Raw genomic sequence first — 140,296 nt, forward strand, 5'->3', positions numbered from 1 at the left:
GGTCTCAAGCCATCCTCCCAATTCAGCCTCCCAAGTAGCTGGGACTCTAGGATCATGCCACCATGCCTGGCTTAATTCCAGAATGTTTTAATTATTCCAGAAATAAATCTTACACTAATTAACTGTCACTCTCTATTCCTACCCTTCCTGAGCCCCTGGAAACCACTAAGCTAGTTTCTTTCTCTGTGGATTTTCTTCTATTCTGGATCTTTCGTATTAATGGAATCATATATGAGTGCCCCATTGTATCCGTCTTTTTTCACATAATATTCTCAAGGTTCATCCATATTGTAGCATGTCAGTACTTTATTCCTTTTTGTGACTAAATAATATTCCATTGCATATATATGCCACATCTATTGATGAATGGATTTGTTTGGATTGTCTCCACTTTTTGGCTACTATGAATAATGCTGCTATGAACATTAGAGTACACATTTTTGTGTTGACATATATTCAGTTCTCCTGGGTATGTACCTATGAGTGGAATTGCTCAGTCATGTGGTAATTTTGTTTAACTTTTTGAGGAACTGCCAAACTCTTTTCCAACGTGGCTGCACTATTTTACATTCATCCTCACCAACAATTATTATGATAGCCATCCTAGTGAGTGTGAAGTGACATCTCACCACGGGTCTGATTTCCATTTCCCTAAGGATATTCAACATTTCTTAATGTGCATAGTAGCCATTTATATATCTTCTTTGGACACATATCTATTCAAATCTTTTGCTCATTTTAATTTTGTGTTTTCTACTCCCTCCATTTTGCAGATGAAGCCCATTTTTAGACAGGAATACTGTATTTGTCTTTTTATTGCTGAGTTATAAGAGTTCTTAGGCCAGGCGCGGTGGCTGACGCCTGTAATCCCAACACTGGGAGGCTGAGGCGGGCGGATCACTTGGGGTCAGAAGTTTGAGGCTAGCCTGGCCGACATGGTGAAACCCCGTCTCAACTAAAAATACAAAAAACAGCCGAGCGTGGTGTGGCGCGTGCCTGTAATCCCAGCTACTCCGGAGGCTGAGGCAGAAGAATCGCTTGAACCTGGGAAGTGGAGGTTGCAGTGAGCCGAGATCACGCCATTGCACTCCAGCCTGGGCGACAGAGTGAGACTCCACCTCAAAAAAAAAAAAAAAAAGTTCTTTATATATTCCGGATACTAGTCCTTTATGCACACAGGTTATCCTGTATATTAAATAATAGTGGCTGTGCCAGCGGCTTGTTAAACTGTAAGATGTGACGCAAAATAAATGAAGGCGATGACAGTGAAAGGGGAGAGATACGAGGTTCCACAGCTGGAGGGTGAACGCTCCCTACACCTCCTGTGCTTAATCGTAACCGGAGCGCGGTACCCTCAATTTCCCCAGCCCACAGGCCCCGCCCCCCGCCCTTTGACCTGCGCCGCTTCCGGTTGAAGACGTGGCTTGGGGCCGCCATCTTGGCAAGAGGCGAAGCGGCAGCGGTTCCTGTCAAGGGGGCAGCAGGTCCAGAGCTGCTGGTGCTCCCGTTCCCCAGACCCTACCCCTATCCCCAGTGGAGCCGGAGTGCGGGCGCGCCCCACCACCGCCCTCACCATGGTAAGATCCGAGCCAGGACCCGAACTCCTGGGGTCCGAGCCTCACCGTCTCTCCTTGTCGGCGGGCCTGGGGCAGGGGCCGGAGGAGCCCCGCCCTGAGGGTCTAGGGCAGAGTGCTTTTGCTCGGGGCTCGGGGAGCAGTGTGGCCTCCTGTGCCCGGTCTCCTGGAGATCCGATGGAGCTGACTCCAGTCCATCTGTCGTCGTGCCCGCTTCCGCACCACCCCCCAACCAGCTGGACTCCCTCGTTTGCTGGGACCTGCCCCTGAGACGGCCCGGCGTTTTTGCTCTGCGAGAACTTCGTGGTGGTGGTGCGGGTCCCAGGCTGCGGACCTCGGAACTGATGCTGTCCCGCCGGTTCCCTGGCGCTTAGGCTCAGCAGGCTGGGCCTGTCTCCGGAGGTTCTGGTCCTTCTGTTAATCAGAGCTTGTCTCCCACCCCCGGTGTTTGCTAGGCCGTTGATAACTCGAAATGCAAATCCACTGGTGTCCAGAAATTTTTCTTTTTGTTCAGAAGGGGGAAATGGAGACACAGAGCGGAAAGGAGTAACTTCTAACACTAATTTATAGGACCCAAGTGTCTCTGAAACCTTCCACTACTTCCGCAGAACTCACTTGTGTCCATTTGTTAGTGTGACTCGGGGTACATACACTGTGTAGACCACTGGGAAAATGTGAGCAAGTTCCAGAGAACACAGGGTTTGCCTTCAAGGAACTTATTGTCCAGGTGAAGAAAAATGTGTATGTGGCATGTCGTAGTCAGATGTCTCACAGGAGGTGGAGTAAGAGGGATGGGTTAGCCTCCGAGACCAGTTACTTGCCTTCACATGCGTTATCTTTGTATACTCATCTGTTACAAGGATGAGAAAGGTTAATGTGGTTGAGGATGGAGGAAATCAGAACTGCTGACATCACTCAATCTTCCTTTATCGCTGTGATTTGTGGATATTCATGAAGTAGTAGACATTCTTTGGTTTCAAAAAAGCTAGTAATTTATTTTTCAGTGCACCTTATGTCCTTTAGTCTTTTGAAGGATGTTCTGTTCTGTTCTTTTTTATTCTTTTGTCAATAGATAACTTGATTTAAAACATCGTCCAGTGTACCTGAGAGATGACAGAATGTAATTTGGTGGCAATCCTAATAAGTTCTATTGACAACCCTTTAGATAAGAACTTGGATAATGGGGGGAATTCATGCTTGGACTTTAGGCCACTGAACAGCTTTTCTCAGCCTCAGGTATATAAATTGCATCAAACAGGTTTGCCTCCTAAAATTTTTCTGTTGGACACAAAATTTCCAGAAACTTGTATTTTCAGTTTCTCCAGGAGGTTCTGTATTTGGTTAGTGATTTTGAAACTCAGTTCCCGTTTACACCCTGGAATTAATAATGCATTTTAGAGCATATTTTTATTTTAATAGTAAAGTTAAGGTCTTGTATTATATAAACCAGATAAAGGTAATCTTTCTAAAAATATTATTTGTTAAAAGGTTCTTGGAACTTAGTATTTTTAATTCATTGATAACTGAGGGATGGTAAAGCCCTACGTGATATATATAAAATATAACTTTTGCATGCTATTTTGACATGTGTACGTATACATAGAGTTGTGTCACATATTTCTGAATTATTTGGGACTTAACATGATCCAGATACCCACAGATTTGTGTACTCTGGAGAACAATTTATCTCAGTACATTCTGCTCTGTAGAGTGTTAAGACATTGGTATGATTTCTGTGTAATGTTTTTGGGTCCTGCTCCTTTACAAACAGATCCCTGGACAGTAGAAATGTCCAGATAGGGTGAAATTTTTATCTAAAAGTTGTATCAAAATTTCCAGCGTTTATTTTAGCTCAACATTTCATTATGAAATTTTCCAACATCTGGAAAAGTTGAAAGAACTTTGTAGTGAATACCCATATAACCACCAACTAGATTCTATAACTAACATTTCACTATATTTTATCATGCATCTAATCATCCATCCATCCCTCTCTCCATTAAAAAAAAATATACATTTCAAAGTAAGTTGCAGATATCAGTACGTAAACATTGATTTTTTAAAAAATAAATTCCCTTTGGCTTTAGTTATTGAAGTGCAGAATGTCCTAGACTGCAAAGTTCCAATAGATAAATAAGTGAACAAATGCAGAAACAAATGCTTTCTCATGACTTCATCATAAAATAAAGTACAAAGAAAGGCATCTTTTGATTTTTTTTTTTAAAGAGACAGGGTCTCACTATGTTGCCCAGGCTGGAGGGCAGTAGCTATTCACAGGCGCTATCATAGTGCACTGCGGCCTAGAACTCCTAGCCTCAAGCGATCCTCCCGCCTCCATCTCCCAAGTAGCTGGGACTGTAGGCATGCGGGCCTTGATTTGATCTTTTTTTTGTATTCTGCAAATTAATGAGAACATGTTCTGACTTTTTTTCTTGTTTGTTTGGTTTTCGAGACGGATTCTCGCTCTGTCTCCAGGCTGGAGTGCAGTGGCACAATCTCAGCTCACTGCAACTTCTGCCTCCCGGGTTCAAGCTATCCTCCTGCCTCAGCCTCCTGAGTAGCTGGGACTGCAGGCGCCTGCCACCACGCCCAGCTACTTTTTTGTATTTTTAGTAGAGACGGGGTTTCACCATGTTAGCCAGGATAGTCTCGATCTCCTGACCTCGTGATCTGCCCGCCTCAGCCTCCCAAAGTGCTGGGATTATAGGTGTGAGCCATGGCGCCCGGCCCCTGTATTATTTATGTATCTTTTTAATTGTGTTTTGAGGGACAGCAAAGAAAGAAAATGATTCTCTTGAGTTTCCATTGATTTGCCATCTATTTATGTCTTCATATAGAAGTTCACTGCAGAAACTGATAACGGGTGTGTGTGTGTGTGTGTTAATTCTCTGCAAGCTTTTGTTTTAGAATAGAAATGTGATGGACTTAAAACCCTCACTGAGTAAATTACTTCTCAAGTTTTAGGTTTCGTATGTGGTCTACATTTTATTGTAATCTTCTCTCTGATTTTATCTATAATAGCTTCATATAAATAGAAAAGACAGAACAGTCCTCCCTGACAATTATAGAAACTAGCCTTAATATGACCATGAATTGTGTGTGCATGTATATGTGTATAAAATATTGCGGTGAATTACAAAGGAGAAGGTGACTATAATTCTGGAAGTAAGGGATCCTGAAGCATTTAGAGATTCAAGAAAGAACTTGACTTTTTTTGAGAGAGAGTTGTGCATATTTATCCTGAATTATTATACCACCTGTTATTCTTGTATCTCTCTTGCACACACAATTTGTTATGGTTAGACAATTTGCCTTCTGGCAGCCTAATGTTACTATAAAATATTGTTCCAAAGTGGTTAGAACTGGAGCAGTGGGTATAAAATGGAAGTATTGTACATTTTCTGTCACTGTAGTTCTTTTTTTTTTTTTCTGTTATTGTAGTTTTCAAATGCTTAGACTTACAGAACTTTAAAGACACAGAGCACTTTGGATTTCATGTAAACTAACCTCCTATTTTAGGGATATTTCAATAATCAATTAAGTGACTTATCCAAGGTCACATAATTAGTGGCAAAGGCAGAACAGAAACCTAATTCTCCAGGTTTTTTTTACTTGAGGCACTTAACAATTCATGTAGTTAAGTCTGTGTAGGAGAGAGTTGTTATTTAGTCCAAAGATAGTGTACTCAAACCATGTAAGAATTATTAAAAGTTGTTTGGCAAAGCTCAACTTCATGAGGGAATTTTTTTTTTTTTAACAGTCCTGGAGAGATCATCTAACTTATGGGCCCTCATTTTTCACATCTGTAAGACAATCAAGGGCTCTTGCAAGTTCCTTTTAGATCTGGAATGTTTTTTTCCAAAAATGTTAAAAAAAAACAAAAAAAACAAAAACTTTGTAATCATATTTATTAATTCTTCCTCAGAGAAAATCAGATCAAATTTCAATAGGGAAAATTGTTAACTTACCTTTTAGTATATGCTATATTTTAATAATTGTCAAACCAGTAAACATTAATGTAAAGAGGTTTATTATTTCAAGAACTTTAAGAAGACAAATGTTAATTTAGGATAGGATAAATTTATCATGTTTAGAGGTGACCATACCTTCTAGCCATATTAGTAGCTGTAACAGAGAGACCTGTGTCAACTGCCTGGAACCTGTAATTTGTGGTGTCCTGGGTGTTCGGAGATTTATGCTATACTTAGTATGGGGAACTATGGTCCTATTTTGGAAGCCTTGTTTTGCTTGTATCTGGATAATGGAATGACTCAAAGAGAGACATATGATTTTACCCTACTGCTTTCTTCATCTTGACATACTGAAATCCTGGAATTCTGGCCAGGTGTGGCGGCTCATGCCTGTAATCCCAGCACTTTGGGAGGCTCAGGCGGGCAGATCACTTGAGGTTGGGAGTTTGAGACCAGCCTGGGCAACATGGCAAAACCCTGTCTCTACAGAAAAATACAAAAAATTAGCCAGGTGTGGTGGCCTGTGCCTGTAGTCCCAGATACTTGGGAGGCTGAGGTGGGAGAATCACCTGAGCCCAGAAGGTTGAGGCTGCACTGAGCCAAGATCACGCCACTGCACTACAGCTTGGGCAATAGAGCAAGACTCTGTTTCAAAACAAACAAATCCTGGAATTCATCAAAGCATGATCTAAATTCTGTTTCTTTCTTTCTTTCTTTCTTTTTTTTTTTTTTTGAGGCAGAGTCTCACTTTGTAGCCCAGGCTGGAGTGAAGTGGTATGATCTTGGCTTACTGCAACTTCCGCCTCCCAGGTTCAAGCAATCCTCCCACCTCACTCTCCCCGGTAGCTGGGACTACAGGCGTGCACCACCAGACTTGGCTAATTTTTTGGTAGAGACAGGGTTTTCCCATGTTGACCAGGCTGGTCTCGAACTCCTGACCTCAGGTGATCTGCCTGCCCTGGCTCCCAAAGTGCTGGATTAAGGCATGAGCCACCGCTCCCGGCCTAAATGCTGTTTCTTCTATCAAGTCATCCCTGACTTTACCAGCTGGAAGTAATCTCTTCCTCTGAATTTCCACGCACTTTATCGGTTACTCTCTCATGTTACTTAACACATTCTGCCTCATATTACAGTTATTTGTGTTTGTGTCTTATCCCTATTAAGCTTCTTGTAGGCAGAATGCTAGCCTGTGTCATCTTAATTCTCAGAAAGCATGTTGTATGTATAGTAGATGTTCGATAAATAATTACTCAGTTAATTCTTATAATATCGCAAAAATGGAGATTACCAGTACCTATAATTAGTTTTTGAACATGCTCATCAGTAAAGTGGATGGGCCAGGTGCAGTGGCTCACTCCTGTAATCCCAACACTTTGGAGGCCAAGGCGCGCAGATGACTTGAGGCCAGGAGTTGGAGACCAGCCTGCCCAACATGGCAAAACCCTGTCTCTATTAAAAATAGAAAAATTAGCCAGGCTTGGTGGTGCTGGCCTGTGCCTGTAGTCCCAGTTACTCAGGAGGCTGAGGCATGAGAATTGCTTGAACTCAGGAGGCAGAGCTTGCAGCGAGCCAAGATGGCACCACTGCACTCCAGCCTGGACTACAGAGTGAGACACTCTCTCAAAAAATAAATAAATAAATAAATAAATAAATAAATAAATAAATAAATAAAGTGGATAGTAACATACACCTTTTTGTTCCTTTTTCCCTCTCAAGTTGCTTTTGATGTTTTTACCTAAATTTTACTTGTATGGTATAGAGGTGTTTTTAACTCCAGTTGGAAACCTAAGAACTACCCTTGAGCCTATAAACATTGTTTCTAACAGGTTTATTATTAGATATGGGGTTTCTATTAAATGCAGCATGTTTATATAGGTCTGAAATTTTGGTCTGAGCTGTCCTTTCTTTAGGTGTTCATTTGATTTGTCTTATTCCTTCAAAACCTCATAAAATTCTAACATAGAGGACCATGACTTCCTAGAGCTATGACTCTCAACCTTTTAGGGATAGGAGGCTCTACAGGGATTACATTTACAATATGCTCCCATTTATTAATAATATTTCTCATCACATGAGGGGATTTTCTATGGGCCATTTGAAATAACTTCTCTAGAGGATCAATGCATTCCCTGAAACTATATGTAAAATTTTGGGGGGAGAGTCAATATTCATTATTTGAATATCAAAATATTGACAAAGGCAAAAATCCATTGCCTTGGCCGGATGCTGTGGCTCACACTTGTAATCCCAGCACTTTGGGAGGCTGAGGTGTGCGGATCACTTTAGCCCAGGAATTTGTAGCCTGGGCAACATGGCAAAACCCCGTCTCTCTTTTTTTTTTTTTTTTAATAAAAAAAGAAAAATCCATTACCTTGAAGTGGCATAAATTTTTTTCATGAGATGCATGTTTATTATTACTAATGGTGCTGTTTTACATCATGAATATATGTGCTACAAGTTGTATAGCACTTTTGAAGTACGGTTTCATTATAGTCATTTGGCCCTCATAATAGCTTGTAAGGTCATTAGATAATGCTGCATTTTATAGGAAAAGAAACGAGGTTAAGAGAGGTTGGGTAACTGAAGGTCAGGCAGATAGTAAATAGAAGAACAAAACTAGAAAATAGATTTTCTCACTCCCAGTCATTTAGTTTTTCTAATATCAGCTTGGTTCTTTGCAAATTAGGGACACTAGTTCTAAGTCTTTAGGAAAAGGAGAAACCAATGTGAAATGATCCCAAATATAAGGGAATTCCCTACTTTTCTGATGAGACTATTAAGAAGGAAAGCTTTTTGCCAATTGTATAAACTTTTTAAAATGCAGCCAAAATAGGCCGGGCGGTGGCTCATGCCTGTAATCTCAGCACTTTGGGAGGCCGAGGTGGGCAGATCACCCGAGGTCAGGCATTTGAGACCAGCCTGGCCAACCAACATGGTGAAACCCCATCTCTACTAGAAATACAAAAAAAAAAAAAAAAAAAAATTAGCCGGGCATGGTGGCAGGCGCCTGTAATCCCAGCTACTTGGGAGGCTGAGACAGGAGAATCGCTTGAACCTGGGAGGTGGAGGTTGCAGTGAGCGGAGATCTTGCCATTGCACTCCAGCCTGGGCAACAAGAGCAAAACTCCGTCTTAAAAAAAAAAAAAGGTAGCAAAAATAGTCAAATATGTTCTTAAAATAGTTAATAATTCACTTATATGTATATGTTTTAAATAAAGTTTAATTTAGAAATAATTACTTTTTTCCATTTTCATATTAATAAAACAATTTTTTCTAGATTCTTTATGAACATCATGTCATCACTGGGGCCACTGTTTGAATCATCAGTTTGGTATTTAGCAGTTTTGAATCCATGTGTGATATATTGGCAGTTTGGGAAATTTTATCCCAAGTCATAAAAACCCATTTATATAGTATTAGGATAGTTGCTTTTAAAAGGAATATTTATAACTGATATTCAACACATGAAATTGTGAGTTCTGGCTAGGCGTGGTGACTCATGCTTGTAATCCCAGCACTTTGGGAGGCCAAGGTGGGCTGATCACTTGAGTCCAGAAGTTCAAGACCAGCCTGGGCAACATGGTGAAACCCCACTTCTACTGAAAATACAAAAATTTGCCAGGCATGGTGGCACCTGCCTATAGTCCCAGCTCCTTTCAGGGGGCTGAGGCAGGAGGATTGTTCAAGCCCAGAAGTTGAGGCTACGGTGAGCCAAGATTGCACCATTACAGTCCAGCTTAGGTGACAAAGTGAGACCCTGTCTCCAAAAAAAAAGAAAGAAATTGTGAATTCTGATCCTCAGCATAATTACTAAATCCAGTGACCTTTTGTTAGTACTACATGCAAAACTAGCGTAGTTTGAAGATAAGATGTATCCCAGACAATTCTTTTAGTTCAATATAAAGTCATTGAGGGAGCACCTTTAATATGAGAGACTATGGAAGGATTCAAAACTACACAACTCTTTTTTAAAAATATATAAGTATTCCTTACATAAAAATATATTACCATGATAGCATATTTTCACACCTAAAAAATTAGCAATAATTTTTAATATTGTCAATTATTCAGTCACTGTTCAAATTTGATTTATACATTGTGATTGATTGACATGTCTAAGTCTCTTAATGTGTTTGTATTTTTAGTAGAGATGGGGTTTCGCCATGTTGGCCAGGCTGGTCTCGAACTCCTGACCTCAAGTAATCCACTCGCTTTGGCCTCCCAAAGTGCTGAGTTTACAGGTGTGAGCCACTGTGCCTGTGAAAGTCAGTATTCTATTACTTGTCATGTCAGCTGGTCGTGGTAGTTCACGCCTATAATCCCAGCACTTTGGGAGGCCAAGGCAGGAGGATCGCTTGAACCCAGGAGTTCAAGACCAGCCTGGGAAACATAGCGAGACACTGTCTCTACTAAAAGCTTTTTAAAAATTAGCGAGGCTTGGTGGCACACACTTGTAGTCCCAGCCACTCAGGATTTCTTGAGCCCAGGAGTTTGAGGTTGTAGTGAGCTGTGGTCTTGCCATTGCACTCCGGCATGGGTGACAGAGTGAGACCCTGTCTTAAAAATAATACTACTACTAGTCATGTCACTAAATAAATATGTCATTCTATGGAACATTTCCTGAGACGTTGAGAAAACAGATGTGAAGAAATAATTAATTAGTACTTACTTATGCATATGTTCCTGGCAGGTGCTGTTGGCAGCAGCGGTCTGCACAAAAGCAGGAAAGGCTATTGTTTCTCGACAGTTTGTGGAAATGACCCGAACTCGGATTGAGGGCTTATTAGCAGCTTTTCCAAAGCTCATGAACACTGGAAAACAACATACGTTTGTTGAAACAGAGAGTGTAAGATATGTCTACCAGCCTATGGAGAAACTGTATATGGTACTGATCACTACCAAAAACAGCAACATTTTAGAAGATTTGGAGACCCTAAGGCTCTTCTCAAGAGTGGTAAGAGTACTGCTATAATACTGGGTTCCACTTTTTGTTTTACATTTTATGTGAAACAGTTTTTCCTCCAAAGCAGCTGATGCTAACCAGTTTGCAGGCTCCTACTCCCCACCCCAGCGACTTATTGCTGCAGCACCTTGTTTATTCAGCAGACATTTATTGGGTGTCCTCTTAGACTATAGATGTCTCAAAAGAATATGGGAACTACTGTTTCATTTCCCAGTTCTTAAGCAGTTGTTCTAATCTGCCGTTCTAGTTCTGACACTTGTTTGGCTATGCTTTTTAGGTAATGTTTTTTAGGTAAGACTTACTGATCCAGAGACACACACACACACGCACGCACGCGCACACACACACACACACACACACCCCCCCCTCTTCTAAGACTTTATGCCAAAGTCTTGCTTAAAATGAAGACTTAGGTAAGACTTACTGATCCAGAGACAGACAGACAGACAGACAGACACACACACCTTCTAAGACTTTATGCCAAAGTCTTGCTTAAAATGAAGGCTAAGGCCAGGTGCGGTAGCATGTGCCTGTAGTCCAAGCTACTCAGGAGGCTGAGGCAGAAGGATTGCTTGAGGCCAGGAGTTCAAGTGCACAGGCATTATACTTTAGTGTGGGCAACACAGCAAGACCCTGATTCTTTTTTTTTTAAAGACGGAGTCTCGCTCTTGCCCAGGCTGGAGTGCAGTGGTGCAATGGTGCAATCTTGGCTCACTGCAACCTCCGCCTCCCAGGTTCAAGCAATTTTCTGGCCTCAGCCTCCCGAGTAGTTGAGATTACAGATGTGCATCGCCATGCCTGGCTAATTTTTGTACGGGGTTTCACCATGTTGGCCAGGCTGGTCTCGAACTCCTGACCTCAGGTGATCTGCCTATCTTGGCATCCCGAAGTGCTGGGATTACAGGCATGAGCCGCTGCACCCGGCTGTAAGAATCAGGGTCTTGGGCGTGGTGGCTCACGCTTGTAATCCCAGCACTTTGGGAGGCTGAAGCGGGTGGATCACCTGAGGTCAGAAGTTTGAGACCAGCCTGACCAACGTGGTGAAACCTCGTCTCTACTCAAAATACAAAAAAATTAGCTGGGCATGGTGGCGGGCACCAATAATCCTACTACTCAGGAGGCTGAGGCATGAGAATTGCGTGAACCCAGGAGGTGGGGGTTGCAGTGAGCCGAGATCATGCCACTGCACTCCAGACCGGGTGACAGAGTTAGACTTTGTCTTAAAAAAAAAAAAAAAAAAATCAGGGAGTTAGGCTGGGCGCAGTGGCTCACGCCTGTAATCCCAGCAGTTTGGGAGACCGAGGCAAGTGGATCACCTGAGGTCAGGAGTTCAACACCAGCCTGGCCAACATGGTGAAACCCCGTCTCTACTAAAAATACAAAAATTAGCTGGGCGTGGTGGTACACACCTGTAGTCCCAGCTACTCCGGAAGCTGAGGCAGGAGAATCACTTAAACCTGGGAGATGGAGGTTGCAGTGAGCCGAGATGGCACCACTGCACTCCAGCGTGGGCAACAGAGTGAGACTCTGTCTCAAAAAATAAAATAAAGACTAGAAGTAGCTAATAAAGGGATTTAGGTTATTGAAATTTATGTACTCTAAAGGATAAGACTTGGAAATATAGCTGCTGATAAATTCTAAATCTTTCTTTTTTATTGGTGTCCACGCTTAGATCCCTGAATATTGCCGAGCCTTAGAAGAGAATGAAATATCTGAGCACTGTTTTGATTTGATTTTTGCTTTTGATGAAATTGTCGCACTGGGATACCGGGAGAATGTTAACTTGGCACAGATCAGAACCTTCACAGAAATGGATTCTCATGAGGAGAAGGTGTTCAGAGCCGTCAGAGAGGTAAATAGGATCTTCTCTGGGACTACCTGTTTGTATGTCTTTCTCTTAGGCTTCACTAATCTCATTTTCCTATTTTTACTTACTAATGTAGACTGTATTCAAAGCTATGTCCAGGCTAGGCACAGTGGCTCATGTCTATAATCTCAGCACTTTGGGAGGCGGAAGTGGGAGTATCACTTGAGTCCAGGAGTTCAAGACCAGCCTGGACAGTGTAGTGAGACCCTGTCTCTATAAAAAGTAAAAAAAAAATTAGCCAAGCATGGTAGCACGTGCATGTGGGTCCCAGCTACTTGGGAGGCTGAGATGGGAGGATCACTTGAGCCCAGGAAGTTGAGGCTGCAGTGAGCTGTGATCGTGCCACTTGCACTCCAGCCTGGGTCACAGAGTGAGACCCTGTCTCAAAAAACCCCCCCCCCAAAAAAGCTACATTAATGTATGTCTTTTTCTGTAGACTCAAGAACGTGAAGCTAAGGCTGAGATGCGTCGTAAAGCAAAGGAATTACAACAGGCCCGAAGAGATGCAGAGAGACAGGGCAAAAAAGCACCAGGATTTGGCGGATTTGGCAGCTCTGCAGTATCTGGAGGCAGCACAGCTGCCATGATCACAGAGACCATCATTGAAACTGATAAACCAAAAGTGGCACCTGCACCAGCCAGGTATAATCCAGTGTACTTTAGAATACCAGGTGAAGGGTGTATATGTGTCTATCTTTGAAGTCATAATCTGATTTCTTGGAAAGCTGTAAATAAAGAAGGACTTGATGAAGTAAGATATGATGTTACATTTGGCCACATAAAATATGAGGATAAAGAAGAAATCTGAATATGGTGTTTTTCCTTTTGTATAAAAGAGAGTTATAAATTATGTCATGACCTCAGTTTCCTATGAGAGTTGCCTTATCATGGGGAGGAAAGGGCTATTTAATGCTTTATGGAATGTAGATTTTTAATCTTGATGTTCAGTGATTGATTTTAGGGGAAATCTGTGAATTACCCAAAATTATATACAAAATTTTGTGCACAGGTGTATTTCTCTGGATGGGAGATACAAAATTTTCATCAGATCATGTGTGCTTGTAAAAATAAACCTTTGGGTAATGAATTTCAAATTCTTCCACTTAGGCCTTCAGGCCCCAGCAAGGCTTTAAAACTTGGAGCCAAAGGAAAGGAAGTAGATAACTTTGTGGACAAATTAAAATCTGAAGGTGAAACCATCATGTCCTCTAGTATGGGCAAGCGTACTTCTGAAGCAACCAAAATGCATGCTCCACCCATTAATATGGAAAGGTAAGTAGGAACTTTGAGTAAGAATTCAAGCTTTGAATACAGTCCACATAATTTTTTAAAAATCTTATTTCAGTGTGCTATAAATTCTTTCTCTGTCTTTTAATCGTTCCTGATTTAAAAGATTTATTCAGAGCAGATTCTACATATTAACATAAGATCGTTTTTGGTTTTGTTTTCTTTTATTTACTTATTTTTTTTTTGAGACGGAGTCTCACTCTGTCACCCAGGCTGGAGTACAGTGGTGTGATCTCGGCTCGCTGCAAGCTCTCCCTCCCAGGTTCACGCCATTCTCCTGCCTCAGCCTCCCGAGTAGCTGGGACCACAGGCGCCCGCCCCTACGCCCGGCTAATTTTTTTGTATTTTTAGTAGAGATGGGGTTTCGCCGTGTTAGCCAGAATGGTCTCGATCTCCTGACCTTGTGATCCGCCTGTCTCAGCCTCCCGAAGTGCTGGGATTACAGGCGTGAGCCACCACGCCCGGCTGTTGTTTTGTTTTATTTTTTTGAGACAGGGTCTTACTATGTTTTCTAGGCTGGCCTCCAACTCCTGAGCTCAGTTAATCTTCCTGCCTCAGCCTCCCATGTAACTGGGATACAGGCATGCGTTGCTGCACCTGACCTTTTCCTTTTTCCTTAAACCATGATTGGGGGCCCTCAGCCACCTATTTTCTATGAAGTTTAGAACTTTCCTTTTACAGCTAAATTAAAGTTACTTGTAGTCACACCTGGTATGTAGCTTATCTCTTAGAATGCACTTGAATTAGGGGAATAGAGCTATGGTGACCCCACACTGTATTTTGGCATGACTTTTTCTAATTAAACTCTAAGTAGAACCAATCTTTAATCCAAAACTTGTAGATATCTTTAATAGCAAATTAATATATTTTGCATTTTTATTTTATTTATTTATTTTTTTGAGATGGGGTTTCACTCTGTCACCCAGGCTGGAGTACAGTGGTGCAATCTCAGCTTGTTGCAACCTCTGCCTCCCAGGTTCAAGTGATTCTCCCACCTCAGCCTCCCAAGTAGCTGGGACTACAGGCATGCACCACCACGCCGGGCTAATTTCTGTATTTTGGTAGAGATGGGGTTTTGCCTTGTTGCCCAGGCTGGTCTCGAACTCCTGGACTCAAGCAATCTGCCTGCCTCGGCCTCACAAAGTACTGGGATTACAGGCATCAGCCACCATGCCCAGCCATCTTTTGCAGTTTAAATATTTGAAGCCAGTATGGAATATTTTGATTCATCTCTTATCTCAGGGCTGTGGTACTGGTTGGTGACATTTTTAAGTGGTAGTTATCAAGTTCACATATTCGTGACTCAGATTTCTCGTCTTGAAGCCAGACCTTCTACTGTTGCTGATGGTTTTGAGGTCAAGTGAAAGATAATACCAGGAGGATACCTTTATCAGGTGTGCATAAAAGAGGAGTATTTACTCTTTTTCTTTCTTCTTTCCTTTCTTTCTTCCTTTCTTTCTTTCTTGACAGAGTCTTGCTCTGTCTCCCAGACTGGAGTACAATGGCACGATCTTGCAACCTCCACCTCCCGGGGTCAAGCAATTCTCCTGCCTCAGCCTCCCAAGTGGCTGGGATTACAGGCGCATGCCATCGCACCCGGCTAATTTTCTTATTTTTAGTAGAGACAGAGTTTTGCCGTGTTGGCCAGGTGGGTCTCGAACTCCTGACCTCAAGTGATCTGCCTGCCTCTGCCTCCCAAAAGTGCTTGGATTATAGGCGTGAGCCACCGTGCCCAGCCAAGTATTTACTCTTTATATGCCCTGTTCTGTATGAAATGAACAGGGTTACATTGGGATAAATTTCTTGATTCACTAAAGCCGCTGTGCTCTTCCTAGTGGTTGCTTTGAGTGAGACAGAGGCTTCACACTTTTAAAAAGATATTCCTGAGTGCAGTGGCCCACACCTGTAATCTTAGCACTTTGGGAGGCTGAGGTGGGCGGATTGCCTGAGCTCAGGAGTTCAAGACCACCCTGGGCAACATGGTGAAACTCCATCTCCACTAAAATACAAAAAATTAACCCCTTCTCCACTAAAATACAAAAAATTAGATGGGCGTGGTGGCACACACCTGTAGTCCCAGCTACTCAGGAGGCTGAGGCAGGAGAATTGCTTGAACCTGGGAAGCAGAGGTTGCAGTGAGCCAAGATGGTGCCACTGCACTCCAGCCTGGGCGACAGAGTGAGACTCTATCTCCAAAAAAAAAAAAAAAAAAAAAAATGTTGGAGATCATCACATATTAAAGAGAATTTGAGACACTCTTTTTTTCTAAATGATAAATTGCCTCTTGAGCACAGAGCAAACTTTTGTGAAGGTAAAATGGTACCATGCATTGTCTTAAGATGCACTCCTTTATGGTCTTGACCCTGATGCCTTTGTTTCTAGGAAGACCTAAGAGGTTGGAACAAAGAACATGGTAGGATAACAAAATATTTTTTGTAGCCTCTGTAGTTCATCCAGCCAAACATATATCTATTACTGAATATGAATAGATTGTACTTAATACTTGCCTCTAGCAGCAGCAGTTTTTAATCTTTTAAAAATTGGATTATACATTCATATAGTACAAAATTCAAAAGTTGTTAACAGTCAGAAGTCTTCCTCTCACTCAGCCATGCCAGTTTCTCATTTTGGAGACAACTAGTATTAACAGAGTTTTTTGTGTATCCTTCTAAGGGGGATGGTCTGTGATATACAGATGAATAAAAAACATGTATACAGTGTGTCTATTTTTCCCCCTTTTATGCAAAGCAGTAAAACTAGACACATCTTCCAATTGCATTTTTCATTTAATTATTTTGGAGATAAGAATCTCCTTATTTGAAACTGCAGAGATATGACATCTAAATGCGCAATACCTTACCCTAGACTGGATCCTCTACTAATGTAGTGTAGAAAAAACAACTCAAACTGTTTGTTTTTTCTATTTTCTCATTCAACAGCAACAATGAACACAGAAGACTTCTGTGATCAAGTGTGTTTAGATTTTTCCACACACATCAAGCGGTCACACCTAGCTGGTGTCCTCCAATTCAATTCAATTCTGATGCTATCTACCTGGGAATAGCCTCAGATTCTACAGGTTGAGAGTTCAGTCCCCCAAGACTGATTCTTCCTTCCCACCAGTTATAAGTCCAGACTTTCAGAACTTCTTACTGACCTCAAGTTTGGCCTCCCACGACCCCCTCTGGGGGGTTCAATTAATCTGCTAGAGTACCTCACAGAACTCAGGGAAACTTACTTGACATTTATCAGTTTGTTACAGAGGACATTTTAAAGGATGCAAATAAGCAGCCAGATGAAGAGATACATAGGGCAAGGTCTGGGAGGGTCTTGAGCGCAGGAGCTTCTGTCCCCAGGGAGCTGGGGTACACCACCCTCCTGGAAAATAGATGAGACCTTGTTCATCTTCCTGTAAGCCTCCATGTGTTCAGCTGTCCAGAAGCTTCCCAGATCCTGTCCTCTTGAGCCTTTTATGGAGACTTCATTGGATAGGCATGATTGACAGGCATGCAGAAATGTGACTGGGCAAAGGGTATGACCTAATACTGATAGGCTGAGTGGGGAAACACAGCAAGGCCTGTCCAAATTCTTGGCCTCTCTGTGCAGCATTAATCTTCCTCCAGGATATGGTGCAGGACCCCTTTTGGAGATCCTGCCTTGGGCTGGTGAAAGGAGGGCAGTAGAAGGTCAAAGAGAGATTCTTTTTTCTAAGGGCTGCTCCTGAGGCCTAAAGTGCCCCAACATTATGTATAATAAGGGATATGGGAGTTATGAGCCAGGAACCATGGATGAAAACCGGTATGTATGTATATCATAATATCACAACTACTATTAAAAATATTATTAGGTCAACTGACGAAATTGACATATGGTTGATAGATCGGATACAATTATTGTATCATTGTTAGCCTGGCATGATGGCACATGGCTGTAGTCCTTGCTACTCAGGAGGCTGAGGCAGGAGGATCACTTGAGACCAGGAGTTCAAGGTTATAGTGAACTGTGATTGTGTGTCTGAATAGCCACTGCACTCCAGCCTGGGCAACATAGCAAGATCTGTCTCTTAAACAACAACAACAGGCTGGGTGCGGTGGCTCACGCCTGTAATCCCAACACTTCGGGAGGCTGAGGCAGGCAGATCACCTGAGGTCAGGAGTTCAAGACCAGCCTGGCCAGCATGGTAAAACTCTGACTCTAGTAAAAATACAGAAATGAACCGGGCGTGGTGGCAGGTGCCTGAAATCCCAGCTACGCAGGAGGCTGAGACAGGAGAATCACTTGAACCCGGGAGGCAGAGGTTGCAGTGAGCCGAGATCACGCCATTGCACTCCAGCCTGGGCAAGAAGAGTGAAACTCCATCTCAAAACAACAACAACAACAACAAAAAGCTAAAAAAACTATCAGTGTAAATTTGTGAAGTTAATAATGGTACTGTGATTGATTATATAAGAGAATATCCCTAATCTTATAAAATAAGCACTGAAGTATTTAGGGGTAAAGTGCCGTGTTGTATATAATCTGCTTCTTAATGGTTCAGGGAAAAAAAATCAAATGTATAACATACATATATAATGTTTAGAGAGAGAGAAACACAAGTGCAAATTATAAAACAAATGAGGTAAATGTTAACAATAGGTGAATCTGGAAAAGGGTATATATGTCTTCCTTGTATAATTTTAATTTTTTTAAGCTTGAAAATACTTACAAATAGAAAGTTTTTTCAATTGTTTGTTTTCTCACCATTGCCTACTATTCATTCGGGTGGATATGCCTTTATTTTTTATTTTTTATTTTTTTTGAGACAGTCTCACTCTGTTGCCCAGGCTGGAGTGCAGTGGCACCATCTCGGCTCACTGCAAGCTCCGCCTCCTGAGTTCACGTCATTCTCCCACCTCAGCCTCCTGAGTAGGCGCCCGTCACCACACCCGGCTAATTTTGTTTTTGTATTTTTAGTAGAGGTGGGGTTTCACCATGTTAGCCAGGATGGTCTCGATCTTCTGACCTCGTGATCTACCCGCCTTGGCCTCCCAAAGTGCTGGGATTACAGGCGTGAGCCACCACGCCCGTGAATATGCCTTTATTTGAGCAGCCCCCTATTGGCAGACATTTGTTTCTAAACTTTTGCCATTACAAACAATTCTTCAGTGAATAACTTAGCAGATTGTTTTGCACAGGTGAGAATTTATCTGTAGGATAGAGTCTGTTGAAGAATTGCTGTATCAAAGGGTATCGCCTTTTAAATGTTGATAGCTATAGCAGTAGCACCTTTAAAAAAACGTTGTTGATGGCTAATCATTAGACCTTGGAGAAAGGGAGTTCTGATTTCTACCTTTCTTTTTTCTTTTCTTTTTTATTTTTTGAGACAGAGTTTCACTCTTGTTGCCCAGGCTGGAGTGCAGTGGGACAATCTCGGCTCACCACAGCCTCTGCCTCGTGGTTCAAGCGATTCTCCTGCCTCAGCCTCCCAAGTAGCTGGGACTACAGGCATGCACCACCACGCCTGGCTAATTTTGTATTTTTAGTAGAGACGGGGTTTCTCCATGTTGGTCAGGCTGGTCTCGAACTCCCCACCTCAGGTGATCTGCCCGCCTTGGCCTCCCAAAGTGCTGGGGTTATAGGCATGAGCCACCACGCCCGGCCATTGGTTTCTACCTTTCTGAACAAATGTATTACTTTCTCTTTATAGTGTACATATGAAGATTGAAGAAAAGATAACATTAACCTGTGGACGAGACGGAGGATTACAGAATATGGAGTTGCATGGCATGATCATGCTTAGGATCTCAGATGACAAGTATGGCCGAATTCGTCTTCATGTGGAAAATGAAGATAAGAAAGGGGTGCAGCTACAGGTGTGTAGAAGCTTTTGATAGGGAGTATTAACACTTTGTCTACCTATTATAGTCTTTCTCAACTAGAGTTCCCAATATGAACCACAGAAAATTATTTAGGTTATATAACTAGCATCACTCTAAACGCATAGGAAAGAAGTTAATATATTGCATACAGTAGCTACCTGAGAGTGAGTAAAGCAGCTGTGTAAGGATGGCTTTTAAATATTGGAATTGAATAAAAGGTCATTTCGAAATCTAATAAATGACTTCATACTCACCAATAAAAAGTACAAGGAGGTGTTTGTCTTTTGCTGTTATGAAAACAGTAAATTAATCACTTAGGATCTTGCTTGAAATACAGTTTTTTAAAAAAAAGGCTTTAGGCCAAGCGTGGTGGCTCACGCCTATAATACCAGCACTCTGAGAGGCTGAGGCTGAAGGATCGCTTGAGCCCAGGAGTTCAAGAACAGCCTGAGCAATGAGGGCTGAGCAACAAGACTCTATCTCTACAAAAACTTAAAAAATTAGCCAGGCGTGGTGGCACAATGCGAAATTTACTCATTCTGCTATTAAACTACCAGTGCTTGTTTTGTTAACTGAAGGGCAGTATCTAATGGTGTATTTGAAAAGTACATAAAATCCTTTCAATATAAGTGTGTGTGTTCCAACTATTGGATAGATATATATAAGCCCTGCTTTATGTTACAGGTGTTCTTGTAATTTCATTTCATTTAGCTGACATCGCGTCACAAGAACAAAGCCTTTTTACGGAAGAGTGTTTTTGTCTACTTTCCCCACCGTAGTCAGCACAGAATTGTCTTTTGGAAGCAGTGCTTATATTATTTGACATTTTTGCTGGCTTGTAAAGTGCTATCCAAAAGTGATTTCTGTTTTGTTTTGTTTTGTTTTGTTTTCCTGAGATGGAGTCTCTCTCTGTTGCCCAAGCTGGAGTGCTGTGGTACGATCTTGGTTCACTGCAACTTCCGCCTCCCCAGTTGAAGCAGTTCTCCTGCCTCAGCCTGCTGAGTAGCTGGGATTACAGGCACCTGCCACCATGCCCAGCTAATTTTTTTTATTTTTAGTAAAGATGGGGTTTCACCATGTTGGCCAAGCTGGTCTCGAACTCTTGACCTCATGATTCGCCCACCTCATCATCCCCAAAGTGTTGGGATTGTAGTCATGAGCCACCATGCCCAGCCCTTCTGGGTTTTTTTTGTTTTTGTCTTGTTTTTTTGTTTTTGTTTTTGTTTTTGTTTTTTGTTTTTGCACAGAGTCTCTCTCTGTCATGCGGGCTGGAGTGCAGCAGCACAACCTTGGCTCGCTGCAGCCTTAACCTCCTAGGCTCAAGCAATGCTTCCTCTTCAGCCTCCATAGTAGCTGGGACTATAGGTGTGCACCACCACACCCAGCTATTTATTTATTTATTTATTTATTTATTTATTATTTTTTGAGACGGAGTTTCACTCTTCTTGCCCAGGTTGGAGTGCAATGGTGTGATCTCGGCTCACCGCAACCTCTGCCTCCCGGGTTCAAGCCATTCTCCTGCCTCAGCCTCTCGAGTAGGTGGGATTACAGGCGTGCGCCACCATGTCCAGCCGCAGCTAACTTTTGTATTTTTAATAGAGATAGGGTTTTGCCATGTTGGCCAGGCTGATGTCAAACTCCTGACCTTCAGTGCCCCTCTCACCTCAGCCTCCCCAAAAGCAATTTCTTTTAAAAAGATAAGACTATCTTAATTGGCTTGGATTTTAACAACTTTAAGTCTCTAGGCAAAATTGCAACTAGACTTTACACAGAGCTTGCCCTTTTCTGCTACTTTATTTAAGGCCAGAACTGCTGTCTGACCCAGGCAGCTGATCAGGGTCTTACTGGAGCCTTCTGCTTGGCAAACCTGGCCCCACCATGAACCTGCTCCCTGTGAAGTATTTTTGGAAAGAACTTGGTTAATAGTCTTTTAACTTTTTCAGGTGCAAACTTGTTCTGTAATGGCTTTTAGAGTTGAAATTAGCTTTTTTTTTTTTTAATTACTAGTTTTTAAGTATCTTAAATCATTTTAAAATAAGTCTTTGAAGAAGGGAAATCTTTCTTCAAAATGAAAAAGAATTGGAATTTGTTAGGTACTCTATTTTGGATGTTTAGATTGTGGGCCATATAAGCCTAGTGAGGGGTTGTTTCTCGTCTGTCTGAACCTCAGGAGTTTTCCTTTCCCTCTCATTCTAGACCCATCCAAATGTGGATAAAAAACTTTTCACTGCAGAGTCTCTAATTGGCCTGAAGAATCCAGAGAAGTCATTTCCAGTCAACAGTGACGTAGGGGTGCTAAAGTGGAGACTACAAACCACAGAGGAATCTTTTATTCCACTGACAAGTAAGTGCCTCTGGCCAGTCCCACTAAGCTAGTTTGCATTGAGAACTAGAAATAGCCCTTGCTGGTACACTTTTATTTTTATTGCCATAGCAAAGTTCTTTCTGACAAAATGACTTTCTTTTGAAATGGACCTGGTGCTGCATTTTGTATATTTTTATCATTAGTTTTCATTTTTAATAGCTTTCATTTTGAAACCATTGTAGTTTTGTTGTTGTTATTGTTTTAGAGACAAGGTCTTCTTCTGTTGCCCAGGCTGGAGTGCAGTGGGGCAATCATAGCTCACTGCAGCATCAAACTCCTGGACTCAAGCCATCCTCCTGCCTCAGCCTCTTTAGTAGCTGGGACTAGGACTATAGGCACATGCCACCACATCCAGCTAACTTTTTTTAAAAGACACAAACTCCCTCTCTCACCCAGGCTGGAGTGCAGTGGTGTGATCATGGCTCATTACAACCTTGAACTCCTGGGTTCAGCTGATCTCCCACCTCAGCCTCCTGAGTAGCTAGGAGAACAGGGAAGTGCCACCACGCCTGGCTTTTTTTTTTTTTTTTTTTTTGGTATAGGTGGAGTCTCACTTTGTTGCCTAGGCTGGTCTTGAACTCATGGCCTCAACCAATCCTCCCACCTCGATCCTACCACCTTGGTCCTCTAAAGCGCTGGGGTTACAGGCATGAGCCACTGCACCCAGCCATCTTTTTCTAATATTCTAGTATGACTGCTTTGCTTTCTCCTCAGTTAATTGCTGGCCCTCGGAGAGTGGAAATGGCTGTGATGTCAACATAGAATATGAGCTACAAGAAGATAATTTAGAACTGAATGATGTGGTTATCACCATCCCACTCCCGTAAGTGCTGTCCCTGTGTCCCCTACGTTGGACTTAGAGAACTGGTCTTTTGGAACTCATTTTGGAGTCAGCACCTACCTGACCTGACTGTCCATTCAAAGATACTTCTTTAAAAAGCTAGTTGTGAAAGAAGCCAGATACAAAAGGCTGCATGTTATGTGATTCCACTTCTTTGTCTTTCTGGAAAAGGTAATACTATTGAATAAAAATGAGGAGGTAGAGAAGAAGGTACTTCACTTCGGAGGGGCACAAGGGAACTTTTGGGAATGATAGGAATGTTCTAGGACTTGTGTTTGCTTTGGCAGCACAGGTACTAAAATTGGAACCATACAGAGAAGATTAGCATGGCCCCTGTGCAAGGCTGACATGTAAGTTATGAAACATTTCATATTTATAAATAAGTAAAGCAAGGAAATTGTTTTTTTGAGACAGAGTCTCACTCTGTCACTGGAGGTCACTGGCACGATCTCAGCTCACTGCACCCTCCACCTCCCAGGCTCAGGCTATCCTCCTGCCTCACCCTCCCGAGTAGCTGGGACTACAGGCGCACACCACCACGCTTGGCTAATTTTTGTATTATTTGTAGGGACGGGGTTTTGCTGTGTTGTGCAGGCTGATCTCAAACTCCTGAGCTCAAGTGATCTGCCCGCCTCGGCCTCCCAAAGTGCTGGGATTATAAGCGTGAGCCACCACACCCAGCCAAGAATTGCTCTGTGACTTGATTGTGGTGGTGCTTACTGCATGCACTTGTTGAAATACATTGAGCACTTGGAAGGGATGGATTTTACTGACTTTAAAACCAAATTGAACAAGCCAGTTGTAGATCTGGAGCTGTTTTTATTTATTTATTTTTTTTATTTTTATTGGAGACTGAGTTTCGCTCTTGTTGCCCAGGCTGGAGTGCAATGATGTGATCTCGGCTCACTGCAACCTCCACCATCTAGGTTCAAGTGATTCTCCTGCCTCAGCCTCCCGAGTAACTGGGATTACAGGCATGTGCCATCATGCCCAGATAATTTTTGTATTATTAGTAGAGACGGGGTTTCACCATGTTGGCCAGGCTGGTCTCAAACTCCTGACCTTAGGTGATCTGCCCGCCTTGGCCTCCCAAAGTGCTGGGATTATGGGCGTGAGCCACCGCACCTGGCTATTTTTATTTTTATTTTTTTGAGACAGTCTCACTCTGTCAGCCAGGCTGCAGTGCAGTGGTGCAACCTTGGCTTACTGCAACCTCCACCTCCCAGGTTCAAGCGATTCTCATGCCTCAGCCTCCCAAGTAGCTGGGATTACAGGCGTGTGCCACCACGCCCAGTTAATTTTTGTATTTTTAATAGAGATGGGGTTTCACTATGTTGGCCAGGCTGGTCTCAAACTCCTGTCCTCAAAATGATCCACCTGCCTTGGCTTCCCAAAGTGCTGGGATTACAGGCGTGAGCCACTGCACCTGGCCTGGAGCTGTTTTTAGATGTTGGTCCTCAGCTTGTTTGTGTAGTAATGAAGATTTCCAGAAGGAGGAGCCATTTGTCAGTCAAACTTTCTATTTTGCAGGTTTCAAAGAAATTGAGTCTATCGGGCTGAATGTTTCATTTTCACGTGCTCTCTAAACTTTCACTAAAGATGAGAGTGTGTTCAAGGGAACTGTTGATTCTTGTTGAACAAGATGTCTACATTAGTTACAGTAAATTTCCTAACAGCCCTTTTGGAGCATAATTTATATACAATAAACTACACATATTTTAATTGTATAATCTTGACATGTTTACACTTGTGAAACCACCACCATAATCAAGATAACAAAAATGTCTTGTCAACCCCAGAAGTTGAGTTCCAATAAGCTTTTGTTGTACACTTAAATGGCCCACTATCTAGGATCAGCTGGAAATGGTCTCTACCTTATCTTTTTAGTAACATTTACAGTGAGCATGCAGTTATTACTTCACAGTAAATCCTAGCTCCTTTCACCTACCCATCAGCCCTCATGATTAAGCACAATGTTTAATTATGAGCACCAGTAAGTGTATTCTTAGTGTATCTTTACTGTTATGTCACTCAGTTATTGCTGCAGAGAAAATGGTACTAATTTGCCAGGCGCAGTGGCTCACGCCTGTAATCCCAGCACTTTGGGAGGCCGAGGCGGGCGGATCACGAGGTCAGGAGATGGAGACCATCCTGGCTAACACAGTGAAACCCCGTCTCTACTAAAAATACAAAAAATTGGCTGGGCCTGGTGGCGGGCGCCTGTAGTTCCAGCTACTCCGGAGGCTGAGGCAGGAGAATGGTGTGAAGCCGGGAGGCGGAGCTTGCAGTGAGCTGAGATCGCGCCACTGCACTCCAGCCTGGGTGACAGAGCGAGATTCCATCTCAAAAAGAAAAAAAAGTACTAATTTAATTCATAGTTTTCTTCCCTTTTTGATAATTCAAGCCTTTACATTATCAGGTGTGGTTTTAGTCATTCTTGTTTCCAATTTTAAAAATATACTTTATTACCAGTATCCCCTTTAATGGGTAACCATCTTATCCTCTACAGTATGGTTATTGCTTCAGAACAATAGATGGCTGCCTTGAACTGTTGTAGGACTTGGGCGTTGGTGACAGGTAGAGTTTTGTTTGTCAAGATTTAGTTTACTAGACTATTTATAGAATGCCACAATTTTGAGGCCTGTCTACCCTATAATTGTGGTTGTGGTGGTTTCCTGTATTCTAGTTCAGTTTTGCAATGGTCTCCAGAAGAGACCCTTACACAACATTTTACTCCCGTTGTCTAGAACTGATCAAATTAGGAGAGATCAGAATCAGAATTAGAGCAAGGGCACAGAGAAGGAACATAAAAGAACCAGGACCCTGAAATTGATAGGGAAGAGTTAATAGTCTTATGCCACCCTTAAAGTTTACTTTGTCTCCCTTATTTACCCTATCCCTAATATAAACATTGAGTGTCACTGGTGAATTAAAAGCTGGTAAATTTAGAATGTGTAGGAGTAGGTGACACTGCCTGTCAGCCGTGTGTAGGGGTGCAGAGTAAATCTTAACTAGCCCTGCTTCTCTTGCAGATTAAGGACAACTACGGATCTGTTTCTCCCATCATGTTTCCATTTTGCCCCAGGGGTAATTGTGCTTTCACTTATCAAATAAAAGTCCATTTACTGGATTGTAAATCAAATAAACCCATTGGTGTCAACTTCAATAAGTTTGAAACATTCCGAAATCTTTAAAAACAAATTCTCGGCCGGGTGCGGTGGCTCATGCCTGTAATCTCAGCACTTTGGGAGGCCGAGGCAAGTGGATCACGGGGTCAGGAGATTGAGACCATCCTGGCCCGCATGGTGAAACCCCGCCTCTACTAAAAATACAAAAATTAGCTGGGCGTGGCGGCACACGCCTGTAGTCCCAGCAACTTGGGAGGCTGAGGCAGGAGAATCGCTTGAACTGGGGAGGCGGAGATTGCAGTGAGCTGAGATCACGCCACTGTACTCCAGCCTGGCGACAGAGCAAGACTCTGTCTCAAAAAACAAATGAACAAGAAAACAAATTCTCTCAAAGGCCTCCATTCATCTCCACTATTGATGTTTAGAGTTTTCCCCCACTATTATCAATCTGCTTGTTTCCCCATTGTCTCCTACAAAGAGTGCTACATTATGTTAAAATTCCTTATTTATAGGGCAGCAACCTATTGGTGCAGGGTTTTTGGAAACATAGCCATCTTAACACATCTGTTGGTCGCAGTCCCCAGATCTAGTCCTTAAGTTGGAGCAGCCCATAGACATATCTGCCAAATACCTATTTTTGCATATTAACTATATCTACAGAGGGAATTGAGTGAAACTCTTAGCCCAAGGTGCTAGGACTTCATCGTTTGATCCTTGAAGTTATTAGGGAGCCTTTTTTTCCCCTGAAATTGTAGTCCTAGAAGGCAAAATTTGGGGATCATATATCAAATTTGGGGTTGGTTTTCCGTGGTGGAGTTCTAGCTCTGAACAGCTACCTTGACCAGAATGTTTCTCACAACAGGTCTGGTGTCGGCGCGCCTGTTATCGGTGAGATCGATGGGGAGTATCGACATGACAGTCGACGAAATACCCTGGAGTGGTGCCTGCCTGTGATTGATGCCAAAAATAAGAGTGGCAGCCTGGAGTTTAGCATTGCTGGGCAGCCCAATGACTTCTTCCCTGTTCAAGTTTCCTTTGTCTCCAAGAAAAATTACTGTAACATACAGGTACTCCATTTTAGTTGAGAACATATATAGGGAAAGTGGTAGGACAGTAGGAACACGTATAGGATGCCAGACAGGTAGCATGGCTTTTTGTGGTCAGATAAAGCTCAGAAAAAAACTGATGTCTCCTACAGGAATTCCCTTTCTAATTCATTGTATGATCGTGGTCAAATTCTTTTATCGCTTTACCTCAGTTTTCCTCTGTAGATCAGACAAAGTAAAGAAATGGAATGTTAATACAGATAAAAGTACTTGTGGATTATGCAAGATTCATAAACACTTAGTTGCCTGTTTTTTTTTAACCTTATAAAGTCGATTTGCCAAAACACCCCAACACATGGTTTTTTTAAGGCCTTGCTGTCACTTGATTTATACCCAAAGAATGAAATTGTTTTATTTAGAAGACAAAATTACTACAAAAAAAAAAATCCATTCTATTACAAATGGAAATTATTTGAGGGTTATTTATGTCACAGCTCCCTTTATTAGTACAAATAATCATGAGCCAATTCTGTTGCAAACTCTGTCCGTTAGGTAGGCAAAGCAATGGAGAAGTGTGAGCTGTTCCTTCGGATTTTTTTTTTTTTTTTGAGATGGAGTTTCGCTCTTTTCACCCAGGCTGGAGTGCAATGGCGCGCTGTCAGCTCACCGCAACCCCCGCCTCCCAGGTTCAAACAATTCTCTTGCCTCAGACTCCCAAGTAGCTGGAAATACAGGAATGTGCCACCATGCCCGGCTAATTTTTGTATATTTGGTAGAGACGGGGTTTCTCCATGTTGGTCAGGCTGGTCTCGAACTCCCGACCTCAGGTGATCTACCCGCCTCAGCCTCCCAAAGTGCTGGGATTACAAGTGTGAGCCACAGTGCCCAGTGGATTTTTTTCCTTTTTTTCTGAGATGGAGTCTTGCTCTGTTGCCCAGGCTGGAGTGCAGTGGCATGATCTCGGCCCACTGCAACCTCTGCCTCCCGGGTTCAAGCAATTCTCCTGTCTCAGCCTCCCCAGTAGCTGAGACTACAGGCGCCTGCCACCATGCCTGGCTAATTTTTGTATTTTTAGTAGAGACAGGGTTTCACCATATCGGTCAGGCTGGTGTCGAAATCCTGACCTCAGGTGATCCACCCACCTCAGCCTCCCAAAGTGCTGAGATTACAGGCGTGAGCTACCGCGCCCGGCGGATTTTTTTTTTTTTTTAAGACGGAGTTTCGCTCTTGTTGCCCAGGCTGGAGTGCAATGGCGTGATGTTGGTTCACTGCAACCTCTGCCTCCCAGGTTCAAGCGATTCTCCTGCCTCATCCTCCTGAGTAGCTGGGACTACGGGCATGCGCCACCACGCCTGTCTGATTTTTGTATTTTTAGTAAAGACGGTATTTCACCATGTTGGCCAGGCTGGTCTCAAACTCTTGACCTTGTGATCCAGCCACCTCGGCCTCCCAAAGTGCTAGGATTACAGGCGCGAGTCACCGTGCTTGGCCCGGATCATTATTTTTTAACTCATCATTCTTCCAGTTTTTATTGTTGTTGTTTTGAGACGGAATCTTGCTCTGTCACCAAGGCTGGAGTGCAGTGCGATCTCAGCTCACTGCAGCCTCTGCCTCCCAGGTTCAAGTGATTCTCCTGCCTCAGCCTCCCAAGTAGCTGGGACTACAGGCGTGTACTGCCACACCCAGCTAATTTTTTTTTGTATTTTTAGTAGAGATGGGGTTTCACCATGTTGGCCAGGCTGGTCTCTAACTCCTGACCTCAGATGATCCGCCCACCTCGGCTTCCCAAAGTGCTGGGATTACAGGAGTGAGCTTCCACGTCTGGCTGTTCTTCCAGTTTTTTAATTTGCATTACTAGGACCCAGTTTATATTGTTAATATTCCCCTTTTTGACTTGCTTGTTGTTCTGGCCCTACCTTAGCTTCCCATATGGTCTCCGTCTCCCCTGTAAGTGCTTAGAAAGTTGCAGCTTCCTCCCTTGAATGATTCCAAAGAGCAGTTCTCTCTCCCTATCCTGTTAGTTAGTGACATAACCCCATCAGTGTTGGAAGCAACTGTATTGAACTCAAGACATTAGATAGAAATGGGTAAATTTTCCTATTGGGGCTATTCAAAGATTAGGACATTATAATTGCTCTCCCAAAACTTCATTAGAAAATACGAATCAGTGGTTCAAGTGTTGTATTGGTGCCGTTATAGGTACCATTGTTACATGTAATTAATTAAGCTGGACATTTATTTATTTAAAAAGGAAAAACCTCATTGGACCAGCCATGCCTAAAAAATAAGTATGATAGAGCAGCTTACTGGGACTTTTAACACGAGACTTTGAGAGCAGAGCAAATGAGTAATGTGAAGAGCTAGAACGTTGCCTTTTGGGTCAGAATGTTAATATATCATCCTGATAGAATGTCTATGAATTTCATAGGTTATACAGGGCAGGGCTGGGCTGTGGCCACTCATTTTGGAGCTTTTACTTAATACTACGGAACATCTCATCCCAACAGTTGTCTTTTCTCCATCTAGAAGAAAAGCAGCTTAATCATTTTGGTGGGGAAGAGTGATGCTGTGACTTTCAGTTGTGAATTGAACATTTTTCTAGTATTTTACAGTTACTTTTAATACTGCTTTTAGGGAAATTGATATGTTCTGTAATGAGAATGTAGTCAACATGGTGGAGACTCAAACCTCCTGCTTTACCTTACTCTTTGTTTATTTTCCTAGGTTACCAAAGTGACCCAGGTAGATGGAAACAGCCCCGTCAGGTTTTCCACAGAGACCACTTTCCTAGTGGATAAGTATGAAATCCTGTAATACCAAGAAGAGGGAGCTGAAAAGGAAAATTTTCAGATTAATAAAGAAGATGCCAACGATGGCTGAAGAGTTTTTCCCAGATTTACAAGCCATTGGAGACCCTTTTTTCTGATACAATGCACGATTCTCTGAGCGCAAGGACCCTCGACTCACCCCCATGTTTCAGTGTCACAGAGACATTCTTTGATAAGGAAATGGCACAAACATAAAGGGAAAGGCTGCTAATTTTCTTTGGCAGATTGTATTGGCCAGCAGGAAAGCAAGCTCTCCAGAGAATGCCCCCAGTTAAATACCTCCTCTACCTTTACCTAAGTTGCTCCTTTATTTTTATTTTATTATTATTATTATTATTATTTTTTGAGATGGAGTCTCACTTTGTAACCCAGGCTGGAATGCAATGGCATGATCTCAGCTCACTGCAACCTCCGCCTCCTGGGTTCAAGCAAGTCTCCTGCCTCAGCCTCCGAGTAGCTGGGACTACAGGTGGACGCCACCACGCCTGGCTAATTTTTTGTATTTTAGTAGAGACGGGGTTTCACCGTGTTGCCCAGGCTGGTCGCAAACTCCTGAGCTCAGGCAATCCGCCCACCTCAGCCTCCCAAAGTGTTGGGATTACAGGCATGAGCCACCATGCCCAGCTGCTCCTTTATTTTAATCCCTAAATATAATCCCTAAATATAGTTATATTTCATACTTAGTTTGTTTTTAAAAAGTTTTCTCTGTAGAAAATTTTAATCTTTCATACCCTTTACCTTTAGGTTTTTCTTTCTATACATTCAGTCAGGCACTGGGATCATCTGTTTACAGGCATTATATTTATTTGGCACTCCTGGAACAAGTATATCTAACCCATTCTTGATTTTTGGACTATTCAAGTGAACTATTTGAGGGGTATGGGGTCTAGAAGTTAAAAGATAAGCATATCTTCTGTTCTTTTCCCGTATCAATTCATTCCTTCATCTCTTTGCCAAGTTGTTTTCCTTTCAGGGCCTGTCCTTCCAGTTTAGAACAGTACCATGAATCCCACTTGTGTCAATATTAAAGATAGCTGAGAAGCACCTTTCAAATGGCACAGTCCCTCTTCAAGATGTCTAAAAGAATGGTTATGTCTGTCCAGTTAGGGATTTCACATCCACATGTAATCATGTCTGCTGCTGTTGCTACCCAAATTTTCAGTTCTCCACATTTTGGGTACTTAAGCTAAAACGTAATGGCCACAGTCTGTAATCCATTCACATTCCTCAGTTTCACCACCTCCCTCTTCCAGACTGCACTCTCTGTCATCAGTCCCCTCCTTTCTAACAGAAATGGGGTTATGATTTTGAAGGCTGTGGGTTCAGGGAGTCTTTGCCAATCCTGTTGGCCCTAAACTATCAAGGAGGCTCCATTTCACCATTTGATTTTTTGCATTTCAGGAGGCAACTGATTGTTTCGATATGTACATATTACTCATGTATACCCCATTTCCTTCCAGTCAGCCCAACATTTTCCACCAGTCTGTCTGTCCCCATCTCTGAAATCCTTCCCTTTCCCCCTAAGTCTTTTGAGTGTCATCATGTACTGGTGGTTTCTCGGTTCCATCTCATCCATTTCCTTTTCAATGGAGACTACAGCGTCAGCCAGCTCAGCCTTGGCTTTTAACTCAGTATTCCAGTCCATAGGGGTGGTTAAAAGTTGCTGCAAGGCTGCAGGCACTGGCAGTGGGAAGAGGCAGACGACTAGATGACTTCTGCACTTTTAGCTGGTTGAAAAGTACCACTCCCACTCTGAACATCTGGCCGTCCCTGCAAAGAGTGTACTGTGCTTGAAGCAGAGCACTCACACATAAATGGCTGTGTGTGGAATTGCTTGCCAAAGAAGTTTCTAGCCTTTCCCTTTCCCCTAACTGCATCAGGGAAGAATTCTTATCTCTAGCTTGGTTTCCACATGAGGTTTTTCTGAGAAGGGCCTGGGACAAGAAGTCTGTCATGTTAGTTAAGCAGGCAAGAAATCCTACTAATCCAGTTTTGTTTGAAAGTTGTTTGTCCGTATGATTTTTTAAAAGTCAAGTTTAATTTCAAAAAACCTTTTTTTTCTGAGATTACTTTTGGGGTAATATTTAAAATGAGAGACATTTTGTAACCCTGTAAAATACATAGGGAATATAACATTCCAGTGTATACAAAGAAGGCAAATTCTTTAATCAAATAAAGCGCATTATAAAATGAGATGTTTATTGGATTCTTGACTCACTTTGGTGTCTGCTTGTTGATTGAGGATGCTGTAATGGGACCTAACATTAAAAATTAATGACATGTTTTTTTTAAGAGAAAGTAATCTGTGAGAGTATTCATTGCCTTTTTCCATATTATATGTATTGTGCTTCCTTGTGTATTTTTCTACATTTGATACATGCACTCCTGACAGTGTAGCTTTTGAATTTGATGCTACTTCTGGCCTTTTTGGGGATTGGAGTCTTAATTTTGTCAGACAGCAGTTGGAGAGTCAAAAAAGTCAGGCTTCATCTTTAATCTTGGAGTCTTGGAGTCTTCTCTTCCCCATTAGACCGTGATGAGAAGTGATCCAGGGATGAGGGATAATGGGAACAATTTTTGGGAACTGTTGATAATTCCCTCGGATAAACCTGCTTACTTTTTTTTTTTTTGAGATGGAGTCTCGCTTAGCTGCCCAGGTTGGAGTGTGGTGGTGCGATCTCAGCTCGCTGCAACCACCGTCGCCCAGCTTCAAGCGATTCTCCTGCCTCAGCCTCCAGAGTAGCTGGGATTACAGTCACCCGCCATCATGCCGGGCTAATTTTTTTTGTATTTTCGTAGAGATGGTTTCACCATGTTGGTCAGGCTGGTCTTGAACTCCTGGTCTCAGATGATCTGCCCACCTCTGCCTCCCAAAGTGCTGGATTACAGGTGTGAGCCACCGCACCCAGCCTTTTTTTTTTTTTTTTTTTTTTTGAGACAGTCACCAGGCTGCAGTGCAGTGACATGATTTCAGCTCACCACAACCTCCACCTCCAGGGTTCAAGTGGTTCTCCTGCCTCAGCCTCCTGAGTAGCTGGGATTACAGGCACACACCACCACCCCCGGCTAATTTTTGTATTTTTAGTAGAGACAGGGTTTCACCATGTTGGTCAGACTGGTCTCGAACTCCTGACCTCGTGATCCGCCCGCCTCAGCCTCCCAAAGTGCTGGGATTACAGGCCTGAGCCACCGCGCTCCGCCAGAGCTGCTTGCTTGCTTATGCTTTTTTAAAATTTAACTTGGAAAAACTATTGGGTGTCAAAAAATTGGAAGGCAAATTATTCTCACTTATTAAGTATCTGGGATGAGAAATTTCTAATGTTGAAAGCCAAGATTCTGATTTTTTTTTTTTCTTGGTGAAAAAAAGTATCTGGTCTAATGTTGCTCAAGTGTGGCTTAGCTGTCTGAGACTGTAGCCTTAATCGAATGAAATGATTAAGGTCTGTCATTCCTTTACTCACCATAGCTTCAAATTTGTCAACCCATGCATCTCTGATGGGAAACTTTGCCCTCCAATTAATTTTTAAATTGTGAACAGTTTTAAAGTTGTTCACACTGGCTAGGGTCTGAGATTTCCAGGGTTGATATAGAATAGCTTTTTATTAAACTTCACATCTGGCAGGGCTTATTGGAAGGAGACAGGAGAAAAATGGAAAAAGTCATCCTCAAGAAGATTAAAGTCTAACTAGAAGCAATGACTATCTGCTTGTAAAGCCTTTTTTTTTTTCCAAGTTAGACAAGTGTTAACTACAGCTAGTACTGAACATGCATCTATATGAGAGTAGGTAACATGGCTTCTGTCTTGTAGGCTCTAGAGGAATCTCAAGCAAAACCTCACAAATGATTTTCTTTTGCTATGCACATCTGTCTTATTACAACCCCCTTACCCCCAATTCCCTTGTCCTAGAAGATCCACAAGTAGGTTGGTTGCTGTGCATTGCTGTTACCCAAGGGCAGACAGCAACACTACAAATAGCTGCCTTAACGTCTTATCCTGGGGAGTTGGGGATTGATACGGAGGTAGGCCTTTAGAAAAATTAGACTATCTTTCCAAACCAGGCTGTTTTCCCTCTCACAATCACAAGTCAAGCTATTAGGCAGTTTTCAGAAGCTTGGACCACTTCTCCCATCCCCCACCGCAGTTTTTTTGCCCTGCTGTTCTTAGGGCAGGGGCTAAGTGGTTATTTAGGGTCTAAACCAATACTGGGAAGCTTCCCTAGGTGTACTCTGGGTGATCAGATTGATTACCAAACCAGGACAGGGGCTGTTTGAAAGAAGCATTAGAAATTCAAGACAATGAGAGAAATTGAAATAGGTCTTGTCTCCCATTCTTTTGCCCAAATGAATGCTTGTTCTTTTAGCTCATTAGGAAAGCCCTTAGCCTTGGAGGTACACAAGACCAGTCTTCTGTCCTACCCAAATTTCCCACTTAGCTTGGATGCATGTTAGCTTTGGGTAGAAGCAGACTATGCAATTTCTAAGACAGCTGAAAAGAGAGCTTTGAACTTTTCCCCAAGTTGCTGCAGGGTCATTGCTACCACCACGCCTACACCAATGATGCCTGACTTCAGGATCCAGAGGCCAGAAACGGACAGCTTTCTGGAAGAGGGTGTGTATCTACAAGGATTGCTTGCTGTATGAGCAATAATCACCTCTCTGGGGCTAGAGGGAGTACAATTTGAGAGGTGGGACAAAGTGGGGAATGTGCCAAGGCAAAAGCAGGAGTATGGAAATTCACTCCTGACACTTGTAGCCAATGCAAAGGGCCTTAGAAAAATCCACTCTTCCTTCCACACCCAGGCTTTGCCCTCTCCCCCTGCTTCCACTTCGGAAAGTCTGAAGCAGGCCTGGAAAGCTGTTTTCTGCTTTCTTTCCCTCTCTTCCTCCCCCTTTCCTGAGCTCCCAGCTGCTCGACCTCTTGCGTAACTGTGAGAGAGCGCTGAGTTTTTTGATGGGCTCCAGATGTGGAGCAGGGCGGGGATGGAGAGTGGGGGCGGTAGGTCTTTAGTCCCCTGAGTGCTCTAACTGTGGGAACATAGAGGCCTGACACAGCAGGGGAGAGGACACATTGCACAGCGCCTTTATCATAGGGTCAGCTGGTCCCTGTGTTGGGAGGTCAGTGAGAGAAGTTGGGTGCTGTTTCGACCCTCTACCTCAGCATCCACTGCCTCCATGGCAGGCTTGATTATTCCCTGAAATTCCTCCTGCCCAGTACAGTAAAGAGGAGCTGGGGGCCGTGAAACAGAATGAAGTGAAAAGCCTCTGAGGTACTGCAATCTGGACCCCTCCCCTCAGTGCTGGGTCTTGGCACATGGGATACAACAGTTTGGGTTTTTTCCTTCTTCCTTTTTTTACATACCCAAATAGCCTGAATATTACTGTTGTGATCTGCCTCATGAAGGTTCATCAGAATTACTTTCATGACTTCAAACAGTATGAAGAAAGGAAAAACTAGAGTCTCGCTCCTCAAATCCTAGGACTTCCTGGTACCCACAGCATATTCTGGATCTTGAGTGTTCCACCTCCATTAGCTATAGCAGGTGGCAGCAAAGGGCGGCCTCTCCCCTCCCCCTCCTTGTCTGCTGCTTGGCCCCAGTCAGCTTCAGTCTCCAGCCGTGGGGGGTCCCCTGCTAAGGCCAGCCCTGTCAATGAGTGACCAGAGATTCCTGTAGTTCAGCCTCCTGCTGTTCCTGGGTTAGGGAGAGACGGCACAAACTAAACTCATTGAATTAGAACAGCACTTGTCCATCTCAAAGAGGACAAATTATTTTTTGCTATCCACCCCAGCTGGAATTTAGACCAGACTTACAGGCTTTCTGCTCCTTCCTTCAGTGAAGAAGAGTCTCCAGGGTCCCTCTAGTGCAGGTCAAAGAAGTCCAGTCCAGCTGAGTTCAGCTCCCTAGGGCCTCCCCAGCCAGTCTCCTGGGCCAAGAGCTGGCTTTGCAAGGTAAGGATCCACTGTCAGCGTTGGATTTCGGAGTGGAGGTTGAGATGGAGAATGACTTCAACCTAGCTCAATTTGGGGGCTGCTTTTAGGTGTTTAGTGCCTCCTTCTCTTCCTTATTAACTCCCACTCCTACTACAGGTTGGTGTGCTCAATTGTATGTCTATAGCCTGCCTCCATCTCCCAATCTGTAATCCAGCAAGTCTGTCGGGGTGGAGGGGTGTGGAGCCCCATGGGGGCAAGATGATAATTCCATTCGGTTTTCCTGTGCTTTGGAGTTTGCATGGCACTTCAACGAGTCTTCTTGTGCCTATCCTTAAGAAAGTCTGTGAAGTCTGATGTGCGTGGCTATCAATCTCATTTACAGCTCTTCATGGTGGGGCTTGGAATAGGGCGAGGGGAGGAGGTGACAGGGAGAAGACCTGGGTACCCTCAGTAGATGTTCTGGAGATGTTGAGAGCATGTTGTAGGGGCTTCGATTTGGGAGGTTCAGTGGGAGCCCATGGAGGTTTCAGGCATCTAAGGCAAAAAGAAAGAGGGGAGAGTTTGGGGGCGGGAGAACGGATTGTCAAAAACACCCTCTCAAAAGCGTGTTAAAGCCTGGGAGTGGAGGGTGGTCTAGGAGAGTCGGGAGGGCAGGGTGGGAGGAGAGGGGGATGTGTGGTTGTGGTGGTGGTGGTGGTGGTGGTGGTGGTGGTGGTGGTGGTGGTGATGGTGGAGAGCCCAGCTGCAAAGATGAACAAAGCGGGCGCTGTGCAGGCTGGGGGAGGTGCTGCTGTGGGAAAGGGTGGGTGGGGGGACCTTGGGCTCCAGCCCCACAAGGGCGTCTTCTTTGGCTGGCCAGGCGGACGGGACGGGGGACGGGGGCGGGGACTGGCGGGAGGGGGGCGGGACAGGCTCGCTCTCCTCCTACTTAGCGAGCTCCCGGGGAAAAGCAACAGTGTCCTCCTAAGCCTGAGGCCACCGCGACCGAGCCGAGCCAGGCTAAGGGACCAGTGTCTCCCTGCCCCCACCCCACCTCTAGGTAAGAGCGCCCCGTCCCACTACACTTGCGGGTCCCATTCGCTGCGGTGCTAGGACTGGATAAGGGGAAGTCCCTGGGGCCTGGCGAGAGCCCTGAGATCAGCTCTAGGCTAGGGAGCTCTGCAGAAACCCGTGGGGGAGAGAGGGCACCCCAGGTGAGTGCGTGGGGGCGAAAGGAGCGTTATGGGGAGTTTTCCTGTGAGCCTCTTGCTTTTGCCTTCCTCGGCCGCTGCCAACGCCACCGCCAGAGGGGGCCGTGACGCTCTCCCCCCCTTGGAGAAACTCTGATCCTGGCCCTATCCAGACTCTCCCGCCGGCACCCAGGCGGCCGGGCGGACACTCGCGGGGTATCGGGCGGCGAGCGCGCGCGCGGGTTTTCGTCCTCCAGCGCCCCACACCTCCCCCTCTCCGCCCACAGCAGGACCTTGGGGCGGGGGTATCTCCTGTGACGTCTCCCCCGCCTGTCCCCAGGCCGGCCGCCTTGATGGACCAGGAAGGGATTCGGAGTCCGGTTCAGAGTCTTGAGCTAGACGTCTAGGAGGGCTGCCTGGGGGTGTCCAGGAGATGGGAAGCCCGCCTGGGGCCTCCCAGGCACTCCCCAAGGCCCCACGTCCTCGGGGGCCGGGGAGGCCGCCTGGGGCGCCTTGCCACGCCCGCGCGGTCCCTATTGGAATCCCTAGCGGAGTTCCCCGAGCGGAGGCTGACCCAAGTCATCCGGGCTCCCCCGGGATAGGGAAGTGCGGGCGGGCGGCTGGGTAGGGGCGCCGGCGCAGGGTGGCCGAGTCGCCCGCTAGCGCTTCCGCCGAGGCAGGCTCGAGTGGGGACTTGACCGAGCGACCGCACAGCCCTGCCGGGGACCCACGGCTCTGGGGCGGGGCTGCATTCTGGGCCGTTAGCTCAGCGGTCCTGGAGCCTCCCGAGGCTGACTCATCGGGCGGCGGGCTCACCCCCCAGCCGTCAAACGCAAACGCTGGCGCCCCACCACGCCGGGCTCCCACGCGGCACACACGCACGCCTCCGCGACACTTCGCACACCTACGTCCCTGCGTCACGCCACCCAGACACACCCGGACCCGCCCACACGCCGAGGCCTTCCCACGCACTCCATGCCTTGCGCCTCACAGGAAACCGCCCCGCGCTCACGCAGCCCCTCACACCCGCAGCCCCGCTTACACGCGCCCCAGCTCACACATGCACCCCAGTCACACAGCCCACCTCACACACGCACCCCAGTCACACACACAACCCAGCTCACACACGTACCCGTCACACATGAGGCCCCAGCTCACACACGAAGCCCAGCTCACACACGCAGCCCCAGCTCTCACACACACACCCCAGTCAAACACGAGGCCCCAGCTCACACACGAAGCCCAGCTCACACACACTGCCCCAGTTACACACACAGCCCAGCTCACACAGCCCCAGTCACACAGCCCAGCTCATGCAAGCAGCCCGTCACACACACAGCCCAGCTCACACAAGCAGCCCGTCACACACACAGCCCAGCTCACACAAGCAGCCCGTCACACACACAGCCCAGCTCACACAAGCAGCCCGTCACACACACAGCCCAGCTCACACACACAGCCCAGCTCACACAAGCAGCCCGTCACACACACAGCCCAGCTCACACACACAGCCCAGCTCACACAAGCAGCCCGTCACACACACAGCCCAGCTCACACACACAGCCCAGCTCACACAAGCAGCCCGTCACACACATAGCCCAGCTCACACACACAGCCCAGCTCACACACACAGCCCCAGTTATACACACACAGCCCAGCTCACACACGCAGCCCGTCACACACACAGCTCAGCTCAATACACAGCCCAGCTCACACACACAGCCCGTTACACACACAGCCCAGCTTACACACACAGCCCAGCTCACACACACAGCCCATCACACACACAGCTCAGCTCAATACACAGCCCAGCTCACACACGCAGCCCAGCTCACACATACACTCCAGCTCACACACGCAGCCCGTCACACAGTCTAGCTCACACAGCCCCAGCCACACACACAGCCCAGCTCACACACGCAGCCCAGCTCACACATGCAGCCCCCTCACACATGCAGCCCCAGTCACACACACAGCCCAGCTCACACCGCAGCCCCAGCTCACACACGCGGCCCCTCACACACATTCAGCCGCCCTTCCCGCAGCTGCCAGGCTGGGAACGGGCGGTGTCTGTGGGGCCGCCCCGTTTCCCGGCCGCGCAAACAAGCGGCTCCTTCTCTCTGCCCCGCCAAAGAAAGGCCGCTTGTCAGGGGCGGGCGGGCAGGCGGCAGCGGCAGGCGCCCAACACTGCGGCCTTGTCCCACGCGGGCAGCCTGGGCAGGAGCAGGCCGAGGGGTGCAAGGGGCCGCTACCTTTTGGAAACCTCCCTCCCTCGGCCCTGCGGACCGCGGAGAGGCACCTTTCCACCACCGGACACCCAAGCAACAGCCCTCGCTCCATCCGCGCTCTCCCGGCTCCCCCTCTCCTCGGGCCGCCCATCTCTCCTCTCTTCCGCCTTTGGGGTCCCGGTGGGCCCCAGCCTCCCTCTCCTTCGCCCCATCTCCCCGCCCGTCAGCCTCCCCTCCGCTGCCCTCGCGCATCCCCAGTCTTCCCGTCTGTCGTCGCCTCCACTTGAGGACCCGCCTGTCCTTTCCTCCCCCGACCCCTCCACCTCTGTGTTCTTCAGTCTCCCCGCATCCTCTGCCCTCGGTCTTCCCCTCCCCAACTTGCATTTTTTCCCATCTCTTAGTCTGCCTTTCATTTTCGCCTTCACATCCCGGTGGCTCCCCTTCCCCGCCCCGTCCCTCTGCACACCCCCATTCATCTCTGTCAGGTTTTTCTCATCCTTAAGTTCTCTCGTCCCCCTCCCCACTCGGGCGTCCCCCGCTGGGCTCCCCGCCTCAGTTTCCTTCCCTTCCTGACTCCTTCCTCTGACGGCGGCCCTTTCTCGAGGGCGGATGTGCGCCTGGAGGGCGAAGGCGGCGGCCGAGAGGACCCCAGCTCGGCCTGGCGGGCCTCTGGCCACAGCCATGCACCGCTTGGGCCGAGGCCGAGGCCGACCCCCAGGGACACAGGTGAGGCCGGGCGACCCGCGGGGCTCCGGGGAGCGCCCGAGCAGTGGCCCCGCGAAGGGCCAGGTCTGGTGCTCTGGGGCTGGCTTTGGACCTCTCGTCCTGGGACTCCGTGGGAGCCCGGGAACTGTGTCAGTGCCCTTTGGTGCTGGAGCCAGTCGGCCCTTCCTTGGCCTCCTTCAGGCGGGGGCCGAGACCCCCGAGAGTTCACTCTGGGTGCTCCACTCGGCGGAGAGGGCTTCAGACTGGTGTCCCGCGTGGCTGGGGTGTCGGCGCATTCCCGCGGGGGAGGAGGCCGAGGGCCCGGGCCGGGGTCACCTGCCGGCGCCCCGGCCTTGCGCACAGAGGGCCTTGCCTGTCGCTCGTCAAATCCAGACACCTGGGCCTCCGCCACTCGGCTGCCGGGGCGGCACTGGGGCGTCTGTACCCAGCGTGCGGGAGGGCACCCAGGGCCGGACGCGCACCGCAGGGGTCTTTTTTTGGCCGCGGGGCCGGGCGGGCGGGTAATGACCGCCGGATTGCTGGGGAGCCACGGGCCAGATGGAAGCGGGGCCGCAGGTGAGGGACGTCCCTCGCGCAGCGTCACTCAGCCGCCGGGGCCAGAGCGGGAGTCAAGGTGAGGGCGCCCCCAGGTGGCCGCTCTCGGCCGCGGCGATCGCCCTTTGGGAAAGCACCGCCTGAGTGCAGGGCAGGTTGGCCTGGTGTCTCTTTTCACTTCTCTTGGATCAGGTTACTGTGCTGGGGCCACAGCCTCGCACCTCCCAATCTCTCCATCTTTTCTTATCTTCTCCCTACACCTCTCTCCTTATCTCTCCCTTGACTTTCGCCTCCTTATTCTCTTCTCTCCTCTAATCACTCTTGTTCTCCATCGGCCTTACTCCTTTACAATCTTTATCTCCACTTGAAGTTCTTGGGTGTAAATAAATGAGCACACCACAGCTGCCCCACACGGCGATAGTGACCAATACTCCAATATGACAGATAAATAAACTAAGGCCCAGACAGGTGAACTGCCTTGCTCCAGGTCACACAGCTCATAATAATAAACGGGGCCAGGCGCGGTGGCTCACGCCTGTAATCCCAGCACTTCGGGAGGTCGAGGCGGGCGGATCACCTGAGGTCGGGAGTTCGAGACCAGCCTGACCAACATGGAGAAACCCCGTCTCTACTAAAAATACAAAATTAGCTGGGCTTGGTGGCAGGAGAATCGCTTGAACCCGGGAGGTGGAGGTTGCGGTAAGCCGAGATAGCACCACTGCACTCCAGCCTGGGCAACAAGAGTGAAACTCCGTCTCAAAAAAATAATAATAATAATAAATGGCATTAAGTGCTTTGTTTCACAGAATGCCATTTAATATAATACCTGAATTTCAGACAGTCCTTTTTAAAAAACTGACAGCTTTATTGAGGTATAATTTATATACTATAACATCCACCCAATTTAAGTATGCAATTAAAAGATTTTTAGTATATTTACAGAGCCATGCAATCATCATCACAATTTAATTTGAAAACATTCCCCCCACCCCACCCCCACCAAACTTGTGCCCTTTTACAGTCACTCCTCATTCCACCCCTAGCCCCAGGCAAGCACTGATCCAGACAGTCTTTTTTATTTTTTTCCATTACTCTAGTTTTATAGAAGAATGACTTGATAATCAGAGAAGTTAAATAACTTGTCTAGGATCTTATAGCTAATAAATAAATAAAGTCAGGGTAGAATTTAAGGCTTTATATATCCCAGTCTAAAGTTCTTTCTACCAAAGGCTGATGTTTCTCCTTCACCATTATTTATTATTTTGTTTTTCTTAACCCCTTTTTTACATAAACTCCCCATTCCCAACCCACTCTCTTGCCCCTCCTCCCTCAGAAAATGCTGAGGGATTTCCCTGAGTCTAAGGAAGCAGTACAGCAATCTTTGTCCTTGGAAATTCTTCTCCATGGCCAGGAATTCTGGGGAGGTGCCAGGCCAGCTTGGGGCTTTGCATAGGTTAATGGTGTTTTCCTCCCCTCTTCCCTGGCAGTCTTGGGGTGGGCCCCAGCCTGGGTTCCGGCCTCTCTTCCGCCAGCTTGGGTGGAAATGGTGACGGAGATGATGCAGTCCAGGTCCGGAAGGGTGGAAGCTGGGAGGGTAAATTTAGTAACAACATAGCTAAGGTCCTCGGGACCCACTGCCAGGGTCAGACACTCCTTGGAATGCGGGCTGCTGCCCCTACTTCCTTTCCAAGTCCCCTGGTAGATGGCTTGAAGAGAGAGTGGAGGGAAACCCTGTTTCCCTGGGTCTGCCTCCTTACCCCTCAGCCACACTCTTAGCTTTCCCCAGTAACATTTCAGCAGCAAGTGGGAAGTTTCTCAGCTTAGCTAGTTGGCCAAGGGATGGGCATGGGGGCATACATTAGTACACAAAGGTCCTCACATCTCAGATACCAAAAACATGAGCCAGGGAGAGAGGGATGCATGGTGGGTGAGGGGCAGTGGGGTGGTGGTGGGGAGTATTCAAGTTCTGGCTCTGGAATCTGTCTTACTCCTGGTTCTAATGGTTTAAGCTTCCTATAGCACCTAGCCAATTAAGAACCCAAGAGTTGAGCCCAATATTCCCAGTATTAGTTATCACTAAAGTTTTTTGTTTTTAATTAAAAAAAATTTTTTTTAGCTGATTGTGTTGGGTTGAGGTTGCTTTCTGGGGAAGAAAAGGTGTAGGAGTTGAGACATCTGGAGATAGCAGGAATGGCTGAGTTTTTCTTTTGTGTCTCCTTTAAGAAAACATCCTACTAAAGCCCTGGGAAAAGAGACAAATGGTGAAGAGGAGAATGAAAGGTTGCAGGAGGGAGCTCCTGTTTTAGCCCTGCCACCTACCTGGGGGCCCTCTGGCTACCAGTGTCCTTGGAGGGGCTTCCTTGCTGCCTCTCCCACTAAGGTAGATTTTCCCCACCCTGCTTAAGGCTCCACAGGGCCAAGGGTCTTCAGCTGTCAAGACCCGGGTTCTGAGTAGCATAGGGCAAGAAAGCACAGAAGTATAGATTGGGCCCTATAGGACCGTTTGTGCTTACAGTGGCAGGGGGCAGGACTGGTATCCATGCTGTGGCTGGCTGGAGACTTGGCACTGCTCCCAGACAACTCCCACCCAAGCTCTTTAGCTGCCTCTATTTCCCTTCAGCATGAGCATTTGGGGAATGATGGTGACTGGTGACACCTCTGCCCTGAGAACCCTGCCACAGAACCTACTTCTTTCCCTCTCCTGCCCTGGCCTCCCCACTCACCACCTTTCTGCTGTGTCCCTAGGAGCTCTGGAGCCTTAGGACCATGGACGCTCTCAATAGGAACCAAATAGGCCCTGGATGCAAGACCCAGACCATGGTGCAGGTGAGTGGGATCAGGGCTGTGAGGCAAGAGAGATATAATAGGGATGGGATCAGCTCTTCTACCCCCTTGTGGTCCCAGCCCAAGGATGAAAGGAGCAATTCTGTTCCTCTCTGCCCTTCCCCAGGTCCCAAGCCTATTAACAGCTCAGTCTTTATCTGAATCAGGTTAATTGGTTCACCCAGAAACTACCCATCGAAAGTCCGAAAGCAGTTTACAGATTAACCCTGGGCTGTATCACTCTCCTTGATCCATGCCTCTATCTTCCCTGTACTTGAGCTTAGCAGGGGCAAGCAATGGCCACGTGGATAGCCATGGACAAGTCAGCAGGGAGCTTGATTGGCCTTCCTCTACAGTACCCCTGCTGCTTATCCAATGCCACCCCCACCCCCCACCCCTTTCTCCTTGCTTCTGTTTTAATAGACAAAAGGCGCAGTTAAGCCAAGACTTGCGATAAATCCAGTGGGACGAGTTAGTGGCCTAGATTCAGACCTAATTACAATTTAGTGGAATCATGCTCTGTGTAAGATTTTGTGCTAAGCCTTTCAGCACCCTCAGAGCCCTTCGGAGAGGGGCAAGGGCTGGAGAGAGTGCTGGTGTGACTGGTTTAGAGTGGTAAGGTGCTGAATCTAATGATGCTTGTCCTCCACCCCTACTACCTACAGAAAGGACCCTTGGACCTGATCGAGACAGGCAAAGGGCTGAAAGTGCAAACGGACAAACCCCACCTGGTGAGCCTGGGCAGTGGGCGACTCAGCACAGCCATCACCCTCCTGCCGCTGGAGGAAGGTAAGTGTGAACAGGGCATTTCACTCACCACCCCTCTATCCTTATAGGCATTCCTGCCCTGGAGGCCCAGCTCCTGCATGTGTTGGGGCCCTTCTACTGTCTGCTGGTGCTCGCCTCCCCACACCACCAGCTTGCTTCCCTTGTCGCTGCCTCCCCAGACTGCCTGCCTTCCTTGGTAGATGATCTGGTTCCACGACTGGGCTTAAAGATCAGCTTAGAAACAAGGAGGAGAGGCCAGGTGCGGTGGCTCACGCCTGTTATCCCAGCACTTTTGGAGGCTGAGGCAGGCGGATCACGAGGTCAGGAGTTCTAGACCAGCCTGGCCAATATGGTGAAACCCCATCTCCACTAAAAATACAAAAATTAGCCAGGCGTGGTGGCACGGGCCTGTAGTCCCAGCTACTCAGGAGGCTGAGGCAGAAGAATCGCTTGAACCCAGGAGACAGAGGTTGCAGTGAGCTGAGATCGTGCCACTGCACTCCAGCCTGGGCAACAGAGCGAGACTCTATCTCAAAAAAAAAAAAAAAAAAAAAAGAAGAAAAGAAACCATGAAGAAAGCACTGAGAGAAACAGGAGAACACACTGCTCTTAGCAACCAATGTGGCCAAGAAGAAAAAGGGCCCCGCTCCAGGGCATTGTCTTGCATGGGAAGGTATACCATAGACGGAGAATGGAGAGATGGGAGTCAGGGCAAGATCTCCCAAGATAAGGCCCTGGCACAGCCCCCTTCACCTTTCAGCTTCTGCCCGCCCTCTCCCCTCTCCTGGCTGCACTTGTTGCCTGGGTGATACTACATTCTCCACATTCTCCAAATACCAGTCCCAGGGGCTCTGTCAGCGGGAGGGGCTGTTCTTGCTGCAGTTAGGGGAGAGCCTGCACTGAAGAGAGAGGTTGCACTGAAGAGAGAGGTTAGCAAGGGAGACGAAGTGTTGCAGGTAGCAGAAGTGGGGAAGAGAAGAAGGAGAGAAAGGGAGATTTAGAAGAAATGAGGAGTAGGATGAAGGGGAGAAAGGATAAAGGACAATAGGGAGAGGCAGTTGGGGGAATAAGGGAAGATCTGCAGAAAAGCTGTCTTCCTTCTCCATCTGTGGAGTCTAGGTCCTACTGTGTGCTGTCTGGGTCTTCCCATCTCTGGGCCTCCCATTCTCAGGCAGAGTTTTCTCTGTTTGAGAACAGCGTCCATCACTTACTGTATAGACCAGGCTCAGGGGCCTAGTAGGGGTGGCCAGTGGTGGGCAGAGATTCTCCCTGGAGTAGGAGGTGGAAATATGTTTCCATTGTGGCCCTCCTTGCCCTGTCACTGCCTCCTCAGCCTGGACAACCCCTCTGATTCAGTTTGCCTCTTGTCTCCAGGGAGGACGGTGATTGGCTCTGCAGCCAGAGACATCTCACTACAGGGCCCAGGCCTGGCTCCAGAGCACTGCTACATCGAGAACCTGCGGGGCACCCTCACCCTCTACCCCTGTGGCAATGCCTGCACTATTGATGGGCTCCCTGTCCGGCAGCCTACCCGGCTCACTCAGGGTAAGGCTGGACACCTCCAGATGGAGGGGGCCTCTGTTTAAAGGCTTGTGTGTATTAGGCACAGGGGAGGCTGGCTGTCATGGTTGCCATGGTAACTGCCTGAGTGACCATACTGGGAATGGAGTACTCAGGTGCATCTGGATGTGCCTAAACAACATCCCAAACCCTTTCAGCATCCAGACATGTTTTCAATCTGCTTTTCTTCTCTGGTCACCCCCAACCTGTCTTCACATACTATGGGGAGAGAAGAGGTTCTGATTCCCGCCATCAGAGGGCCTGGGGCATGATGGCGTTGTTAATGGTTGTTGGGGAAGAGCAATTGGAGCAGCAGTGAGAGGGTATCAATGGCATTGTTCCATGATGCCAAGAGGAAGTTGTTTTGAGAAGCTGGAGAGGAGGACAATACTTCCTGATGGGGATGGGGCAAGGGTAAATCTGAGGACATGCCTGCTCCTGTTACAAGACTGCTGACAGTAGCTTTTGGGTCACGAATATAACCCAAAGCAATAGGCCATTCTGTTGTGTAAGGTAGCTCTAAAAACTAGGCCCCTGGCTAGGCATGGTGGCTCACACCTATAATCCCAGCACTTTGGGAGGCCGAGGTGGATGGATCACTTGAGGACAGGAGTTCGAGATCAGCCTGGCCAACATGGTGAAACCCTGTCTCTACCCAAAATACAAAAATTAGCCACACGTGGTGGCACACGCCTGTAGTCCTAGCTACTCGGGAAGCTGAGATAGGAGAATCGCTTGAACCTGGGAGGCAGAGGTTGTAGTGAGCTGAGATGGCACCATTGCACTCCAGCCTGGGCAACAGAGCAAGACTCCATCTCAAAAAATAAATAAATAAAAAATAAAAATAAATAAAAACTAGGCCCATAATTACTGTGGTTAGCAGGGAGGTAAGCGGTTGGCCCAGGTAGCACTTTGACAGACCAGGTGTGCTCACCCTGGAAACAGGGTTCTGGGCATCAGTTCATACAGTGAGTTGTCAGATTAGGAGAATGAGAAAAACAGATTTGGGTGGAGGTTAGAGGTGAAGTTAAAGGCTAACAGGAGGACAGGAACTTTAACAGGAGGACAGAGCTAAGCCTGGCTCTGAGCAGGCTCTGATGGTCTGGCATTGTTTTCTGGGGGCTCTTACTGCCTAGAAGCCCCTTGGAAGTGGCCATCCTACTCACTCCACTGTCTCCTTCTCTCCTCTTCATCCTCCTTAAGGCCTTTCAATGTCACTTCCTTCACAGCTGATCCAGGAGACCTGACACTTCCCCCGTCTTTTTTTTGATACGGAGTCTCACGCTGTTGCCCAGGCTGGAGTGCAGTGGCGTGATCTCGGCTCACTACAACCTCCATCTCCTAGGCTCAAGCGATTCTCCTGCCTCAGCCTCCCAAGTAGCTGGGATTACAGGCACCTGCCACTGCCCGGCTAATTTTTTTTTTTTTTTTTTTGACCCCAGTCTTTTCTTCCTGCCCTCGGGTAGGGGGCAGGGCATGGACAATTGACTTCAGGGAGGCAGGTCCACCAGCAGCAGTACGTAGGCCCTTGCCTTCTCCAGGGATTCAAGGTCTCTGACTTTGGATGAGAGGAGGAACCCCCAAAAATTGGGGCTTGGCTATGATGGCAGTGGGTTCCTAACAGTCCTGTTCAGTCTCAGAGAGAGCATCTTCTCTAAGATTTGGGAGCACGGAGATGAGACAATAGAGCAGCAAGGAGAGGCAGGGCAAAGTTCAAAGAAGGCCCAGCACTTACCACCCCCGCCCCAAACCCATCACATTCATCGGTAAGAACATTGTTCCCCTGCATGTTGTGAGCAGGGTATGCTTCTGTTGTCCAGTCTTTCCAATGCATCATTTAGCTCCCTGAGAAGGGGAGAGCCTAGGGCTAAGATGGAATTCTGAAGCATTTCCTGTGGCCCCAGTGACCCTTCCCGACTTTTCTCCAGCCAGAGGCCTACCCAGCCAAGTATGTACCCTCCCACTCTCTTCTGACCCTAAACCCCTTCCCATTTTCCCTCCCCAACCCCCATAGCCTTCTTGTCTGGGCTCGCCTGTCTCAGAAGCTTGGCAGCCTGTGGAGGGGTAGGCAGAGGCACAAAGGAATGGGTGTTCTTCTCCCCAGTCCTCCCCCTCCCCTGGGCTCCAGGAGCTGAGGGTTTCCTTGTCTCATCTCTGGAGCAAGGCACCAAGCCCAGCCCTGCCTGGCCCCACTCCGGACATTCTTGGGAGTGTGTTTCCCTGGAAACTGGGTGGCTCGGGGGTGCATGTGCTATCTCTGTGTGTCTGTGTAACCGGAGTGTGTTTATGTAGCTCCGGATGTGTTTGTGACTCTGGGCTTACGAATCCTGTGTTTGTGTCTTTCCTTGTGTTTATCGATCAGTGTGTTCAAGTGGGCGGCAGGGGTGAACTCAGGACTGATGGTACCAAAATGTCTGTGTGTGTACTCCTATGTGTATATGAGACCTCACTAGTCATATGCCTATCTGTGAGCATATATACAAGACGATCATTTTCCCTACCTTGTTCCCCTAATCTGGCCTTGTAGACGGGACCCTCCTCTTTGAAAAACAAGGGCTACTCTGGGAATAACAAGGAGTGTGCTTTGGCCTTAGATGCATCATTCTGGGCACTGTGCCCAGCCATAGGCAACTTGGAGAGACACACTTCATGACAAGCAGAGATGGCAGTGACAGGCTCTTCCAGCAGGAATATGCCTGGGCCAGGGGAAAGGGGAGGCAGGCAGAAAACAGATGCCAACCTTTAGCACAGAGCTATGAACATAGGAGCATGAAGTGAGGGAGCCAGGAAGGTCCTGATTCCACCCCCTGTACCCAGGCATCTTGGCACATCCCACATTGCCCTCTTCTCTACAGAGCAAGGGGTGGAGCTGGGAATAGGACCAAGGGAATGAGGAGGAATCTCAATCTGGGTCTAGGCTGCCCCACCCTGGGACCACAGCGCCAGACCACATGAAAGATCTGGGAGGGAACCAAGCAGGGGAGGACCCAGAAAGCCACCAGCTCAGGGCCCAGGCTGTCTAGACAGTAGGTCCCCATCCACTCCTAGCATTTCCTCCGAGCCCTGGTCTCCAGTCTCCTTCATTCCCCAAGCCTCTCACTGGTGGGTAGGGGCTTGTGTGAGGGCCAGCAGAGGAGTGTGGCTGGGGAGCCGGATCTCTGGGTTATCCAGCTGCCTCTCTCTGGGATCCAGGACATTCAGCCTCTTTTTTTTCCCACCCAGTTATTCCATCTGTAAATTGGGAGTGAAGCCTTCAACCTTTTTCTGTTATGAGACTGATAACGATCTTGACTAATAAAGCTCAAAAGAAGGAGGGCAGAGCAAGGCTCCCAGCTTCCCACTTCTTTGTGTCTGCCTCCTGCCCTATTTCTCATTGGCGGGCATCCTCTGTGTCTGCCTAGGTCTATCCAGCTGGCCCTCACAGTTTCCAGACCGATGAATCATTCTTCCTGAGGAGATTTTTTTTTAAAGCCTCCCTTCATTTTGCATTTGACCCTATATGGTTCTTCCTTTTTCCTCAGAAGGGAATAAGATACGTGTGCACATGTGAGCGTGTGCATGTGTATGCATATAGTTGGCAGCATGGGTGAGTGGGCTAGTGGGCTGTTTAGCAAGAATGGAAAACTTGCCTGATTATTCATCTAAGAGGTTGATTTTATTTCAGAGTTTCTCCAGGGACTAAGTGAAAGGAAAGCTATGCCTGGGTGAGTGTGTAACTAAAAGGAGTTGTCTGGGGGATGTGTGCATGAGAATAAAGGTGTGTGAGAGACAGTGTGTTTAATGAGGGTGTCTGTGTGACTCAGAGCATGCAGAGATGAAGTAGTGTCAGTGTGACTGAGCAAGTGTTGGTGTGTATCTGAGAGACACTGTGTCAGGCTGTGTGAGCTGCTGAGAGCATAAAACATTGTGTCCCATAAGGCTCTGGTGTGCAGGGGCCAGGTCCCTGGAACAAGAGGAACTCTCTGGGGGACCTGGCTGGATGGTAGGTATTAATACCTGACTGGGCCGGGTACAGTGGCTCACGCCTGTAATCCCAACACTTTGGGAGGCCGAGGCGGGCAGATCACCTGAGGTCGGGAGTTCGAGACCAGCCTGACCAACATGGAGAAACCCCATCTCTACTAAAAATACAAAATTTGCTGGGTGTGTGGTGGCGCATGCCTGTAGTCCCAGCTATGGGAGGCTGAGGCAGGAGAATCGCTTGAACCCCGGAGGCGGAGGTTGCAGTGAGCCGAGATCGCACCATTGCACTCCAGCCTGGGCAACAAGAATGAAACTCCATCTCAAAAAAACAGAACAAAACAAAACAAAACACCTGCCTGACTCAGAATCTCAGCCTGACTTTGCGGGCTCCAGATATCTGTTTCCCAAGTAGGATGGGTACCTTATTGGGGTCGGAGGGCTCTTTGCTGGGTCTAGCACAACTGGATGTTGTGGCTGGGGTGCGGGCTGGCTCCCAGGGGCCCAGGAAGTGGGCTGGCCGGAAAGGGCAGTGCCTTGGTCCACTCTGGGTCATGAGTTGAGCTATGGGGAGTGGGGCCGGAAGAGGAGGTGTTTAGGGTGGAGACAGGAGGTGGGCTGAGTGCTTGCATTGTACAGAGCACTGCTTTGGCCTGAACTCCCAGCCCAGGGTGACCTTGTTACAGTGGCAGCCTGAGCAGGCCCTAGTGACCTAGCTGGATCCTGTAGAGCCCCTGCTCTTTTCCTCTCCCTCTCTCTCTCAGATATGGACCCATGGAATGTCAGAGCTGACTTTCTGTAGATAAGGAAGCCGAGGCCAGAGGGTGTGACTGGCCCAAGGTACTACAGCCAGTCAGGGCCGGCCAGCCCAGCTGCCACTGACCTCTTACCACAGGGGGCTGGGAATGAGACCCTGTCCTTTGCTTGGCCCCACTCCTGCCTCCTGGCTCTTCACTCTGGCCTCCGTACTTACCTCTCACCTTTCCTTCACTCAGTCACCTCCCTTGAACCTTTCCTTCCCGCCCACTTTTCTTTCTGCCCTCGGTGCAGGATCCCAAGCCGGCTCCCTTTCTGCATCCTCCCGCCCCGCCCTCTCCATCCAGCTCTCCACTCGTCTCCTCCATCACTTCCTCTTCCCCTCCTCCTCTCCTTTGTCCCTCCCTCCCTGGCTCCCTTCCCCCGCCGCTGGTGGCCGGCCCGCCCCTCCCCGGGCATTGGCGGCTGCTCGCTGCCTCGCTGCTCGCTCCGAGCCTAGAGCCGGCAGCTCGGGAGGTCGGCCCGCCCCCTCAAAGGCTCCGGGCGGGCCCGGGACCTGGAGGGCCCGAGCTAGCGGGGGCGAGCGGTCCGGAGGTCCGGTTTCGGCGGTGAGTCCTCAGCCCCGGGCCAGCCACAGTCCCCAAGCAGCCAAGCTTGGAGAAGCTCAGACTGGGAGGGGCGTCTTGAGGAGGGTGGGCGGGAGGAGGGGCATGGGGTCCTCTGACCTTCTTTGGGAGCTTGAGGCGGAGAGACTCGATTGTGTGTGTTCCCTGAACATTTCTAAATGGGGATTCTGGGCTTGGGGGCACTTCTCAGCCGGTAGACCTTATCTTCTCCAGCGCTCCGGCAGTCCCCTCCTTAGGACCCACCTCCCTCAGATGGGGTTAAAGAGTCCTGGTTAGAATGAGGGGAGTCTACCTTATGGCCAAGGAGGGTCTCTGATAGGAAGGACCAAGGCCCTTCCTCCCATATTCCCTTCACTCGGTCTCCCTTTGGCCAATCCATTCTATTTGTGTGACCAGGAGGGCAGTGACAGTAGCTCTGAGAGTGTGTGAGCATGTACGCCCATAAGTCTGTTGTGTTACTATGAGTGTGTATGAGTGTGTATGAGTGTGAGCCTGTTTGTGTTGGTGTTTCTCCTCTGCATCTCTCACAGATAGGATTCACCCTCTCCTTCGCCCAGTTTTTCCCCTCCAGACGTGCAGCTCCTCCACCCACCTGCACACAGCTGGACCCTGATCCCCTCTGGGCATGGGGGACACTGATCATGACTTTGGCAGGATGGGCAGGGATTCCTGGGCTCCCTGAAAGGGCTGGCCTTTGCGGGTTGGGGTGGCAGTGGGCAGAGAGGAGGCTTCTTCCCAGAAACAGGCTGGCCAGACCCCTGGGGGCTCTAGGGGCCAGCATCGGGGCAATTCCTGAAGCTTCTGCATGCAAATAGAAAGTTAATTTGGGCAGGAGCTGGGCTGCTCTCAGTCCTGCTGCCCTCCTGCGCGCTCTATTAATACGGATCCAGCTCTGCTGCCTGGCATCACTATTTATAGCCCAGAGGCAGCACGGCCACACCCCCTTATGTGGGGGAGGGTGAAGGGCTGAGGAGGGGGCAGAAAACACACAGCTATAGGGGCCCAGGCAGAGGACCCCTAGATGCCTACATCCTACTTGGGTGGGCCTGGCACTGCTGGGCTGGAATCCACTCAGACTCCCTGCCTCCTTCCCAGCCTGGACTGTGTGGTCAGGCTCCTGATCCCTCCCACCCACGACCCTGGGTTGAGTGGGTCTGTCTAGACCCTGTGAACTCGTCACCAGTAGGCTTGTTAAATGGCTAAATGGAGGGGGAGGGGCTTGACAGGGCTCTTTCTGAAACAACTGTGGTTGTAATTAGGTGGACAGTGTGGTTGGCTATTATTTATTCCAGTTTTGAATACTCTGGGATCCTCTTCTCTGATTGGTGACTTGGCAGGGAAGGCTCCCTCTCTCTCCTTTAGAATTGTTGGTGTCTGGCTGCCTGGGAGGGCCTTTGTGTATGCCAGGATAGTGAGTGGCTTTATCCACTATGGTTATCTGCCATGGGCTTCTCAGCCTACTAAACCCCCAACCCAAGCAATGCCCAGGATCCCAGGAACAGGCTCCTGAGCTTCTCAGTAAGGGACCTGCCAAGGTACTCACGTGGCCTGGGATGCCTCTTGCCCTTGCGGCCTGCCTGAGCTGAACTGTCTCAGCGTCCAGGAATGTAGACTTCTCTGCCAGTCTTAGCTCAGACTGGCATGAAGCTTGGGGTGCCAAGTGGCACCAGATTGGGTAGACAGGAGGCTGAGGCCGGGGGCCAGGGGTGTGGACAAATTGAAAGGATTGGTGGTAGAGAGCAACAGGGCTCTGGCTTCTCCCAACATAGTATCTTCTGCAGTAGCCCTCCAGCACCTGGTGTGGCTGGGAGGTGGAGTTCTGCTAGCTACACTTAGGCGCCTGTGGGCACATCTGCCACTGTGCACACTCCAGGTGCCCCTGGCTACATTTTCCAGCTCCCACATGCCCTCCCCCTCCAGGTACTCACACTTCCCGGGCAGGACTGGGCTTGTGTCTACTGCCTGGGAATGTGCTTGGCTGAGGCCGGGCCTGGTGGCCTAGTCTTGGCCTGATGCCAGGGGAGACCAGGGAGCATGCAGAGGGTGCTTAGTCAGAAAGAAAGGTGGTGGTCGCTCCCTAGACTTGCAGTGCACAGCTCTCCTAAGGTCACAAAACAAGAAAGAGTGGGAGCAAATTCAGGACCCCCCCCCCAGGTCATCTGACTGATCCATGGTTTTCCCCCTTGTTCCCTATCTGAGAGCTTTTTTTTGTGACCCTGGAAGTTGCTGCCTCTCAGACTGACTCTTCTACCCTTCTACCCAAGGGGCAGATAGATGGATCATGGATACAGGCTGGGGTTGGGGGACAGGCGTGTCTGTGTTCTCTGATCATTTGTGTGTGTGTGTGTGTGTGTGTGTGTGTGTGTGTGTGTGAGACGGAGTTTCGCTGTGTTGCCCAGGCTGGAGTGCAGTGGCGTGATCTCGGCTCACTGCAGCCTCTGCCTCCTGGATTCAAGCAATTCTCTTGCCTCAGCCTCCCAAGTAGCTAGGACTGCAGGCGCACGCCACCACCCCCAGCTAAGTTTTGTATTTTGAGTAGAGACGGAGTTTCACCATGTTGGCCAGGCTGGTCTCGAACTGCTGACCTCAGGTGATCCGCCCGCCTTGGCCTCCCAAAATGCTGGGATTACAGGTGTGAGCCACCATGCCTGGCCTCTCTGAATATATTTTTACAGAGTACTTTCACATACACTGTCTTATTAACCCTACAAGATCAGCGGTATTGTCCCCATTTTTCTGATTAAGAGAACTAGATTCAGAGGTGAAGTTACTTCACCCAGAGATCTCACAGCTAGTAAGAAGAGGAATTAGGACGAGGACTCAGATCTTGGGACTCACTCACCAGTGCTTTTTCTACTCTGTCTTGTGCTGCGGAGCCCTGGAGGTGCCCATCTCAAGCACAGGCAAGGTCAGGTGTGGACTGTGTGGACTCTGAGAGCAGATGGGGATGGGTCTTTAGAGCTGAGGTGAGCCTGCTAGTGCTGTGAGGTGGGGTAACTTCAGTCCTGCCTGCCCTTCCAAGTGTTTTCTCTCTTTCTTCCTTTCTTTTTTTTTTTTTTGAGACAGAGTTTAGCTCTCGTCATGTAGGCTGGAGTGCAGTGGCATGATCTCAGCTCACTGCAACCTCCGCTTCCTGGGTTCAAGCTATTCTCTGATCTCAGTCTCCTGAGTAGCTGGGATTATGGGATTACAGGCGCCCACCACCACGCCCGGCTAATTTTTGTATTTTTAGTAGAGACGGGACTTCACCACATTGGCCAGGCTGGTCTCCAACTCCCGACCTCAGGTGATCCACCCTCCTCTGCCTCCAAAAGTGTTGGGATTACAGGTGTGAGCCACCACACCCGGTCTTCAAGTGTTTGCTTTCTCTGCAGGCTGCATGTTGTGCCTGGGTCAGTCCACCTTCCTTCGCTTTAACCACCCGGCTGAAGCCAAGTGGATGAAAAGCATGATTCCAGCAGGGGGCCGAGCCCCTGGGCCCCCCTATAGCCCTGTTCCTGGTAGGTACCGACGGGGGCAGGGTGCTGGGTTGATGGTGTTCCTTCAGCAGTCCTCCTCCTTGCTCACTTCAGCCACACTTGGAGTGTTAGGGCAAGACAATACCTAAGGTCTGGGCTCACTGCCACCTGCCATGGGCTGGTGGAGAATGCCAGGCAGTGGGGCCACTGAGAGCTAACCAAGGCAGTGCTGCTTAGCTAAAATTGGGAAATTATGTGCCTCGAGGGATGGCAAGCTCTGCCAGCTTGTACCCCACTGCCCTGGAGGATGCCACTCAGTGTCTGGAACTCTGGCCCACTTGTGTCACCACAGGGAGCCTCACCCTCTAGGGTACCCTGAGGGGCAGAAGGAAGCATTAGGTTGAACTCCCTGTAAGCTGTGGTGGGGATCATGTCCTTGGGCCTCGCCCAACCCTCACTCCATGCCCTGCCCGCTGATGACTCAGTGGAGCAGCTGTATTTTGTGTGTGAATTATTGATCCCCAGAAGAGAATTGGTGATTGTTCTGGGGAACCAACACAGGCCCCCTCAGCCCAGCTGCACAGGGGGGCAGGAGGGGTGCAGACCAGGAGGCTATTATGGGTTTACCATCTTAGACTTTGCACTGGCATTTAGATGGCTATGGGGTGACAGGTGCTGGGACAGATGGACATGGATGTCAGGTACACCTAGTGGGGTGGTATCAGCAGCCTAAGTGGATAGCCTGGGGACCTGAAGAAAGGTGAGTGGTCACTGGGATTATCAGTATCCATGGCATCCCCTCTGACTATATCCCACACAGTCTCCATAATTTTGGACCCAAACTCAGTCTTGCAAAGGCTTTCCCTTCTCTTTTCCCTACCCTCGATCTTTTCTAGTCCTCTGGGGGCTCAGAAGCCTGGGTTCCCAGTCTACTCCCTAGTTAATTTTACCCTGCCCCCACCCCAGCCTTGTCATGTCACTCCCTTAGCTGTTTGGGGCAGTGGTTCCAGGGACTCCTGTATGGTTGACTAGTGCTGGGGCATGGCAAAAGCAGGCTCTTGCTGGCATGGCTTAATGGGATAATTGGAGGCACTGAGCTTCACCTCCTTGCTGGCTGCCTGGCTTCCAGGAACCAGCCATTAGCACTAGCTCCCTCCCCTGCCTCTGATTGGACGAAGTGGTGCAGCACACACCCCTCACCCAGCCCTGCAGCCTTTTTTCTTTTTCTTTTTTTTTTACCCCTGGGCCTCTGGTTTTACATTGGGAGGCCCTGACATCCTATTAGACTAGGAGCCCCTGGAACTTCTGGCCAGCTCTGCAGCAGGCGCCCATCTTCTTTGTATAATGCCTTCTGTTTTCTTTTTTCTTTTTTTTTGTTTTGAGATGGAGTCTCACTCTGTCGCCCAGGCTGCAGTGCAGTGGCGTGATCTCGGCTCACTGCAACCTCCACCTCCTGGGGTCAAGTGATTTTCCTGCCTCAGCCTCCCAAGTAGCTGGGACTACAGGTGCATGCCACCACACCCGGCTAATTTTTTATTTTTAGTAGAGATGGGGTTTCACCATGTTGGCCAGGCTGCTCTCAAACTCCTGACCTCAGGTGATACATCCATTTTGGCTTCACAAAGTGCTGGGATTACAGGTGTGAGCCACCACGCCTGGCCTCTTTTTTTTTTTGAGACAGTCTTACTGTGTCACCCAGGAAGTTCTCAGCTCACTGCAACCTCCTGGGTTCAAGCGATTCTCATACCTCAGCCTCCTGAGTAGTTGGGATTACAGACATGTGCCACCATACCCAGCTAATTTTTTGTATTTTTATTAGAGGTGGGGTTTCACCATGTTGGCCAGGCTGGTCTTGAACTCCTGTCCTCAAGTGATCTGCCCGCCTCGGCCTCCCCAAGTGTTGGGATTACAGGCGTGAGCCACCGCGCCTGGCCTACGTGCCCTTCTTGAGGAGGGATATAGGATATAGATTGGAGGAGTCTAGTCTTGGGGTGAATTGACAACAATAGTCTTAGAAGTGCCTACCATTGTTAACTGTTTTAAGTCACAGGCAGGAAGGCCCTGCCGATTCCCTTCCTTTACAGAAGGAGAAACTGAGGACAAGTGACTTGGCTAAGGTTGCATAGCAGGTCAGTGGCAGAGCTAGCTGGTACCAGAACCACATCTCCTGGCTTCTTCTCCAGAGCCTTGTTAGCCTCACTGTGCTAGGAGGAGGGGGGCTAGTGCTCTGGCTTTTATGCATATGCAGCTCCCTAAAGTCAAAGACCTTTGCATTTCCCTCCAGCAGAATCAGAAAGTCTGGTAAATGGGAACCACACCCCACAGACTGCAACACGGGGACCCTCTGCCTGTGCCAGCCACAGTTCCCTGGTGAGCTCTATTGAGAAGGACCTGCAAGAGATCATGGACTCACTGGTGCTAGAGGAGCCTGGAGCTGCTGGCAAGAAGCCTGCCGCAACCTCTCCACTGTCGCCGATGGCTAATGGTGGGCGCTACCTGCTGTCTCCCCCAACCAGCCCCGGCGCCATGTCTGTGGGCTCCAGCTATGAGAACACCTCTCCAGCCTTCTCTCCACTCTCTTCACCAGCCAGCAGTGGAAGCTGTGCCAGTCACTCACCCAGTGGGCAAGAGCCAGGACCTTCTGTGCCCCCGCTGGTACCTGCCCGTTCCTCCAGCTACCATCTGGCCCTACAGCCCCCACAGTCCCGCCCAAGTGGTGCTCGCTCCGAGAGTCCTCGGCTGAGCAGGAAAGGGGGCCATGAGAGGCCTCCCAGTCCTGGCCTCCGGGGTCTGCTGACAGACAGCCCTGCAGCTACTGTCTTGGCGGAGGCCCGGAGAGCCACTGAGAGCCCCCGGCTGGGTGGGCAGCTGCCTGTGGTGGCCATCAGCCTGAGTGAATACCCAGCTTCTGGTGCTCTCAGTCAACCCACCAGCATTCCTGGCAGCCCCAAGTTTCAGCCTCCAGTCCCTGCTCCCCGAAACAAGATTGGCACACTCCAGGACCGCCCTCCCAGCCCTTTCCGTGAGCCTCCAGGCAGTGAGCGGGTGCTAACAACCAGCCCCTCACGCCAACTGGTGGGCCGAACATTTTCAGATGGGTTAGCCACCCGTACCCTGCAGCCTCCTGAGAGTCCCCGCCTGGGCCGGCGGGGCCTGGACAGTATGCGAGAACTACCCCCCTTAAGTCCATCTCTGTCCCGGCGAGCTCTCTCCCCGCTGCCCACCCGGACCACCCCAGATCCCAAGCTAAACAGGGAAGTGGCAGAGAGTCCTCGGCCCCGGCGCTGGGCAGCCCATGGGGCTTCACCAGAGGACTTCTCCCTGACGCTGGGGGCACGGGGCCGTAGGACACGGAGCCCCTCACCCACACTGGGTGAGTCTCTGGCACCCCGCAAGGGCAGCTTCAGTGGCAGGCTGAGCCCAGCCTACAGTCTGGGCTCTCTTACTGGGGCTTCACCCTGCCAGAGTCCCTGTGTCCAGAGGAAGCTCTCCAGCGGGGACTTGCGGGTGCCTGTCACAAGGGAGCGGAAAAATAGCATCACAGAGATCAGTGACAATGAGGACGACCTCCTGGAGTACCACCGGCGACAGCGCCAAGAGCGGCTCCGGGAGCAGGAGATGGAGAGGCTGGTGAGCGGGTGCCAGGGAGGCTTGCCACTGTCCATGGCAGAGTCTCTGCCAGGGCTCGAGCAGGCCAGCTGGCAAAGCAGGAGAGGCCCTCAAACAGGGCTTGGGCTTCTCAAGGTTCCCCACCTCCAGGATACACTTTAGTGATCAATATCTTATGGTTCTGGTGCCGTGAAGAAGAAATTCCTTTGAAATCTCTAAGGCTTTATTTTAAATTCTTGCTAATTTTGCATTTATTCAACATAGCATTTGTTTTAATGTTAAATTAAATTTCACATTGTTTACCTGAGCACAGTGAAGCTCTAGGAAAACATACCACAGGTATGGTAAGACCTCGAACCTCCCAGTTTGAGAAGCAGTTGGTGATGATGAGTAGGCTGAAGCTCAGAGAGGGGAATGGCTTTGTCCAAGGTCACACAGCAAGTTCTGGCAGAGCTAGAATTGGAACCCAGGTCCCCTGTCTGACTCTTTCTGAGACTTGTTCTTTAGAAAAGTACCTTGTCCTTCTTTTTTGCTTGTCTTTGGCCTCTACAAGTGGGTGGGAGCTGCTCATCCTGGCCCAGGCAGTATCATCTAGGAGTGGGGGTGGCAGGGTAGAGGGACAGAACAGGATAGGCAACCCTGGCCTGACCGTTAGCCAGCCTGTGTAATTGTGACTGTGTGTGTCCATGTGCATGCACGTGGGTGCATGCAGGGGCTGGGTGTGGCTCTAGGCAGCTGTCTTGGAGATGGCATCTGAGCTGGGTGGGGGCCAGGATTCCCCAGATAGCTCAGGGAGCTTAAGGGGCTCTGGCTGGTGTGTACACAGTCGAGCCCATGTACAGAAGAATGGATTCTGCCCTCTGTCCCTTACAAGCAGAACAGGGTTCTTTGGAAGGTGGGCAGGAACCCTGGGATTGGTTTGAGGAAGAGAACTAGAACTGATGAGAACCAGAACTGAAGCATCTGGAGATGCTTTTGGAAGAGGTTGGGACAGTTTTGGATGAGGGTATAGGATTGTGTGTTTGTGTTGGATGGGGGTGAGATGAGGCGGATCCCATCTTTTCCTTTGCTGCATCTTCTCTTCACTGTTTTTGCATTGGTCTAGACGGGAATGCATGGCCATTCTAAGCTGGGGTCTCATCCTGGAGAGGGGGCAGTGAGCCTGGCACAGGCAGAGTGGCAGGCACAGCCTCCCCCAACTCCTCCATCAGTTTTCCCACCCCCATTCCCACACATAAGCACACATCTTACCACTAGTCCTGACCTGCCTCACCTGCCACTTTAAGTCTTGGAGGCTGCCCGCCCTGCCCCTCCCACCTCAACCAGGCTGCTTATCTGGGTCCTGGGGCAGGGGTGGAGGCACTGGCCCAGCCTCCCAGGTGCCGAGGCTCTGTTCCGTTTTTTTTTTTTTTTGCCATGGAACTGGGCAAGCAACAGGAGGGAAGCTGGGTAAGTGTATGAGAACACCTCTCCAGCCTTCTCTCCACTTCCTGCGGTTTGGGTTCATGGCCAAACTGTAAGTGATGAGAGACACTTGAGGAGGTCTAGGGACCCTAGAGAGCCATGGAAGCCTCACAAACCAGGCTTCAGGCCTATAGGTAGGCCTGCAGGAGAAGGCGACAAAGACCAGGAATGTGATTGTGTCACCCCTCCTTTACCTCCTAGGCCCCTGAGAGGTGACTGTATCTGGGTGGGTGTGTATGTGGAGAGGGGTGGATGAAGTGGTAGGGCCATGGGAGTACTCACTCATGGGCCTGGGCATTCAAGGACTGGCAGCAGCCCATCCTGCTGGTAAACAGCCAAGGGCTGCCTGAGGGTAACTTGGAGCTGAGGTGGGGACAAAGAGGGCCGTGTCCTTGGTCTACCTCTTCTCCATGTATGTCTGTGGTTGGGTGTCTGGTCCCTGTGGGCTCATGGGTCTGTTTTCCAGCACTGTCTGTCTGCATACGTGCCCACCTGTCTGTATGCTAGACTGTGTTTATCTGTGAGTGTGCATCAGTGTGCATTTGTGCATGTCAGGGCTGGTGTCTTTGTACCTGCCTATTAATGCAGGGCCAGGGCACATATTGTATCCTTGTGTGCCTGTGCATCAGTGCTGGTGTGTCAGTGTGTGTCCTTGTGTCTGTAGATCTGTGTGTACCTGCGTCAGGACGAGCACCTGAGTTTATCTGTGTCTCATTGTGGTCTGTAGTCTGCTTAACAGTGTGTTTCTGTATGTGTTTAGTGTGTTCCTGTGTGTCCATTTGGTGTATTCCTGTGTGTCCTGGGGTAGATTGAAAAAAGAAAGGAACAGGAAGACGGAAGGGGCTGTCCCAGAAGTGGGCAGGAAGAACCAGGCTGTTATGCCATGTGGGCATGTGGCACAACAGCCTGGTTCTTCCTGCCCACTTCTTGGGCACCCTGTTTCCCTCTGCCTCCCCTAGGTCTTGGGGTCAGGCCTCTCCTGACTTGACACTGATGTCCTAGCCCCCTGTAACCCTGCTCTCCCTCCTGACAGGATACTGAACCTGGCTCTATCCCCACCAGGGCTCAGCTTCCTCCCCTTCATGTCCTGCTCTGTCCATCCTCCCCAGGAACGCCAGCGCCTGGAGACCATCCTGAACCTGTGTGCCGAATACAGCCGGGCTGATGGGGGACCTGAGGCTGGGGAGCTTCCCAGCATTGGGGAGGCCACCGCAGCATTGGCACTGGCAGGCCGGAGGCCCTCACGAGGCCTTGCAGGGGCCTCTGGGCGGAGCAGCGAGGAGCCTGGAGTTGCCACCCAACGCCTATGGGAGAGTATGGAGCGCTCAGATGAGGAAAATCTCAAGGAGGAGTGCAGCAGCACTGAGAGCACCCAGCAGGAGGTGAGATGGAGGGGTAGGCAAGACAAAGAGGCTGAAGTTGGACCTGCTGGGGGCAGAGGAGGCTGGTGTATCGAATGCCAAGGTCCAGTGAGGGGAAGGATCAACTTTGGGAAGAGATTAGAGAGCAGAGGTGCAGAAATGAGACAAGGAAGAGAAGGGAGGTGTTGATGAGCTTCCCAAGCTATAAATATGCTTTATGACCTGCCTTTCCATGGGGCCCCACCCAGGCCTGGCACTCAGTGGTAAATATTCTCTTCCGCAGAGCCCTTATTGCTCCCCTCAAAGGTGGGGGTTGGGGGGGGCAGGGAATTAGCCTCCTGTCTCAGTCCAGCTATTCCTCAGCAAGTGCCTGGAGGAACAGGTGTTCCATTTTCTTAGTCTGATTCCAAAAGGCTCTAGGCTTCCTCAGTTGATAGCTTCCCTCCCCTCCAGCACGAAGATGCACCTAGCACCAAGCTCCAGGGAGAGGTGCTAGCCCTGGAAGAAGAGCGGGCTCAGGTGCTGGGGCGCGTGGAGCAGCTCAAGGTCCGTGTGAAGGAGCTAGAGCAGCAGCTGCAGGAGTCAGCCCGAGAGGTGAGCCATGAAGTCCCTAGCTGGACTCTTCCCTAGGCCAACTGAAGGCCCCAGAGAGGGGCCACAGTCAGCTGCTTTGATGGGGACCCTGGTGTCTGCCCCCAGGCCGAAATGGAGCGGGCACTGCTGCAGGGAGAGAGGGAGGCAGAGCGGGCACTGCTGCAGAAGGAGCAGAAGGCAGTGGATCAGCTGCAGGAGAAGCTGGTGGCCTTGGAGACAGGCATCCAGAAGGAGAGGGACAAGGTAACCCACACCTGGCCCAGCTTAGTGCTGGGTACTAGTGGCCTGGGAGAGAAGGAGAAATGTCTTCTCTGGGGCCCTGTACCCTTCACCTCATCATCCATTCTGCAGTACAAGTGGTCTCTGTGGCTTTCCAGAGACAGGGTGACTTGTCCTCCTCTGTGGAAGGAACCAGCTTGGAGGGCACTGCCAGGGGCTGGGCTGGTGTCTGGGGTCTCCTCTGTCTGGGTCTGTGTGCTACCTCTGGGTGCCTGCCATCCTAGGCCCTTTATGGCCCTTCTAGGAAGTGCCAAAGCCCCTTCTTGGGCAGTGAGCACAGCCCAAGGGACTGACATTGGGGAGTGATTCAAGTTCGGGTCCCACCATCTGGAGAACATCTCCCTCCAAGCATGCCACAAGTGCTTATGTTGTGATCTTTGGGAGATGGCCCTCGGGCCTCTGCTTCCCTTGAGCCTTCAGGATCTGCAGCCTCCCATCCCAGGTGATCCTAGCTCCTGCCCCTGCCCCTTTCAGATTTCGTGCCAGCCTGCAGGGGCCACTCCCAGATGCCCAACACCGTGCCAAAAGCTCTGAAGTGGAGAGGGGTCATCTATTTCTGGATCTGACAGTATTTTTCCAATAATTTAATTTTCCTTCTGGATTTTTTGAGTTTCTTCCTCCTGCCCTCAATTTTGAGAATCTTAAAAATTCTTTGACCCTTTTTTTTTTTTTTTTTGGAGCTTTGGCTCTGGCCCCCAAAACCACACTCCCAAATTCTGTGCCAAATTAACTCCACGCTTGCTAACTAGGCCTACACTAACGTCCCTTCTAATCACTGACTTGGGCTTTCCGCATGCCCCTAACTGCCAGTGCCACCCAGGTAGGGCTGAGCCATGCCCGCTTTTGCACTAACTCAATGGGTGCCTCTGTGCCCCTGGCCTCTCCCCTCTAATGCTGCCTCCTTCTTTTCTTGGTGTGGGACCCCAGAGTTTTTATATGAAAGGAATTGGCAGGAGGATTGGTAGCTCAACTTTACTCAAGGGGGCATTGGCAGGAGGGGTATGAGGGTGGGGGAAATGCTTGGCTGTGGAGCTGCTCAGACTGAAGAGTTCTTTCCATTGGAAATGCCTAGGCTGCTGTCTTAGGCTACTGTCTGAGGACAGCATGAGGTAACCCAAGGAAGCTTCCTGGCAGCTTCCTGCACAGCAGAGTAGGCTGTCTTCCACCTATTCCCCTGCCTGCCCTCTGGAGCCAAGGAGTAAGGAGGCCCAGTTGTGGGCATGGTCTTGGAGGGCTTGAACAGGACCTCTCTGCCAACATAGTGGCTACCCTTCCTAGCTTTCCCTTGAGGCTTCCCAAATTCAGATACCCATCAGAGGTTGGTAATGGGTAGCCCCTACTCTTCTCCTCACTCCTGAGCCACCTATAACACAGGGTATTTTAAAGGCTGAGTCCAAGGATGAGGAAGCACCTAGACCCCAGGAACTGGCCTGATTAGGTCCTCCTCTCTGGGGATGGGTAGATGAGTTGGGTAGAGGGATGGGAGTGACTGGGTTCAGCACAGGGCCTCACTCCCAGGGATAAAGCTCAGCATTTCAGAAGGAACCTGCCTAACCTCATTTCCCACTGACCTGGAGTTTTTTGGAGGCCTAGACTTCGCTTTCTCTGTGGGGAAGAGAGGTTATTCGAGGCTGTGGTAGTGATGGTGGTGGTGGTGATGGTGGTAGTGATGGCAGTGGTGTGGAGGGTTCACTCGGCTTCCCTCCCCTGCCCTCAGCCCATGGCTCCACTCTGGCTTTGGAATCAGTAATCACAGTTTCTCCTCTGCCTGTCCTTTGAGGGGTGACTCACCAAACCCTCCCCTCGTCCCCGTTCCCACCCTCAGAGGTGTCATCTCACCCCAGACAGAACCGTCCACCCCCTCTGTACCCACTCCTGGGACTCACTACCATGGAAACAGCCCGAACTAATTGCACCCCTCATCCCTGAAGTTCAGCCTGCAGGGCCAACACCCCACCCCGACCCTGGGCAGGAGGGGAGGGAGGCCAAGGGTGTTGGGTTGGGGTCCCCTCTGCCACACTGCTTTAACATCCTCAGCTCCTGATTGACGCCCAACCCTGGATTTAACCCTCACCATCACTACCCTTTTTCCCTGGGTTAAATTTTGGTCTCTGGGCTGTAGTAGAAGGGGAGGGATGAGAGCTGGAGGCTCTGTGATGCAGAACCAGCCTTGACTGGTTTGGAGAGAAAACAGAGGGCCTTTTCTCGAGACCTACCCAACAATTTCAGTTCAAGGGACTTCAGGAGACCAAAATCTGTGCCCTGCCCCCACACCTCTGCCTGTGTTACCTCATCCCCTGCACCTCTGACTGCCGTGTTACCTTCAGCTCCTGGCCTTGGGCCCTCTCCCTCTTCACCTCTTTCCCTCCTCACTTTCCCTTTCTGCCCTTTTCTTTCTCCTCACCTGGTTATTCTCCTCTTTGATTCCAGCCTTTTTTTCTCCTCTCTCAACCCCCATTGCCGACCCCCATTCTGTCCCGCCCTGGCCGCCCTCCCGCGCTCCCCTCCCGCCGCTGCCGGGCCGGAGTTGAGGAGTGTGTGTTCTGTTTCTCCCCTGTGCCCCGCCCTCTCCCTCGCCCTCCCGCCGACCAGGAGAGGGCGGAGCTGGCCGCGGGACGGAGGCACCTGGAGGCCCGCCAGGCGCTCTACGCCGAGCTCCAGACGCAGCTCGATAACTGCCCCGAGTCAGTGCGGGAACAGTTACAGGAGCAGCTGAGAAGGGTCAGTTCCACCGCCCCCCCTCCCCCGGCCCCGCGGGCCACGCCCCAGAAGGAAGAGAGGAGAGCGGTGGGACGGGACCACCTGGCCCCTGCAGTACCTGCCGGACACCAGGGTCGGTGCTGCGGTTTGGAGGGAACCGGGAAGGTTGGGGAATCAGCGCTCCAGGCCATGATGCCCGCAAAAGGGCAAGGCCAAGTACAGCGGGAGCTGGGGGGAGGCAGGTTTCTTACCCAATTTCCCCGGGTCCAGCCCCATACAACGCATGCCCCTGTGGCCTGGTCTTCCAGGCCCAGAGTGGCATTGCAAGCACCACCCAACCCCCTTTGTCACTGTCGTTGAAGGAGGCAGAGGCCCTGGAGACTGAGACAAAGCTCTTTGAGGACTTGGAGTTCCAGCAGTTGGAGCGGGAGAGCCGCGTGGAGGAGGAGCGCGAGCTGGCCGGCCAGGGGCTGCTCCGGAGCAAGGCTGAGCTGCTCCGCAGCATCGCCAAGAGGAAGGTGTGCCCCACCTCGTTCCCTGCTGCGTGCTGTTGGAGGCCAGTGACCTGGGTTTGAATCCCAATGACCTCACAAAAGTTAACTTCGTCTTTTGTGCCTGGATTTCCTTGTCTGTAAAATGAGAATTATAACAGGTTGTTGTGAGAATTAAACAAGATGTAAAGACAGAATAGGATGTGATTGTAATGAGCACTCGGTGAAGAATAACTATTATTATTAAGCTCTGACTCCCCTCAGTCTTCCAGTGGAAAGTGGATTCTGCTCCCATTCAGAGCTTGGCACTGGCCCAGCAGGAAGGTGAAAGATGGAGGAGGAGGAGGCTTGCCCCTGTGCTTGCAGAGCTCTTGTCTGGTGGAAGTGCTGGGACACACAGAAAGATTTGAGATCTGGATATTAGAGCCAGCTAGGGGCCCTAGAAAGGGCATTCATTTCGGTTCCAGCCATGGCTCAGTCCTGCCTTGGCTGAGCTATAAAACAAGGGTTATTGGGTATTGTGGCCTGGCCGGCTGTGACACGCTAGCTAGATACTGTGATCATCTGCTCCTGATCTCAGCCAGACCACAGGATGGTGGTGCAGGTGACTGTGTATGTTTGGGGAGTAAAGCTGGGAGGAGGTATGTGTTAGTAAGGGTTGGGAAGAGGTGAGGGAGGGATTGGAGAGGATGGCTCAAGCAGCTTCCACCCTTGTGGCTGAAGCTTGTGGCCATGCACATGCACACATGCATGTACATTTTGCTTGGCTGGAGTTAGTGTGGGGGAAGTGAGGGTGGTGAGATTGGGGAGGGGTGTCTAAAATTGGTGACGTAGGGGATTTGCTGGCTAGCCTGGGGTTGGTGGTAAGTGGGGAGCTGCTGGACTTTCCTTGAGTCCAGATCCCATGCTTCTCTCCCTGAGCTGCTGTCTTACAAACGCACTTTCTGGATGTAAGACTGACTGATGAAAGGAAGGAAGAAAACTGACACACCTAAGCACATGGGTGTGTGTCAGGCACCTTGCTGGGAGCCTTCCTTGGATTACCTCATGCTGTCCTTAGGACGGTATCACAAGACAAGTGCTGTTATTCCCATTTTATAGACAAGGAAACTAGGAGTAGGAGAAGCTACACATTTTGCCCAAAGCCTCCCATTATATAAGCTTCAGAGTCAGAATTGGAACCCAGGCCTGTTGGCCCAAATCCCACGTTCCTTCGACTGTACTGCACTGAGGCTGGGGTGGGCACTTCTCTAGCCTCTTCCTCTTTCTTTCTGGAGGGAATGCGGTAGGGAGCTGTAGATCAGCTAATCTCATCCCTTTGGGGTTCTGGTGAGTATAAGCTCCAGGGAGTTTGGGAGGGCTTGGCAGTAGTGGATTCCTCTTCCCACACCCACCCTGCCTCCTGGGAAACCGGAGCTCAGCCCCTAGGACCTGGGGTGTCACATTCTTCCCCATGCTCCTCCTTAGGAACCTTATCCAGCTTTCATCCTCAGACCCTAGTGTCCCACCCTAGGCTCTGTCTGCCCTGGTGCCCTGTGCTCCCCTGCCCTTTCCACTCTGATTCAGAGTGACTCAGAGTACTGGTCTGGGAGTCCAATAGATGATTCTAATCCTTGCTCTACCACTTAGCTGGCTAAGAGATCTTAGCTCCTAAATATGTTGGTGTTCTCACCTATAAAATGGGTATAAATGCACCTGCCTCATAAAGGAGCTTATTAAATTACGTAACAAATGCAAAACATTTAGCAGAGTTCCTGGCTCCTAATGGGTTCTTAGTAGATGGCACCTCTTGTGGTGAGGATTACTGCCTAGCCTACTTTGTTGTTGTTGATTTTGAGACAGAGTCTCGCTGTTGTCGCCCAGGCTGGAGTGCAATGGTGTGATCTCACCTCACTGCAACCTCCACCTCCCAGGTTCAAGCGATTCTCCTGCCTCAGCCTCTCAAGTAGCTGGGATTACAGGTGCCCCCCCCCAACCCCACACCTGGCTAATTTTTGTATTTTTGGAAGGGGTGGGATTTCACTCTGTTGGCCAGGCTGGTCTCAAACTCCTAACCTCAGGTGATCCAGCCTCCTCAGCCTCCCAAAGTGCTAAGATTACAGGCGTGAGCCACAGCGCCCAGCCAGCCTACTTTGGTCTTTTCTTGGACTGACCCCAGATTTAGGACATCTCCCTTCTTTAACTCTTCCTTTCCCATGATTTGTTCCTAAAGATGGTGGTTTAAGGCCGCCTTCTTCAGGAAGCCCTCCTGGGATTAACCCAGCCCATTTTTCCCATCTCTCATCCTTCCCCCTTGCTTACTATCTTTTCATTTCCTTTTAGCACATGATTGTTGAGCCAGGTACTGTTCTAAAAGCCCTATTGGGGGTATAAAGACAGAAAAGACAATGTGGATCTTACGTTTGGGGCAGGCTGGTGGTGGTGGTAACAGATATATTCACAAATAACAATAATAAAGGCAGATGGTGATACAGAAGAATGTGAGCACAGAGGAAGGAGCAAAGAAATCGGCAATCAAGGAAGGCTTTGGAGAAGAGATAGCATTTGGTCTAGTCTTAGATGATAAGTAAGCTCTTGATAGGTAGAGAAGATTGGAACAGCTCTTCTGGCCTAAGGAAGCGACATAAGAAAGGCCTGAGAGTTTACAGCTACACAGCTGAGTGTACAGTGTGGCTGACTGAGCTGAAAGGACATGGAGGCTGTAAGAGGGAGGGGAGCTGCAAAGGGTTCGGGAGCCCCGAATGCCTGGTAAGGAGTTTGTGCTTTATCCTGTGTGTAATGAGGAGCCACTGAAAGATTTTGAGGAGAGGCATGATCTGACCTTACTTGTGGATTTTTTAAAAATTATTCAAGTAATATTCCTTTTTAGAAAGTAATTTTTCTTTTTAGAAAGATTAGAAAATTCAGATAAGCAAACAAACCTCAAAGTCATCTTAGGAAGATATTTGTGACAGTGTGGAGTGGATCAGGAAGTTGAGAGAGTGGAAGCAAAGGCTGGTGAGAAGGTCCAGACCAGGGAAGCAGAGGGCCTGGATTTGGGTAGTGGCAAGTGGGGTTGGGACAGGGAGAATGAGGCAGATGGAGTGTCTCTAGGCTTTGGGACCCATTGGTTGTGGGGTAAGGGAAGGGAGATTTGAGGATCTGAGTGGTGTGCCTAATGGCACAGGGGTCATTGGTCAAGGGAGGGAGGGAGGCCTGAGGGAAGGAGCCCACATGGCAGCCTGTTTTCTTAGGGTGAGTTGAGGCCAAGCAGAAGAGCTGGTTGATCCCCTTCACCTGAGCCTTGAGTCTCTGGGCAGGAGAGCCAGCTAGTTCTCACCTTGGGCTCAGCCCTGTCTCCCCAGGGCCTGATCAACCACCCCATCTCCTTTAGGAGCGCCTGGCCATCCTGGACAGTCAGGCTGGGCAGATCCGGGCTCAGGCCGTGCAGGAGTCAGAACGCCTGGCCCGGGACAAGAATGCCTCCTTACAGCTGCTGCAAAAGGTAAGGTCCCTGAGGTTGGGCCGGGAGATTTGGAGTAGGGTAAGTGGGAGGGGAGTGCAGAAGGGCTGGGGTGTAAATGTGCTGGGGTGGAGCACAGGGCCCCCCTCACACAGTCTCCTGGCTCCCACTCCTCTTTGACTCTGCCATTCTGGGCTCGCAGGAGAAGGAGAAGCTGACTGTGCTGGAAAGGAGATACCACTCACTCACAGGGGGCAGGCCTTTCCCGAAGACCACATCGACCCTCAAAGAGGTATCATGATTGGATTAGCCGCAGCTTCAGGCCCAAGGGGTGTCCTGGGAGGCTCTGAGTAACACATGGCACTTTCACCCCAGTAGATGAGGTTGTGTGGGGGCATCTTCCTGAATGGGAGAGATTTGAGGAGGAATGGCCCCAAGCTCTGGGATTTGATTTTCCATGGCTACCAGCTGCCTCTGTTTAGTTGCCTCTGGGGTTCCCAGGAGCCCACAGATTTCACTGTTTTTGGTGGCTAAATATATGTGGGGGGACTCAGGGGCCTGGGTTGGGTGGGTAGACAGCTCAGAGGCTTGGTAGGGGCTGGGCTGGATGGACTCACCTTGAAGGGGAGCATAGGGATATAGGGGTGCTGATCCTGGGGCTCTTGGGCTTCAGTCCTGAGTTAGGCATTTGTCTCAGAAGAGGATATTGAGGCCCCTTAAGTGGTTCTTCCCCAAGTCTGTATGTCTGGTGTGTGAATTCCAAATAGAACATATCTGGTTTACCAACTTCGTTCCCTCCCTCCCTCCCTCCCTGCCTCACTACACAAACAATTTAGGCCTGCGGTGGGGAACTGGGCCAAGTGTGAGGGATGCAGCCCCTCACCGTGTCCCCTCTCTGTAGGCTGAGCTGCTCATCTCCGAGTCCTCAGAGATGGGGCTGGGGACTAAGGCTCTGGGCCTTTTCCCAGGGTCTTCTCAGGCTGGGGCCTCCTCTGTCTCTTTAACCCCACCTGCTTCCACTCTTCTCTGCCCCAAAGCACAAGAGGTAATCACAGCTAACTGCGTGCTCTGCTTTGCCCACTGCCTGTCTGCCTGCCCGCTGAGCCCCTGCCTACAGCTCCTCCCAGGGCTTAGCTGAAGGGCATGTGGTGATAGTTTCTTGGCTGGCCAGAGTTTGGGAGAGTGTGTGCGAGCATGCCATGCCGCCATTCCATAGAGTGCCTGGGCAGCCCATTGAATTGCATATTTATTTGCCTATATTCTGCATGCCATTCATTAGTTCTCACAACATGCTGGACCCTCTGGCTGACTTTCCTTTTCCATGACCCCAGAGGACAACCTGGTTCTAGAGCTAGGCCTGGATGGGCCCCTTGGGTAGAGCAGGCTTATGATCCTGCGCTTTGATTCAGCATGCATTGTGGAGGTCTACCATGCTCCCAGCACCCAGATAAGCTCAGTTTCTAAGGACAGGTGATGAATACGACAGTCCCTATCCTCCCAACCCACAGTTGAATGTGTTGGCATCTTTCCAAGGACTCACCTTGGGCAGTGGGCCCATTTTTCTGCTAGGCTTTTAGCTGTTCTTGCTAAGGCCTCTTTCTCACAGCCCATCTTGCTCAGGCCCTGGTGATGTCTCCACCTTCCCCCACCTGTTTCTAGCTCCTGCCCAGGCTGATGGGGTGTGAGGGGACCCTGGGGAATGGTGTGACTGGTGCTCAATGCTGCATGTGTGTGCCCCACTGGGGACTGCCAGGTTGTTGGGGACGGGGAGGGGGTCTCTGGAAGCTGGGTTCTGATCCTCAGTGAACTCTTAGAAGGCCTTCTGTGGGCTTCTTTGCCTGCCCCCAGCCCAGGGCGAATTCAGGCATGGGCCTTCAGGGTCTGCTTGGGGCAGGACTGGATGCCAAAGTGGCTCTTTAAGAGTGGAGGGCAGGAGGAGCCTTCAGACAGTTGGTTCTGCTGCCCTTTTCTGGTCTCTGTCACTCCCTGCAGCCATCTATGGGCATAGCAGGCATCCTACCCCTGCCTTGGATTTTGTATTGACATGGAGTGATGGCCCTGTGGCCTGGCATGGAGTTTGGGGTGTTGGGCACCTTGTTGAACCCTGTTAACCCCTTCTTTGCCCACCCCTACCCCTTCTACTGGGCACCCCAGGAATATGTGACCCTGGCAGAAGTTTTCCAGCTGTGTTCCCGCTTGGACCCCTATGCTTCTGCCACTTCCCCCAGTGTGCTCGCCCAGCCCCTGCCTGACAGTGAGGTACCAGCCACCGAGGGTGCCCACCAATGCCCAAGGACCTCTTTATGGATGGCCTAGATTCCCCCTTGGGCCTGGGTGGAGCTAGGGGGACAGAAGGGTCTGTGTTCGACAGTGAGGGAGAAGGGCAGCCTGCATAAGGGGAGGTTGGGAGTGGTTTCTTTTTTTCCCTGGGGCCTTGGGAGCTTTCTTTAGCTCCTATGGCCTCGGGAGGGGCACGCCTTCTGCTCTAGGATGAGGGTGTCGAGTTGAGAGGACTCTGGCTTTCCTAGGCTGCAGGCTCTGTACTTTCTGCCCTTTCCCTCCCTTCCCCTGTGGGTAGGGCCATCTCATGTGTTCTGGTTCCATTAACCTCTTATATTCCCTCCTGTGTCTGGCCTTGCCCCAAGTACGTGATGCTTGAGCAGCTAAAGGTGATGCGGGGCACCTCGCCCATGCCCCCAGCCCCTGTGCCAGGCCTTTCTCCCTGGGCCTCCGCCTCCCGGGACCTGGTTCCCACCACCTGCCTTCCTCCCATGCTGCCCTCCTCCTCGTTCGCTTCCATCACGCCTTCACCTAAGGTTGGTGGTTTGTGAGTTCTTGCTACCCCCACCCATGACTGGTGTGCTCTGTGTGTGTTTTGCTCCTGCTCACCTGGCCTCTTGGCTCTGGGCCAGCCCAAGGGGAGTGCCCAGTGCCTGCAGGCTCTGTCTGGTGGCTGGTTTCATGGCTGGTGTAGCACATGTCTATGGTCTGGAAGTTGTACCCTGACTGTTTCTCTTTGCCCTTAGTACATTCAGGGCAACTGTTGTCTCACTGTTTTTCTCTTCTTTTTCTTGATGCTCTCCTTTCTCCCTTCCTTCCTCCCCTTCTTCCTTCACCTTCCTGTCCATTTCCCTGATGTGGCCTTCCTTTAACCTTCCCCTTCCTTCTTCCTCTTCTTTCTTCTTTCTCCCTTCTCCTGCCTTTTCCTTTCCCTTTATTTCCTGGCCTTTCCTCTCCATCCTCCCCTCCTGTCCCCTTTTCCCCTCCCCATTCCCACCTCCAGATGGAAAAGCTGCTGCTCCCTGCTGTAGACTTAGAGCAGTGGTACCAGGAGCTGATGGCCGGGCTGGGGACTGGCCCCGCTGCAGCCTCCCCTCACTCTTCTCCCCCGCCTCTGCCCGCCAAAGCTTCCCGTCAACTGCAGGTAACCCCTCCTTCACTGCCCGTCCTCCCCAGCCTTTGCACCTGTCCACTCTGATACCTCCTGCCAATCCATCAGCCACACAGTACCACCTTGAGTGGAGGCGTCAGCCCAGTCAGGGCAATGAGGGCACCTCTGGGCCCTGAGAGGGTCACTCCTTGGGCAGCCATCCTGGCATGTGGGCAACCGGAGGGCCAGCCTCCATAGTCTAAAACTATCTGATTGAGTGTCTGGTGGAAGAGGATTCTGGAGCTGTGGTCAGTTTGGGATCTGTTTGGTGCCCTGTGCTGAGCTAGGCTGTGGGTCTGGCCTATGCTTGGCAGCCCCCAACACCCGGAGCTTCTCACCCAGTCTGGGGGCCTGACAGGCTCTTGGGCCTGTGGCAACTGGAACTAGTGTGTCCTGGGAAGAACTGCCAGTATTTTTTTCTCCTGGTCTCTCCAGCAGTGACACTTGGAAGCAGAAAACAAAGGGCAAAGACTCTGAAGTGACAGCCTAAGCCTCCTCAGAGTTGCCATGGAGGGCGTGGGCCTACCTGAACCTGCAGCAAGCAACTGACCATGGGGTGGGAAAGGGGGCTGGGCTAGTCTTCTCCTCAGGTTTCCTCCACTGACCTGCTACAGTGCCTAAGATTGACCATTTAAGATCACCCCTTGAGTGAAGGCACTGCATCTGTAAGACTGTGACCTCAGCTAAAATTTCATGTTTCCTTGGGGAGCAGTTTGATCATGTAAGACTTCTACTGTGTACCCAGCTGGTTAGAGACTTTAACGTGTTTTGATTCTCTGATCATCATCATAGGCCTTTGAGGTAGATGAAGTTAACTCATTTTATAGATGAAACACTGGGGCCTAGAGAAGATAAGTAATCTCTCCAAGGCCACACAGCTAGGAAGTAGCAGAGCTTATGCCAGGTCAGGGTTTGTGACACTAAAGGCCATATTCACCACATGCTAGTGCTGCAGGGGAGCTTGGCCATTATTTAGTCTAGTCCTACCCCCTTCTTTTGCAGATAAGGAAGCCAAGGCCCAGAGTAGGGAGGTGTGTGGCCCAAGGTCACACAGCCTGTTAGTGGCAGAGCTAGGACCAGAGTGAACCCAGCTTCTAGTTGGTCTCCTGCACAACTGCCTGACTGACATTAAATCCTTTCATGGGTCTGTTTACAGGTCTTTTCTTAGACCCAGGGTTGGGCTAGGGATTGGCCCAGGGAGGAACAGCCTGGAAAGGAGAATTGGCAGCTGCCAATAGCATCTGGCCATTGGGCTGGCTCAGGAGGCTTGTTGTCAGAGCCAGAAGGCCTCAGAGGCCTAGTGCCAGGGCGGTACGTCAGATCACAGCAGACTAGGTGACATGGGGGAGGTGGCCAATGGGGGAGCCAGAAATCACTGGGCACTATCTTTTCTTTCCAGGTTTACCGCTCCAAGATGGATGGCGAGGCCACCAGCCCCCTTCCCCAGACCCGCAGTGGCCCCCTCCCCTCCTCCTCTGGCTCTTCCTCCTCCTCCTCCCAGCTCAGCGTGGCTACCCTGGGGCGTAGCCCCTCCCCAAAGGTCTGAGGACAGTGGGTGGGGCTGCACATGTGGCTGGGGATGGAGACTTCCACCCTGGGGAGAGGCCAAGACCACCCATAAAAGCCTTGGGAATGGGGGTAAGGGCCTTCTGAGCCCAGGTCTGAACTCTCCATTCCTCTGCAGAGCGCTCTACTCACCCAGAATGGCACGGGCAGCCTTCCTCGCAACCTGGCAGCCACACTGCAGGACATCGAGACCAAGCGCCAACTAGCTCTGCAGCAGAAGGGTGAGTGACTGCCCCGCCAGCCCACCTGCTCTCCTGAGGGGACCCTGGGTAGTTGCCATGCCTCCTCTATGCTCACACCTTTCACAGGATGTTTTTCCTTTAATTGGGATCTAGGCAAGAGCAGAAAGGATTTAGAGTGGGTACCTAAAGAAGAGCTTCCTGGATATTTATCTAAAGCCTTCAGGGCAGGAGACTAAGGGCTTAGGGGGCTGTGACATCTTTCCTAGAGAGCCTAGCCAATAAGGGAACTGCTTGTTGACCTGAGTCGGGTTAGACATTGCCCTCTCTGGAGGGAGGGGATGGATTTGATGACTTCTAGAAATGGTTGCCTGAGATATTGGCTCTGGGGACCCAGGAGTCCTTGTTGCTTGTGTGCAATTTGGTTGTTTTGAAAGCCCATGTCTGTGCCTCTCTCTCCTCTTACCCCCTCTGTGTCTCTACCGTACCCTCTGCCTGGGGTCCCCCACGCCAGTCGAGTCGCTTCCCGCCGAGCCCCTCCCAACCGACGACCCAGCAGGTAGAACGTTGGTCATAGAGGGCATTGCTTTGGCCAGGCAGCCCCTGCCCTGGCATCAGCATGATGTGTCCTGCCCAGGTCCCCACTGCCTGCAGGCAGGGTCCCAGGCTGAGCTGGTTTGGGGTGTCTGCTGGCCTCACCCCTCCAGCTGGCCTCTCTTCTGCTCTCAGCTGTGCTCTACCGTGTCTCCCCTGCCTTCTTTCTTGCGTTTGTTGCTTTTGCTTCTGCATTGCAGGGGGGTCTGCATTGGCAGTCTGGGTGCTCATGGGGTTTCCGCCATCTCTTCCTTCTCCCTTCTCCAGCAGGCAGGGTGGGTGCATGTATCCTGCCTAGACCTACTTAGGCCTTGGTTGTGAGCTGGAGCCAACTGGCTGTCGTGTTGCCCCAGCACTACTTGGGTAGGTTTGGTGTCCTATGTGGACTCAGGGTGCGAAAGAGCACTGAAGCCAGACTGTGCGTCTGTGGCCGGTTGTGCAGGCGACTGAAGCATTGGCAGAGCAGCCAGGCCTGGAGCTGCAGGGGCCTTAGGGAAGCTGCGGGGAGAGGGGGCTGCTCTGTGTTAACCTCTCCCTGCTTGCCCCTCCCTCTGTGTGTTGTGCTGCCAGTGGCCTGCTCCTTAGCTGCGTGGGGAGCCCACTGTGACTCCCATCTGTCTCTCCTTCAGGACAACAGGTGATTGAAGAGCAGCGGCGGCGACTGGCTGAGCTGAAGCAGAAAGCGGCAGCTGAGGCACAGTGCCAGTGGGATGCCCTTCATGGGGCAGCACCCTTCCCAGCGGGCCCCTCGGGCTTCCCCCCTCTCATGCACCACTCTATCCTACACCACCTGCCTGCGGGGCGGGAGCGTGGGGAGGAGGGTGAGCACGCCTACGATACGCTGAGTCTGGAGAGCTCTGACAGCATGGAGACCAGCATCTCCACCGGGGGCAACTCGGCCTGCTCCCCTGACAACATGTCCAGGTACACCCGACGCCTGGGCCCGCAGCCTCCCTCAGCCACCGCCTCAGCTCCTTGATGCACCTCGTCTTCCCCTTCTCTCCCCAGCGCGAGTGGTCTGGACATGGGGAAGATCGAGGAGATGGAGAAGATGCTGAAAGAGGCTCATGCAGAGAAGAACCGGCTCATGGAGTCGAGGGTGAGTCTGACCTGGATCGAGGAGGCAGAAGGTGTTGGGGCACAGAGCTACCTACTGCATGTCAAGGGCCTGTGCTCCACCCCAAGCCCTTCCACCCACATTAGCCTTGCCACATTCCCTTGGGGTAGAAAATGTTTTAAAAGGTTGTATTCTGGCCGGGCGCGGTGGCTCATGCCCGTAATCCCAGCACTTCGGGTGGCCGAGGCAGGCGGATCACGAGGTCAGGAGATCGAAACCATCCTGGCTAACACGGTGAAACCCCGTCTCTACTGAAAATACAAAAAATTAGCTGGGCGTGGTGGCAGGCGCCTGTAGTCCCAGCTGCGCGGGAGGCTGAGGCAGGAGAATGGCGTGAACCCGGGAGGCGGAGGTTGCAGTAAGCCGAGATCGCACCACTGCACTCCAGCCTGGGCGACACAGCGAGACTCCGTCTCAAAAAAAAAAAAAAAAAAAAAGGTTGTATTCCTCAAACAGGCTTAGGGAGGCTTGGTTTGATTACAACTTCATAGCTCTTAGGAACAGAGAAGGCAGCATAGTAACCATTCTCTAACCAATAATTTCCTGTATGGAAACTTCCAGTTTTTGCATGTTTACTTCTGTAGACTTTTTGGCAACTACAGGAATTTTGATTCCTGTCTACCCATATGGCAGGCCATTCCTCTTGGGGCTGATTAGGAAAAGCAGGAACTATGAGTGAAGTATAGACCAGAAGAGGAGGCAGATGTCCAAGTCAGTGTAGAGGTGTTGGCAGGGGAACCTTGGGAGCAGAGAGGGCTGACAGCTCCTTCACTTGGGCACGGAGCTGGGATTCAGCAAAGAGGGACCCATGGTTTATCCTGGGCATAGGCAGGCTGATGAAATGTGTGCCTAGGAAGGAGGATAAATAAAGGATCTGCAGAAGCTGTTCTGTGTCCACCATTGGAGGCACTCTGCATATTTGAGATGAGAGTGGGACGCAGAGAGTAAGGTCAGCAGTTTGAGGGATTTAATAAAAAACAGATACTGACAGTCTGAATGGAGGACCAGCCAGAAAAGAATGCCTCCTATCTTATTTATGTCTGAGTATGGCAAATGTATAAGCATCTCCTGGCAAATGTGGGGAAAGGAGATTCTGCTAAGTTTTGAGCTGGGAAGAAATAGTAAATGGGAGTTAATGGTATAGGAGGTCTTTATTAGTAATTAAGACATATAAAGCATCACTGACATGCTCTGTATTTAATTATTTGTTTTAATGACTTCTAAAATCCTTTTATAGTGGCTTTTATAAGTTCAGTTCTGACCTTAGTCTCTAGTCACTTTTTTCCCATAAAGTTTGAAGTTCAATAGCAAATGTTTCTAATTTGAAGTTTCAGAAGGCCTTCAGTTAGTGATTAGGAAAGGACTATATATTAGCTGTCAAAAAAAGTTGTCAAGATAACCCATGTTGCGAGGATTCAGATACAACTGTAAGAGCCCCATTTATTTTTTGAGTGCTTTCCAACTGGAATCAGTGATGGGCATTTATCTACATGATCTAATTTCATTTTCACTATAATTCCAGGAATGGGCATTCTTAACTTCATTTCACAGATGAGGCAACTGAGGCTTAAAAAGTTTAAATGGCTGGGTGCGATGACTCACGCCTGTAATTCCAGCACTTTGGGAGGCCGAGGCAGGCGGATCACCTGAGGTCAGGAGTTCGAGACTAGCCTGGCCAACCTGGTGAAACCCTGTCTACTAAAAATACAAAAAAGTTAGCCGGGCATGGTGGCAGGCACCTGTAATCCCAGCTACTTGGGAGGCTGAGGCAGGAGAATCACTTGAACCTGGGAGGCGGAGGTTGCAGTGAGCGAGATTGTGCCATTGCACTCCGGCCTGGGCAACAGAGTGAGACTCAGTCTCCAAAAAAAAAAAAAAAAGTTTAAATGATTTTATCAGGATCACAGAGCCCATAGTGGTAGCGGGGCCAGGGTTTGAAGTCAGGACAGTCATGCTTAAAGCATTTCTCTTTAACCAGCCAGGGCTCTTGGAGAGGGTGGGCTTTGAAGATGATGCCTCCTCATGCCAGACTACCCTGAGGTGGATGCCTCCTGCAGCCCTGCCCAGGTGTGACGAGGGCCAGTGGGGGGAAGAGGATGGCCATAGGTGCTGACCCCTTGGCTTTGGGGGCAGGAGCGGGAGATGGAGCTGCGGCGGCAGGCCCTGGAGGAGGAGCGGCGGAGGCGTGAGCAGGTAGAACGGAGGCTGCAGAGTGAGAGTGCCCGGAGGCAGCAGCTGGTCGAGAAGGAGGTCAAGATGCGGGAGAAACAATTTTCCCAGGTGAATGGGCAGTGGGGCACAGTGGTGGTTGGTTTGACGGTGAGGGCTGTAGAGAAGTGGGGAGATCCCAGGGTTTCTGTGTTGGGCTGTAAAACCTGTTCTACTCCAGAAAAGATTGCTGTTGGCTTAATACTAGCAGAATTCTACCTGGGACTCATTGACCCCAAAACAGACGCACCAGGACTATTCAAGTTGTGTGTGTGTGTGTGTGTGTGTGTGTGTGTGTGTGTTTGTGTGCTGGGGTAGTGGGTTGTAAGGATGTGGCAGGCCACCTTGCAGACATCCGGGGTCAGAGAAGAGGGTCTGGACAGGCATCCCAGAGATGGGAGCTGGTAGTCAAGAATCAGAGTGGCTCCCCTTGGCCTCTCTCCAGGGCCTCAGATCCGCTTCATGAGCCTGCACTGCACCTTCCCTTCTGCTTCCCCTGCTGCCCCTCCTGCATGTGGAACTTCAGGGTGTGCTGGCCCACACCCCACAGGAGCTTTCAGCTCCAGTCCCCACCATCAGTGGATGACCTCACTCTGACTTTTGGTTTACATCTCCAAGACAGAATTGTACTAGTTTCTCTTCGGGACAGAAATCCTTCCTTGCCCAAAAGCCAGCCCTACCCTTTCTCCTTAAACAGGAGACTTGAGCAGAACAATTGAAAGCAGAAGGAGAAATTGGTTTGGGCTGGGAAATCTGCCCATGTCTCTGGTCCCAAATCCTAACTCCCACAACCCCCCATGAGAATCTGTAGGACTTAGATAGGCTGTCCCTTCTGATTAGTAGGCTTCCCCAGGTTGGGAGTCCCCTGGAATCTTTCCCAAGCAGTGATCACAGTTCCCTCATTTCCTACAGTGCAACAAAATAAATCCTAAGGGATAGGTCAACTGGATTGGGTTTGGGAAATAATGAGAAGGGGCTGGGCACAGTGGCTCACGTCTGTAATCCCAGCACTTTGGGAGGCCGAGGTACACAGATCACTTGAGGCCAGGAGTTCAGAGACCAGCCTGGCCAACATGGCAAAACCCCATCTCTACAAAAAATACAAAAATTAGCTGGGCGTGGTTTCACACACCTGTAATCCTAGCTTACTCTGATGGCTGAGGCATGAGAATCGCTTGAATCCAGGAGGTGGAGGTTGCAGTGAGCCGAGATCATGCCACTGCACTCCAGTCTGGATGACGGAGTGAAATTCTGTCTCAGGAAAAAGAAAAAAGAAGCTCTGTGAATTTTACCCCCGTGGTTGGAATATTTGTAAAATGCTTGGTTTCCCTTTCCTGCTTCAGTCAGTGACTGTTCTGGGAGTCTCTCTTCTAGCCCCTGTCCTGGGGCTCAGGCATTGCTGCAGTGGCCACTGGTGTCTGGTGTGGGAGATGGGTAGAATCAGCTATCTGTGGGGTCGTGTGTTTTGTTTTTTTCTTTAAATAATATGTGATGTTTCCTGGCCATTTTAATGTTCTTCTGGGACAGGAAGAGTAGAAAAATATTCCGGTTGACTGAGAATTCTAGTTAGTATCAGAGGTAGAGTAGACCTTAGTAATTATCTAGTTCAAAGCTGGTGTTTTACATGGAAGGAAACTGAGGCCCAGAGAAGGGATGTGACCCAAACAAGGTCCCATGCGAAGTCAGAAACTAGATTTCTTATTGGGCTTTTCTTCCCAGACCACGTTCATATCTGGCCTCTTGCTTTATTCTGTTTGGCTCAGGAGGGAAAGGAGGGGCAGGGCAAGACAAAGATGCCGTGTCTTGGTCATAGGTGGGAAAACTGAGGCACAGAGTGACTTCGCAGTTTGCCCGGCCCTAGGTAGAGTCAACATAGGCATGGTAGGTCTCCACTTTTGCCATAAGCCCTGTGGAGCCACAGGTTAGGGAGGTGTGATGTCAGGCTGTTGGGGTTTAGAAGTGAAGCCAAGGGGCCTGGACAGGGGAATAATGAGGGAAGAGAGGGGACTCTCCTGACCCTCCCTCTTGCTCCCAGGCACGACCCCTGACCCGCTACCTGCCAATCCGGAAGGAGGACTTTGACCTGAAGACACATATTGAGTCATCGGGCCATGGTGTTGATACCTGCCTGCACGTGGTGCTCAGCAGCAAGGTACAAGGCGTGTGTGGCCCTGGGGTGCTGGGGAGAGGGAGAATTCCGTGGTGAGAGGCACCTCCTGGGTCGTTGGAATAGTGGCGTCAGTCTCTACCCTCACCTAACCAGATCTCTGTCCCAGGACCTGGTGTGCTGGCCTGAGGAGATGTTGGGGACAATCCCCCATGAATACAGGCACAGGCGATGGCACACACTTAAGGCTTAAGGGCTGCATATTTGGGTCCTTCCTTACTCCTGCTTCCCACCAGGTCTGCCGTGGCTACTTGGTCAAGATGGGCGGCAAGATTAAATCATGGAAGAAGCGCTGGTTTGTCTTCGACCGGCTCAAGCGCACCCTTTCCTATTATGTGGGTGAGTTCCCACAAGGCCACCCTGGGGGCCAGCTAGGATCCCTGGGCTCTGTTACCCAGGACGGCTGGACTTCTAGAAGGAGGCCAAGCTTCCAAGTAGGGGACCAGAGTCTTGGGCTAGGCTTTGCCCTCCTTCCCTGAAAATGTACACAATGTACCTGGTTCACCTCCATTTTTGTGTTCATTCATTCATTCCTTCATTCAGCAATGTTACTAAGCATCTAGTAAGTTCTAGGCACTGTTCTAGGCTCTGGTGATGAGTAAGATGGCCACTGCTCTCTCATGGAGCTTATAATCGGGGAAGCAGACGAGTGATAACCACACACAATGAGTATGCTGATAGGAGACATCCAGGCACTGCAGGAGCATGGGGTCTTATGGTCGGAGTTGGGCTGGGAACTCCCCCTTGGACAAATTCCATCAGAGACTCCAAGACAAGCAGTTGAACAGTGCCAAGGAGTGCTCAGGATAGCCCAGGAACAGGCCGACTAGACCCTCTTGCTCTCTCAGCTGTCTCCGTTCCAGCATCTAGCCTAGTTTCCCATCCCTGGAACTCCCTTGTACTTTTCCCACTTGGAGCGTGGGATGCTGTGTTATACCCTAGTCAGGAGGAGGTAAGGTATGCTGCAGTAACAAGAAGTCATAAAATCCCAGTGGCTGGACAGGTGCAGTGGCTCACACCTGTGATCCCAAAACTTTGGGAGGCCAAGGTGGGCAGATAGCTTGAGGCTAAGAGATTGAGACCAGCCTGGGCAACATGGTGAAACTTTGTCTCTACTAAAAATACAAAAATTAGCTGGGCATGGTGGCATGCACCTGTAGTCCCAGCTACTCGGGTGGCTGAGCACGAGAATTGCTTGAACCCAAGAGACAGAGGTTGCAGTGAGCCGAGACTGCGCCACTGCACTCCAGCCTGGACAACAGAGTGAGACTCTGTCTCAAAAAAATAAATTAAAAGGCCGGGCATGGTGTCTCATGCCTGTAATCCCAGCACTTTTGAGAGGCCGAAGCGGGCAGATCACGAGGTCAAGAGATTGAGACCATCCTGGCCAACGTGGTGAAACCCCGTCTCTACTAAAAATACAAAAATTAGCTGGGCATGGTGGCACGCGCCTGTAGTCCCAGCTACTCGGGAGGCTGAGGCAGGAGAATTGCTTAAACCCAGGAGGCAGAGGTTACTGTGAGCTGAGATCGTGCCACTGCACTCTAGCCTGGCGATAGAGCAAGACGCCGTCTCAAAAAAAAAAAAAAAAAAAATTAAAAAGGAAATCCCAGTGGCTTACAAGTACTAGGCTTCCTTATGCCCAATACATGTCGACTGCACATTGTGAGTTGGTGGGGGCTCTGCTGTGCATCAGCGTTGTCTTTGCTTCAGCATGGCTTTTGGGAACATTTCTGGCCACAGTGGCAGAGGGAAAGAGAGGCTTAAGTGAGCCCGGCCTTGGTATTAAATGTCCTAGTTGGGAAGTGACACACATCATTTCTGTCCAGAAGTCATAGATGGGGCTGTCTGCCAGTCACACAGCCTCACCTAGCCACACAGCTGGGAAGAGCAATCCTGCTAGGAGCTCAGAAGAGGGGAAAGGGCTGCAGAGTTTGGTGCCAGAGATGCTCAGGTCTGGAGTGCCCACTTCCCCCCTAACCTGGTCCCTGATCACCTGCTGGCCCCTCTAAGAAACCTTCCCTGACCACCCTGGGTCCTGGGTGTTTTGAGGAGGCAGGAGAAACAGAAGCACAGGTGTCCCATGTTTCTCTCTGGGCCAGGAAGGTAGAGGGACTAGGGACTTTGGAGGGGAAGAAACATGCCTGGGGAAAGGAGTTCCATTTTAGGCATGTTGAGATTGAAGTGCCTCTGGGACATCTAGGTTTAGGAGGATGGTCAGTATTAGAGGTGGAGTAATAGTTGAATCAGGTGGAATAATAGTAATAGCAGATCACCTTTATCAAGCACTTGCATGAGCCAGGCGCTGTGCTAAGCACTCTGCATGCATCATCTCATTAATCTTTGAAATAATCCTATGAGGGAAACACTATTTTTATGCCATTTTACCGATGAGGAAAATGATGCTCAGAGAGGTTAGGTAAATTGCCCAAGGTCCCACAGCTCCTAAGAGACAGAGATAAGACTGAACCTGGGCAGTCAGACTGCAGAGCAGAGAAGAGGGGAGGGAGAGGGCCGAACCATGGGGCAGGCCTATCCGTGTGGGGAAGGAGAAAGAGGAGAGACCAGCAGAGGGAGAAAGGGCAGGAGACAGGAAGCCAGCACTAACCACATGCCAGGTGCTGGGCTGGTGCTTGGCATATGTGGCCTTAGTTAGCGCCTGTGGAACAAAAAGACTAAGTTCAGATGGCAGGAATAGAAATGGGAGCAGAAACAGGGAAGGAAGCCAGCCAAAGGAGCAGACATTCACAAGCAGGAGGTGTCACCAGCAGTGATGGATGCTGCAGGAAGGCCAAGAAAGATGTGGCCCAAAGGCTGTTAGACTCAGGGATGGGAGCTTGTCAAGAGAAGGCTTTCTGCTGTGCATGGGGCCAGGAGCCAGATTGCACAAGATTGAGGATAGGTGGGTGGTAAGGAAGCGGAGGCAGGAGTGTGTTACTATTTCCTGTGAAGGAAGGGATGGGAGAGAACAGGAGCTGGAGGGCTGAGCAGGCCCAGAGCCAGGCAGGGCTGGTCCTTTACCAAGGAGGAAATGTCAGAAATGGGCCTGTGGCTGGGTAAGGGCCATGGGTGCCTTGCCTATTCCGCTTGGACCCTCTTCCTGCCAACTCGATAGAAACCCCCTCATTGCATGGAGTCCAGATTACGTATTATCTCTAGGAAGCCTTTCCTGACCCCACCTTACTAGGAGTGATTCCCACCCTCCTCTGAACCCCTGCATTATCCAGCATCTGTTTTTCCATGTGACATCAATCCAGGAGTGTAATGATATAATAACAGTGCCACGTTATGTGCCACACACTGTGCTGAATACCTTAAATGTGTTCTTTCATTTAATACTCATGACAACCTGTGATGCGTAGGTGGTCTCATGGGGTTCCTAGCCATGCCTTTAGTAGCTATTTACATAGCTGTGTGTCTGTATTTTCCTCACTGTGAGATTGTAGTTTCCTAAGAGAAGGGTCTCTGACTTCTCTCTGAATCCCAGTGTCTAGGACTCATTCCTTCAGTATTGGGTACCTACTGTGTGCCAGGCACATAGTTGTTTGTGTTGGGGGAGGTAGACCATGGAATGGATAAAGGAGGATTCAGATTCAGCATAAGTTCTATACAGAGGAGCATCTGTGCTGTGGGAACACAGGAGAGCACAACTGTGCACTGCAGTGGTGACATTTTGCAATGGGTCTTGAAGATCGTTTAGGAGTTTGCCAAGGAAATGGGCTGGAGGAGATAGTTCCAGCATACAGAGTGTATTATTAAGGGAACAGTGAGAAGCTCAGATAGGACTTGGGACTCATGCAGGGGAAGGTTATGATACAAGGCTGGAGGGACATGTTGGCAGCAGTCCGTAAGTTGCCTTTACTAAGCTGCAGAGGTCGGGGAGAGGAGGAGCACTCGGGAAGGAACTTACTTCCAGCCGGCACCATTGAATTTAGTGATTCGCGTGACCTCTCCTGTAGGACGCAGGCTCACTGTTAAGGATGTCAGCTGTAGCATCTGAGCAGTGCCACAGACAAGTTGGCCCAGGCCCTGTGCTTTCCCTTGACAGGGATCCTGCCCCTTCTCACTGAATGGTCACCTCTGCTCAGTAGTTTGCCCCTTTCCTGCCACCTCTGACCTCCAGAGGCTATATGCTATATGTATATGCTAACTGCTCTGTACACATCAAGGGAGTGTGCTTCCTATCTTTTTTTTAAAAAAATAGGTAAAAGTATTCATATAGTTCAAAAATAAAAAATATATAAAAAGGTTTAAATTGAGAATTATGCCCCACCCACTACAGTAACTAATTTTATAAATCTCTTGTGTATCCTTATAGAGTTTCTGTAGGAGAATATAAACAAATACTTTTTCTTGCACAAAAGGTGGCATACAGTACATTCCTTTTTTACCTCCTAATGTGTCTTAGAGATCATTTTATATCAAATTTATCTATATCTAGACATTATATCTGGGTATAAATTATAGACTTATTTCTGAGTCTGTATCTGTATCAGATATTTCTTTCTTTCTCTTTTTTTTTTTTTTTTTTTTTTTTGAGACAGAGTTTTGCTCTTTTTGCCCAGGCTGGAGTGCAGTGGCGTGATCTCAGCTCACTGCAACCTCCGCCTCCCGGATTCAAGTGATTCTCCTGCCTCAGGCTCCCGAATAGCTGGGATTATAGGCATGCACCACCACACTCGGCTTATTTTTGTATTTTGAGTAGAGACGGGGTTTCACCATGTTGGCCAGGCTGGTCTCGAACTCCTGACCTCAGGTGATCCACCCTCCTCGGCCTCCCAAAATGCTGGAATTATAGGCATGAGCCACCATGCCTGGCCTATATCATTTTACTTAACAGCTGTATTTAGTCTTCCATGATGTGACACACACTAACTTATTAACCAGTCTCCACTTGATTGATATTTTGGTTGTTTCCAATCTTCTGTGACTGCAGACAATACTATACTTAATAATCTTGTGTGTGTTACTTTGTATATGTGAAAGAGAAATTCTCCTAAATGTAAGCATTGGATCAAAAGATAAATGCCTTTCTAATTTTGATAGACATGGCCAAATTGTTCATAAGGGTTTTACCAATTTATACTCCCACATGTTGTTAGACTGCCTCCTTCACCATAGACTTGCCAAAAGTGTGCTGTATATTTGTTGTATGTTTTTGTCATTGGGGTAGGTGAGAAGTGGTATCTCAGTGGAGTTCTGATTTGTATTTCTCTGTGATTATGAATGAGGCTGAACATTATCCATATCTTTAGGATTCTGTATTGGGTTCTGTTTGGGGGTCTTGGGAGACTAGGATATTCACCCCATTTCCCAGATTTGGAAGCTCAGGCCGTGGAGCTCCACGTAAATGGAGCTAGACCTGAAGTGTGACCGGCTCCATAGCCCACCCTTACTTGCTTTGCAGACAAGCATGAGACGAAGCTGAAGGGAGTCATCTATTTCCAGGCCATTGAGGAAGTGTACTACGACCACCTGCGCAGTGCAGCCAAGGTCAGGGATGGAGGGCACCAGAGGGGGGCCAGAGGGACAGCCATGGGGAAGGGGTGGCCTGGTGGGGCTCTGGGAGCAAAGGCCTCCAGCCTGCCCTCTACAGAGGCTCCAACCCAGTCCTTGTTCTCTTTGTCAACTTTCTCTTCCTTTCTCCCTCTCCCCTTCCCAGAAGAGGTTTTTCCGCTTCACTATGGTGACTGAGGTACCCCTCCCCACTTAGCTGTAACCAGCACATTAACACCTCCTGTACCCGACTCATCCCTGACCCTTGACCTCCCCTTCATCCCCCTCCCTTCCCCCAGGCCCAAGGGAGGAGCAGAAAGCAGGTTGCAAAGAGCAAGAAGCTCCTGTGGGCTTGGGTGCCTCCCTCTCCTTGTTGCCTCCCTCTCCTGGAAATGACAGCAGGATGTCTCCCCATGGGGGTCTGGTGATAGAGAAGGGATGGCCGGAAGGGGTGGAGGGGACCCTTAAAGACTAGATTTGATAGGGAGAAATTGATAAACAGGAGATATTTGAGGCTGGGGCCTGCTTCCCTAATGCAAGTCAGCCTTCCTGCCACCAACCCTCTGGTGCCCACCCCAGTCCTGATCTCTGCTCCTCTGGGGTCCCAGGGCCTAGCATCCTACTTGTTGCTTTTTCTGTCTGCCGCTGTTTTGCTGAGAGGAAACTCTGGTCCTCACTGGAAAAGCCTTTGTGTTTGATCCTCTTGATACTCACTTTTGAACCTGGGGCGCCAAGGACCAGTGCCCCCCTTGTCAGGGTATAGCTCTGTCAGGGTCCAGGGAGTTTAGAGAGCCCAGGACTGCTGTGGTGTGAGAAGGGAACATTTCAGCCTGGGGCTCACATGGACTGGTAGGGTCTAGGCTCTGGACCTATTTAGGACTAAGCTCCAGGGCTTTCTAGGGGCTGGGAGGGGAAAGGGCAGATAGGGAGGCAGGTGAGAATATTCCTGGGCATGGGTGAGCCCCATCTTAGACCTTCCTCTCTTCCTTTGGCAGAGCCCGAACCCAGCCCTCACCTTCTGCGTAAAGACCCATGACCGACTGTACTACATGGTGGCCCCATCTGCAGAGGCCATGCGTATCTGGATGGATGTCATTGTCACAGGGGCTGAGGGCTACACTCAGTTCATGAACTAACTGCCATGGGCCTCCTGGCAGAGCACAACTGGGGCTTTTGTATAAGAAGACTTTAATATTCTGTAAGGAGCTTGGTCCTGTGAGTTTCTGGGCTCTGGCCTCCTGAAGAACCAGCCAGAAGAAGAAAAGTAGAGGTGGCTTTGCTGCCTCCTGGGAACCCAGAACTTGCAGTAACCCTTTAGGGTCCTGCCCCAGGCCCAGCCAGGGCTGAGGAGCTGTCACAGAGAGGGCCTCAGCTCCGACCTGACACCTGCTCTCCCCAGCCTGTTTTCTCTTTTCTAAAAGACAAATTATGGTACCATAAGCTGCCAAAGATCCCCTCCTGCCTCAGACCCCTTTGCCAGGGGCTTTGGGGGCTGAGCAGAGCCACATCCAGAGTGGGGTAATAGCTCAGGCGGCCCGCTTCCCATTTCTCAAACCCCGCTCTGCCCCATTGTTCTCCTTTCCCTTATACTTTTTATTACCTTGCTCAAGGGCCAGAGATCTCAAGTGTCAACCTTGAGGTCCCAGCTCCATCCCCTAGTTGCAGACTCATCACCATGGTTACCATAGTGACTGCTTCATTGCCATGGTTACATACTAATTGCTGCAGCTCTGTGGCCCAGCCCACTGCTTCAGCTGTGGGCCATCTGAGGGTACGTGCCATCATCTCTCCAGCCCAGGCCCCTGGGCATCTCATGCTGGGGGGAAGGGACTGAACACCTTTTTCCTTCCCCCTGCCTGTGTCTTCAGCCCTGATGCACAGGCTGCCAGCCCCCCAGTCCAGCCCTCTCCCTTCCACTGGTGCCTTGCTTAGAGCCAGAAGGGATGAAGCCGGGGGATCTATGGAACAGAGGAGGAGCGATGCAGTTGGGAGAGGAAGCTAGAAGGGTTATGGTTGGAGTTCTGTACAGGGTTGAGTTTCCGACAGGGAAAGAGGATTCCTCCAATGCTCCTAGAGAGAAAGCCTGAGCAGGAGATGATGCAGCAGAGGGGAAGGGCCCTGTGGTGCCGCCGCCCTTCCTTCAGCCTCCGAAGGGTGATGGAAATGGAGAGTGGAGGACCAGGCCTCCAGCTGTCTGGCCTCGCCCTTCACGCCTTAACACTAAGCCCACCTCCCCTGCTCTCCTTCCCAGCATTGAGCCCTTGGTTGCCTGGGCCCAGGCTGGGGGTTTTCAGTATTTGTAAGCATTTCAGCAGAACAATAAAGCCTTTGGACTACGGAAGTGAGTGGAAGGCCGGAGGTGTGGGGCTTGGCGCTGAGGCACTTGGGGATAGGTCTTCCCTCCAGAGCAGGATTTCCACCCTATTCAAGGTTCCAGGAGGGAGCTAGGCCCCTACCCATGACCTCCAGGTTGTGACCCTGCCCCCCACTTCACTCTGAGGACAGGCTGGGAGGTAGGAGGGCATGAAGAGGCAGGGGAAGGCAGGAACTGGTGCAGAGGTTTAATGGGGCAGGAGCTGGGGCCAGGTGAGGAGAGGAGGGCTGTCACCGTGGCAGGAGGCTGAGCAGGAGGCTGGGCAGAAGGGTGGCCGCCAGGCAGTGGGGCTCCAGGAAAGCCAGCTTGGCCCCTGAGGTCAGCCGGTCACCATAGCGGTCCAGCAGCATCAGGACCACGCCATTCGTCCAGCCAAATCCCTCCTGGGAGAGGCAGGGCAGTGGGGCCAGTTTCTGGGGAAGCCTCATACCCTTGGTGGGGGCTGTGGGCTCTCTCCCCAGGGGCACTGGCCCTGCCTAACCCCAGCGGTACAGGAAGCACCAGTCAGCTCCTCCCCCGGGCCCACATGCAGGTGAGCACACTGAGGCCTGGGGCGGGGGTCATGCGCAGCAGAGTCCAGGAGTTCCCTGGTGTTGGCCAGCCCACCCCTGGCCTGCTCACCTGAACTTCATATTCTCCTCCCCCACCAGGCTGTCCACCGTTGCTGACATCATACTGGGGACAAGTGGGTGGGCTGTATGTCAGGTACTGCCCCCCAGCTCCAGGAACAACAAACAACCAGAGCCCCTGGGGAGAAGCTGCTCTGCCTGCTCAGCAGCCCCTGTAGTGCTCAGGAGTGGCCACTGGGACAGCCTGGCGGTGCAGGGAGGGCTTGGGCCAGCTCACCTTCTCATACATGGCTGACTTCTGCAAGTAGACATCAAAGTTGGTTCGGATCCAATTCTGAGCCAGCTGGAAAGCCACTTCCTGGGCCCGACGTAAAGGTGCCTTGGCCAGGCCTAGACCCCATTGCAGGCAGGACTCAACCTCCAGGTCTCCCATCCCAGACAGAGCAGTGGCTGCACCCTACTCTCCCCAAGGAGGGAAAGAGGCCTGGGCCCTAAGACTTCCTTCCTGAGACCACAGGCCAAACTGCCCTTAATCGACGGCCCTGGTTTGAAGGGCGAACAGGACTGATTGCACTGGACAGGCTGGGTGGACATAAGTGTCAAGTGGAGGCCAGGAGAGCAGAGGAGCGAGAGAAAGGACACGGCGCCTCTTGCGTCTTTTGTTCATGCCTCCCCAGCACCAGGGAGGCCCACCTCTACACCCTGGGAAGGGTCCTTGGCTGTGTCAGCCCTGCCTCCCTACCTCTGATGACCAGGTCCTGCAGGGGGGCCCAGGCATTGGGGAAATCCCACTGCTGGCCTGTCTTCTGGAGAGAGGTCGGGATCCCATACTGGTAAGTCAGGATCCGGTTGTCCTAGAAGGTCCCAGACATTCCCGTGACTGAGGGTGGGGCTGGACTGGGAGCCAGGACAGGACGCTGGACCCTGCGGGAAGCCAGACGTCCCCTTCCTGGCTCTTCTCGGCTCACAGCTGCCCCCCGGTGGCTCTGGTGGGACCCGCAGGCTGGGACAAGGGGCATAGCCGGAGGAAGCGCCCTCCCCTGCAGGTCCTGTTCAGGGTCGGGAGGGGGCGGTGCTGCCTGCAGTGGACCCGAGCCACCTGCTGTGCCCTCACCTCCAGGTATTTCAGAGCTTTGTCCGCCACGCCAGGGTCAGAGAAACACCTGGCCCAGAGTGGAGTGAGGTTGGTTGGGTAAAACTCCCGGTTTTTCTTCTTCTTCTCAAGGTCGTAATCGAACCAGGCTCCGGTCTGCTCATCCCACAGGACTGCGTTCAGGGCGGCCAAGCGCTGCGACCGCAGGATTCTGTACTTCGTGGCCTGGGAGTCGTTCCCTGGGGCAGTGCTGCCTTTAGAGCCAGCAGCCAGCACCCTGCCTGCAGCCCCAGGCTTTTTTCGTGGTTCTACTTTAGACTCCTCCCTTTGTGTTTCTCTGCAAAGGCTGAGACACCCTGATGACCAAGGGGATGTGCCGACCTGGAGCCCACCACATTTCTGGCCTATGGCCCCGCACTGCTCCCAGGGAACCACTGGAGCTGATCTGTCCCCAGGGTCTCCAGGGTCTATCCTCCCAAGGGTACTGGCTGGGTGGATTCCCCTAGCTCTTAGGGGGTCAAGGGCAGCTGTCTGAGGGAGAGGGAGTGGAAGGATTTTGGATGCGTGGACTAGGGTTCCCCTCACAGACCCTAGAGACCCTCACAGTAAGAAAGGGAGGAAGAGAGGATTAGGGTTGGCTCCGTTTGTCCTGTTGTCTGGTACGCAAATGTGAGTGCAGGCTTCCACTAGGGCGGAGCTCGACAGGCTAAGTTGCTGAAGGCCTGTCACACAAGGGTCCTACTTCCAGTTCTATTGCCAAGCCTGAGCAGGAAACCAAGCTCCCTGCTTTCCCTTCCCTCCTGGGGTGCTCACCCAGCCTGGAATAGAAGTTGCTCATCAGCTCCTCTGCTTGGCATAGGAAGGCATTCAGGTCAACAGGCACCAGTTTGCTTGTTCGGATGCCGCTAAGCGAGTTGGGGTTTGGGCCTCCAATGAGCCAGCGTGAAGAGAAGTCCCAGCCAGACTCAGCCCCAGCCTTGAGCTCAGCCCACAGAGCCTCCCGGTCTCCTGTGAGGACAGAGCAGGGAACCAGCCAGTCCCGGCTGCAGGATAGGCAGCCATTGACAGGAGACCAGAGCCTGACACAGCAGGTGTGCAGCTGCCCTGCCCCCAGCCCTCCCTCACCCTCCTGCTGCTCACCTTCTGGCAAGGTGTCAGCCAACTCCACATCTTTGCTGTAGGACTCAGGCCTGGCAAAGAGGAGAGGTGGGCAGCCTGGCACTAGTAGCTACTAAGCCCCTCTGTGGTCAAGAAGAGGCTGAGCCATCTTGATCCAGCTGCCCTTGGGCCCCACAGCCCAGGATTGCAGAGGGCTCTCGGTGTCACCATCTGAGAGGCCAGGCTAAGTCACTCCTCCTCCTGCCCGGGGCATTGTGATGCTCTAACCAGAGTGATCAGGTAAGAGATTGAGGGGTGGGCTGCCCAGTTCCTCACCTGGGTCCCCCATAAGGGACATAATAGCGATTCAGGAGGTAGTTCTTTCCCTCCAAGCTCACAGAGACAGTCCTGTTCTTGGTCCAAAAGTCCAATTCCAAGGCTAGTGTTTCAATGTTTTCCCTGGAGTGAAGCAGACAACACCTCAGCCCAGGCGCGCTGCCCATCCCCAGCCCTGAGAGGTCTGAGGGGTGGGTGGGTCTGCAGAGCAGCACAGGGAGGGTGGTACCCACTGTAGAAAGGCGGTGTCATTGGTGTGAGTCAAGTAGCAATCCATCATGAGGGTCAAGAGTGGGGGCTGGCTCCGCTGCAGGTAGTACACGCGCCCACCATTGGGGACATGCCCATAGCTGCCAAGGGGAAGGCCTGCTGAGATGCCCTCTCCCCAGCAACTGGCACCAAGGCAATCCAGCTGCACGCCCGTGGCACACCTGCCTCTCCTCCCCACCTAGGCTGGAGGTGCCTGGCCCCCCTCACGTTTTCACCAGGTCCAAGAAGTTCTGCAGCATGCCCTTCACCGTCTCAGCCATCTCCGAGAGGAGCAGACCCTCCATGACCCAGTAGGAGTCCCTGGGGAAGGGGCAGCTTAGGCACCACCCTGCTGCCTCCCTCTGCCCTGCACACCAGCCAGTGGGGCACTCTGCCCTGCTGAAGACACCCTGCTGGCCCTGGGTTTCTCCACCACTGCCAGTCCTGCAGGCCCCTTGGTCTCTTGGGCCTGGGCGCTCACCAGTAGTAGAACTCAACAAAGCGACCGCCAGGCACAATGAAGGGATGTTCTGAGTAGATGAGAGAGAACCGCTCAGGGTGGCTGAGAACCTCTGGCTTCATCTGGAGTCGAGAGAGAGGGCAAGGGGAGCCTAGAATCCCCACGGAAGCAGAGGCTGCAGGCAGCTGGGGGATCCGAGGCCCCGGGAGTCACAGCTTTGGAGCCGGGCAGTTGGGTTCAGCGCTGGCTCCACTGCTACTCAGCCATGTAATCAAGGCCTGGCCGCTGGGAGCCTTGGGGTCCTCATCCCTCACCTGCCGGCCTTGGGAGTCCCAGCTCAACTTGGTGCCGGGTAGAAGACCTGACCACTCAGCCAGGCACTGGGCAGGTATCCACCAAGCAGTGGCCATTATGAAGACCCAGGGTGGGCTGGGTGGGTGAGGGGGGTGCCAGCCCCCCATTTCCGCTCTACTGCCCATCCTTGCTGCCACCACCCAGCCGGGCCCAGAGGATTGGCCCATCACCCCCATTCTCTGAGCCAGGTGGGGATAAAACCCCAAACCCTTTCCCCAGGTGAGGGGATGTGGATGAGCAAAGTAGCTCAGGACAGGGCTGAGCACAGGGCCTGGCCCCACGCAGCAGTAGCACTGATTCCTCCTGAGACGGAGGCCTGGCCCAGGAGCTCAGGGAAGGAGAGAGCCCAGCAGGCAGTGAACATCTACCCAGTGGTGCCAGAGGCAGTGCTGGGCAGCCTGGAGGTGGCAGGGCAGGCTAGGGTTTCCTGGGGAGGCTAGGGAGCCTTCCTGGAGGAGGCGAGATGTTAGAAGTAGATGCTGCCCTTCTGACCTCAGAAGTTCTTTCTAGAGGGCCTCTATTTGGGGACCCAGGGGCCAGGGACTGGTTTCTCAGGAAAGGAAACCTGATCTGTGCTCCGGAGACACTGTGGGCCCCAGGCACATTCCTCTCTTCAGTTCCCTTGGTCAGGCCTTGGGCAGGCCCAGGACGCTGATACCTTCTTCCCCAGCTTCTTCCAGAGCTGATGCAGCTGCCCTGCCCAGGCACGCAGTTTGGCATCTGAAATCTTCTGCAGGAACTGGGGGCTAAAAGAACACAGGCCCCACAGGGTTCAAGGAGGCAGCTCAGTTGGAAGGAACCCTCTCTTGTTCGCCTTCCAGAGTCATACCTGTCTTTCCAGTCTGCAGGGGTCCAGGGCTGCAGCTCCTGCCCCTTGGCCTGGAAGTGTTCGTGGACAAACGCCTGCAGCTGCTCCCTGGGGATGCTGTGATTGTGGTCCCTGGACAGTTCAGTGAAGGTCTGCAGGACTTGTTCTGGAGAGCAGGCAGCAGGGAGGGGTCAGCAGGGTGTCACAAGCCACTCCCTGATCACAGGGGCCTCTCTACTTGGTCTTGCCCCCTGCCTTTTTTGGAGAGAAGGTTCTCTGGAGAGGAGGTTCAGCCCTAGGTGCTTCACCTGGAGCTATAGACAGTGGCATGTCCACAAACTGCTTGTCATCCTGGTAGAGCTTGGCCATTTGAACTTGGTTTAGGAGCTCCCCGTGGCAGTAAATCTCACTGCAGAGACAGGGATAGGAGCAGGTCAGGTCACCACCACCACCCCATTAGGACAGAAGAGAAGGCTAGAGTCTGTGGTAGACTGGTCAAGGCATGTTCCCTGGGACTGGACAAGGGCTGTGTGTGCGTGCGTGTGTGTGTGTGTGTTAGGAGTTTGTGGGTTGGAGTGACATACAGGGCTGAGGGAACAAGTAGGGTCTTTGGGCAGTAAAGTACCTGTCCGACTGCCTGAGCCCACACTGGTTGCTAATTTGAGATGGTGTAGAATAGCTGGTGGACAAAGGGAGGTTAGCACTTTAATCATACTGGTGTGGCCAATTCTCTGTACAATGGCCCTGTGTAGACTCGATCGGAAGGGCTTATGGCAGAAACCTGGGAGGTGCACTCAGTGGTGATGGCTGAGATTGGGCCAGAACATTTCCAGGCGGTGTATGGTATAGGCCATTTGAGAGACAATTACTAGCTGGCTCTTGGGTGTTTCCTGAAACTGCCTCCATGATGGCAGGACACAAAATAATCCTGAAACCTGAAATACCCATAATGTCTTGGGTGATGTCAGAGGAACACTCTGTAACGAAGGCAGTGCCCAGAAGAGTTCCTGAATAAAATGGAAATGGTTTATTCAGGAGTCTGCTGCTCAGGGAATGCAAGGAGGTGCTAATGGTATTCAGGAGCAGGAAGCCTCTTTCCCCCTAGGGCCAACTTTGGAAGCACCGAGGAGCTGATGGATCCTAGTGCCACATAGGAGGGGCCCTATGAACAGCTCTTGGTTGAACAACAAAAAGCTGCTTGGTTTATGGGTAGAAAGACCTTGTTTGGAAGGCCTTTGCACTCTGACTGAGGATGGAAAATCTTTGAAGAAGGTAAGAACAAATCACCTCAGTGGACTGAATTGCATGCTGTTTTCCTTGCAGTGATAGAAGAATCGAATGATAAAAGCCCCTGTGTTTGGGTTTTTGCTGACTTATGGGCAGTAGCCAATGGCCTGGCAGATGGGCAGTGAAAAACTGAACTATTAAAGTGTTGCCCACCTGGGGCATAACCCTATGGAAAGGTAAGGGACACATTAAAGTAGCTTTGCATATCAGGTCGTAGTTGCAAATGTGCAAAATACTACAAGATGCTATATTAGAACAGAAGATGCTGTACCAATATGAACCACCAAGTTACATTTCTTCAGATCCAAGAACACAACTGACAGCACCTAGTGTCCAACAATGGGCCAAGCAATACCACAGCAAATGGACATACGGTGTTGCATACCGTCCTCAGAGTAGCGCTTTGATAGAAAATTGGAACAGAGAGTCGAAACATTTGCTGTCTACAGTGGGGGAGGGAGATAAAAGCATGAAGGGGTGGCTTACATACCTTCAAAAATGTGTGCTCTGGCCGGGCACAGTGGCTGATGCCTGTAATCCCAGCACTTTGGGAGGCCGAGGTGGGTGGATCACTTGAGGTCAGGAGTTCAAGACCAGCCTGGGCAATATGGTGAAACCCCATCTCCACTAAAAATACAAAAATTAGACAGATGTGGTGGCACGTGCCTGTGATCCCAGCTACTTGGGAGGCTGAGGCAGGAGAATCACTTGAACCCAGGAGGTGGAGGTTGCAATGAACCGAGATCACGCCACTGCAATCCAGCTTGGGCAACAAAAGCAAGACTGTGTCTTTAAAAAAAAAAAAGTGTGTGCTCACATTCAGCTTGAGAGGAGCAAAGGGAGGTCTCCATTGGTTGGATTCCCCTAATTTTTCTGGGGGATCTGGGAAGAGGGAGGGCGGAGTTGTTGGTATGACTATATGATTTGTTCCCACATCATCTCAACTACTTTTTTCCTACCCAATACAGTGGCCCCACGACTAGGACTGCAAATGTGGGTGTCAGAAGAAGGGACAATTCTCAAAGAAAAAACTGCAACTGGCTGGGTGCAGTGGCTCACGCCTGTGATCCCAGCACTTTGGGAGGCTGAGGAGGGCGGATCACAAGGTCAGGAGAACGAGACCATCCTGGCTAACACGATGAAACCCCGTCTCTACTAAAAAGTACAAAAAATTAGCCAGGCATGGTGGCAGGTGCCTGTAGTCCCAGCTGCTCAGGAGGCTGAGGCAGGAGGATGGCGTGAACCCGGGAGGCAGAGCTTGCAGTGAGCCGAGATCACGCCACTGCACTCCAGCCTGGGCAACAGAGTGAGACTCCGTCTCAAAAAAACAAAAAAAGAAAAAACTGCAACTGTACCTTTAAACCTTCATGCCAGATTTACTAAGGGCCTGATGGGGTGTGTTGTGGCTTCACAGCATCTGGCTAAATTTGGCTTCTTAGTGAATGCAGCTGTATTGCCTAGTGGTCAAGATAGCCCACTAGTTCCGCACCTTTGTAACTCTTCCTTATATGCATGGGAGCAGACTGAGGGCGAGGCACCTGCAACACTACTATTACTGCTGGCAATGTGGATCAGCACAGTGGCCAAGCCTAATGTCCCTTACAAAGGTGGAAAAATTTGGTAAAAATCAATGATAGGCCGGGCGCGGTGGCTCACGCCTGTAATCCCAGCACTTTGGAAGGCCAAGGCGGGTGGATCAGGAGGTCAGGAGATCAAGACCATCCTGGCCAACATGGCAACACCCCCGTCTCTACTAAAAATACAAAAATCAGCTGGGCATGATGGTGCCTGTAATTCTAGCTACTTGGGAGTCTGAGGCAGGAGAATTGCTTGAACCCAGGAAGTGGAGGTTGCAGTGGGCCGGTATTGCACCGCTGCACTGCAGCCTGGGCAATGGAGTAAAACTCCATCTCAAAAAAAAAATAAATAAATGACAGATGGTGAGGAAGAGACATAGTAGCTGAGGGTAAAGGAATGAGTAAATGGGTTATACAATGAGGGGAATCCAATATCACATTGGTGTCTGGAGAGACTTGAAACAAGAGAATAAGATTGTCTCTTAGCACGATTATACCAGATGCCTGAAAGGGGGAAGCCATGCATTTGCCAAGACGACTCCTGCTGTTGGGCCCTGACAAGGTCAAATGGCAGCCTGCAAACCTGAGTGGCACTGCTCTGAGATTTGGTCATGTGATATGATGATGAGCTGCACTAATTGCTGACAACAGGATGTAACTCTAGCAATGTGCCAGAGACTTTTGACTCTTAATTTTCAGGTTACATCTACTACGAAGGATACCATTTGGGAAGGAATTTCCAGGAACTACTCTTTTTGGGGCCTTTGGATTGTGTGATTTACAACTCATGGCAGACTAATCACTGTGTAACTGTAAACCTTGATCACTGAATGCTTAGAAAGGTCTCCAGTTAAAATGAGCGAAATACAGCAGCAGCATGGCCAGCCTGTCCCAATGAGCTCCATGCACAAATGCAGATCACCCTTGTTTTCGTGGATGAAAAACTGTTAAACAGAATAGAAAAAAGTTTTATTTTATTTTTTATTATTTTTATTTTTTTTTTAGACAGAGTTTTGCTCTTGTTGCCCAGGCTGGAGTGCAATGGCATGATCTCGGCTCACCGCAACCTCTGTCTCCTGGGTTCAAGCAATTCTCCTGCCTCAGCCTCCCGAGTAGCTGGGATTACGGGCATGTGCCACCACGCCCGGCTAATTTTGTATTTTTAATAGAGATGGGGTTTCTCTGTGTTGGTCAGGCTGGTCTCAAACTCCCAACCTCAGGTGATCCGCCCGTCTCAGCCTCCCAAAGTGCTGGGATTACAGGTGTCGGCCACTGCACCCAGCCTATTTTTTCTTTTTTTAGACAAGGGTTTGCTCTATCACCCAGGCTGAAATGCAGTGATGCAATCACAGCTCACTGCAACCTCAATCTCCCAGGCCCAGGTAATCCTCCCACCTCAGCCTCCTGAGTAGCTGGGACTACAGGCATATGCCAGCATATCCAGCTAATTTTTTCTATTTTTTTGTAGAGACAGGGTCTCAATATGTTGCCCAGGCTGGTCTTGAACTCCTGGGTTCAAGTGATCCTCCTGGCTTCAAGTGATCCTCCCGGCTTGGCCTCCCAAAGTGTTGAGATTACTTTGATGTGGGCCAGCATGCCCAGCCCAAATGGGTTTCTTATAGTATTAAAGCAGTAGACATCCCATGATTTGTCCAAATTCTCCTGGGGAACAGCCCCATACTGAGACAAGGAAGGCTATGGGAGGCCTTATGGCATACTCAAACTAATTACACCTAGGTGTGATGTCCACTCATCTAACCCTACTATGGGGAACTCACAAATTCTGGGTACAAAACATGTATCCTAACAGCACTCAGGCCTTTAATACAAAATGGCAACAGCATACATGGTGGAATAAACATTGGCCCATGAGATAGAAAAGGCTCTAAGGGAGATAAGTTCCCCCATCATGGAACAAGCTGAATTTATTAATCCTATTTTTATCACCTTAAAGTCTTTTATCCCTAACAAATTTACTTTTTTTTTTTTTGAGACCGAGTCTCATTCTGTCGCCCAGGCTGGAGTGCAGTGGCGCCATCTCAGCTCACTGCAACCTCCACCTCCCCGGTTCAAGCAATTCTCATGCCTCAGCCTCCCAAGTTGCTGGGATTACAGGCGTGTACCACCACACCCAGCTAATGTTTGTATTTTAGTAGAGACAGGGTTTCGCCATGTTGGCCAGGCTGGTCTTGAACCTTCTGACCTCAGATGATCCAGCTGCCTCGACCTCCTAAAGTGTTGGGATTACAGGCGTGAGCCACCGCACCCAGCTTACAAATTTACTTTTAACAAGGAGAAGCATTTAGAGAAAAAGATGTATTGGAGGAGGAGGGAATACTTCCAAACTCTTCCTACAAAGCCAGTATTACCCTGATACCAAAACCAGATGAAGACACATCAAAAAATAAAAATAAAACTATAGGCCAGTATCACTAATGAATATTGATGCAAAAATCCTCAACAAAACACTAGCAAACCTTGGCTAGGCATGGTGGCAAAACCCTGTCTCTACAAAAAAAATGAAAAAATTAGCTGGGCGTGGTGGCATGCACCATGTTGCTTGGGAGGCTGAGGTGGCAGGATCACTTGAGCCCAGGAGGCAGAGGTTGCAGAGCCGTGATTGTGCTGCCGTACTCCAGCCTGGGCAACAGGGTGAGACTCTGTCTCAAAAAAAAAAAAAAAGATTTTCCATGTTCATTATTTATGGATTGGAAGAATCAATATTGTTAAAATGTTCAAATGTTCATATGGGCTGGGCGCAGTGGCTCATGCCTGTAATCCCAGCATTTTGGGAGGCCAAGGCAGGCGGATCACTTGAGGTTAGGAGTTCGAGACCAGCCTGACCAACATGGTGAAACCCCATCTCTACTAAAAATACAAAAATTAGCCAGGCGTGGTGCTGCATGCCTGTAGTCCCAGCTACTCGGGAGGCTGAGGCAGGAGAATTGCTTGAACCCGGGAGGCAGAGGTTGCGCCACTGTGCTCCAGCCTGGGTGACAGAGCAAGACTCCATCTCGGAATGAATAAATAAGGAGCTCATACAACTCTATTAAAAAAACTAATAATCCAATTAAATATGGGCAAAAGAACTGAATAGACATTACTCAAAAGCAGACATACATTCCCTTAAGTAAGAAAAGAAATAAAAAAGAAGACATACAAATGGCAAACAAGCAAATGAAAAGGTGCTTAATATAATTGATCATCAGAGAAATGCAAATCAAAACTACAATGAGATAGCATTTCATCCCTATTAAAATGGCTTTTATCCAAAAGCCAGGTCATAACAAATGCTGGTGAGGATGTGAAGAAAAGGAAACCCTCATACACTGTTGGTGGGAATGTAAATTAGTACAACCACTATGGAGAACTGTTTGAAGTTTCCTCAAAAAACTAAAAATAGAGCTACCATATGATCCAGCAATCCCATTGCTAGATATATGACCAAAAGAAAAGAATCAATGTATTGAAGAGATATCTGCACTCCCATGTTTATTGCAGCACTATGGACAATAGCCAAGATTTGGAAGCAACCTAAGTGTCCATCGACTGATGAATGGATAAAGAAAATGTGGTACATATCCACAATGGAGTACTATTCAGCCATAAAAAAGAATGAGATCCTGCCATTTGCAAGAACATGGATGGAACTGGAGGTCATTATATTAAGTGAAATAAGCCAGACGCAGAAAGACAAACTTCATATGTTCTCACTTATTTGTGGGAGCTTAAAATTAAAACAATTGAACTCATGGAGATAGAGAGTAGAATGACGATTAGGAGAGGCTGGAATAGTGGTATAGTGGTATAGTGGCAGGAGTCGCAGGGAGATGGGGATGGTTAATGGTACAAAAAAATAGAAATAATGAATAAGACCTAGTATTTGCTAGCACAACAGGTGACTGTAGTCAAAAATAATTTAATTGTACATTTAAAAATAACTAAAAGTATAATCAGATTGTTTGTAACACAAAGGATAAATGTTTGAGGTGGTGGACACCCCATGTACCCTGATGTCATTATTACCCATTGCATGCCTGTATCAAAATATCTCATGTAATTCATAAATATATATACCTACTATGTACCTCCAAAAATTAAAAAAAAAAAAGAACAAAACAAAACAAAAGATTAAGTGAGGGGCTTCCTTCAAATGTCTTAAATATTAAATAAATGTAAGGTATTATTTTTTATTTAAAAAAAGAAATCAATTTCCAGTTCCACTCCCCTACCCAGAGATTGGGAGGTCAGGCTGATATCACTTGGCTCAAAGCCCCACCTCTCCAAACACACAGTTTGGTCTTTCTGGCATGTCCAGTCCTCGTCCTGAGTCAGCTAGTTAGTATAATCCATCTAGAGCCTCACCATGAATACCAAAGACACACCTATCATTTGGGAAATTCCAAGAGCTTAGAAGTTACTTCCCAGCAACCTGGGTCAAAGAACAGACAAACTCTATTATACAACAGTCCAGTCCCTAGCCTTTACCCGTAGATCCCTTGTAGCAAAACAATTATGCTTTCCTGAGCAACTGCATTTGGGATAGCATTTTTATAACAGACAAAGAGATAATATCAACATGAATATGCCGAAAATTTAGAGGAGCTAATGTGGAAGTAGAGATAGGAGCTTTTAGCTCAATTCCCCAATACATGTGACCCTCAATATTAGAATTATAATCTTGCCAACAATGCCAGTGCTTTATTATGGTAGAAGTAACCTGAAAAATAAGAGTCAAAAGATGTTCACACATTACTAGAGTCCCATTGTCATTAATAATTAGTCCAGTTCATCACCAGATCATATGACAAAATGTCTCCCAGGATAAGGCCACTCAGGCTGGCAGGTTCCCCTTTGATCCTGTCAGCTTCCAGAGCAGGAGTGGTCTTGGCAAAATATGGCTTTACCCTTTCAGGCGTCAAGTATAATTGAATGAAGAGGCGGTATCATCTTTTTCTCTGATCTTCTTTCTAAGCATTAATGTAATAGTGGACTTCCCTCATTGCATTTCTTATTAATGCATGGATTCATTCATTTATTCCCAGCTACTACACCTCTTTCTCTCCATTTATACCCAAACTTTTCCACCTTTGGAAAGGACATTGGGTTAGGCCACTGTATTTATCCAGATTGTAGGTAGAAACACTTGTCTTGTAAATGCTTCTCCTTCAGTCCACTCCCATTCATATAGGGCAGGCTTACATAGGTACAGAACTAGTAAGCTATCTTGAGCAGTAGGCAATATATTTGTGTTTATTGTTAGCCCCATTTTTGCTAGATAAGGTGAAGGCACAACCTGCCCCATCAGACCCTTAGGAATTTTCACATAAAAGTTTAAGAATATAGTTATATTTTTTTGCTTAGGAATAATTCCTGCTTCTTGCATTTGTATCTGCAGTCCTAATTCAGAATTCTAGCAGATAAATGTAACAAAGAGATTAAAATAATTGAAAAGAATCAAGCAGAAACCCTAGAGCTGAAAAATGCAATTGCCATACTGAAGAATGCATCGGAGTCCTTTAACAGCCGAATTGATCAAGCAGAAGAAAGAATTAGTGAGCTTGAAGACAGGCTATTTGAAAATACACAATCAGGAGACAAGAGAAAATAAAAAACAAAGAAGCATGCCTACAGGATCTAGAAAATACAATCAAAATGCCTCAAAATGGCAAATCTAAGACTTATTGTACTTAAAGAGGAGGTAGAGAAAGAGATAGGGACAGAAAGTTTATTCAAAGGGATAATAACAGAGAACTTCCCAAACCTAGAGAAAGATATCAATATCCAAGAACAAGAAGGTTATAGAACACCACGCAGATTTAACCCAAAGACCACCTCAAGGCATTTAATAATCAAACTAAAAGTCAAGGACAAAGAAAGGATCCTAAAAGCAGCAAGAGAAATGAAACAAATAATATACAATGGAGCTCAGTGGTTCAAACTGGTGAGAAGTCTGTCAGCAGACTTCTCGGTGGAAATCTTACAATCCAGAAGATAATGGCTTAACATATTTAAAGTGCTGAAGGAAAAAAAAAACTTTTACCCTTGAATAGTATATCTGGTGAAAATATCCTTCAACCATGAAGGAGAAATAAAGACTTTCCCAGACAAACAAAAGCTGAGGGATTTCATCAATACCAGACCAGTCCTACAAGAAATACTGAAGAGTATACTTCGATCAGAAAGAATAGGATGTTAACATGCAATAAGAAACCACCTGGGCCAGGCATGGTGGCTCACGCCTGTAATCCCAGCACTTTGGGAGGCCGAGGCGGGATGATCACTTGAGGAGTTCGAGACCAACCTGACCAACATGGTGAAATCCTGTCTCTACCAAAAAATACAAAAAAATTAGCCGGGTGTGGTGGCACGCACTTGTAGTCCCAGGTACTGAGGAGGCTGAGGTGGGGGAATCGCTTGAACCGGGGAGGTGGAGGTTGCAGTGAGCTGAGATCTCGCCACTGCACTCCAGCCTGGGCAACAGAGTGAGACACTGTCTCAGAAAAAAAAAGAAAAAAAAAGTTAATGATCGCTGGGCTCAGTGGCTCATGCCTATAATCCCAGCACTTTGGGAGGCTGAGGCAGGCAGATTACTTGAGGTCCTGAGTTCAAGACCAGCCTGGCCAACATGGAGAAACCCCATCTCTACTAAAAATACAAAAAATTAGCTGGGCGTGGTGGTGCATGCCTGTAATCACAGCTACTCTGGAGGCTGAGGCATGAGAATTGCTTGAACCCAGGAGATGGAGGTTGTAGTAAGCTGAGATCGCGCGCCACTGCACTCCAGCCTGGGTGACAGAGCGAGACTCCATCTCAAAAAAAAAAAAAAAAAAGAAATCACCTGAATGTACAAAACTCACTGGTAATAGTAAGCACACAGAAAAAACACAGAATATAATCACACTAGAACTGTGGTGTGTAAACTACTCTTATCCTATGTATCTGCAGTCCTGGGACCACTGGGATTTACTGGAACCACTGAATCAGCTGGGAAAAAGAAAGTTTAATGTGGGGAAGAAAGAAAATGGTATAGTCATACCACATGGGAAGAATTGCTAGTCATCGTCTCCCAGCCCCTCTTCCCTTTAGCTTCCAGAAAAGCAGAAGAATCTAATAGGGACAAACCCTTGAGCCCCCTTGCGTTGAGTGTGAGCACATACTTGTGAAGGCATGTAAGCCAGCCTTTCATACCTTCATACCCTTATTCCCTGCTGTTTTAGATAGCACATGCTTCAACTGCCCATCCCAATTCTCTATTGAACCACTCCTCTGAAGATGAAAGTGTTTCTTGATCTGAAGAAATGTAACTCAGTGGTTCAAATTGGTGGAGTATCTTTTGTTCTGACCCTTTTACAGTGTCAGTATTTTGAGCATTTGCATCTACCACTGGCCATGCAAAGCCCAGTCCAGAATCAGTGTCTACTCTTGTCAGGACCCAGGTAGCCCTCCAGGCCTACCAGCATCAGTCCACCTTGCCAGGTATGTGCAGGGCCTTCCCTCCAAGGTCATCTTCCCACAGCCATGTGCGGTCTTTCTCTTTTTGGCAGACAGAAAAGTACTTACTGGCATTTTGTGCCTCAGCGGGAAAAGAGGACTAAGTCTAAATTCAGCTCTTCTCTGCATGGCTGCTGCCCCGCAATGTCCATTTATTTCATGAACACACATGGCCACCTCAGGTGAGCACGCAGTGATGTCTGCTTGTTGCCCCAGTTCCTTTTGATCCTGGAAAGGGGTGCTTCTGATGGAAATCAACATAACCTTCTTTAATGCACTCCTAAAATTCCTGTTGTGATTTCCATATAGACAAGGTTCCCATTGTCCTTCCGCCTGACCATATGGCCAGGCCATTGGCCACTGTCCAAGAGTTAGTAAAAACCTAAACAGTATGTAATTCAACCCACAGAGCTGATTTGTTTTTGCCTTCTTTGATCAGAGTAACAACCTTCCAAACAGTAGGCTGTTCATTCACCTTGGGACTGCCATCCATAAGTCAAACAGCTCTTTGTTGGTCAATTGAGAGCTGTCAATAGGGCACTGTCCAATTGGCAATAGAATCTAACAACTCCTTGAGTGGATCCAAAGTCAGTCCTAGGGGAAAAGAGTCTCTCTGCTTTTGAATACACTGAGTAACTCTGCATTCCCCGAGGAGCTTGTTCCTGATCCAGCCATTTCCATTTCATTATGGAACTCTTCTGGGCCCTGCCCACTCTCTGTGAGCATTTCCCCAAGATATTATAGGTATTTCAGGTTTCAAGATTATCTTACATCCTTCAGTCATAGGGGCAATTTCAAATAATGTCTGATAGCAAGCTAATAATTACCTCTCACATGGAAATTATCTAGTCCAAAGTCTCAGCACTTGTGCCAGGAGGTGCTCTAAGACTTTTGCTATAAAGTCCAGTCTATGTTCCAGAGAAGGCTAACAATCTCTGTGGACTTGGGCAATCTTATTGGTTCCCATTTGAAATGTCTAATCAATATTGCTTGATGAGTGGATTTCCATACCTTCTGTTTTACAATACTAGGTAGTGGAAATATTTCCTGGTCAGATACAATATCCATCCCTGTAATACATTCAGGTAGAAGAGATGCAACCACTCCACATAAAACCTGTTCAAGTGCATATCACTTTTTTGTTTTGTTTTGTATTGTTTTTGAGATGGAGTTTCACTCTTGTTGCCCAAGCTGGAGTGCAATGGCGAGATCTCAGCTCACTGCAACCTCCAACTCCTGGGTTCAAGTGATTCTCCTGCCTCAGCCTCCCGAGTAGATGGGATTACAGGTGCGCACCACCACACCCGGCTAATTTTGTATTTTTAGTAGAGACAGGGTTTCTCCATGTTGGTCAGGCTGGTCTTGAACTCCTGATCTCAGATGATCCACCCACCTCTGCCTCCCAAAGTGCTGGGATTACAGGCGTGAGCCACTGCACCTGGCCGCATTTTTATATTCTCTCAATCTCATTGCAGTGCCCATCAGGACTTCAGCAGGTGTTTTTGGTACCACAGTGCAGGACTGGAGGTTGTAATTCCACTGACCAAAATCTAAGCATGGCCCATCTTTTACTTTCAGTTTGGCTATTAGAGATAAAAATCTATAGGGATTGTATATTTGCTTTTCTTCTTCTTAGTATACATTTCCCTATGCACATGAGTCAACTCCCCAAAAGTTAGTGATCAATCATCTCTAATTTCCATTGGTAACTTTTACCTCCAGTAACTGATTGCAGCATGACTGCTCTTCACACCATGGGTGACCCTGTAGCCACTCGAGAATGAAAGGTTTCTCATCCCCTGCCCTTTCAACTTTTCTTTTCCCAACCCATATGTTTCAGTGAGTCAGGGTCATTCTAGTAAATCCACATTTTCTGACACCAACTGCAATACTGCAATTTAATCCTGGCACTAACCATCGGGAGTTAGTGCAGAATCCACACTCAGATTAAGGGCACGGTCCTGAGTGAGATGGCCTCACTTTTGACACCAGCCACAAGTTCAGGGGTCCCCAGGCCACCTGCACTTATTACCAAGTGGCTACAAATGTAGGGGTTCCCATAACCCTTTCAGATTTGATAATTTGCTAGAACAACTCACAGGACTCAGAAAAGCTTACGGTTATGCTTAGGGCTATAGTTTTATTATAAGAATACAAGCCAGGATCAGCCAAATGAAGGGATGCATGGGGCAAGGTCTGGGGGACCCTGAATGTAGAGCTTCTGTGTCCTTTCCCCATGGAACCAGGACGTTTCCCCTCCTGGCTCATCAATGTGTTCACCAACCAGGACTTGGTATTTATTTGTTTTATTTGTTTGTTTGTTGAGACAGGGTCTCACTCTGTCACCTAGGCTGGAGTGCAGTGGTGCAATCTCAACTCACTGCAACCTCCACCTCCCAGGTTCAAGTGATTCTCACGTCTTAGCCTCCTCAATAGCTGGGATTACAGGCATGCACCACCACACCCTGCTAATTTTTGGCATTTTTGGTAGAGACAGGGTTTCACCATGTTGGCCAGGCTGCTCTCAAACGCCTGGCCTCAAGTGATCCACCCACCTCGGCCTCCCAAAGTGTTGGGATTACAGGCATGAGCCACTGTGCCCAGCCTACTTAACAGGACTTTGAAGTCCAGAGTTTTTATTGGGGTTTCATGACATAGGCATGATTGATTGAATCATTGATCATGTAATTGAACTCCATCTCCAGCCCCTTCTCCTCCCTGAAGGGTTGAGAAGTTGGGCTGATATCATGTGGACAAAAACCCCAACCCTCTACACACACGCTTGGCCTTTCTGGCACGGCCTGCCTTCATGTGGAGTCATCTTGTTAGCAGAAGCTGTCTAGGGACCCACCATAAGTCACCTCATTAACAAAAGCTACCAAGAGCCTGGGAAACATGGCAAAACCCCATCTCTACAAAAAATACAAAAATTAGCCAGGCGTGGTGGCACACACCTAGTCCCAGCTATTCAAGAGGCCAAGGTGGGAGGATCACCTAGCCCAGAGAGATTGAGGCTGCAGTGAGCCATGACTGCACCACTGCACTCCAGCCTGGGTGACAGAGTGACACCCTGTCTCGAAAAGCAATCAGGCCAGGTGCAGTGACTCATGCCTGTAATCCCAGCACTTTGTGAGGCCAATGTGGGTGGATTGCTTGAGGTCAGGAGTTTAAGACCAGCCTGGCCAACATGGTGAAACCCCATCTCTACTAAAAATACAAAAATTAGCCAGGCGTGGTGGTGTGTGCCTATAGTCCCAGCTACTTGGGAGGCTGAGGCAGGAAAATCACTTGAACCTTGGGGGCAGAGGTTGCATTGAGCCAAAATCTCACCACTGCACTCCAGCCTAGCAACAGAGCTAGATTCCGTCTCAAAAAAAAAAAAACAAAAAACAAAAAAAAACACTAATCAGGGACCACTATTAATAACAGACATTCCTATCACTTGGGAGATTCCAAGAGCTTAGAGGTTACTTTGGAGGAACCCAAGACAAAAATGAAACAAATTCCTCATTATACAAGAAGTGGCTTATGCATGAAAGGATTGACTCAGCAGGTCTGCTGTGTTCAAACCCTGCACATTTCAGAGAAAGTTCTGGCCTGTGACCAGCCCTGAGAGATGAGATTTAAATTACCGAAATATGCTGCCTGGTAAGTCTTTGTTTTTCTGGGGCCTTGGGCCATGCCAGATATTTGATGCTGATAATGTGATTTGTGGCAGGGGCCTTTGGCCACCCAGTATCAGTTTGAACTCTGGAGAGTGAGTAACTGAGGTCAGCCACACAGGTAGTCCACGCTTTCATCACTGACCTCCAATAAAAACACTGGACACCAAGACTCAGGTGAACTTTTGTGACTGGCAATACTTCACGTGTGCTGTCACATGTTATTGCTGGAAAAATCAAGTGCTGTCCATATAAATCCACTGAGAGAGGAAAAACTGGAAGATTGAGATTATTTTCTCCTGGACTTGGCCCTAGAATATTTAACCTTTGATGGCTTTAACATGGTATCTTTTCACTGTAAGAAACCATAATCAAGGCTGGGCACGGTGGTTCATGCCTGTAATCCCGGCACTTTGGGAGGCCGAGGCAGGCGGATCACAAGGACAAGAGATTGAGACCATTCTTGCCAACACGGCAACACCTCCGTCTCTGCTAAAAATACAAAAATTAGCTGGGCGTGGTGGCGGGTGCCTGTAGTCCCAGCTACTGGGGAGGCTGAGGCAGGAGAATCACTTGAACCCAGAAGATGGAGGTTGCGGCAAGCCGAGATTGCACCACTGCACTCCAACCTGGCGACAGAACGAGACTCCGTCTCGAGAAAAGAAAAAAAAAAAAACGAAACCATAATCATGGTATAACCATTTGGAAGTGTTAGTGAATCACTGGCCTGAGGTTGGTCTTAGGGAACACCAATAAAGTCATCTTCCCCTACATTTGGCAAACAGCCTAATGCTTGACAAAGCACTGGACCACCCAGACTCTCTGAAGTCCTCATTACAATTGCTCAGGACAAAACCTATTAATTATCCCAGGTACACTTTTCCCCTTTATACTCCACAATTGTCATGGGCAAGCACTGTCAACTCTCCCTGTAACACACACCCCCTATTGAACCCCTTGTATCTGTCTCTAGTCTAACCACTGGAGCCCAAGCCCAAACCTTGTTGCCTGGAGCCCCGCTCTCCCTGGACCTGTTCCCACTCTGCCCCAATCACACAGGCCTTCTTCCCAATCCCTGAACAGCGCCTCCGGGCCTCTGCACGGCCCTTTCTGTGCCTGGACTGTCCTCTCCCAGATCAGCTCAGCAATGGTTCCTGCCACAATTCTGCTCACACATCACCTCCTCAGAGACACCGTCCCTCCCCATCCTCTCTAACACACCCTCTGCTCACCCACACCAGCGGGTCCTAACTTCTCTCTACTTCAAACTGTGCTTCTGTTACTGTTTTGCTTCTATTATTATTATTATTTGGGACAGAGTTTTGCTCTTGTTGCCCCAACTGGAGTGCAATGGCGTGATCTTGGCTCACTGCAACCTCCACCTCCCGAGTTCAAGCGACTCTCCTGCCTCAATCTCCTGAGTAGCTGGGATTACAGGCGTGCGCCACCATGCCCGGCTAATTTTGTATTTTTCATAGAGATGGGGTTTCACCATGTTGGCCAGGCTGGTCTCGAACTCCTGACCTCAGATGATAGCTCCCACCTTGGCCTCCTAAAGTGCTGGGATTACAGGTGTGAGCCACCGTGCCCAGCTGTTTTTCTTCTATTATTATTGTTCTTGCAGGAGCTGGTAAAGTGGCTTATGTGGCCACAGCTCCATAAATCCATGTGGAACGAAGGGTGGACATTGCCTGAGTCCAGGAGACAGGACAGGGTCACTCATCTCTGTCCCTGGTGATGGAAACTCAGGCTCAGGAAAGAGACTTGACCTGCCCTGGGTCACAGAGAGAGTATTAGGGTCAGGGCTCGAGCCCGGGTGCTGTGGTCAGGCCCTTAGGCCGCCCCTCACACCCAGACTAGGAAGCTGGAGCAGAAAGTTTGCTAGAACAATCCTCAGAAGAGGCCTGCACAGTTCAAGGGGCAGCTTGGAGGAGGAGAGGAAGGGAGGGCGGGCTCTGGCCAGCAGGCTCTTGGACCTCAGGCCAGGCTCTGACAGCTGCATCTGGTATCAGGACTGCAGGTCCTGGCAGGGGGCAGTGGCTCACGCTTGTATTCCCAGCACAGTCGCCAAGCCTAATGTCCCTTCCAAAGGTAGAAAATGTTGGTAAAAATCAATGACAGGCTGGGCGTGGTGGTGCATGCCTGTGATCCCAGCTACTCAGGAGGCTGAGGCACAAGAGTCTCTTGAACCCGGGAGGTCTAGGCTGCAGTGAGTGGAGATGGTGCCACTGTACTCCACCTGGACGACCGAGCAAGACTCTTAACAACAACAAAAAAAAAAACAGACTGCAGGTGCAGTGCCCAGCACAGAGCCTGCTACATAGGAATTCTCATTTTCTTCTCTTCCCTACTCTTTCCTTCCTTTATAATCTCTTCCTTTCCCTCTGAAGTACCAACCCCAGAGCTTGAGATCTCATCCCAGCCTCCCTCTTATTGCCATCCTCCCCTGCTGCCTTCCCCACACCCCTACCTCTCACAGGGTGGGGGTAGGGCCTCCTGGGACCCCGGTCCCAGCCCCAGCAGCAGTAGCAGGCACAGTTCCCAGGTCCTCCCTGGCATGGTGGCTGTGACTGTGACTGAATGAGCAAGCCCAGGCACCTTCGGCTTGCTGGGCACAGCCTGGCTCACCTGCCTGTCCAAGTCGGCCAAAGTCCAGCCTTTGAGGCGTGGCCACCTGAGGGGATGTGTGCTTGGTCTGTGTGTGGCCCGCTTGCCCCTCCTGCTCTCAGGGCACAGTGGCCACCTCCCCTGCTTCTACTTTGCCTCTTCTATTTCACAATCTCAGCTGGTGCCGATGGCTCAGGCCCTTCCCTCAGAGCATGGGGGTGGGGGTGGGGAGTGGGCACCCAAAGGCCAGGGACACAGTCGAGGCCACATACCTGTAACCTGGATGCCAGGTTCCTTGGGTGGCCCCAAGACCACCAACCTCAGAGAGTTACCATTTCCCTTAACATTTCAGATGGAATGGCTCAAGATCCTGTCCCTGGTGTGGTGTGAAATTCAGGGACTCTCACTGTTATCTGCAAGAGATACAGTGGAAGCACAGGACAGTAGAACCATTCTGTCTGGGGAGGACTAAGGGAGACCCACAATAGTGTGTCATTTGTAATGAGTCTTTTTTTTTTTTTTTTTTTGAGACTGAGTTTCACTCTGTTGCTAGGCTGGAGTGCAGTGGCGTGATCTCAGCTCACTGCCACCTCCCCCTCCCGGGTTCAAGCAATTCTCCTCCCTCAGCATCCTGAATAGCTGGGACTACAGGTGCCCGCCACCACGCCCAGCTAGTTTTTGTATTTTTAGTAGAGACGGGGTTTCACTGTGTTGGCCAGGATGGTCTCAATCTCTTGACCTCATGATCCGCTCGCCTTGGCCTCCCAAAGTGCTGGGATTACAGGCATGAGCCACTGCGCCAGTCCTAATGAGTCTTGATGATTGCATAGGAGTTTGCCAAGGGAATGGGCTGGAGACCACTACAATGTATACAGAGCATGTGAAGAGAAGAGCAAACCCCTCAGCCTAGCTGCAGAGAACTTGGTGTTCATGCAGGGAAGGGTTTTGAGATAGGCTGGAGGAACATGTTGGCACCAGTCTGGAAATGGTCTTTGCCAAGCCAAGGAATGTAATTCCTTGTAATTCCCCAAAGTGGAACCAGCAGAGAAGTTTGTGAGCTTAAGAAGCAGATTCAGGCTGGGTGCAGTGGCTCATGCCTGTAATCCCACCACTTTGGGAAGCCGAGGCGGGTGGATCACCTGAGGTCAGGAGTTCAAGACCAGCCTGGCCAACATGGTGAAACCCTGTCTCTACAAAAATACAAAAATTAGCTGGGCATGATGGCGGGTGCCTGTAATCCCAGCTCCTCAGGAGGCTGAGGTGGGAGAATCGCTTGAACTCGGGAGACAGAGGTTGTAGTGAGCCGAGATCATGCCACTGCACTCCAGCCTGGGCGACAGAGTAAGACTCTGTCTCAAAAAAAAAAAAAGCAGATTCGGTTACTTTAGGAGGCTCATCCCCTCAACATATGGAAGGTGAGCTGAAGGGACAGGGGACAGGGGGTGGGCAAGGCACATGGAGTTTAATGATAGGCATGACCTCTCCTGAAGGACTTAGGTTTGCAGTTAAGGATGTCAGTTGTGGCACCTGAGCAGTGTTTACTGCTATTAAAAAGAAAAACCTTAGACAAATTAAATGTAACCATTTATTCAAGCAAAGAAATGACTCATGAATCAGGCACCACTCTGAACTAGTAAAGGTTCAGATAGCTCCACCCAGTAATGTGGGCAGCTGGCATTGTTTTTTTTGTTTGCTTTGTTTTTTGAGACAGGGTCTCGCTCTGTTGCCCAGGCTGGAGTGCAGTGGCTCCATCACAGCTCACTGCAGCCTTGATCTCTCAGGTTTAAGGGAATCTCCCACCTCAGCCTCCTGAGCAGCTGGGACCACAGGCACATGCCACCATGCCCAACTAATTTTTAAATTAAAAAAATATATATATATTTTTTAGAGATTGGGTCTCCCTGTGTTGTCCAGGCTGGTGTGGAACTCCTGAGCTCAAGCAATCCTCCTGCCTCATCCTCCCAATGTATTGGGATTACAGGTGTGAGCCACCATGCCTGGTCAACAATTTTTAAGTGTACAATTCAATTTCCTTTTATTACATTCACAATGCTGTGCAACCACCCTTGCATTCTTTGGATAAATCTCACTTGGTCATGATGTCTAATCCTTTTAATAAACTGTTGGTTTTGGCTTGCGAGTATTTTTTTGAGGAATTTTGCATCAATATGTACAGAGCATATTTGACTGTAATTTTCTTTCCTTGTTTTTTTTTGGACACAGTCTTGCTGCATCACCCAGGCTGGAATACAGTGGCATGAACACAGCTCACCACAACCTCGACTTCCTGGGGCTCAAGTGATCATCTGGCCTCAACCTTCTGAGTAGCCAGGACTACAGGTGCATGCCACCACGCCTGGGTAATTTTTAAATTTTTTTGTAGAGACTACATCTGACTGTGTCGCCCAGGCTGGTCTTGAACTCCTGGCCTCAAGTGATCCTCCCGCCTTGGCCTCCCAAAGTGTTTCTCCCCAAGTGTGAGCCACCATGCCCAGCCCTCTTGTGATGTCTTTATCTGGTTTTAATATCAGGGTAATGTTAGCCTCATAGCATGAGTTAGGAAATATGCCCCTCTTCTATTTGTGGAAGTGTTTGAGAAGGATTGTTAATTCTTTAAATGTTTGGTAGAATTTACCAATGAAGCCATCTGGTCCTGGACCATATTAGGCAGAAACAATACATATATGGGGGATGAGGGTAGAGAGAGAGAGTTTGAGAGGTAGCTGGCAAGTCCAAAATCTCTAGGGTAGGCTGGCAGGCTGGAGAAACAGGGAAGAAGCTGCAGTTCAAGTCTGAAGGCAGCACGCTGAGAGAATTCCTTCTTCTTCTGGGGAGGTCAGTCTTTTTCAAATTAAAGTCTTCAACTGATTGGATAAGGCCCATCCAAGTTAGGAAGGGTAACCTGCTTTACTCAAAGTCTACAAATTTAAATGTTATTTTCATCTAAAAAATATCTTCACAGAAACATCTAGAATAATGCTTGACCAACTATCTGGATACCTTTGCCTAGCCATGTTGACACATAAAATTAAACATTTTTTTTTTTTTTGAGATGGAGTCTCGCTGTGTTGCCCAGGCTGGAGTGCAGTGGCACGATCTTGGCTCACTGCAACCTCTGCCTCCTAGGTTTAAGCGATTCTCCTGCCTCAGCCTCGTGAGTAGCTGGGATTACAGGCGCCCACCACCACACCCAGCTACTTTTTGTATTTTTAGTAGAGATGGGTTTTCACCATGTTAGCCAGGCTGGTCTCGAACTCCTGGCCTCAGGTGATCCACCCGCCTTGGCCTCCCAAAGTGCTAGGATTACAGGCGTGAGCCACCGCGCCCGGCCTAAACATCTTTTTTTATTGCAAGGTTTTTTACTGCCATCTCTTTACTTGTCACGCCTATTGAGACTTTTTACTTCTTGCATCAGTTTAGATAATTTCTGTTTCTAGGAATTTTTTTGTTTCATCTAGGTTATCTAATTTGTTGGCATATACTTGTTTATAGTATTCTATTTTCAATTTTGTAAGGTTGATAGTAGTGCCTCTGCACTCATTCTGATTTTATGTGTGTCTTCTCTGTCAATTTTGTTGATCTTTTCATAGGACCAACTTTTGGTCACTCAGCTCACTGCAACCTCTGCCTCCTGAGTAGCTGGGCTTACTTATTAGTAAGGGCTTACTTACTTATTAGCCTGCCATCACACCAGGCTAATTTTTTGTATTTTAGTAGAGACGAGGTTTCATCATGTTACCCAGGGTGGTCTTGAACTCCTGAGCTCAGGCAATCCACCCACCTTGGCCTCCCAAAGTGCTAGGATTACAGGCATGAGCCAACGTGCCCAGCCAATGTTCTTTAAAAAAACACATGACTCTACAGTGATTGTACTAACTTATATTCTCACCAACAGTATATGAGGGTTCCTTTTCTCCACATCCTCACCAGCATTTGTTATTGCCTGTCTTTTGGATAAAAGCCATTTTAACCAGAGTGAGATAATATCTCATTGTAGTTCTGATTTGCATGTCTCTGATGATCAGTTATGTAGCGCACCTTTTCATATACCTGTTTGCGACTTGTATGTCTTCTTTTAAGCAAGGTTTATAGTGATTCAGATCTTCTGCCCATTATGCAGACTGGCTTTGTTCTGGGGGAACACCTCACTATATTGTGCAGGCTGGTCTCAAACTCCTGGGCTCAAGCAATCCTCCCACCTTGGCCTCTCAAAGTGCTAGGATTACAGGTATGAGCCACCATGCCCAGCCAGTAGTTTTTTTTTTTTTTTTTTTTGAGACGAAGTCTTGCTCTGTCACCCAGGCTGGAGTGCAATGGCATGATCTTGGCTCACTGCAACCTCCGCCTGCTGGATTTGAGTGATTCTCCTGCCTCAGCCTCCTGAGTAACTGGGACTACAGGTGCCCACCACCACACCCGGCTAATTTTTGTATTTTTAGTAGAGATGGGGTTTCACCATATTGGCCAGGCTGTTCTTGAACTCCTGACCTCGTGATCCACCCACCTCAGCCTCCCAAAGTGCTGGGATTACCGGCATGAGCCACCACGCCCGGCCTCCAGCAGTTCTTTTTTTAGTATTATACGTTTACAACTAACCAAGTCTACTCAAATAACACTACATTTCATGGTAGTGCAAGTACCTTATGATAACAAAGTAGTCTTAACTTCTCCCTCCTGTCCCTTCTATCATTGCTGTCATTCAGTTCCCTTATCCATAAACTAGAATCGTTGAATACACAGTTGCTATTACAGATTGAGCACCCCAAATCTGATAAGCCAAAATCTGAAATGCTCCAAAATCCAAAACTTTTTGAGTACAGACATAATGATCAAAGGAAATGCTCACTGAAGCATTTCAGATTTTGGATGATCAGATTTGGGATTTTGAACCAGTAAGTATATTGCAAATATTTCAAAATTCAAAAAAAAAAATCCAAAATCCAAAATTCTCCTGGTATCAAGCATTTTGGATAAATGCCCTGTTTTATTTTGAACAAACCATTATCTGTTAGATTAACTAAGGATAAGAAAAGTAAAAGCTTTTATTTTACCTTCACTTATTCCTTCTCTAAAGCTCTTCCCTTGTTTATGTAGTTCAAAGTTTCTAACTTATATCATCTTTCTTTTCTCTGAAGAAGTTTTTTTTTTTTAAATACTTCTTGCAAGACAGGTCTACAGATTCTCTCAATTTTCCTTGGCTTGTGAAAGTTCTCATTTCTCCATCACTTTTTTTTCCTTTTTTTCTTTTTCTTTTCTTTCTTTTCTTTTCTTTTTTTTTTTTTAAGACAGATTCTTGCTCTGTTGCCCAGGCTGGAGTGCAGTGGTGCTATCTCGGCTCACTGCAATCTCCGCCTCTCAGGTTCCAGTGATCCTCCAGCCTCAGCCCCCCAAAGTATCTGGGACCACAGGCATGTGCCACCACTAAAGTTTGTATTTTTTTTTGTAGAGACGGGGTTTCACCATGTTGCCTAGGCTGGTCCCAAACTCCTGAGCTCAAAGCCATCTGCCTGCCTCGGCCTCCCAAAGGGCTGGGATTACAGGCATAAGCCACTGTGCTGGCCTCTCCATCACTTTTGAAGGATGGTTTTGCAGGAAAGAGATTCTAGGGATTATAGGTTTGTGGGGTCTTCTTCTCTGTCAATGCTTTAAATATCTCACATGGCTCTCTTCTTCCTTGCATGGTTTCTAAGAAGTCTGGTGTTATTTTTATCCTTGGTCCTCCATAGGTAAGGTTTTTTTACTCCTCTGCCCTCTTCCAAGACTTTTTATCTTTGAATTTCTGCAATTTGAATATAATATGCCTAGGTGTTGATTTTTTCTTCTTTTTGGGGGGCATCTGTCTTCCTTAGTATTTTCTGAGCTTCCTGGATCTGTGGTTTGGTGTCTGATACAAATTTGGGGAAATTCTCATTCATTATCGTTTCAAATGTATCTTCAGTTCCCTCTTTCTTGCTCTGTATTCCCATTAATGCATATGTGATGCCTTTTGTCATTGTCCCACAGTTTTGGATATTCTGTTCTGTCTGTTTCAGTCTTGCCTCTCTTTGCTTTTGAGTTTCGGAAGTTTCTATTGACATATCCTCAAGTTCATGGATTCTTTCCTCAGCTATGTCCAGTCTACTAAAGAGCTGATCAAAGGCACTTCCTTTGTGTTTTTTTTTCCTCATTGTACTTCTTTGTTTTTTTCTTAGAATTTTCATCCCTCTGCTTAAATTACTTATCTGTTCTTGCATGTTGTCTACTTTTTCCATGAGCACCCTTGGCATGTTAATCATAGTTGTTTCAAATTTCCAGCCGGATAATTCCAACATCCCCGCTATAGTTGAGTCTGGTTCTGATACCCCCTGTCTCTTCAAGTGGTATTTTCTGCCTTTTAGTAAGACTTCTAGTTTTTTCTTGAAACCAAACCAGTACTGGGTAAAAGAAACCCAGTGTGGAGGTGTCTACTCTGGTAAGTTGTGACTCTCTGTATCTGCCTGTCTGTCTCCAGTTTTGGAGGCAGCTCTGTGACCTTAATTTGCTCTGTGACCTTAATTCTCTGACAGATCTAAGAAGAGTTGCTGGTGTTGTTTATTCAGCTTTTTACTGTTGTTAAGATGGAGTGACAGTTGCCACACTCCTTACACCCTAAGCCAGAAACAAGAAACCCCCATTTAGTTCTTTTTTTTTTTTTTTTAATTTGAGAGTCTCACTCTGTCGCCCAGGCTGGAGTGCAATGGCACAATCTCGGCTCACTGCAACCTCTGCCTCCTGGATTCAAGCGATTCTCCTGCCTCAGCCTCCCCAGTAGCTGGGATTACAGGCATGCCCCACCACGCCCAGCTAATTTTTGTATTTTTAGTACAGACAGGGTTTCACCATGTTGGCCAGGCTGGTCTCGAACTCCTGACTTCAGGTGATCCTCCCACTTTGGCCTCCCAAAGTGCTGGGATTACAGGCATGAGCCACCGTGCCTGGCCAGTTCTCTTTGTATTTTCTTTTTCTTTTATTTTCTAGAGACAGGGTTTTCCTCTGTCACCCATGCAGGAGTGCAGTGGCTCAATGACAGCTCCTTGCAACCTTGAACTCCTGGGCTCAAACAATCCTTCCACCTTGTCCTCCCAAATAGCTGGGACTACAGGCATGTGCCATAATGCCTGGCTAATTTTAAAAATTACAGCTCACTATGTTGCCCAGGCTGGCGCTGAAATCCTGTCCTCAAGTGATCGTCTTGCCTTGGCCTCTCGAAGCACTGGGATTACAGGTGTGAGCCATCACACCCAGCCCTTTCTTAATTTTTATTTTTTTATTATTATCATTTTTGAGACAGGATCTTGCTCTGTTGCCCAGGCTGGAATGCAGTGGCACAATCACAGCTCACTGCAGCCTCCACCTCCTGGGCTTAAGCAATCTCACCTCAGCGTCCTGAGTAGCTGGGACTACAGGTGTGCACCACCACACCTGCTAATTTTTTATTTTTGTAGAGATGGGGTCTCACTATGTTGCCTTGGCTGGTTTTGAACTCCTGGGCTCAAATGATTTGCCTGCCTCAGCCTACCAAATTTTGGGACCACAGGGGTGAGCCACTATAACCCCTGGCCCTTTTTAATACTTTCCATCTGTTTATTGATACCCTTTCCTTAGTATATAGTGGTCACTTTTTTTTCTGAGATGGAGTCTCGCTCTGTTGCCCAGGCTGGAGGGCAGCGGTGCAATATTGGGTCACTGCAACCTCCACCTCCTGGGTTCAAGCGATTCTCCTGCCTCAGCCTCCCGAGTAGCTGGGATTACAGGCGCCCGCCACCACACCCAGCTAATTTTTGTATTTTTAGTAGAAGACAGGGTTTCACTATGTTGGCCAGGCTGGTCTCGAACTCCTGACCTCAGGTGATCCACCCATCTCGGCCTCCCAAAGTGCTGGGATTACAGGTATGAGCCACCGTGCCCAGCCTAGTGGTCACTCCTATAAGACAATTTCTCTTGCCTGCTTGTATGTGTGTGTGTGTGTGTCATACTTTTGTTTTTTTGTGTGTGTCTTGTAATTTTTTGTAGGAAAACAAACATTTTAGATAACATATTGTAGCAATGCTGGGTACTGGCTGCCTCACCACACTCTACCCAGAGCGTGCTATTGTTCATTTGTGTGTTTGGGGAGCAACTGGCTGAATTACGTTCCTGGTCCATTTCCCACCCTCTGTGTTAAGCCCATGAGGTTGCTCCTCGGGGAGACACAGCTTTGGGGATGGCTACAGCCACTCTGGGGTGACAGTGGTCTTGGCAGGGCTCCCTTCCTCTCTTTCCCTGAGCACATCCAGCAGTTAAACTCCACTAATTGCCAGCTGATTTTACAATTGTTTTAACGATGCCCTGGGGGATAAATAGATCAGAGACAATCCATTCAAATTCAGACTCCTTTGAAGGAATAATATCAGGGGCAGAAATAAATTATACATATTTATTCGGGCCCCACCTCCCCTGCTCTCCTTCCCAGCATTGAGCCCTTGGTTGCCTGGGCCCAGGCTGGGGTTTTCAGTACTTGCAAAGCCTTCGGACTAAAGAAGTGAGTGGAAGGCTGGAGGTGTGGGGCTTGGCGCTGGGGCGCTTGGGGTAGGAGGGATAGGTCTTCCCCCCAGAGCAGGATTTCCACCCTATTGAAGGTTCCAGGAGGGAGCTAGGCCCCTACTCATGACCTCCAGGTCATGACCCTGCCCCCCACCTCACTGTGATCAGAGGACAGGCTGGGAGGTAGGAGGGCATGAAGAGGCAGGGGAAGACAGGAACTGGTGCAGGGGTTTAATGGGACAGGAGCTGGGGCCACGTGAGGAGGGGAGGGCTGTCACTGTGGCAGGAGGCTGAGAAAAAGGATGGCTGCCAGACAGTGGGGCTCCAAGAAAGCCAGCTGGGCCCCTGAGGGCAGCCGGTCACCATAGCAGTCCAGTAGCATCGGGACCACGCCATTCGTCCAGCCAAAGCCCTCCTGGGAGAGGCAGGGCAGTGAGGCCAGGTTTCTGGGGAAGCCCCAAACCCTTGGTGGTGTGTCCGGAATTGGTGGGTTCTTGGTCTCACTGACTTCAAGAATGAAGCCGCGGACCCTCACGGCGAGTGTTACAGTTCTTAAAGCAGCACGTCTGGAGTTGTTCGTTCCTCCCGGTGGGCTCGTGGTTTCGCTGGCTTCAGGAGTAAAGCTGCAGATATTCGTGGTGAGTGTTACAGCTCATAAAAGCAGTGTGGACCCAAAAAGTGAGCAGTAGCAAGATTTATTGCAAAGAGCAAAAGAACAAAGCTTCCACAGTGTGGAAGAGTACCCCCCAGCGGATTGCCGCTGGTGGCTCGGGCAGCCTGCTTTTATTCTCTTATCTGGCCCCACCCACATCCTGCTGATTGGTAGAGCCCAGTGTTCTGTTTTGACAAGGCGCTGATTGGTGCGTTTATAATCCCTGAGCTAGATACAAAGGTTCTCCACTTCCCCATCAGATTAGTTAGATACAGAGTATGGACACGAAGATTCTCCAAGGCCCCACCAGAGCAGCTAGATACAGAGTGTCGATTGGTGCAGTCACAAACCCTGAGCTAAACACAGGGGGCTGATTGGTGTGTTTACAAACCTTGAGCTAGATACAGAGTGCCGATTGGTGTATTTACAATCCCTGAGCTAGACATAAAGGTTCTCCACGTCTCCACCAGACCCAGGAGTCCAGCTGGCTTCACCCAGTGGATCCTGCACCGGGGCTGCAGGTAGAGCTGCCTGCCAGTCCCCCGCCGTGTGCTTGCACTCCTCAGCCCTTGGGTAGTCGATGGGACTGGGCACCGTGTAGTGGGGGCAGTGCTCGTTGGGGAGGCTCGGGCTGCACAGGAGCCCAGGGAGGCGGGGGAAGGCTCAGGCATGGCGGGCTGCAGTCCCGAGGCCTGCCCCGGGGGAAGGCAGCTAAGACCCGGTGACAAATCGAGCGCAGCGCCGGTGGGCCGGCACTGCTGGGGGACCCAGTACACCCTCCGCAGCCGCTGGCCCGGGTGCTAAGTCCTTCATTGCCCGGGGCCAGCAGGGCCGGCCGGCTGCTCCGAGTGCGGGGCCCGCCAAGCCCACGCCCACCCGGAACTCCACCTGGCCCGGAAGCGCCGCGCGCAGCCCCGGTTCCCGCTCTCGCCTCTCCCTCTACACCTCCCTGCAAGCTGAGGGAGTGGGCTCCGGCCTTGGCCAGCCCAGAAAGGGGCTCCCACAGTGCAGCGGTGGGCTGAAGGGCTCCTCAAGTGCCGCCAAAGTGGGAGCCCAGGCAGAGGAGGCGCCGAAAGCGAGCGAGGGCTGTGAGGACTGCCAGCACGCTGTCACCTCTCAGTGGGGGCTGTGGGCTCTCCCCCCAGGGGCACTGGCCCTGCCTAACCCTAGCGGTACAGGGAGCACCAGTCAGCTCCTCCTCCAGGCCCACATGCAGGTGAGCACACTGAGGCCTGGGGCGGAGGTCGTGGGCAGCAGAGCCCAGGAGTTCCCTGTAGGGTGATGGCCAGCCCACCCCTGGCCTGCTCACCTGAACTTCATACTCCCCTCCGCCACCGGGCTCTCCACCGTTGCTAATGTCATACTGGGAATAAGAGGGCGGGCCGTAGGTCAGGCACTGCCCCCACCCACCCACCCCCAGCCACAGGGACAACAAACAACGGGATCCTTGTCGGGAGAAGCCGCTCTGCCTCCCAGCAGCCCCTGCAGTGCCCAGGAGTGCCCACTGGGCGCCGCCACCATCCCAGCTGCGCTTGCCCTGAGCCCTGCCAAGCCTGACCCTCCTGCCTCACCACGGGGACGCCCTGGGGGTGCGGGGAGGGCTCAGGCCAGCTCATCTTCTCATACATGGCTGACTTGCTGGTAGATATCAAAGTTGGTTCGGATCCAATTCTGGGGCATATTGGTAGATCAGGATCTGGCTGCCCTAGAAGGTTCCAGACATTCCCGTGACTGTGGGTGGGGCTGGACTGGGAGCCACGACGCTGGGCCCGGCGGGAAGCCAGATGTCCCTTTCCTGGCCCTTCTCTTCTCGGCTCACAGCTGCCCCCCGGTGGCTCGGCGGGACCCGCTGGCTGGGACAAGGGGCATAGCCGGAGGAAGCGCCCTCCCCTGCAGGTCCTGCTCAGGGTCGGGAGGGGGCAGTGCTGCCTGCAGTGGGCCAGAGCCACCTTCTGTGCCCTCACCTCCAGGTATTTCAGAGCCTTGTCCGCCACGCCAGGGTCAGAGAAACACCCGTTCCAGAGTGGAGTGAGGTTGGATGGGTAAAACTCCCCGTTCTCCTTGTTCTCAAGGTCGTAGTCGAACCAGGCACTGGTCTGCTCATCCCACAGGACTGTGTTCAGGGCGGCCAAGCGCTGCGCCCGCAGGATTCTGTACTTTGTGGCCTGGGAGTCGTTCCCTGGGGCAGTGCTGCCTTTGGGCCCTACAGGAGCCCTCTAGAAAGAACTTCTGAGGTCAGACGGGCAGCATCTACTCTAACGCCTCACCTCCTCCAGGAAGGCTCCCCACCCTCCCCAGGAAACCCCAGCCTGTCCTGTCTCCTCTGGGCTGCCTGCACTGTCTCTGGCATCACTGGGTAGATGTTCACTGCCTGCTGGGCTCTCCTTCCCTGAGCTCCTGGGCCAGGCCTCCGTCTCAGGCGGAATCAGGGCTACTGCTTGCTCAGCCCCGTCCTGAGCTACTTTGCTCATCCACATCCCCTCATCTGGGGAAAGGGTTTGGGGTTTTATCCCATCCCTAGTCCTACCACTGGAGCCCAAGCCCAGACCCTCTTGCTTGGAGCCCCGCTTTCCCTGGACCTGTTCCCACTCTGCCCCAGTCACACAGGCCTTCTTCTCAATCCCTGAACAGCGCCTCAGGGCCTCTGCACGGCCCTTTCCGTGCCTGGACTGTCCTCTCCCAGATCAGCTCAGCAATGGTTCCTGCCACAATTCTGCTCACACATCACCTCCTCAGAGACACTGTCCCTCCCCATCCTCTCTAACACACCCTCCGCTCACCCACACCAGCGGGCCCTAACTTCTCTCTACTTCAAACCGTGCTTCTGTTACTGTTTTGCTTCTATTATTATTATTATTATTATTATTATTATTATTATTTGAGACAGAGTTTCTCTCTTGTTGCCCAGACTGGAGTGCAATGGCGCGATCTTGGCTCACTGCAACCTCCACATCCCAAGTTCAAGCGACTCTCCTGCCTCAGCCTCCCGAGTAGCTGGGATTACAAGGCATGCGCCACCATGCTCGGCTAATTTTGTATTTTTCGTAGAGATGGGGTTTCACCATGTTGGCCAGGCTGGTCTTGAACTCCTGATCTCAGATGATAGCTCCCACCTTGGCCTCCCAAAGTGCTGAGATTACAGGCATGAGCCACCGTGCCCAGCTGTTTTTCTTCTATTATTATTGTTCTTGCAGGAGCTGGTAAAGTGGCTGATGTGGCCACAGCTCCATAAATCCATGTGGAACGAAGGGTGGACATCGCCTGAGTCCAGGAGACAGGACAGGGTCACTCATCTCTGTCCCTGGTGATGGAAACTCAGGCTTAGGAAAGAGCCTTGACCTGCCCTGGGTCACAGAGAGAATATTAGGGTCGGGGCTTGAGCCCGGGTGCTGTGGTCAGGCCCTTAGGCCGCCTCTCACACCCAGACTAGGAAGCTGGAGCAGAAAGTTTGCTAGAACAATCCTGAGAAGAGGCCTGCACAGTTCAAGGGGCAGCTTGGAGGAGGAGAGGGAGGGAGGACAGGCTCTGGCCAGTGGGCTCTTGGACCTCAGGCCAGGCTCTGGCAGCTGCATCTTGTATCAGGCCTGCAGGTCCAGTGCCTATTATGGGGCCTATTATGACTGCACAAGGGGCCTCAAGTTCATTCAGGCCAAGCCCCTCATTCTGCAGAGAACCACACAGTGGTTGCAGGGATTTGCCCAAGGCTGGTGGGTTGGTCATGAGGGCAGGCCCGAACTCATCTCTATTTTCTTGCATTCCGGCTCTCCTGATGTTCCAGGCCCATCTCTGAGTCATCCTTGGACAGGAGAGATCCCAGAGGGTAAACAGGACATGAGCCTGCAGTGAGGGGAGACAGAGGAGGAGAGAACTCCCTGAAACAAGAGGAGAGGAGGAGCTGGTGGGGAGGACACAGGTAGGGCAGCGGGCAGACCACCAAGGGGCAGGCTTGCTGTTTCGCAGCCTGACCCCCAGCCTGTGTGCCTCATTGCCGCCTCCTCCTCCCTGAGCAGGGCCTACGCCTCAACCAGAGCCTGGAGCAAGACAAGGAAGGCTCCATTTCTCTCCTCCTACTCCTCTACTCAAACCACAGCCATCTGTGCATCAAAAACTTTTTTTTTTTTTTAACCCTCAGCTGCCTGATGCCCATGGTTGGTGTTTGGGCTGAGTCACCGAGGGCCGCCTGCACACACCAGGGAGGGCTCCTGAGCACCCACTCTCAGGCTTTGCACGTTTCCGAAATTCTGCACACGACAGCAATTTTTGCAGAAAGGGTGTGGAGGGTGCCTGTGGGCCAGTCACCAGCCTGCTGCAGCTGTCCGTGGTTGCCTCTGTCTGCCAGGGCTGCACGACCTCTGGTTTTCACCTCAACCACTGTGGCTTCCTCTCTCCCCGTGGGAACGGGGCATGGGGTGAGGGAGCTACCATGCCCAGACAACTAGGCATCTCCCTGCCAGGCCAGGAGTTCCACTGCCACAGCCCAATACCAGCAAATTCAGATGCAACCAAGTGACCCCAACTCAAGTTACATTCCCTTTCTCCCCCACAGGCTCTGCAGTCCCAGGGATTCACAGTGTTAGTTGATCTCCGGGAGACACTAGTTCCCAGGAGACCCCACTGAAGGCCTGGCTGTACCATCATAGGCTGTGTGCCCTTGGGCAAGAACCTCTACCATTCCTCGTTGCCTGTATATAAATTGAAGGCTTTGCTCTAGGTCAGTGTTGCAAACTCAAATTCCAGTAATAGGAATGTGCAAAATATGTTGGGGATAAGGGAGCCAACAGTGCAAGGGGGAAGTGAGTGTTGGGGACCTAGTCTTGGGGTGACGGGAACTGGGCTGAACCGGAAGCGTATTCCTGTGTAAGGGAGGCCACTGCTCAGAGGGTGGCTGCTATGGGGCTGGGGGATCCTGATTTGTCAAAGGAAGGTGGAAATTTATATTTCAGCTCACACGCTCCTGTTTTTAAAATGTCTCAATGTCTCTAATTCTGACTGTAAATCTAAGAGTGATACCTGTGTGTGTACGGTTAGGAGGAGTCTGACCTCCACCAAAGGGGCTTTGTGGGCCGGGACTTCGTACTCCTGCAGAGCGCAGGACCGTACCCCTGAATGCAACCTCAGCCTGGAATGTTGACACAATCATTTGGTGTCCCTTTAAATTGGTATCCTATGTACATATTGGTATCTGTAATATGTAGAGATCTCTTACAAGTCTAAAAGGAAGATAGGGCTGGGCACAGTGGCTCATGCCTGTAATCCCAGCACTTTGGGAGGCCGAGGCAGGCGGATCACCTGAAGTCAGGAGTTTGAGACCAGCCTGACCAATATGGTGAAGCCCTGGCCCATAAGGACGCAGCTCTGGGCTGCCCTCGGGGTTGCATGTACCTGAGTCCCCACCCACATCTCACCACTTAGCTTGTCTGCCCAGTCTTTCTTAACATACTTACAAGCAGATACATCATTGGTGGGAAAACAGAACACTTTAAAATATGGGTTCAGCTTTGATTTCAAGGAGAAGCTGCAAGCTGTGTGAAGGGCTGGGAAGGGCACCACAGGAGACGCAGCTCAGCCTCTTCTTTGTCCTCAGCAACTCAGCTCTGACCCCAAGTTTCACCCCATGCAGCAAGGCCTCTGAGCCCTCCTGGGCCCACCATCCTTAGAAAGCAGCTTAGGGGAGGGAAGTCTTATTGTCCCCACTGCAAATTATTTCTTTGAGGAAAAGCTACTAGTTTCCTTCTCAATGCCTGTTCTCAGGGTATCAGCGTGACCAGCTTTGTTTAAGTTGATTTTCCAGGCTCCCCTACAGTTCAGGGTGGCCAGGGACCCAGTTCTGGCAAATGAGACATAAGTGGACGTCACTGCAAAAGGATCCGAGGCAGGCTCCTAAAAGGGGAGAGACTCAACCAGCTCTGCGTTGAGTCCTTTGCCCTCCCTCTTCCTGCCTTGATGCAGATGAAAGGCTTGGCACTGCAGCAGCCACCTTGCATCCACAAGGCAGTAAACCTCAGCTGACAGCCACCTGCTTCAGATGGCAGCCCAGGAAGGTGAAAAGAGACTGGGTTCTCGATGGCAACTTCGAGTCACGACAGCCTTAGACTTCTGTGATATGAAAAAACAACCCTCATAGTTGTTTAAGCCTCTGGTTTTCAGATTTCTGTCACAGCTGAAGGGAATCTCAAGCAGATCCTTCCTCTGAGCATCTGCTCTCTTCTCAAGGGGCCTTCCGGTCACATGCTTTCCTTCATTCCCATTACATTTCCGTCCAGGTTCTAATGTCCTAGGGATATTGTAGCACGCCTCTGCCTGGCCTAACTTCAACCTCCCTCTGGATGTGAGAGGCAGACCTCACTGTAGGAAGAGGGTGAAGGAAGGGTGTCGAATAATGCATAAGGAACCAAGGACTAATATCCATATATACAGACCCAAACATCAGGTGACACTGAGCATGTGCATCCACAGCTTCTCACACCTGCCTTGTCTGGTAGACACCAGCTCTGGATCCCCAAACCTCTCACCTGAGCTCTAGGGCAAACGCTTCCCGACATCCCCCGTGGCGGGCAGCGAGGCCGGGATGGTGTGGAGCTGCTCACTTCCAGCTTCTGGGATGCAAGGCCCTGTCACCACTCGATTTCCAGGTGTCTGCTTCACAGTGATCTGTTAAACTGCCATATGTGTTTTATGCACATTCCTGGGTTGTGCTACAGTTGATAATAAAATCATTTGAGAATTTTGTGGTGTTGTTGTTTGAGACAGAGTCTCGCCCTGTCTTCCAGGCTGGAGTACAGTGGCGTGATCTGGGCTCACTGCAACCTCCGCCTCCCGGGTTCAAGCGATTCTCCTGCCTCAGCCTCCCGAGTAGCTGGGACTATAGGCATGCAGCATGACACCTGGCTAATTTCTGTATTTTTAGTAGAGATGGCGTTTCACCATGTTGGCCGGGCTGGTCTTGAACTCCTGACCACAGGTGATCCACCCACCTCGGCCTCCCAAAGTGCTGGGATTACAGGTGTGAGCCACCGCGCCCAGACATTTTTGAGAATTTTTAAAAAGAGTCTATCAGAACCGAGCTCGGTGGCTTATATCTGTACTCCCAGCACTTTAGGAGTCCTACCTAGGTGGGTGGATCATCTGAGGTCAGGAGTTTGAAACCATCTTGGCCAACATGGTGAAACCCCGTCTCTACTAAAAATACAAAAATTAGCCGGCTGTGGTGGCGGGTGCCTGTAGTCCCAGCTACTGGGGAGGTTGAGGCAACAGAGCGAGACTCTGTCTTAAAAAAAAAAAAAAGTTCACCACCATGCTTGGTTTGGCCCCATTTGGACGGGAGGGGAGAGCAGTGAAGCAGCCGGCACGTGAGGTGGCCTCCCGGGGCAGCAGAGCTGGCAGGGCAGGGCGGGCCAGGCCGGAGGGCTCTGACTGATCCTTGGAGCTCTAATAGGAAGCTGCACACCCATTCACTCTCTTAGAATAGCTGTGCACCTGCAGATAACCAGTTTCTGTTGTGGCGAGTGGTAGTTAAATAAATAAATAAGCAGGCAAAGAACAAGCTTGTCCTTACTGTGACAGTCATTTGCTGCTGTGAAACTACTATGGTCTAACACCTCCCACTCACTTTCCTCAATCAGTGCTGCCTGCAATGGCAGGAACTCGGGGCCAAAAGAGCACCTGCCCTAGCTCAGAGCTCGGGCCTGCCCACCCCACCACCCCACCCCCTGGGACCACCTGCCTTTGACCTCTGAGACCACATTTGGCTTGCATGCAGGCAAGTTATATGACTTCTCTGAGCCTCAGGTTCTTCTTTGGCAAAGTGGGGATAGTAACAGCTCTCTTCAAAAGCCGTTGTAAGAGTTGGAAATGATAAGCCGGGCGCGGTGGCTCATACCTGTAATCCCAGCAGTTTGGGAGGCCGAGGCGTGTGGATCACCTGACCTCAGGAGTTTCAAGACCAACCTGGCGAACATGGTGAAACCCCGTCTCTACTAAAAATACAAAATTAGCCAGCGCGGTGGCTTATGCCTGTAATCCCAGCACTTTGGGAGGCCGAGGTGGGTGGATCACCTGACCTCAGGAGTTCCGAGACCAGCCTGACCAACATGGTGAAACCCGGTCTCTACTAAAAATACAAAATTAGCAGGGCATGGTGGCGCATGCCTGTAATCCCAGCTATTTGGGAGGCTGAGGCAGGAGAATTGCTTGAACCTGGGAGGTGGAGGTTGTAGTGAGCTGAGATCACACCATTGCACTCTAGCCTGGGGAATAAGAGCGAAACTCCATCTCAAAAAAAAGAAAAAAAGTCGGAAATGATGTATTTTAGCCGCGCAGATAGTCAGCCATACGCCTGTTTCACTTATGGGTAGAAACACCGCAGTTGACTCCATTTCAGCAGCTGAGGGGCCCAGAGGACTGTGTCCTCTGCCTCACTGTGCAGGCCTCAGTCATGTTCCTGGCAAATATTCCAGAAGGCTCAGAGGAGGCGTGTTGAGAGTATTGTTAGCCAATTACCACAAAGCTGCTTCTTCAGGAGCCTTCTCACTCTGAACCTCACATAACACAAGCCTGTGGCTGGAGGGAGGGTGGCAGGGGCCCACCTGGGCATTACTTCCACGCCTGCAGCCTCAGGGTAACCCTGGTGGTCAGATAAGCAAAGATCAGCCTCAAAGCAGCAAATAGGACCGCGTCCTCTGGGGCCTTACCATGGTCCGCATGCAGTCCAGGCTTGGCTTCACCATTTGCATGAGAGCTCAGAGGACACCCATGGCCACAGAGGCTCAGCTCAGCCAGGGGAATGGAGACAGTAACATGGAGGTGAGATCATAGCAAACACCTTCATCTCCGGTTCAAGGGGGAAGGGGTCACCTGCTGGGGAAGGAGGAGGCTCTGGCAGGTGATGCTGAGCTGGAACGTCGACCACCTTCCTCACGGCCTTGGCAGTGAATTCCAGATGCCCAGATCTCTGCAAACAACTTCCAGCAAATGCAGCGAGGACAGCAGGGCACCTACTGTTGACTCAAAAAGACACTTCCAGGTTTCCCCAGAAAAGGCAGCCTTTGCTGCTGCAGCCCCTGCGGATGACGGCTTGTTTAATAGCTCAGATTCCCCAGGCAGTTTCTCCACCCTCTGCTGCTGGGATTCTTGCAATGGCGATGTGGTGGGTCGGCCTGGAGAGGGTGGGTCAGGAAGGATCTTCTGACTTGGAGACTTCCAGAGGAGACAACACCACACACAAGGCCCTGCTCCAGACTTGGCAAGGATGATGCCAAATACGCGGAGGCAGCTGCAGGAGGAGCTTGTTCCCAGGATAAAGAGGTGGTCAGCTGGCCAGGTACGGTGGCTCATGCCTGTAATCCCAGCACTTTGGGAGGCTGAGGTGGGCGGATCACCTGAGGTTGGGAATTCGAGACCAGCCTGCCTAACATGGAGAAACCCTGTCTCTACTAAAAATACAAACAATTAGCTGGGTGTGGTGGCAGGTGCCTGTAATCCCAGCTACTCAGGAGGCTGAGGCAGGAGAATCACTTGAACCCGGGAGGTGGAGGTTGCAGTGACCCGATATGGTGCCATTGCACTTCAGCCTGGGCAACAAGAGCGAAACTCCGTCTCAAAAAAAAAAAAAAGAAAGAAAAACAAGCTGGGTGCAATGGCTCACGTCTGTAATCCCAGCACTTTGGAAGGCCAAGGCGGATGGATCACCTGAGGTCGGAAGTTCGAGACCAGCCTGACCAACATGGAGAAACCCTGTCTCTACTAAAAATACAAAATTAGCCAGGCGTAATGACGCATGCCTGTAATCACAGCTACTTGGGAGGCTGAGGCAGGAGAATTGCTTGAACGCAGGAGGCAGAGGTTGCGGTGAGCAGAGGTCATGCCATTGCGCTCCAGCCTGGGCAACAACAGTGAAACTCCACCTCAAAAAGAAAAAGAAAAGAAAAGCCTACAGTATAATGGTAAGAAATGTAAGCATGTCAGATTCTGTTTTTAGAACGGAAGCATAACAGATCCACCGAAAGCATCCTGTGTTTGGTGTTCCCTTTCCTACCTGGGTTCCTCGCCCACCCAGGCATGACTGCGCTCCTGAATGTATGGTGTATCAGTCCCCTGCATGCTTTTATACCTCTGCTGTTCATGCGTGGATCTGCTAGGGTTGCTTGGCATGTTTTTTTGTTGTGGTAAAATATACATGGCATAAAATTTTCTATCTTAACCACTTTTAAGTGTACATTTCAGGGACATTAAGAACATCCACTTTTTTTTTTTTTTTTTTGGAAACAGAGTCTTGCTCTGTCAACCAGGCTGAAGTGCAGTGACGCAATCTTGACTCATTGCAACCTCGGTCTCCCAGGTTCAAGTGATTCCCCTGCCTCAGCCTTCTGAGTAGCTGGGATTACAGGTGCCTGCTACCACACCCAGCTAATTTTTGTATTTTTAGTAGAGATGGGGTTTCACCATGTTGGCCAGGCTGGTCTCGAACTCCTGACCTCAGGTGATCTGTCCACCTTGGCCTCCAAAAGTGTTGGGATTACAGGTGTGAGCCACCGCACCTAGCCCTTTTTGTTTCTCTTCACTTTTGTCCTACTCCTATCAAATTTTTCTTTTTTTTTTTTGAGACATAGTCTCGCTTTGTCGCCCAGGCTGGAGTGCAGTGGCGCAATCTTGGCTCACTGCAACCTCTACCTCCTGGGTTCAAGCAGTTCTCCTGCCTCAGTCTCCCCAGTAGCTGGGATTACAGGTGCCTGCCACCATACCCGGCTAATTTTTATATTTTTAGTAGAAACAGGGTTTTGCCATGTTGGCCAGGCTGGTCTCGAGCTCCTGATCTCAGGTAATCTGCCCCCCTCAGCCTCCAAAAGTGCTAGGATTACCAGTGTGAGCCACCGCACCCGGCCTCAAATTTATTGATTCTCTTACTGCTCGATCCCAGGAGGTGGAGGTTGCAGTGAGCCAAGATTGTGCCACTGCACTCCAGCCTGGGTGACAGGGCGAGACTCAGTCTCAAGAAAAAAAAATGTATTGAGTCTATTACTTTTTCTAGTTTTATTTCTTTATTTGTTTATTGTTCATACATTTGTTTGTTTGTTTGTTTGGGCTTGGAAGTGATGGATTTCATTCCTAGTCTCTCATGCTTCCCTCCATCCACATTTTTCACATGCGCACTGAATTACAGAATCTAAAGCTAATCAGAAATTGTCCCCTGCAGGAGGAAAGGCACTCTTTAGCTCTGATCACACCTTCTGTCTTACAGACTGTCACTCGGCATCACAGGCTGACTTTGTTTTCATGCCTCCAACCAATCATCGTCATTGCCGCTGTGGTTCCCACCATCGGTGCTTCTGTGGACTTACCCACATGTTTACCAGTTTCTTTGCTCTTCATTGCTTTCATTGCCCTCTCACTCCTTTTGAGGTCAATTTCCTTTCTCTTAACAAAAATGTGTTAGCAGCTCTCTTGCTGATGGTACTTTAGGATAAACTCTTTCAAAAGTCTTCCTCTGAAAAGACCTTGTTTTAATTTTTAAATTTTGTTTTGTTTTAGAAAATTTTCATGTGGAGCCTCCCATTGATGAAAAAATCTCCATTTCACTTTTACTCGTTGTGGTGCATTATCAACAAAGATGGCCACCAACAGTTTTGTTCATCCCTGTAATGTCACTCCTCCCATCAAGAAGTAGAATGTGGCCGGGCGCAGTGGCTCACACCTGTAATCACACCACTTTGGGAGGCCAAAGTCGGCAGATCACATGAGGTCAGGAATTTGAGAGCAGCCTAGTCAACATGGTGAAACCCCATCTCTACTGAAAATACAAAAATTAGCTGGGCTACTCAGGAGGCTGAGGCAGGAGAATTGCTTGAACTTGGGAGGCGGAGGTTGCAGTGAGCTAAGATTGCACCATTGCACTCCAGTCTGGCTGACAGAGCTAGTCTCCTCTTAGAAAAAAAAAAAAAAAAGAAGTGAAATTTATTTCCTTTCGCCCCTTCCCTTAAATCTGGGCCAGCCTTGTGACTCACTTTGACTAGTAGAAGGTGGAAGTGATATTATGCCAGGTCCAGGCTTAGGCCTTAGGAGGCCTGGCAGTTTCCATTTTCACCCTCTTGGGATCCAGCCACTATGAAACCAAGTTCACCTGCTTTATTGGAGAGAGAAATGACCTAGAAGATGAAAGACAGCAAAGGGAGAGCAGGATGCCCAGCCAGCCACCAGCCATTCTGACCCCTTCAGCTGAGGCACTGCATGGGTAAGTGAAGCTGTGGGATCTCACAGTCCCAGTTGAGCCACCTCAGCCAAAACATCACATAAGAACACAGATGAGCCGTCCCAACTGAGCCCTGCCAAACTACAGAATTGTGAGCAAATAAATGGTGGTGGGTATTTATTTATTTATTTATTTATTTATTTGAGACACGGTCTTGCTTTGTTGCCCAGACTGGAGTGCAATGGTGTGACCACAGCTCACTGTAGCCTTGACCTCCCAGGCTCAAGTGATCCTCCTGCCTCAGCCTCCTGAGTAGCTGGGACTACAGTCATGTGCCACCACATCTAGCTAATTTTATACATTTTTTTGTAGACATGGGGTTACACTGTATTGGCCAGGCTGGTCTTGAACTCCTGGGCTCAAGGAATCTTCCTGCCTCAGCCTCCCAAAGTGCTGGGATTATAGACGTGAGCCACTGTGCCTGGCTGGTGGTGGTTGTTTTAAGTCACTAAATTTTAAAGTTATTTGTTATGGAGCAATAGGTAACCAAAACACTCCTGAATGGAATTTTGACATGGGGAGGGGGGTTGAATTCTAGGATGAGTTATTCCTTGTCAGCACTTTGAGTTTTTATTTATTTATTTATTTATTTATTTATTTATTTATTTGAGACAGAGTCTTGCTCTGTCGCCCAGGCTGGAGTGCAGTGGCGCAATCTCAGCTCACTGCAAGCTCTGCCTCCCAGGTTCACGCCATTCTCCTGCCTCAGCCTCCCGAGTAGCTGGGACTACAGGTGCCCACCACCACGCCCAGCTAATTTTTTGTATTTTTAGTAGAGACGGGGTTTCACCATGTTAGCCGGGATGGTCTCGATCTGCCTCGACCTTGTGATCTGCCCGCCTCGGCCTCCAGAAGTGCTGGGATTACCGTTGTGAGCCACCACGCCCGGCAGCACTTTGAATTTAGAATTCCACTGATTTCTGTCTTCTTTTGCTTTGCAGGTAATCTTTCAGGTTTTTTATTTTTGTTTATTTATTTTTTGAGATGGAGTCTCACTCTGTTGCCCAGGCTGGAGTGCATTGGCACAATCTCTGCTCACCGCAACCTTCACCTCCCGGGGTCAAGCCATTCTCCTGCCTCAGCCTCCCAAGTAGCTGGGACTCTAGGCATGCGCCACCATGCCTGGATTATTTTTGTATTTTTAGTAGAGACAGGGTTTCACCATGTTGGCCAGGCTGGTCTTGAACTCCTGACCTCAAGTGATCCACCCACCTCAGCCTCCCAAAGTGCTGGGATTACAGGCATGAGCCACCATGTCTGGCCCCTCAGGTTATTTTTTAAATCATCTCTTTGTCTTCAGTGTTATTCGGTTTCTCTAAAATGTATTTAACATAGTCTTATTTATTCTGCTCCGGAATTGTTGTGCTGCTATACCTCCACCTTCTTTTCCTTTTTTCTTTCTTTTTTAATTTTTATTTTTGTAGAGTCAGTGTCTCACTTTGTTGCCCAGGGCGGTCTTGAACTCCTGGGCTCAAGAGATCCTCCTGCCCAAAGTGTTGAGATTATAGGGATAAGCCACCACTCCTGGCCCCCTCCTTTTTTTCCTGGAAATTTTTTTGGTGCTTATTATGTGCAGTAATAAAAATACGATTTTAAGTGTTGGGGATTAAATAGTGAACAAAAAAGAGAAAGTCACTATCCTCATGATAGTGACATTTTATTTTATTTTATTTACATTCACAGTGCTTGGTTCATAGCACATATGCTAAAACTGGAACAATACAGAGAAGATTAGCACGGCCCCAGCACAAAGATGATGTGCAAATTCATGAAGTGTTCCATATTAAAAAAATAAAATAAAAATAGCAATACATTTACATTTTATTTTATAGCGACAGGGTCTCACTATGTTTCCCAGGCTGGTTTTGAACTCCTGACTTCAAGCGATCCTCCCGCATGAGCCACCATGCCTGGCCTAAGCTTACATTTTAGTTAGAGAAAGAGCCTGGGAATGAAGCTAGCATGGAGAAGAGCAGAGCTGAGATTTAAAGGGAGCAGATCCTGAAGCCTGGTTGAAAGCTACATCGTTTCCCACCTGAATTCAACCACATTCATTTTCAGTAACACGAGCAGTAACTGCTTCTTGTTGTTTAAGCCAATTTAAATATATTTCTATGTCAATTACAAATGAAAGGGTATTAACTGTTAGGTGCCCAGCCTCAGCCTGATCTAGATGTTCTTTCTCTGCAACTTTGTATCTTCACTTAATTAGTTTACTTGAAAATTAATTAAATTAGGCCTGGTGCAGTGGCTCATGTTTGTAATCCCAGCACTTTGGGAGGCCACGGCGGGCGGATCATGAGGTCAGGAGATCCAGACCATCCTGGCTAACATGGTGAAAACACGTCTGTACTAAAAATACAAAAAATTAGCCCGGTGTGGTGGCATGCGCCTGTAGTCCCAGCTACTGGAGAGGCTGAGGCAGGAGAAGCACTTGAGCCCAGGAGGCAGAGGTTGTGGTGAGCCGAGATCTCGCCACTGCACTCCAGCCTGGCGACAGTGCAATACTCCATCTCAAAAAATAAATAAATAAAATAAATAAATTAAAAAAACCACTGACACAGTGGGGATGAAGTTTCAACGTAAATTGCAGAGAGGACAACATTCAAACCATGGTACCTAGTCATAGTATTTTACTCTTTTCTTATGCTTTTAATTCCTGAAGTATCTAGACTTTCTAATCCTATTTTATAATACCTTTGTAGTCCTTATATAACATCTGTGTTTTGGTATTTGTTTCAGGTTTTTTCCTAAGTATGTGTCAAGATCCCATTTTCTAAGTCAAAAATGGGATTTTGCTACACATTATTTCATAACCTGCTCTTTGTTTTTCACATGATAAGGAACTTAAAACAACACACATCTTTTTCTGAGGGCAGAAATTTGGGCCCAGCTCACCTAGGTTCTCCGCTTCAGAGCTTTACCAGGCTGCTGTCCGGGTGTTGGCTGGGGCTATGGTCTCATCTGAGGCTCAGCTGGTCTCATCTAAGGCTTAATATTGGCCCCCAAGCTCCCTCAGACTGTTGGCAGAATTCTTCTCCTTATGGTTGTAAGACTAGAACTGGGGTTCATGTTTTCTTGTTGGCTGTCAGCCAGGGATGGCCCTTAGCAACTAGAGACTACAGTAGTCCCTTGTCGAGTGGCCCTGTCACTACATAGAAGCTTACTTCTTCAAAGCCAGTAATAGACGGAGAGTCTCTGACCCTCTGAGAGGGCCCAGACACTCTTTCAAAGACTTCCACCTGATTTAGTCAGGCCCACCCATGAAAATGCCCCCTTGACTTCAAAATCAACTGACTTAGGACCTTAATTATGTCTGCAAAACCCCCTCACCTTTTTCACAGTCTATTAGCTGGAAGTAAGTTGCAGGTCCTACCGGCACTCCAGGGGAGGAGGTTACACAGGGTGTGAACACCAGGGAGTGGGACCACAGGGCCCATCCCTGGGTCTATTCATACCATGTTTACCTTTCTGTGTCAGTATCTTTTCTTTTCTTGTTTTTTTTGTTTTTTTGTTTTTTTTCAGATGGAGTCTCACTTTGCTGGCCCAGGCTGGAGTGCCGTGGCCCCATCCTGGCTCACTGCAACCTCTGCCTCCCAGGTTCAAGTGATTCTCCTGCCTCATCCTCCTGAGTAGCTGGGACTACAGGCATGTACCACCACACCTGGCTAATTTTTGTATTTTTAATAGAGATGGGGTTTCGCCACGTTGGCCAGGCTGGTCTTGAACTCCTGACCTCAGGTGATCTGCCCGCCTAGGCCTCCCAAAGTGCTGGGATTTACAGGCATGAGCCACCGTGCACGGCTGTTATTATGTTTTCTACCACCTTCTAATGTTAATGGCCTCACAGCATTCTACTATGTGGATGTGTCAACATTTATTTAATTATTTATTTATCACTAAGCATTGAATAAACATAAACATTTTAGTTTATTCCTTTTTTTCTTACAGACAGCGCTGGGGAGAATGAACGCCTGAGTACTCATGTCTTTATGCACTGTAGTATTATTTCCTTACAACAGACTTCTGAACATGGAACGGCAGTGTCAAAGGATTCACAAAATGTTAGACTTCTGAAGCAAATCAGATGGCACCTTTTTTGAATAATGAAGAGTCTTTACTCCTGGCATGAGGAGCTGAGGACAACTCCCACTCCATGATGTGAAGCCACAGAGTTTCGAGGTAGTGGTTAATGGTGGTTGTGATTTTTTTGTTTTTGTTTTTGAGACAGAGTCTCTGTCACCCAGGCTGGGAGTGCAGTGGCACAATCTTGGCTCACCACAACCTCTGCCTCCCAGGTTCAAGCGATTCTCTTGCCTCAGCCTCCCGAGTAGCTGGGACAGGTGCCCGCCACCATGCCTGGCTAATTTTTGTATCTTTAGTAGAGACGAGGTTTCACCATGTTTGCCAGGCTGGTCTCGAACTCCTGACCTCAGGTGATCCACCCGCCTTGGCCTCCCAAAGTGCTGGAATTACAGGCGTTGAGCCACCACGCCCAGCTGGTTGTGATGTTCTAATTTGGGCTTGGAAGTCAAATAATCGCCTTATGCCCTGTGGTTGCTGTGGTTGCATGCCCTGCCCCGGTGGAAGCTGGGGAAGTGTTTCCTGTCTGTCATCCCACCCATTCACGTGTCCTTATTATGGGTGAAGCCCAGAGAGCGAGAGCTCTCATTGTGGCCAAGGCTGCAGCCTTGCCACTGTCACGGAGCACAGCTCACGTCTCTTCTGAGCCGTTATTTTGTTTGTATGAACCCAGAATGTATGTAAATTCTGATGGGGTAAGCCGGCAGACAAAAAGGTCACTGAAGTGTCCCAAACAGAATCTCATTGTGTACTGGAGAGGAGGCAAAATAATCACTTGCCAGAGGGCGGAGCTTGGTTTTGTGGTACCTGAAGCTTAAATAATTTGGGGAGGCCTCTTTACGAAAAAGAATCAAATTATGAATACAAAATTAGGATGAGGGTGTTTGAAGGGCCTCATGCAAGTGCGGTGCCTGGGACTTCAGCTTCATTAACTTCGCGTTCAGTCTACGCCTGCTTGCCAGTGGACTGGGTTTGTCCTGCTTGGAGTCCGGTTTTGTTTCCAAACTTATTAAATTAGATGTCTTTTCTTCTTTCCTTTTGCATTTGCAAGTGTATTAACATTTAAGAATTGAGCAGGCCTTCAATAATATAGCTTCTCTCTCTCTCTCTTTTTTTTTTTTTTTTTGCCAAGATGAATCTAACCCCTCCCTGCTTCAAATCACGAACTTGCATTATAGGCACACAAAGGATGCTGACTCCCTCCAGCAGCCTCGTTTGCAGTACGGAGCCTGGGGCCCTTAATGGGATAACAGGGAAATGGGGAACTGGAAAGAATCTTCCAGCAGTTGAGTCTGTCTGCCCCAGGCCCCATGTTAGATGATTACATTGTGTTCCTTCGCCCTTTTGCCTTTTGCCAGGGTGACGGGCAGGCACTCCCAGGCTCTCCTCAAAACAGCTCCGATTTTAAGAGGGAAATGCCAGGACACCACAAGTTGCAGTTCAAATATGAAACTGTTAGCAGAGTCATTTTGGCATAAAACCCACTGTATTAGTTGGTCTCCCACCAGGAAACAGATGGCATATTCAAAATAGGATCATTGGAGGAGAGTTTATTTGCAAAGATGTGGGTGTCGGGGAACCACAAAGGATGGCGCAGTAATCCAGAGTTTAGCAGCAGCCAGGCGGTGCCCTCACGAAGCTTGAAGGGATGAAGGGGAGAACAGTCCCTGGCACCCACAGGGAGAGAGCGGTGCTGCGAGGCCCCAGGAAGAGAAGATGTCATTGTCCCTTGAGGGATACAGCCAGCCAGGGAAATAAACACCCCGACCTCCCTCCCCTGTCTCCCTCTGGCCACCTGCCACGGGAGTTGGTGGATGTGGACCACACAGGTCAGCCTCAGAGGGCAGGGTGGAGATGGTGAGGGGGTGCATACGGAGGGGCAAACAAAAGGTAAATAGCCCAGCCCAGCCCTTTGGCCTCTCAGCACCCGCTCTAGACTTTTGTCCAGGTGAAGAGCTTGTTCGCCTAACACAGGGGATCTATAAGTCGTAATAGCTACCATATCATTGTGGACTGATGTCAGCTGGTCATACTCTCAGCTGAAATCGCCGGTGTTCCTCAGTTAAGGTAATGAGTAAAAGGGGGTGCAACGGAGTGAATTTTTTTTTTTAAGATGGAGTCTTGCTTTGTCCCCTAGGCTGGAGTGCACTGGCATAATCTCTGCTCACTGCAACTGCTGCCTCCCAGGCTCAAGTGACTCCTGCCTCAGCCTCCCAAGTATCTGAGGTTGCAAGTGCACACCCGGCTAATGTTTGTATTTTTAGCAGAGACAATGTTTTGCCATGTTGGCCAGACTAGTCTTGAACTGCTGATCTCAAAGTGTTGGGATTACAGGCGTAAGCCATGGTGCCCAACCCAACAGAGTGAATGTTTACATCTCCTCGCAATTCCTGTGTTGAAATGCTGACCCTCAAGGGGATGGTGTGAGATGGGGCCTTTGGGAGGTGATTAGGGTACGAGGATGCGGTCCTCATGAGTGGGATCAGGTTCTTATAAAAGAGGCCCCAGAGGAATCCTTTGCCCCTTCTGACATATGAGGCCACATGAAGAAGATGCTGGTTATGAGCCATGAAGCAAGCCTTCACCAGACACCAAATCCGCTGGCTCCTCGATCCCCTCAATCTGAGGCTTCCCAGCCTCCAGAACTGTGGGAAATAAATTTCTGTGATTTATGCTACACCCAGTCTATAGTATTCTGTTACAGCAACCCAGATGGATTAAGATGGAGAATGGATTGAGATGGGGAAGAAAAAAAGCCCCAAATTCATGAAATGTAGCTGCTACAGTCCCCACCTCCTTAGCTGTCCCCAAAACCTAAGCAGGTAATCATAATTTCCATTCTATGCTCACCTTACCTCTGCTGGCACTTTTTGGACAGGGTTCTCTACCTGGCGAGGTGACCCAAATCTTCATTCCTGCAGGGTCTGAGTCCTCGGGTGCTGCGATCGTTTGAACATTGTTTGTCCCCACCGAAACTCATCTTGAGGCTTGGTCCCCACTGTAATGGTGTTGAGAGGTGGCGGGACATTTAAGGGGTGTTTGAGTCATGAGGGATCCAGCTTCACGAAGGGATTAGCGCAGGAGTGCGTGAGTTCTTCTTGTGGGACTCGATTGATTACTGCAGTTGCCAGTTGTTACAAAGCAAGGCTGCCTCTGGCCGCGTGCCCTCTTCTGCTTCCTCTTTTCTGCCATGCTTGAAGCAGCACAAGGCCCTCACCAAATGTGGCCATCCATTTTGGATTCTCAGCCTCCAGAACCGTGGGCTAAATAAGCCTCTTTCCTTTGTAATTTACCCAGTTGGACTAAGACAGGTGTTTTGTTATAGCAATGGAAAACAGACTAAGACAGTTGCATTGTATTTGGGGGTGGCCACAGTTTTCCACTGACTAGGACTGTTGGACTAGGAGTGCTCCAGTGATGTCTCTGATTTCAGACACTGTCTTCCTCGCCCCTTTTCAACAGCAGCAATCCAGTTTCATCCTGTGATCAGGGTCCATCCTCTACCTACTACCATAACCCCTCTCTTTGCTTCTCAGTCTATGGCATGCAGAGCCCCAAATGAGCAGGGAGTAGCTTCAACTTCCGATTCATCAGAAGCATGACTGTTTCCTGTAACAGCATTTCTTTTCTAGGCCCCAGGACCTCCAGCGTCAATGTTGTGGGATGATGGGTGACAGAGCCAGAGCATCGCCATCTTGGACAAGCACTGTCATTCTGAAGTTCCCCTTGATCAAAAACTGCCTAAACCCAAAGGATATCAGCCTGATGGCTAAGGTCAGCATGACCATAAACCATAAATAACATCTCTGACCAGGAACATTCCAAACCCCTCCATGAGACATGCCAGCCCTGAGATAACCTCCCCTCCGGCCAGAAAGATGTCAGACCCAAGATAACCTCCCCTCCGACCAGAGACATCCCAACCCCGCCATAAACTTCTCCCCCACACAGAAACATTCTGAGCTTGTAATAAGCCCCCTCATCCTAAAACCAATATATACTCTTAGTCCGTAAGAGAAAGTGCTCCTGAACAAAATTGTCCAGAAGCCCCTCTCCGGCTTATTTTCTCTAAAATACATCTGTCGTTAAATTGAGCCACAGTTCGTGTTTCTTCCCTCTTTCTTTAACTCTTACAATGGGAAGCAAACTTTTTTAGTGGGTTATTAGGAATAATAGTGAAAAGCATAATTCTCCTCTCCAGGCCTTGCTTCCTGGACCCACACATCTCACCTGTGGGGAAGATGGAACCATATATTGGCCACTGGTTTAATGTACAAGATGTGTCTCCAGTCCCAATGGTAGACATCCTATAGCCAAGACTCCATCCAATTGCCTGACCTCCACATGTCCCTACTCTGACTGGAACCTTGTGGGTAGTTTAGGTCTCTGAGGATCAGTCAAGCTCAGAGCAAGATTGAATAACCCCTGGAAGGTGTGGATATTCCTATTTCCCCAGGATCAGAGGCATATTTACCATAAAGCTAATGATGCTTATGCTTCAAGACTGCTCACTTACTAAAGCCCTGGTGTTAACATGATCATATGCATTTATAAAATTTGCAAACATATAAAATTTTTTAGTTGGACTTTATTTTTTTTTTAATATTTTTCATTTTTTGAGATGGAGTTTTGCTCTTGTTGCCCAGGCTGGAGTGCAGTGGCACGATCTTGGCTTGCCACAACCTCTGCCTCCCAGGTTCGAGGGATTCTCCTGCCTCAGCCTCCCGAGTAGCTGAAATTAGAGGCATGTGCCACCATGCCCGGCTAATTTTGTATTTTTAGTAGAGATGAGGTTTCTCCATGTTGGTCAGGCTGGTCTTGAACTCCTGACCTCAGGTGATCCGCCCACCTCGGCCTCCCAAAGTGATGGGATAACAGGCATGAACCACCGTGCCCCACCTGGACTTTATTTTTTTTTATTTATTGATTTTTTGGAGACAGAGTCTTGCTATGTCGCTCAGGCTGGAGTGCAATGGCAGCACTGCCTCCTGGGTTCAAGAGATTCTCACCTCTCAGCCTCCCGAGTAGCTGGGACTACAGGGGCACACCACCACGCCTGGCTAATTTTTGTACTTTTTTTTTTTTTTTTTTGAGACGGAGTTTCACTCTTGTTGCCCAAGCTGGAGTGTAATGGCACTATCTTGGCTCATTGCAACCTCCGCCTCCCTGGTTCAAGCGATCCTCCTGCCTCAGCCTCCCAAGTAGCTGGGATTACAGGCATGTGCCACCATACCTGGCTAATTTTGTATTTTTAGTAGAGACGGGGTTTCTCCATGTTGGTCAGGCTGGTCTTGAACTCCTGACCTCGTGATCCACCTGCCTCGGCCTCCCAAAGTGCTGGGATTACAGGCGTGAGCCACGGCAGCCGGCCTTTTGTACTTTTTTAGTAGAGATGGGGTTTCACTGTGTTGGCCAGTCTCTCTCAAACTCCTGACCTCAAGTGATCTGCCCACCTCAGCCTCCCAAAGTGCTGGGATTACAGGTATGAACCACTGAACCCAGCCCCCCGACTTTATTTATTTTTGAGACAGGATCTCACTCTGTCGTCCAGGCTAGAGTGCAGTGGTGTGATCTCGGCTCACTGCAACCTCCACCTCCCAGTTCAAGCAATTCTTCCGCCTCAGCCTCCCGAGTAGCTGGGACTACAGATACACACCACCACACCAGGCTAATTTTTTTGTATTTTTTGGTAGAGGCAGGGTTTCCCCGTGTTGGCTAGGTTGGTCTCAAACTCCTGGCCTCAAGTGATCCGCCTGTCTCGGCCTCCCAAAGTGCTGGGATTATAGGCGTGAGCCACAGCGCCTGACCAGACTTTATTTTTTTATTATTATTTTTAGAGATGGTGT

The 140,296-nt window shown here is 49.5% G+C and overlaps 3 protein-coding genes, 1 long non-coding RNA gene and 2 other non-coding genes across 46 annotated transcripts; 5 read left to right on the plus strand and 1 right to left on the minus strand.

Moving 5' to 3' along the window:
• The first annotated feature begins 1,386 nt into the window (after positions 1–1,386).
• ARCN1 (archain 1) lies at positions 1,387–31,921 on the plus strand. Its single transcript, XM_508795.7, has 10 exons — positions 1,387–1,577; positions 10,236–10,499; positions 12,181–12,360; positions 12,812–13,017; positions 13,483–13,647; positions 19,349–19,514; positions 21,717–21,864; positions 22,600–22,708; positions 26,717–26,921; positions 29,625–31,921. Exons 1-10 carry the CDS (start codon positions 1,575–1,577, stop codon positions 29,712–29,714), a joined length of 1,536 nt encoding a protein of 511 aa, XP_508795.2. The 5' UTR covers positions 1,387–1,574; the 3' UTR covers positions 29,715–31,921.
• LOC112204827 (U6 spliceosomal RNA) lies at positions 22,998–23,103 on the plus strand. Its single transcript, XR_002938585.1, has one exon. It is a non-coding gene; the product is annotated as a U6 spliceosomal RNA (small nuclear RNA).
• Positions 31,922–35,650: 3,729 nt separating the features above from the next.
• Positions 35,651–87,303, plus strand: PHLDB1 (pleckstrin homology like domain family B member 1). 38 transcript variants are annotated; one of them, XM_054662749.2, is made up of 27 exons: positions 35,651–35,675; positions 43,060–43,140; positions 43,803–43,926; positions 45,280–45,450; positions 54,182–54,307; positions 56,550–57,895; positions 60,448–60,720; positions 61,153–61,293; positions 61,399–61,536; positions 64,165–64,293; positions 64,635–64,790; positions 68,137–68,247; positions 68,408–68,497; positions 69,107–69,250; positions 70,851–71,021; positions 71,489–71,629; positions 73,035–73,175; positions 73,320–73,422; positions 73,895–73,939; positions 74,604–74,898; positions 74,983–75,073; positions 77,225–77,371; positions 79,335–79,451; positions 79,703–79,805; positions 84,874–84,959; positions 85,129–85,161; positions 85,958–87,303. In XM_054662749.2, the coding sequence occupies exons 2-27, from the start codon at positions 43,081–43,083 to the stop codon at positions 86,096–86,098; spliced, it is 4,623 nt and encodes a 1,540-aa protein (XP_054518724.1). In that variant the 5' UTR covers positions 35,651–35,675; positions 43,060–43,080; the 3' UTR covers positions 86,099–87,303. The 38 variants fall into 38 exon arrangements, 35 of the variants coding, with proteins under 35 accessions (XP_054518724.1, XP_063639519.1, XP_063639521.1 ...); XM_054662747.2 differs by lacking the exon at positions 35,651–35,675 and adding an exon at positions 36,605–36,696; XM_063783448.1 differs by lacking the exon at positions 35,651–35,675 and adding an exon at positions 36,605–36,696 and having other exon boundaries at positions 56,553–57,895.
• A 205-nt stretch (positions 87,304–87,508) lies between these two features.
• On the minus strand, positions 87,509–108,980 carry TREH (trehalase). Of its 4 annotated transcripts, XM_522200.8 has the most exons (15): positions 108,794–108,976; positions 92,612–92,712; positions 92,325–92,469; positions 92,154–92,241; positions 91,163–91,263; positions 90,910–91,002; positions 90,666–90,782; positions 90,433–90,555; positions 90,139–90,188; positions 89,812–90,006; positions 89,020–89,237; positions 88,648–88,759; positions 88,183–88,295; positions 87,958–88,011; positions 87,509–87,719 (listed from the first exon to the last, which is right to left on the minus strand). In XM_522200.8, exons 1-15 carry the CDS (start codon positions 108,880–108,882, stop codon positions 87,567–87,569), a joined length of 1,752 nt encoding a protein of 583 aa, XP_522200.2. In that variant the 5' UTR covers positions 108,883–108,976; the 3' UTR covers positions 87,509–87,566. The 4 variants fall into 4 exon arrangements, 3 of the variants coding, with proteins under 3 accessions (XP_522200.2, XP_054518736.1, XP_054518737.1); XM_054662761.2 differs by having other exon boundaries at positions 89,812–90,188; positions 108,794–108,978; XR_008538161.2 differs by having other exon boundaries at positions 87,680–87,719; positions 88,648–88,829; positions 89,812–90,188; positions 108,794–108,980.
• Positions 108,981–121,901: 12,921 nt separating this feature from the next.
• LOC134807281 (uncharacterized) lies at positions 121,902–122,833 on the plus strand. Its single transcript, XR_010147325.1, has 2 exons — positions 121,902–122,036; positions 122,670–122,833. It is a non-coding gene; the product is annotated as an uncharacterized LOC134807281 (long non-coding RNA).
• Positions 122,834–132,049: 9,216 nt separating this feature from the next.
• Positions 132,050–132,155, plus strand: LOC112204826 (U6 spliceosomal RNA). Its single transcript, XR_002938584.1, has one exon. It is a non-coding gene; the product is annotated as a U6 spliceosomal RNA (small nuclear RNA).
• Positions 132,156–140,296: the final 8,141 nt, after the last annotated feature.

Source organism: Pan troglodytes, chromosome 9 (genome assembly GCF_028858775.2).
Source record: "Pan troglodytes isolate AG18354 chromosome 9, NHGRI_mPanTro3-v2.0_pri, whole genome shotgun sequence".
Taxonomy (NCBI): domain Eukaryota; kingdom Metazoa; phylum Chordata; class Mammalia; order Primates; family Hominidae; genus Pan; species Pan troglodytes.

What these genes read in the sequence shown, in the direction of transcription:
- ARCN1 (XM_508795.7), top strand. An exon ending in ATCTTTTATTCCACTGACAA is followed by an intron (nt 21,865 to 22,599) that starts GTAAGTGCCTCT and finishes CTTTCTCCTCAG; the next exon opens with TTAATTGCTGGCCCTCGGAG. An exon ending in GTTATCACCATCCCACTCCC is followed by an intron (nt 22,709 to 26,716) that starts GTAAGTGCTGTC and finishes TTCTCACAACAG; the next exon opens with GTCTGGTGTCGGCGCGCCTG.
- PHLDB1 (XM_054662743.2), top strand. Translation starts at nt 39,664, where the DNA reads ATGTGCGCCTGGAGGGCGAAGGCGGCGGCCGAGAGGACCCCAGCTCGG. An exon ending in CTGAGAGCACCCAGCAGGAG is followed by an intron (nt 60,721 to 61,152) that starts GTGAGATGGAGG and finishes CCTCCCCTCCAG; the next exon opens with CACGAAGATGCACCTAGCAC. An exon ending in CCATCACGCCTTCACCTAAG is followed by an intron (nt 71,022 to 71,488) that starts GTTGGTGGTTTG and finishes TCCCACCTCCAG; the next exon opens with ATGGAAAAGCTGCTGCTCCC.
- TREH (XM_054662761.2), bottom strand. Translation starts at nt 108,882, where the DNA reads ATGCCAGGGAGGACCTGGGAACTGTGCCTGCTACTGCTGCTGGGGCTG. An exon ending in AAGCTCTGAAATACCTGGAG is followed by an intron (nt 88,760 to 89,019) that starts GTGAGGGCACAG and finishes GGGACCTTCTAG; the next exon opens with GACAACCGGATCCTGACTTA. An exon ending in AGTCAGCCATGTATGAGAAG is followed by an intron (nt 88,012 to 88,182) that starts GTGAGCTGGCCC and finishes ACTTGTCCCCAG; the next exon opens with TATGATGTCAGCAACGGTGG.